Source organism: Lissotriton helveticus, chromosome 5_1 (assembly GCF_964261635.1).
Source record: "Lissotriton helveticus chromosome 5_1, aLisHel1.1, whole genome shotgun sequence".
Classification (NCBI taxonomy): domain Eukaryota; kingdom Metazoa; phylum Chordata; class Amphibia; order Caudata; family Salamandridae; genus Lissotriton; species Lissotriton helveticus.
The window spans coordinates 1628017546-1628161724 of NC_136065.1; the positions used below are offsets into that span (position 1 = coordinate 1628017546).

The window sequence follows — 144179 nt, forward strand, 5'->3', positions numbered from 1 at the left end:
CCTTTCCTGTGCCACTCCTTAGCGCCTGGCTGGGCACTGGGCCCTTTTTGTTGGTTGACGGTTCTGGCGTGCCGGTCTCCCTCTCTATCTTCCTGCTGCTTCTCCTCTCTTGATGGTGTGGCGGGCTTTGGTGCTGTTCCCTGGGCCCCTTCTTGGTTGGGAGTTTTTGGGGTTGGGTCGGTTGGCCCTTTGCCTCTCCTTTCGGGTTCTGCCAGTGCCGTGTTGGGGTCCTCCTGGCTGGCTGGCCTGTCGGTTGTCCGGTTGGCTTCATGGGTCTTTCTGGGCCTCCTGCATTGTTGGGCTCTTGGCCTCCTTGTTGTTCCTTCCTGTTTTGCCCTTCTTGGGGTTCACCTTGGGTAGTTCCTTGGTATCCTCCTGGCCTGTGGGTCGGCTCTTAGTTGATGGCGGTTCCTCCTTCCCGTTTCTGGGGTTGGTTTCCCTGGTTCCGTGTTCGGCACTTGGTTTTTCTCTCTTGGCTGTGCCCTGGCCGTGTGTGGGGTCTGCTTTGGATGGTATTTTTTGCCCCACCTGGCCTGGATTAGGCGGGTTCCTGGGTTTGTGTCCCGGTGTCTCCTGCTTTTGGTTGCATCTGGCCTGGCCACTGGCTGGTTCCTGTGCCCCGGGTTTTCTTCTCCTGGTGTGGCAGCCTTGGCTGCGGCCATCCGGTGTCTCTGCTGGGGTTGGCTGCTTGTCTTTCCTGCCTTTGGCCTAGGCCTTCTGTGGGTTTTCTGTGCCTCCGGTTCCCTGATGCCGCGGTTGTCACCTGTTGGTCGGGGGGGGGGCCTTGCCTGGGTTCCTTGACCCCTTTCTTCCTGGTTGTTGCTCTGGGTCTGTGCCTGTTTTCTTGTCTGGTTCCTCCCTCTTCGGTCTTGGTGGCTTCCCCATGTATGTTGGGGTCGGTCCTGTGGTTGGTCACTTTCGTTGTTCTCTTGCTTTGGCGTGCCTCTTCGGTCTCGTCTTCCTTCCCCTCACCTTTTGGTGTGGTCGTTTGTGGGTGTGGTCGTTTGTGGGTTGCTCCGGCTGTGGGTCGCTTTCTTCCCTGCTTTGGGGGGGGTTCGCTCTCTGTCTTGCCCTTGTTGGATTCCTTCCTGGGCCATGGCAGTGTCCTCCTGTACAGCCTGCTCTTGTTGCACTCACGGGCTTTGGGCCGGGTTGACCTATTTTGCCCCTGGTGGGGCAGCTGCTTTGTAGTGCCTGGGGCTGTGGGTTTCTCCCTTGGTAGTTTTTCTCCCTGGTCGTTTGCCCTTCCTGGCTGGGTTACTCCGTTGGGGCGCTTCTGCTTCTCTGGGGCTCCTTTTCCCTTGTGGTTCAGGGGGTGGGGGGTGTTTCTGCCCCACTGGGTGTTCCCTTGGGGCTTGGCTCTGGGTGTAGGGCCTTCTTCGGCCTTGCCTTGTGGGTTCTTGTGCTCGTTTGCGTTTCTGGGTCATCCCCCGCTTGTTTTGGGGTCTCGGCTGTGTGGGCTTGGTTGGGGGCATAGCTGGTTGTGCTCCTGCCTGCGTTTTCTTGTGGGCTCCCTTCTGCTTCGGTTGGGTGCTTTTTGTTTCTCGGTCTGGTGCCCCTGGCATTTGTGGGTGTCCGGAAGGCCGGGTTTTTGCTTTGGTATTCTCCACTATGTTTAGGAATGGGATGAGGACAGGGGGGTCTGGGGGGTAATGTCCTATTACTTACCGGTAATCTTCATTACTCCTGGTCCCGTTTTCCTCGTCCCATTCCTAACACCCCTCCCTCCCTGGTGGCCGGCCTTCCGGCTGTTGGCTTAGTATTTTCAGGCTGCATGCTGGGTTGGTACTGCTTATGTACTCCCGGCAGGAGGGAGTGGGTTAGGTATCCCAGCATGCTCCTGTTCTTTTTTTCTGTTGCGGAGATAGTGATCTCCACTATGTTTAGGAACGGGACGAGGACAACGGGATCATGAGTAATGAAGATTACCGGTAAGTAATAGGACATTCCTTACACTCCGCTATCACGGAGCCTGTGTTGGTGATTTGATTAAAGGACTTTACTTCTGCAAAACTACGTGTCTAAGACAATTCTTTACAAGTGGTCAGTGAAATGCCAAACAAATAAAAATTGGGATGATTTGCTCTTTCTGGCCACACCTTGCGCTGGCCTCTGACCTCAACCCATGTGCTGGTCTCTGACCTCCACCCATGCTCCAGTATCTGACCTCCACACATGCTCCGGTCTCTCACCTCCACCCATGCTCTGGTCTCTGACCCCCAGCCCATGCTATGGTCTCTGACCTCCACCCATGCGCTGGCCTCTGACCTCCACCCATGCTATGGTCTCTGACCTCCACCCATGCTCTGGTCTCTGACCCCCACCCCATGCTATGGCCTCTGACCTCCACCCATGCTCTGGTCTCTGACCTCCACCCATGCTCTGGTCTCTGACCTCCACCCATGCTCCGGTCTCTGACCCCCCAGCCCATGCTCCGGTCTCTGACCTCCACCCATGCTCTGGTCTCTGACCTCCACCCATGCTCCGGTCTCTGACCTCCACCCATGCTCCGGTCTCTGGCCTCCACCCATGCTCCGGTCTCTGGCCTCCACCCATGCTCCGGTCTCTGACCTCCACCCATGCTCCGGTCTCTGACCTCCACCCATGCTCCGGTCTCTGGCCTCCACCCATGCTCTGGTCTCTGACCTCCACCCATGCTCCGGTCTCTGGCCTCCACCCATGCTCCGGTCTCTGGCCTCCACCCATGCTCCGGTCTCTGACCTACACCCATGATCCGGTCTCTGACCTCCAGCCATGCTCTGGTCTCTGACTTCCACCCATGCTCTGGTCTCTCACCTCCACCCATGCTCTGGTCTCTGACCTACACCCATGCTATGGTCTCTGACCTCCACCCATGCTCCGGTCTCTCACCTCCACCCATGCTCTGGTCTCTGATCCCCCAGCCCATGCTCTGGCCTCTGACCTCCACCCATGCTCCGGTCTCTCACCTCCACCCATGCTCCGGTCTCTGACCTCCACCCATGCTCTGGTCTCTGACCTCCACCCATGCTCCGGTCTCTCACCTCCACCCATGCTCCGGTCTCTGACCTCCACCCATGCTCTGGCCTCTCACTTCCACCCATGCTCTGGCCTCTCACCTCCGCCCATGCTCCGGTCTCTGACCCCCCAGCCCATGCTCTGGTCTCTGACCTCCGCCCATGCTCCGGTCTCTGACCTCCACCCATGCTCTGGTCTCTGACCCCCAGCCCATGCTCCGGTCTCTGACCCCCCAGCCCATGCTCTGGTCTCTAACCTCCGCCCATGCTCCGGTCTCTGACCCCCCAGCCCATGCTCCGGTCTCTGACCTCCGCCCATGCTCCGGTCTCTGACCTCCACCCATGCTCTGGCCTCTCACCTCCACCCATGCTCTGGCCTCTGACCTCCAGCCATGCTCTGGCCTCTGACCTCCGCCCATGCTCTGGTCTCTGACCTCCACCCATGCTCTGGTCTCTGACTTCCACCCATGCTCTGGTCTCTCACCTCCGCCCATGCTCTGGTCTCTCACCTCCGCCCATGCTCCGGTCTCTGACCTCCACCCATGCTCCGGTCTCTCACCTCCGCCCATGCTCTGGTCTCTGACCTCCACCCAGGCTCTGGTCTCTCACCTCCACCCATGCTCTGGTCTCTGACCTCCACCCATGCTCTGGTCTCTGACTTCCACCCATGCTCTGGCCTCTGACCTCCACCCATGCTCTGGTCTCTGACCTCCACCCATGCTCCGGTCTCTGGCCTCCACCCATGCTCCGGTCTCTGGCCTCCACCCATGCTCCGGTCTCTGACCTACACCCATGATCCGGTCTCTGACCTCCAGCCATGCTCTGGTCTCTGACTTCCACCCATGCTCTGGTCTCTCACCTCCACCCATGCTCTGGTCTCTGACCTACACCCATGCTATGGTCTCTGACCTCCACCCATGCTCCGGTCTCTCACCTCCACCCATGCTCTGGTCTCTGATCCCCCAGCCCATGCTCTGGCCTCTGACCTCCACCCATGCTCCGGTCTCTCACCTCCACCCATGCTCCGGTCTCTGACCTCCACCCATGCTCTGGTCTCTGACCTCCACCCATGCTCCGGTCTCTCACCTCCACCCATGCTCCGGTCTCTGACCTCCACCCATGCTCTGGCCTCTCACTTCCACCCATGCTCTGGCCTCTCACCTCCGCCCATGCTCCGGTCTCTGACCCCCCAGCCCATGCTCTGGTCTCTGACCTCCGCCCATGCTCCGGTCTCTGACCTCCACCCATGCTCTGGTCTCTGACCCCCAGCCCATGCTCCGGTCTCTGACGCCCCAGCCCATGCTCTGGTCTCTAACCTCCGCCCATGCTCCGGTCTCTGACCCCCCAGCCCATGCTCCGGTCTCTGACCTCCGCCCATGCTCCGGTCTCTGACCTCCACCCATGCTCTGGCCTCTCACCTCCACCCATGCTCTGGCCTCTGACCTCCAGCCATGCTCTGGCCTCTGACCTCCGCCCATGCTCTGGTCTCTGACCTCCACCCATGCTCTGGTCTCTGACTTCCACCCATGCTCTGGTCTCTCACCTCCGCCCATGCTCTGGTCTCTCACCTCCGCCCATGCTCCGGTCTCTGACCTCCACCCATGCTCCGGTCTCTCACCTCCGCCCATGCTCTGGTCTCTGACCTCCACCCAGGCTCTGGTCTCTCACCTCCACCCATGCTCTGGTCTCTGACCTCCACCCATGCTCTGGTCTCTGACTTCCACCCATGCTCTGGCCTCTGACCTCCACCCATGCTCTGGCCTCTCACCTCCACCCATGCTCTGGTCTCTGACCTCCACCCATGCTCCGGTCTCTGACCTCCACCCATGCTCTGGCCTCTGACCTCCACCCATGCTCTGGTCTCTGACCTCCACCCATGCTCTGGTCTCTGACTTCCACCCATGCTCTGGCCTCTGACCTCCACCCATGCTCTGGCCTCTCACCTCCACCCATGCTCTGGTCTCTGACCTCCACCAATGCTCCGGTCTCTGACCTCCGCCCATGCTCTGGCCTCTCACCTCCGCCCATGCTCTGGTCTCTGACCTCCACCCATGCTCCGGTCTCTGACCTCCGCCCATGCTCTGGTCTCTCACCTCCACCCATGCTCCGGTCTCTGACCTCCACCCATGCTCCGGTCTCTGACCTCCACCCATGCTCCGGTGTCTCACCTCCACCCATGCTCCGGTCTCTGACCTCCACCCATGCTCTGGCCTCTCACCTCCACCCATGCTCTGGCCTCTCACCTCCACCCATGCTCCGGTCTCTGACCTCCACCCATGCTCTGGTCTCTCACCTCCACCCATGCTCCGGTCTCTGACCTCCACCCATGCGCTGGCCTCTGACCTCCACCCATGCTCTGGTCTCTGACATCCACCCATGCTCTGGTCTCTGACCTCCACCCATGCTCTGGCCTCTCACCTCCACCCATGCTCCGGTCTCTGACCTCCACCCATGCTCTGGTCTCTCACCTCCACCCATGCTCCGGTCTCTGACCTCCACCCATGCGCTGGCCTCTGACCTCCACCCATGCTCTGGTCTCTGACCTCCACCCATGCTCTGGTCTCTGACCTCCACCCATGCTCTGGTCTCTGACTTCCACCCATGCTCTGGTCTCTCACCTCCACCCATGCTCCGGTCTCTCACCTCCACCCATGCTCTGGCCTCTGACCTCCAGCCATGCTCTGGCCTCTCACCTCCACCCATGCTCTGGCCTCTGACCTCCACCCATGCTCTGGCCTCTCACCTCCACCCATGCTCCGGTCTCTGACCTCCAGCCATGCTCTGGTCTCTGACTTCCACCCATGCTCTGGTCTCTCACCTCCACCCATGCTCTGGTCTCTGACCTCCACCCATGCTATGGTCTCTGACCTCCACCCATGCTCCGGTCTCTCACCTCCACCCATGCTCTGGTCTCTGATCCCCCAGCCCATGCTCTGGCCTCTGACCTCCACCCATGCTCTGGTCTCTGACCTCCACCCATGCTCTGGCCTCTGACCTCCACCCATGCTCTGGTCTCTCACCTCCACCCATGCTCCGATCTCTGACCTCCACCCATGCTCTGGTCTCTGACCTCCACCCATGCTCTGGTCTCTCACCTCCACCCATGCTCCGGTCTCTGACCCCCACCCATGCTCTGGTTTCTGACCTCCACCCATGCTCTGGTCTCTCACCTCCACCCATGCTCTGGTCTCTGACCTCCACCCATGCTCTGGTCTCTGACCTCCGCCCATGCTCTGGCCTCTCACCTCCGCCCATGCTCTGGTCTCTGACCTCCACCCATGCTCCGGTCTCTGACCTCCGCCCATGCTCTGGTCTCTCACCTCCACCCATGCTCCGGTCTCTGACCTCCACCCATGCTCCGGTCTCTGACCTCCACCCATGCTCCGGTCTCTCACCTCCACCCATGCTCCGGTCTCTGACCTCCACCCATGCTCTGGCCTCTCACCTCCATCCATGCTCTGGCCTCTCACCTCCACCCATGCTCCGGTCTCTGACCTCCACCCATGCTCTGGTCTCTCACCTCCACCCATGCTCCGGTCTCTGACCTCCACCCATGCGCTGGCCTCTGACCTCCACCCATGCTCTGGTCTCTGACCTCCACCCATGCTCTAGTCTCTGACCTCCACCCATGCTCTGGCCTCTCACCTCCACCCATGCTCCGGTCTCTGACCTCCACCCATGCTCTGGTCTCTCACCTCCACCCATGCTCCGGTCTCTGACCTCCACCCATGCGCTGGCCTCTGACCTCCACCCATGCTCTGGTCTCTGACCTCCACCCATGCTCTGGTCTCTGACCTCCACCCATGCTCTGGTCTCTGACTTCCACCCATGCTCTGGTCTCTCACCTCCACCCATGCTCCGGTCTCTCACCTCCACCCATGCTCTGGCCTCTGACCTCCAGCCATGCTCTGGCCTCTCACCTCCACCCATGCTCTGGCCTCTGACCTCCACCCATGCTCTGGCCTCTCATCTCCACCCATGCTCCGGCCTCTGACCTCCACCCATGCTCTGGCCTCTCACCTCCACCCATGCTCTGGTCTCTCACCTCCACCCATGCTCTGGTCTCTGACCTCCACCCATGCTATGGTCTCTGACCTCCACCCATGCTCCGGTCTCTCACATCCACCCATGCTCTGGTCTCTGATCCCCCAGCCCATGCTCTGGCCTCTGACCTCCACCCATGCTCTGGTCTCTGACCTCCACCCATGCTCTGGCCTCTGACCTCCACCCATGCTCTGGTCTCTCACCTCCACCCATGCTCCGATCTCTGACCTCCACCCATGCTCTGGTCTCTCACCTCCACCCATGCTCTGGTCTCTGACCTCCACCCATGCTCTGGTCTCTGACCTCCACCCATGCTCTGGCCTCTCACCTCCACCCATGCTCTGGCCTCTCACCTCCACCCATGCTCTGGTCTCTCACCTCCACCCATGCTCCGGTCTCTCACCTCCACCCATGCTCTGGTCTCTGACCTCCACCCATGCTCTGGTCTCTGACCTCCACCCATGCTCTGGTCTCTGACCTCCACCCATGCTCTGGTCTCTGGCCTCCACCCATGCTCTGGTCTCTGACTTCCACCCATGCTCTGGTCTCTCACCTCCACCCATGCTCCGGTCTCTCACCTCCACCCATGCTCTGGCCTCTGACCCCCAGCCCATGCTCCGGTCTCTGACCCCCCAGCCCATGCTCTGGTCTCTGACCTCCGCCCATGCTCCGGTCTCTGACCCCCCAGCCCATGCTCTGGTCTCTGACCTCCACCCATGCTCTGGTCTCTGACCCCCAGCCCATGCTCCGGTCTCTGACCCCCCAGCCCATGCTCTGGTCTCTGACCCCCCAGCCCATGCTCTGGTCTCTGACCTCCGCCCATGCTCTGGCCTCTGACCTCCAGCCATGCTCTGGCCTCTCACCTCCACCCATGCTCTGGCCTCTGACCTCCAGCCATGCTCTGGTCTCTCACCTCCACCCATGCTCCGGTCTCTGACCTCCGCCCATGCTCTGGCCTCTCACCTCCACCCATGCTCTGGTCTCTCACCTCCGCCCATGCTCTGGTCTCTCACCTCCGCCCATGCTCTGGTCTCTGACCTCCACCCATGCTCTGGTCTCTGACTTCCACCCATGCTCTGGCCTCTGACCTCCACCCATGCTCTGGCCTCTCACCTCCACCCATGCTCTGGTCTCTGACCTCCACCCATGCTCCGGTCTCTGACCTCCACCCATGCTCTGGCCTCTGACCTCCACCCATGCTCTGGTCTCTGACCTCCACCCATGCTCTGGTCTCTGACTTCCACCCATGCTCTGGCCTCTGACCTCCACCCATGCTCTGGCCTCTCACCTCCACCCATGCTCTGGTCTCTCACCTCCACCCATGCTCTGGTCTCTCACCTCCACCCATGCTCTGGTCTCTGACCTCCACCCATGCTCCGGTCTCTGACCTCCGCCCATGCTCTGGCCTCTCACCTCCACCCATGCTCTGGTCTCTGACCTCCACCCATGCTCTGGCCTCTCACCTCCACCCATGCTCTGGTCTCTGACCTCCACCCATGCTCTGGTCTCTGACCTCCACCCATGCTCTGGTCTCTGACCTCCACCCATGCTCTGGCCTCTCACCTCCACCCATGCTCTGGCCTCTCACCTCCACCCATGCTCTGGTCTCTGACCTCCACCCATGCTCTGGCCTCTCACCTCCACCCATGCTCTGGTCTCTGACCTCCGCCCATGCTCTGGCCTCCGACCTCCACCCATGCTCTGGCCTCTCACCTCCGCCCATGCTCTGGCCTCTCACCTCCACCCATGCTCTGGTCTCTGACCTCCACCCATGCTCCGGTCTCTGACCTCCACCCATGCTCTGGCCTCTGACCTCCACCCATGCTCTGGTCTCTGACCTCCACCCATGCTCTGGTCTCTGACTTCCACCCATGCTCTGGCCTCTGACCTCCACCCATGCTCTGGCCTCTCACCTCCACCCATGCTCTGGTCTCTCACCTCCACCCATGCTCTGGCCTCTCACCTCCACCCATGCTCTGGTCTCTGACCTCCACCCATGCTCTGGCCTCTCACCTCCACCCATGCTCTGGTCTCTGACCTCCGCCCATGCTCTGGCCTCCGACCTCCACCCATGCTCTGGCCTCTCACCTCCGCCCATGCTCTGGCCTCTCACCTCCACCCATGCTCTGGCCTCTCACCTCCACCCATGCTCTGGTCTCTGACCCCCCAGCCCATGCTCTGGTCTCTGACCTCCACCCATGCTCTGGTCTCTGATCTCCACCCATGCTCTGGCCTCTCACCTCCACCCATGCTCCGGTCTCTGACCTCTGACCTCCACCCATGCGCTGGCCTCTGACCTCCACGCATGCGCTGGTCTGAACGGATCGCTGATTTCTGGCTCTACGGTTCAGGGAGACAGGTGAGTGCTGAGTTGTTATCTTACCTTCACAAACCCTCGTGCTCAGGTAAATAAAATGTATAACAAATGTCTTGTTTTTTCTGGAGTCCCCCTCCTTCCACGAACCCCAAACTCTCTTCACGGCTCCATACGCAGGTGGCCTAACAGTAGACAACCCGTGCCACTGGTGAATCCTGGGTGAGGTCATGGTGATAAATATGAGCCGCGGTGAACGCACACGTCACGGAGACGTCCTGCCTCCTGGACAACGAGTTATGGCAGCTCAGTGTCTCGACTGTTGAAAGGCGTGGCCAGCCGTGACCGGACCGGGACCTGCAGGCTATTTACAGATCTCAGCCGCCGCCGCATTATCCAACTGAGCAATGCTTCTGAAATACTGCTTGTAAAGGAGGGGCTATCTAAGAGGTGATCTCTTTGCTAGACCTGTGCTGGGAAGACAATACATCCCCCGTCACCCGCCCTCCCCAGACCCCTCCTCCACACCAGTGAGAATGCCCCAGTATACCTGCCCCTAGCACAAAGACAGAAAGAAAGACAGAAAGAGAGGGGGTGAAGGAGAAGGAAGGGAATACAATAATAGTGGTGGTGACATGAGAACATGGAGCACAGGGTAAAGGAGAACTAAAGAGAGAGAGCTTTGGGAAGAGAGGTGGGGAGAAACTAGTGGAGAGGCAGTGGATATATAGAACGTGAGAACGCGAGGGAAAGGGGGGAGAAGGGAGGGGGAGAAAATATGGGGTATGGAGCATAAACAGTGGAGGGGGAGCACAGAGTAAGAGAGAGAAGGTGGGTGAGGAGGGACAAGGGAGGCGGGAAGAGGCGGAGAGTAACGCGCTGAGGCATCCAGCCAGGGAGAGGGAACAGTGAGGGGGAAGAGTTGCAACGGAGGAAACAGGTACAGTGGACGGCAGAAGGGTCTGAGAAAGGAGATCGAGGGGGAATATTTAGGGGGAAAATAGTGATAGAGAAGTGTGAGTTGAAGTCATACCGCAACACAGGCGTTGGATGCAGAGTGAAAGAGGGCCCTAAAGGGAGAGGGTGGAAGACAAGACAATGCAGCGGATGTGAGGGGTTTATATGCTCGCTCGACCCACGGATGAAAGGAGGAGACAGCAAAGGTCGGTTACTGGTGGGCGGAAGGAACCAGAAGAGACCATCCACCGGTGGATGAAAGGCAAAAAAGAACAGAGTCTAAATACGGACTGCCGAAAGTTGGGCGATCAAAGATACGTCGGAAGATGAAAGGAGGAGACAACATCAAGTGGATTGATGTAGGGAACAAATACCGTCTACTGATGGGTGAAAGCGGGAGATAGTAGATGGGAACCATCTGTTGGTGATATAAGAAGGCATACTGAACAAGCCGCTGTGTGCAGTGAGGAAACAGCAGCCTCCGGCCACGAGCTGATGAAAGGAGGAAGCAGCGGAGTTCGCGCGCTGCGCTGGTGATGATCAGCGCCAGGTTTAAGAGACCAGCCCGAGGAGGTGAAAGTAGGAGCTCGCGGAGACCGGTTGGCGGGTGAAAGAATACCACTTCGGAGAGCAAGCACGTGGACGGAGGAAGGAGGCAGCAGAGGTGGATGCCAGCAGCACCGAAGAGCAGAGGCCAATTGCTGAAGAGTGCACGGCAGAGGGGTAAGATTCAATAGGAACGGAGCCCTGGGCCCTACTAGCGGGCCCCTCGTCAGCACGCGGTGCCTGTTATACTGCGTAGGCACCCTGCAGTGCTGCAGCATGCTCTGTGGGTAGGAACCTTGCAGTGCTGCATGCCCTGTGTGTAGGAACCTTGCAGTGCTGCAGCATGCTCTGTGGGTAGGAACCTTGCAGTGCTGCTGCATGCTCTGTGTGTAGAAACCTTGCAGTGCTGCAGCATGCTCTGTGGGTAGGAACCTTGCAGTGCTGCATGCCCTGTGTGTAGAAACCTTGCAGTGCTGCAGCATGCTCTGTGGGTAGGAACCTTGCAGTGTTGCTGCACGCTCTGTGGGTAGGAACCTTGCAGTGCTGCATGCCCCGTGTGTAGGAACCTTGCAGTGCTGCAGTATGCTCTATGGGTAGGAACCTTGCAGTGTTGCTGCACGCTCTGTGGGTAGGAACCTTGCAGTGCTGCATGCCCTGTGTGTAGGAACCTTGCAGTGCTGCAGCATGCTCTGTGGGTAGGAACCTTGCAGTGCTGCATGCCCTGTGTGTAGAAACCTTGCAGTGCTGCAGCATGCTCTGTGGGTAGGAACCTTGCAGTGTTGCTGCACGCTCTGTGGGTAGGAACCTTGCAGTGCTGCATGCCCCGTGTGTAGGAACCTTGCAGTGCTGCAGTATGCTCTATGGGTAGGAACCTTGCAGTGTTGCTGCACGCTCTGTGGATAGGAACCTTGCAGTGCTGCATGCCCTGTGTGTAGGAACCTTGCAGTGCTGCAGCATGCTCTCTGGGTAGGAACCTTGCAGTGTTGCTGCACGGTCTGTGCCTAGGAACCTTGCAGTGCTGCATGCCCTCTGTGTAGGAACCATTGCAGTGCTGCAGCATGCTCTGTGGGTAGGAACCTTGCAGTGCTGCAGCATGCTCTGTGTGTAGGAACCTTGCAGTGCTGCAGCATGCTCTGTGTGTAGGAACCTTGCAGTGTTGCTGCACGCTCTGTGCGTAGTAACCTTGCAGTGCTGCAGCAAGATCTGTGTGTAGTAAACTTGCAGTGCTGCAGCATACTCTGTGTGTAGGAACCTTGCAGTGCTGCAGCATGTGCTGTGGGTAGTAACCTTGCAGCGCTGCAGCAAGGTCTGTATGTAGTAACCTTACAGAGATGCTGCATGCTCTATGGGTAGACACCTTGCAGTGCTGCTGCATGCCCTGTGTGTAGGAACCTTGCAGTGCTGCTGCATGCCCTGTGTGTAGGAACCTTGAAGTGCTGCAGCAAACTCTGTGTGTAGTTACCTTGCAGAGCTGCTGCATGCTCTGTTGGTAGGCACCTTGCAGTGTTGCTGCGTGCTCTGTGTGTAGTAACCTTGCAGTGCTGCAGCATGCTCTGTGAGAAGGAACCTTGCAGTGCTCCAGCAGCATATCTGTGTGTAGGAACCTTAAAGTGCTGCAGCATGCTCTGTGTGTAGGAACATTGCAGTGCTCCAGCGGCATATCTGTATGTAGGAACCTTGCAGCCCTGATGCATGCTCTATGTGTAGGAGCATTGCAGTGCTGCTGCATGCTCTGTGTGTAGGAACCTCGCAGTGCTCCAGCAGCATATCTGTGTGTAGGAACCTTGCAGTCCTGCAACATGCTCTGTGTGTAGGAGCATTGCAGTGCTGCAGCATGCTCTGTAGGGAGGCACCCTGCAGTGCTGCTGTATGCTCTATGGGTAGGAACCTTGCAGTGTTGCTGCACGCTCTGTGGGTAGGAACCTTGCAGTGCTGCATGCCCGTGTGTAGGAACCTTGCAGTGCTGCAGTATGCTCTATGGGTAGGAACCTTGCAGTGTTGCTGCACGCTCTGTGGATAGGAACCTTGCAGTGCTGCATGCCCTGTGTGTAGGAACCTTGCAGTGCTGCAGCATGCTCTCTGGGTAGGAACCTTGCAGTGTTGCTGCACGGTCTGTGCCTAGGAACCTTGCAGTGCTGCATGCCCTCTGTGTAGGAACCTTGCAGTGCTGCAGTATGCTCTGTGGGTAGGAACCTTGCAGTGCTGTAGCATGCTCTGTGGGTAGGAACCTTGCAGTGCTGCAGCATGCTCTGTGGGTAGGAACCTTGCAGTGCTGCATGCCATGTGTGTAGGAACCTTGCAGTGCTGCAGCATGCTCTGTGTGTAGGAACCTTGCAGTGTTGCAGCACGCTCTGTGCGTAGGAACCTTGCAGTGCTGCAGCAAGATCTGTGTGTAGTAAACTTGCAGTGCTGCAGCATACTCTGTGTGTAGGAACCTTGCAGTGCTGCATCATGTGCTGTGGGTAGTAACCTTGCAGTGCTGCAGCAAGGTCTGTATGTAGTAACCTTACAGAGATGCTGCATGCTCTATGGGTAGACACCTTGCAGTGCTGCTGCATGCCCTGTGTGTAGGAACCTTGCAGTGCTGCTGCATGCCCTGTGTGTAGGAACCTTGCAGTGCTGCAGCAAACTCTGTGTGTAGTTACCTTGCAGAGCTGCTGCATGCTCTGTTGGTAGGCACCTTGCAGTGTTGCTGCGTGCTCTGTGTGTAGTAACCTTGCAGTGCTGCAGCATGCTCTGTGAGAAGGAACCTTGCAGTGCTCCAGCAGCATATCTGTGTGTAGGAACCTTGCAGTGCTGCAGCATGCTCTGTGTGTAGGAACATTGCAGTGCTCCAGCAGCATATCTGTATGTAGGAACCTTGCAGCCCTGCTGCATGCTCTATGTGTAGGAGCATTGCAGTGCTGCTGCATGCTCTGTGTGTAGGAACCTCGCAGTGCTCCAGCAGCATATCTGTGTGTAGGAACCTTGCAGTCCTGCAACATGCTCTGTGTGTAGGAGCATTGCAGTGCTGCAGCATGCTCTGTAGGGAGGCACCCTGCAGTGCTGCTGTATGCTCTATGGGTAGGAACCTTGCAGTGTTGCTGCACGCTCTGTGGGTAGGAACCTTGCAGTGCTGCATGCCCGTGTGTAGGAACCTTGCAGTGCTGCAGTATGCTCTATGGGTAGGAACCTTGCAGTGTTGCTGCACGCTCTGTGGATAGGAACCTTGCAGTGCTGCATGCCCTGTGTGTAGGAACCTTGCAGTGCTGCAGCATGCTCTCTGGGTAGGAACCTTGCAGTGTTGCTGCACGGTCTGTGCCCAGGAACCTTGCAGTGCTGCATGCCCTCTGTGTAGGAACCTTGCAGTGCTGCAGCATGCTCTGTGGGTAGGAACCTTGCAGTGCTGTAGCATGCTCTGTGGGTAGGAACCTTGCAGTGCTGTAGCATGCTCTGTGGGTAGGAACCTTGCAGTGCTGCAGCATGCTCTGTGGGTAGGAACCTTGCAGTGCTGCATGCCATGTGTGTAGGAACCTTGCAGTGCTGCAGCATGCTCTGTGTGTAGGAACCTTGCAGTGTTGCAGCACGCTCTGTGCGTAGGTACCTTGCAGTGCTGCAGCAAGATCTGTGTGTAGTAAACTTGCAGTGCTGCAGCATACTCTGTGTGTAGGAACCTTGCAGTGCTGCAGCATGTGCTGTGGGTAGTAACCTTGCAGTACTGCAGCAAGGTCTGTATGTAGTAACCTTACAGAGATGCTGCATGCTCTATGGGTAGACACCTTGCAGTGCTGCTGCATGCCCTGTGTGTAGGAACCTTGCAGTGCTGCTGCATGCCCTGTGTGTAGGAACCTTGCAGTGCTGCAGCAAACTCTGTGTGTAGTTACCTTGCAGAGCTGCTGCATGCTCTGTTGGTAGGCACCTTGCAGTGTTGCTGCGTGCTCTGTGTGTAGTAACCTTGCAGTGCTGCAGCATGCTCTGTGAGAAGGAACCTTGCAGTGCTCCAGCAGCATATCTGTGTGTAGGAACCTTGCAGTGCTGCAGCATGCTCTGTGTGTAGGAACATTGCAGTGCTCCAGCAGCATATCTGTATGTAGGAACCTTGCAGCCCTGCTGCATGCTCTATGTGTAGGAGCATTGCAGTGCTGCTGCATGCTCTGTGTGTAGGAACCTCGCAGTGCTCCAGCAGCATATCTGTGTGTAGGAACCTTGCAGTCCTGCAACATGCTCTGTGTGTAGGAGCATTGCAGTGCTGCAGCATGCTCTGTAGGGAGGCACCCTGCAGTGCTGCTGTATGCTCTATGGGTAGGAACCTTGCAGTGTTGCTGCACGCTCTGTGGGTAGGAACCTTGCAGTGCTGCATGCCCTGTGTGTAGGAACCTTGCAGTGCTGCAGCATGCTCTGTGGGTAGGAACCTTGCAGTGTTGCTGCACGGTCTGTGCCCAGGAACCTTGCAGTGCTGCATGCCCTCTGTGTAGGAACCTTGCAGTGCTGCAGCATGCTCTGTGGGTAGGAACCTTGCAGTGCTGTAGCATGCTCTGTGGGTAGGAACCTTGCAGTGCTGCAGCATGCTCTGTGGGTAGGAACCTTGCAGTGCTGCATGCCCTGTGTGTAGGAACGTTGCAGTGCTGCAGCATGCTCTGTGTGTAGGAACCTTGCAGTGCTGCATGCCCTGTGTGTAGGAACCTTGCAGTGTTGCAGCACGCTCTGTGCGTAGGTACCTTGCAGTGCTGCAGCAAGATCTGTGTGTAGTAAACTTGCAGTGCTGCAGCATACTCTGTGTGTAGGAACCTTGCAGTGCTGCAGCATGTGCTGTGGGTAGTAACCTTGCAGTACTGCAGCAAGGTCTGTATGTAGTAACCTTGCAGTGCTGCTGCATGCCCTGTGTGTAGGAACCTTGCAGTGCTGCTGCATGCCCTGTGTGTAGGAACCTTGCAGTGCTGCAGCAAACTCTGTGTGTAGTTACCTTGCAGAGCTGCTGCATGCTCTGTTGGTAGGCACCTTGCAGTGTTGCTGCGTGCTCTGTGTGTAGTAACCTTGCAGTGCTGCAGCATGCTCTGTGAGAAGGAACCTTGCAGTGCTCCAGCAGCATATCTGTGTGTAGGAACCTTGCAGTGCTGCAGCATGCTCTGTGTGTAGGAACATTGCAGTGCTCCAGCAGCATATCTGTATGTAGGAACCTTGCAGCCCTGCTGCATGCTCTATGTGTAGGAGCATTGCAGTGCTGCTGCATGCTCTGTGTGTAGGAACCTCGCAGTGCTCCAGCAGCATATCTGTGTGTAGGAACCTTGCAGTCCTGCAACATGCTCTGTGTGTAGGAGCATTGCAGTGCTGCAGCATGCTCTGTAGGGAGGCACCCTGCAGTGCTGCTGTATGCTCTATGGGTAGGAACCTTGCAGTGTTGCTGCACGCTCTGTGGGTAGGAACCTTGCAGTGCTGCATGCCCTGTGTGTAGGAACCTTGCAGTGCTGCAGCATGCTCTGTGGGTAGGAACCTTGCAGTGTTGCTGCACGGTCTGTGCCCAGGAACCTTGCAGTGCTGCATGCCCTCTGTGTAGGAACCTTGCAGTGCTGCAGCATGCTCTGTGGGTAGGAACCTTGCAGTGCTGTAGCATGCTCTGTGGGTAGGAACCTTGCAGTGCTGTAGCATGCTCTGTGGGTAGGAACCTTGCAGTGCTGCAGCATGCTCTGTGGGTAGGAACCTTGCAGTGCTGCATGCCATGTGTGTAGGAACCTTGCAGTGCTGCAGCATGCTCTGTGTGTAGGAACCTTGCAGTGTTGCAGCACGCTCTGTGCGTAGGTACCTTGCAGTGCTGCAGCAAGATCTGTGTGTAGTAAACTTGCAGTGCTGCAGCATACTCTGTGTGTAGGAACCTTGCAGTGCTGCAGCATGTGCTGTGGGTAGTAACCTTGCAGTACTGCAGCAAGGTCTGTATGTAGTAACCTTACAGAGATGCTGCATGCTCTATGGGTAGACACCTTGCAGTGCTGCTGCATGCCCTGTGTGTAGGAACCTTGCAGTGCTGCTGCATGCCCTGTGTGTAGGAACCTTGCAGTGCTGCAGCAAACTCTGTGTGTAGTTACCTTGCAGAGCTGCTGCATGCTCTGTTGGTAGGCACCTTGCAGTGTTGCTGCGTGCTCTGTGTGTAGTAACCTTGCAGTGCTGCAGCATGCTCTGTGAGAAGGAACCTTGCAGTGCTCCAGCAGCATATCTGTGTGTAGGAACCTTGCAGTGCTGCAGCATGCTCTGTGTGTAGGAACATTGCAGTGCTCCAGCAGCATATCTGTATGTAGGAACCTTGCAGCCCTGCTGCATGCTCTATGTGTAGGAGCATTGCAGTGCTGCTGCATGCTCTGTGTGTAGGAACCTCGCAGTGCTCCAGCAGCATATCTGTGTGTAGGAACCTTGCAGTCCTGCAACATGCTCTGTGTGTAGGAGCATTGCAGTGCTGCAGCATGCTCTGTAGGGAGGCACCCTGCAGTGCTGCTGTATGCTCTATGGGTAGGAACCTTGCAGTGTTGCTGCACGCTCTGTGGGTAGGAACCTTGCAGTGCTGCATGCCCTGTGTGTAGGAACCTTGCAGTGCTGCAGCATGCTCTGTGGGTAGGAACCTTGCAGTGTTGCTGCACGGTCTGTGCCCAGGAACCTTGCAGTGCTGCATGCCCTCTGTGTAGGAACCTTGCAGTGCTGCAGCATGCTCTGTGGGTAGGAACCTTGCAGTGCTGTAGCATGCTCTGTGGGTAGGAACCTTGCAGTGCTGCAGCATGCTCTGTGGGTAGGAACCTTGCAGTGCTGCATGCCCTGTGTGTAGGAACGTTGCAGTGCTGCAGCATGCTCTGTGTGTAGGAACCTTGCAGTGCTGCATGCCCTGTGTGTAGGAACCTTGCAGTGTTGCAGCACGCTCTGTGCGTAGGTACCTTGCAGTGCTGCAGCAAGATCTGTGTGTAGTAAACTTGCAGTGCTGCAGCATACTCTGTGTGTAGGAACCTTGCAGTGCTGCAGCATGTGCTGTGGGTAGTAACCTTGCAGTACTGCAGCAAGGTCTGTATGTAGTAACCTTACAGAGATGCTGCATGCTCTATGGGTAGACACCTTGCAGTGCTGCTGCATGCCCTGTGTGTAGGAACCTTGCAGTGCTGCTGCATGCCCTGTGTGTAGGAACCTTGCAGTGCTGCAGCAAACTCTGTGTGTAGTTACCTTGCAGAGCTGCTGCATGCTCTGTTGGTAGGCACCTTGCAGTGTTGCTGCGTGCTCTGTGTGTAGTAACCTTGCAGTGCTGCAGCATGCTCTGTGAGAAGGAACCTTGCAGTGCTCCAGCAGCATATCTGTGTGTAGGAACCTTGCAGTGCTGCAGCATGCTCTGTGTGTAGGAACATTGCAGTGCTCCAGCAGCATATCTGTATGTAGGAACCTTGCAGCCCTGCTGCATGCTCTATGTGTAGGAGCATTGCAGTGCTGCTGCATGCTCTGTGTGTAGGAACCTCGCAGTGCTCCAGCAGCATATCTGTGTGTAGGAACCTTGCAGTCCTGCAGCATGCTCTGTGTGTAGGAGCATTGCAGCGCTGCAGCATGCTCTGTAGGGAGGCACCCTGCAGTGCTGCTGTATGCTCTGTGTGAAGGAAACTTGCAGTGCTGCTGCATGCTCTATGTGTCGTGACCGTGCAGTGCTGCAGCATGCTCTGGCTGTAGGAACCTTGCAGTGCTGCAGCATGCTCTGTGGGTAGGAACCTTGCAGTCCTCCAGCATGCTCTGTGTGAGGGAACCTTGCAGTACTGCAGCATGCTCTGTGTGTAGGAACCTTGCAGTGCTGCTGCATGCTCTGTGTGTAGGAACCTTGCAATGCTGCTGCATGCTCTATGTGTAGGAACCTTGCAGTGCTGCATTGTGGTCTGTGTGTAGGAACCTTGCAGAGCTGCAGCATGGTCTGTGTGTAGGATTGCAGTGCTGCTGCATGCTCTGTGTGTAGGCACCTTGCAGTGATGCTGCATGCTCTGTGTGAAGGAGACTTGCAGTGCTGCTGCATGCTCTGTGTGTAGGAACCTTGCAGTGCTGCAGCATATTCTGTGGGTAGGAAACTAGCAGTCCTCCAGCATGCTCTTTGTGTAGGAGCCTTGCAGTACTGCAGCATACTCTGTGTGTAGGAACCTTGCAGTGCTGCTGCATGCTCTGTGTGTAGGAACCTTGCAGTGCTGCTGCACGCTCTGTGTGAAGGAGACTTGCAGTGCTGCTGCATACTCTGTGTGTAGGCACCTTGCAGTGCTGCTGCATGCTCTGTGTGTAGGAACCTTGCAGTGCTGCAGCATATTCTGTGGGTAGCAACCTAGCAGTCCTCCAGCATGCTCTGTGTGTAGAAACCTGCAGTGCTCCAGCATGCTCTGTGAGTAGGAACCTTGCAGTGCTACAGCAGCATATCTGTGTGTAGGAACCTTGCAGTCCTTCTGCATGCTCTGTGTGAAAGAGGCTTGCAGCGCTGCTGCATGCTCTTTGTGTAATAACCTTGCAATCCTGCAGCATGCTATGTGTGTAAGAGCCTTGCAGTGCTGCAGCATGCTCTCTGTGTAGGAGCCTTGCAGTGCTGCAGCATCCTCTGTGTGCAAGAGCCTTGCCACACTGCTGCATGCTCTATGTGTCGTGACCGTGCAGTGCTGCAGCATGCTCTGGTTGTAGGAACCTTGCAGTGCTGCTGCATGCTCTGTGTGTAGGAATCTTGCAGTGCTGCAGCACGCTCTGCACATAGGAGCCTGGCAGTGCTGCAGCACGCTCCATGTGTAGGAACCTTGCAGTGCTGCAGCATGCTCTGTGGGTAGGAACCTTGCAGTCCTCCAGCATGCTCTGTGTGAGGGAACCTTGCAGTACTGCAGCATGCTCTGTGTGTAGGAACCTTGCAGTGCTGCTTCATGCTCTGTGTGTAGGGACCTTGCAATGCTGCTGCATGCTCTATGTGTAGGAACCTTGCAGTGCTGCATTGTGGTCTGTGTGTAGGAACCTTGCAGAGCTGCAGCATGGTCTGTGTGTAGGATTGCAGTGCTGCTGCATGCTCTGTGTGTAGGCACCTTGCAGTGATGCTGCATGCTCTGTGTGAAGGAGACTTGCAGTGCTGCTGCATGCTCTGTGTGTAGGAACCTTGCAGTTCTGCAGCATATTCTGTGGGTAGGAAACTAGCAGTCCTCCAGCATGCTCTTTGTGTAGGAGCCTTGCAGTACTGCAGCATACTCTGTGTGTAGGAACCTTGCAGTGCTGCTGCATGCTCTGTGTGTAGGAACCTTGCAGTGCTGCTGCATGCTCTGTGTGTAGGCACCTTGCAGTGATGCTGCACGCTCTGTGTGAAGGAGACTTGCAGTGCAGCTGCATACTCTGTGTGTAGGCACCTTGCAGTGCTGCTGCATGCTCTGTGTGTAGGAACCTTGCAGTGCTGCAGCATATTCTGTGGGTAGGAACCTAGCAGTCCTCCAGCATGCTCTGTGTGTAGAAACCTGCAGTGCTCCAGCATGCTCTGTGAGTAGGAACCTTGCAGTGCTACAGCAGCATATCTGTGTGTAGGAACCTTGCAGTCCTTCTGCATGCTCTGTGTGAAAGAGGCTTGCAGCGCTGCTGCATGCTCTTTGTGTAAGAACCTTGCAATCCTGCAGCATGCTATGTGTGTAAGAGCCTTGCAGTGCTGCAGCATGCTCTCTGTGTAGGAGCCTTGCAGTGCTGCAGCATCCTCTGTGTGCAAGAGCCTTGCCACACTGCTGCATGCTCTATGTGTAGGAACCTTGCTGTGCTGCCGCATGCTCTGTGGGTAGGCACAGTTCACTGCTACAACATGTTCTGTGTGTAGAAACCTTGCAATGCTGCAGCATGCTTTGTAGATAGTCATGTTGCAGTGCTCCGGCATGCGCTGTGTGTAGGAACCTTGAAGTGCTACAGCATACACTGTGTGTAGGAGCCTTGTAGTGCTGCTGTAGGCTCTCTGTGTGGGAACCTTGCAGTGCTACTGCATGCTCGGTGTGCAGGAACCTTGCAGCACTGCTGCATGCTCTATGTGTAGGAACCTTGCAGCTGCATGTTCTGTGTGTGGGAACCTTGCAGAGCTGCAGCATGCTCTGTGTGAGGGAGCCTTGCAGTACTGCAGCATGCTCTGTGTGTAGGAACCTTGCAGTGCTGCAGCATGCTCTGGGTGTAGGAACCTTGCAGTGCTGCAGAATGCTTTGTAAGTAGGCACCTTTCAGAGCTCCAGCATGCTCTGTGCGTAGGCACCTTGCAGCACTGCAGCATGCTCTGTGTGTAGTAACCTTGCAGCGCTGCTGCATGCCCTGTGTGTAGGAACCTTGCAGTGCTGCATGCCCTGTGTGTAGAAACCTTGCAGTGCTGCTGCATGCTCTGTGTGTAGGAACCTTGCAGTGCTGCTGCATGCTCTGTGTGTAGGGAGTTTGCAGTGCTGCTGCATGCTCTGTGTGTAGGAACCTTGCAGTGCTGCTGCACGCTCTGTGTGTAGGGACTTTGCAGTGCTGCTGCATGCTCTGGGCGTGATCCACAAAGGTAAAGTGAGACGAAAGTCTAACTTTACAACTCGTAAATGCCCTTTGTGAATACCAAAAGTTGTAAAGTTCAACTTTTGGTATTCACTAAGGGCCTTTACAAGAAGTAAATGCCCTTTGTGAATATCAAACGTCGTAAAGTTAGACTTTCGTCTCACTTTACCTTTGTGAATCAGACCCTCTGTGTGTAGGAGCCTTGCAGTACTGCTGCATGCTCTGTGTGTAGGAACCTTGCAGTGCTGCTGCATGCTCTGTGTGTAGGAACCTTGCAGTGCTGCTGCATGCTTTCTGTGTAATAACCTTGCAGTGCTGCTGCATGCTCTGTGTGTAGGAACCTTGCAATGCTGATGCATGCTGCCTGTGTAATAACCTTGCAGTGCTGCTGCATGCTCTGTGTGTAGGTATCTTGTGCAGAGCTGCAGCATGCACTGTGTAGGAACCTTGCAGCACTGCAGCATGCTTTGTGCATAGTAACATTGCTGTGCTGCATTATTCTCTGTGTGTAGGAAGGTTTCACTGCTAATAATATGCTGTATTTCATACCTGACGACTTGAAGAACAATCTCACTGTGTGAAGAGGGTTTGGGGCCTTGACAGGGGCGGGGCCATGTGCCAAGTACCTACGAGGTACTTTTGAACTCCACCCCGCCTCAAACACCCCTCTACCCCACCAAAAAAAAGCTTGCTGAGATTGGTGCCAATGTCCTGGGGTGTTTTCACACCCCTAAATGGACGTCTGTAGTTCAAAGCCTCAGAAAACGAGCTGGAAAACCACTATTTACAGTGGTTTTCAGCTTGTTTTTCTTGCCAGCGTGTGATATCGGCTCCTCTCTGGGAGACTGTATGATGGGAGCCAATATTGTGTGTCACTTGACACCGTGTGAGTCGGCAGGTATGGTGTTTGTATAGCGTGCTATCACCTGTGAGGGTACCCTGGTGTTTAGCAGCAGGGCTGGACTGTCCTTTGGCGATACAGAAAAGGGGGTGTGATGAACAGAGTGTCTGAATTAAGCAGACCACTCTTACCCAGTCCAAAGATCAGGGCTTGATCCATCACCGTTATTTATCTCACTGCCCCATCCCAGCTCAGAACCTGGCTATATGCAAATTAGTCTGTCCCTGGCCCAGTGCATCATGGGAACAGGGCAGACCAAACTACCAAGCCAATTCTTCACCAGAAAGGAGACAAGCTACCGGGGACCGGTTTCTGGCATTTCAGCCTCTTCGGCCCGGCTTGCTTGAATCCTGATGGAGCAGTGAGAAAGGGACTCATGTCTGAGTATACCCTGCCACACCTATAGTGGCCAAAAACGATACAGAAAAGGGGGTGTGATGAACAGAGTGTCTGAATTAAGCAGACCACTCTTACCCAGTCCAAAGATCAGGGCTTGATCCATCACCGTTATTTATCTCACTGCCCCATCCCAGCTCAGAACCTGGCTATATGCAAATTAGTCTGTCCCTGGCCCAGTGCATCATGGGAACAGGGCAGACCAAACTACCAAGCCAATTCTTCACCAGAAAGGAGACAAGCTACCGGGGACCGGTTTCTGGCATTTCAGCCTCTTCGGCCCGGCTTGCTTGAATCCTGATGGAGCAGTGAGAAAGGGACTCATGTCTGAGTATACCCTGCCACACCTATAGTGGCCAAAAACGATACAGAAAAGGGGGTGTGATGAACAGAGTGTCTGAATTAAGCAGACCACTCTTACCCAGTACAAAGATCAGGGCTTGATCCATCACCGTTATTTATCTCACTGCCCCATCCCAGCTCAGAACCTGGCTATATGCAAATTAGTCTGTCCCTGGCCCAGTGCATCATGGGAACAGGGCAGACCAAACTACCAAGCCAATTCTTCACCAGAAAGGAGACAAGCTACCGGGGACCGGTTTCTGGCATTTCAGCCTCTTCGGCCCGGCTTGCTTGAATCCTGATGGAGCAGTGAGAAAGGGACTCATGTCTGAGTATACCCTGCCACACCTATAGTGGCCAAAAACGATACAGAAAAGGGGGTGTGATGAACAGAGTGTCTGAATTAAGCAGACCACTCTTACCCAGTCCAAAGATCAGGGCTTGATCCATCACCGTTATTTATCTCACTGCCCCATCCCAGCTCAGAACCTGGCTATATGCAAATTAGTCTGTCCCTGGCCCAGTGCATCATGGGAACAGGGCAGACCAAACTACCAAGCCAATTCTTCACCAGAAAGGAGACAAGCTACCGGGTACCGGTTTCTGGCATTTCAGCCTCTTCGGCCCGGCTTGCTTGAATCCTGATGGAGCAGTGAGAAAGGGACTCATGTCTGAGTATACCCTGCCACACCTATAGTGGCCAAAAACGATACAGAAAAGGGGGTGTGATGAACAGAGTGTCTGAATTAAGCAGACCACTCTTACCCAGTCCAAAGATCAGGGCTTGATCCATCACCGTTATTTATCTCACTGCCCCATCCCAGCTCAGAACCTGGCTATATGCAAATTAGTCTGTCCCTGGCCCAGTGTATCATGGGAACAGGGCAGACCAAACTACCAAGCTTGAAAAACGGTGATGGATCAAGCCCTGATCTTTGGACTGGGTAAGAGTGGTCTGCTTAATTCAGGCACTCTGTTCATCACCACCCCCTTTTCTGAATCATTTTGTCCACCATAAGCGTGGAAGGGTATACTCAGATGTGAGTCCCTTGCTCATTGCACCATCAGGATTCAAGCAAGCCGGGCCGAAGACGCCTGAAATGGCAGAAACCGGTCCCCGGAAGCTTGTTTCCTTCCCAGTACAAGAATTGGCTTGGTAGTTTGGTTTGCCCTGTTCCCATCATGCACTGGGACAGGAACAGACTAATTTGCATATAGCCAAGTTCTGAGCTGGGATGGTGCAGTGAGCTAAAAAACGGTGATGGATCAAGCCCTGATCTTTGGACTGGGTAAGAGTGGTCTGCTTAATTCAGGCACTCTGTTCATCACCACCCCCTTTTCTGAATCATTTTGTCCACCATAAGCGTGGAAGGGTATACTCAGATGTGAGTCCCTTGCTCATTGCACCATCAGGATTCAAGCAAGCCGGGCCGAAGACGCCTGAAATGGCAGAAACCGGTCCCCGGAAGCTTGTTTCCTTCCCAGTACAAGAATTGGCTTGGTAGTTTGGTTTGCCCTGTTCCCATCATGCACTGGGACAGGAACAGACTAATTTGCATATAGCCAAGTTCTGAGCTGGGATGGTGCAGTGAGCTAAAAAACGGTGATGGATCAAGCCCTGATCTTTGGACTGGGTAAGAGTGGTCTGCTTAATTCAGGCACTCTGTTCATCACCACCCCCTTTTCTGAATCATTTTGTCCACCATAAGCGTGGAAGGGTATACTCAGATGTGAGTCCCTTGCTCATTGCACCATCAGGATTCAAGCAAGCCGGGCCGAAGACGCCTGAAATGGCAGAAACCGGTCCCCGGAAGCTTGTTTCCTTCCCAGTACAAGAATTGGCTTGGTAGTTTGGTTTGCCCTGTTCCCATCATGCACTGGGACAGGAACAGACTAATTTGCATATAGCCAAGTTCTGAGCTGGGATGGTGCAGTGAGCTAAAAAACGGTGATGGATCAAGCCCTGATCTTTGGACTGGGTAAGAGTGGTCTGCTTAATTCAGGCACTCTGTTCATCACCACCCCCTTTTCTGAATCATTTTGTCCACCATAAGCGTGGAAGGGTATACTCAGATGTGAGTCCCTTGCTCATTGCACCATCAGGATTCAAGCAAGCCGGGCCGAAGACGCCTGAAATGGCAGAAACCGGTCCCCGGAAGCTTGTTTCCTTCCCAGTACAAGAATTGGCTTGGTAGTTTGGTTTGCCCTGTTCCCATCATGCACTGGGACAGGAACAGACTAATTTGCATATAGCCAAGTTCTGAGCTGGGATGGTGCAGTGAGCTAAAAAACGGTGATGGATCAAGCCCTGATCTTTGGACTGGGTAAGAGTGGTCTGCTTAATTCAGGCACTCTGTTCATCACCACCCCCTTTTCTGAATCATTTTGTCCACCATAAGCGTGGAAGGGTATACTCAGATGTGAGTCCCTTGCTCATTGCACCATCAGGATTCAAGCAAGCCGGGCCGAAGACGCCTGAAATGGCAGAAACCGGTCCCCGGAAGCTTGTTTCCTTCCCAGTACAAGAATTGGCTTGGTAGTTTGGTTTGCCCTGTTCCCATCATGCACTGGGACAGGAACAGACTAATTTGCATATAGCCAAGTTCTGAGCTGGCATGGTGCAGTGAGCTAAAAAACGGTGATGGATCAAGCCCTGATCTTTGGACTGGGTAAGAGTGGTCTGCTTAATTCAGGCACTCTGTTCATCACCACCCCCTTTTCTGAATCATTTTGTCCACCATAAGCGTGGAAGGGTATACTCAGATGTGAGTCCCTTGCTCATTGCACCATCAGGATTCAAGCAAGCCGGGCCGAAGACGCCTGAAATGGCAGAAACCGGTCCCCGGAAGCTTGTTTCCTTCCCAGTACAAGAATTGGCTTGGTAGTTTGGTTTGCCCTGTTCCCATCATGCACTGGGACAGGAACAGACTAATTTGCATATAGCCAAGTTCTGAGCTGGGATGGTGCAGTGAGCTAAAAAACGGTGATGGATCAAGCCCTGATCTTTGGACTGGGTAAGAGTGGTCTGCTTAATTCAGGCACTCTGTTCATCACCACCCCCTTTTCTGAATCATTTTGTCCACCATAAGCGTGGAAGGGTATACTCAGATGTGAGTCCCTTGCTCATTGCACCATCAGGATTCAAGCAAGCCGGGCCGAAGACGCCTGAAATGGCAGAAACCGGTCCCCGGAAGCTTGTTTCCTTCCCAGTACAAGAATTGGCTTGGTAGTTTGGTTTGCCCTGTTCCCATCATGCACTGGGACAGGAACAGACTAATTTGCATATAGCCAAGTTCTGAGCTGGGATGGTGCAGTGAGCTAAAAAACGGTGATGGATCAAGCCCTGATCTTTGGACTGGGTAAGAGTGGTCTGCTTAATTCAGGCACTCTGTTCATCACCACCCCCTTTTCTGAATCATTTTGTCCACCATAAGCGTGGAAGGGTATACTCAGATGTGAGTCCCTTGCTCATTGCACCATCAGGATTCAAGCAAGCCGGGCCGAAGACGCCTGAAATGGCAGAAACCGGTCCCCGGAAGCTTGTTTCCTTCCCAGTACAAGAATTGGCTTGGTAGTTTGGTTTGCCCTGTTCCCATCATGCACTGGGACAGGAACAGACTAATTTGCATATAGCCAAGTTCTGAGCTGGGATGGTGCAGTGAGCTAAAAAACGGTGATGGATCAAGCCCTGATCTTTGGACTGGGTAAGAGTGGTCTGCTTAATTCAGGCACTCTGTTCATCACCACCCCCTTTTCTGAATCATTTTGTCCACCATAAGCGTGGAAGGGTATACTCAGATGTGAGTCCCTTGCTCATTGCACCATCAGGATTCAAGCAAGCCGGGCCGAAGACGCCTGAAATGGCAGAAACCGGTCCCCGGAAGCTTGTTTCCTTCCCAGTACAAGAATTGGCTTGGTAGTTTGGTTTGCCCTGTTCCCATCATGCACTGGGACAGGAACAGACTAATTTGCATATAGCCAAGTTCTGAGCTGGGATGGTGCAGTGAGCTAAAAAACGGTGATGGATCAAGCCCTGATCTTTGGACTGGGTAAGAGTGGTCTGCTTAATTCAGGCACTCTGTTCATCACCACCCCCTTTTCTGAATCATTTTGTCCACCATAAGCGTGGAAGGGTATACTCAGATGTGAGTCCCTTGCTCATTGCACCATCAGGATTCAAGCAAGCCGGGCCGAAGACGCCTGAAATGGCAGAAACCGGTCCCCGGAAGCTTGTTTCCTTCCCAGTACAAGAATTGGCTTGGTAGTTTGGTTTGCCCTGTTCCCATCATGCACTGGGACAGGAACAGACTAATTTGCATATAGCCAAGTTCTGAGCTGGGATGGTGCAGTGAGCTAAAAAACGGTGATGGATCAAGCCCTGATCTTTGGACTGGGTAAGAGTGGTCTGCTTAATTCAGGCACTCTGTTCATCACCACCCCCTTTTCTGGACTGTCCTTTGGGGCAGTCATGCAGTGACTGATGGGCTGGTCGGTAAACAACCTTTACAACAAAACTTTTACAACGCACTACCATTACAACACGGTCATTACAACGCAAACTATTACAACGCATTGCGCTGGGGGGCGCTCTAGGATAGGGAATAGGTTAATTTACTATCCAATAACCTTCCCTAGTGTCCACGGGGACTGGAGCTGGAATAGTAAATTAAACTATTCACTATCCAACACCCAAAAGCACTATGCGTTGTAATGGACTGCGATGTAAAAACCGCGTTGTAAAGGCAGGCGTTGTAACAGCCTGCGTTGTAACGTCATACATCCGGGCTGGTCTGACAGATCAGTGTATGGGCCAGTTTTTTTAGCGGTATGTGCACTGGTTTTTATGGCCAGGTGGGCCAGTTCAAACTGTTGATTTTCATGATATTACCTCAAACATGCCTGCAACAAACACAAATGCATGCAGTCCCCCATACCTTGCAAACTACCCATGCATTCTAAAACTGTCCTAAACTGCAAATGTGGGGCACATTTTTAGATACCAGGTTTGCCAATGGGGCCACTTTTATTTATTGCTGCATGGTTTATATTTTGTCCCAGTCTGACCCTGTGCATGTGGCCCTTGCTCAAAGGTGTGTTCCTCAAAGAGCCATGTCTTCAGCTTCTTGCTCGATTCAAGAGAGGAGGAGGTTCTGATGTGTGATGAGAGGTCGTTCCGCTCTTTAGTGCAATGTATGAGAAAGATCGACCTCAGGCTCTATTTCAGTGAATACGTGGGATGCGTGCGAGGGGCAGTCTGGCTGATTGGTGGAAGGAGATGCGATTGTTTAGGCAGTCCAGTCCTTTGTGATGTTGAGCTTTGAGGGTGAGGAGCTTGAACTGGCCGTGTCTGTGTAGAAGGAGCCAGTGGAGTTCTCTGAGGGTTTGTGTGATGTGAGCACTACCAAGAAGTTTGAAGATGAGTCTGCCTGCTGCATTCTTTATGATCTGTAGTCTTCTGGTAAGTTCCTTGGTGATTCCCATGGTCCAGTTTGCTGGAGATGAGGTCGTGGGTGATTGTTTTGCGGGTGTTGCTCTGGAGTCATTTGAAGATCTTCCTCAGCAGCTTCAGGGTGTGAAAATCTGTTCTGACTGTACCTGTACAACTGCTTGTGCTGCAGTGTATTTTTGCTGTACTGAAGCGTTTTTGGGGTTTGTATGCCTTTCCTGTTTGTGCAGCATTCTTCCATGACAGCTGTCTATGGTGAATGCACCATTCCTTTGTATGCAGATGTACAGAATGTTTGCACTGCTGTTACTCTAGCTGAATGTACATTGCATGTTTGTGCAGAATTCTAGCACTGCTGCTACTCACCCTACATGCTCCTTGTCTGGGCAGATTATGCTCTACTTCTGCACATGCTGTGTGGATCTCCTCTGTGTGCGGAATTCTTGCACTGCTGCTGCACACGCTTTGTGCCCCTTTCCTATGTATGCAGAAGTTCTATACCCTTACTACACAGGATGTTCGTAGCTTCCAAGTGTGTGCAGAATTCTTGCACCGCTATTGCGTGTTCTGTATGCCGCTTCTCTGGGCATGTGGAAATCTTTCACTGATGTTGCTGGTACAGTATGCTGCTCTTTGTGTCTGGAATTCTTGCATCTCTCCTGTGTATGTGAAATTCTTGAAGCGCTCCTACAGATGCTGTATGCACCTGTGTGCGTGTTGCATTCTTGCACTGCTGCTACACGTGCTGAATGTAACTCTCCTGTGTGTGTGTTGAATTCTTGCACTGCTGCTACACGTGCTGAATGCAACTCTCCTCCTGTGTGTGTGTGTGTGTGGAATTCTTGCAATGCTGTTACACTTGCTGTATGCACCTCTCCTGTGTGTGTGTGTGTAATTATCACACTGCTGCCACACTTGCTGTATGCACCTCTCTCATGTGTGTGGAATTGTCACACTGCTGCTACACTTGCTGTATGCAACCCTCCTGTGTGTGTGGATTTCTCACACTGCTGCTACACTTGCTGTATGCACCTCTCCTGTGTATGTGTGTGTAATTATCACAATGCTGCTACACTTGCTGTACGCTCCTCTCCTGCGTGTGTGCAATTCTTACACTGATCCTACACTTGCTGTACGCACATCTCCTTTGTGTGTGTGTGTAATTATCACACTGCTGCTACTCTTGCTGTATCCACCTCTCCTGTGTGTGTGGAATTCACGCACTGCTGCTACACTTGCTGTATGCACCTCTCCTGTGTATGTGTGGAATTCTTACAATGCTGCCACACTTGCTGTATGCAACTCTCTCATGTGTGTGGAATTGTCGCACTGCTGCTACACTTGCTGTATGCATCTCTCCTGTGTGTGTGTGTAATTATCACACTGCTGCTACTCTTGCTGTATGCACCTCTCCTGTGTGTGTGGAATTCACACACTGCTGCTACACGTGCTGTATGCACATCTCCTGTGTGTGTGTGGAATTCTTACAATGGTGCCACACTTGCTGTATGTACCTCTCTAATGTGTGTGGAATTGTCGCACTGCTGCTACACTTGCTGTATGCACATCTCCTGTGTGTGTGTGTAATTATCACACTGCTGCTACACTTGCTGTATGCACCCCTCCTGTGTGTGTGGAATTCTCGCACTGCTGCTACACTTGCTATATGCACCTCTCCTTTGTGTGTGGAATTCTTGCACTGCTGCTACACTTGCTGTATGCACCTCTCCTGTGTGTGTGTGGAATTCTTGCACTGCTGCTACACTTGCTATATGCACCCCCCTGTGTGTGTGTGGAGTTCTCGCACTGCTGCTACACTTGCTATATGCACCTCCCCTGTGTGTGTGTGTGTGTGGAATTCTTGCACTGCTGTTACACTTGTTGTACGCACCTCCCCTGTGTGTGTGTGGAATTCTTGCACTGCTGTTACACTTGTTGTACGCACCTCTCCTGTGTGTGTGTGGAATTCCTGCACTGCTGCTACACTTGTTATATGCACCTCTCCTGTGTGTGTGTGGAATTCTTGCAATGCTGTTCCACTTGCTGCACGCACCTCTCCTGTGTGTGTGTGGAATTCTTGCACTTCTGCTACACTTGCTGTATGCACCTCTCTTGTGTGTGTGTGGAATTCTTGCACTGCTGCTACACTTGCTATATGCACCTCTCCTGTGTGTGTGTGGAATTCTTGCAGTGCTGTTACACTTGCTGTATGCACCACTCCTGTGTGTGTGTGGAATTCATGCACTGCTGCTACACTTGCTGTATGCACCTCTCTTGTGTGTGTGTGGAATTCTTGAACTGCTGCTACACTTGCTATACGTACCTCTCCTGTGTGTGTGTGGAATTCTTGCACTGCTTCTACACTTGCTGTATGCACCTCTCTTGGGTGTGTGTGGAATTCTTGCACTGCTGATACACTTGCTGTATGCACCTCCCCTGTGTATGTGTGGAATTATTCCACTGCTGCTACACTTACTATATGCACCTCTCCTGTGTGTGTGTGTGGAATTATTGCACTGCTGCTACACTTTCTGTATGCACCCCTCTTGTGTGTGTGTGTAGAATTCTTGCACTGCTGCTACACTTGCTATATGCACCTCTCCTGTGTGTGTGTGTGGAATTCTTGCAGTGCTGTTACACTTGCTGTATGCACCACTCCTGTGTGTGTGTGTGGAATTCTTGCACTGCTGCTACACTTGCTGTATGCACCTCTCTTGTGTGTGTGTGGAATTCTTGCACTGCTGCTACACTTGCTATACGTACCTCTCCTGTGTGTGTGTGGAATTCTTGCACTGCTTCTACACTTGCTGTATGCACCTCTCTTGGGTGTGTGTGGAATTCTTGCACTGCTGATACACTTGCTGTATGCACCTCCCCTGTGTATGTGTAGAATTCTTGCACTGCTGCTACACTTGCTATATGCACATCTCCTGTGTGTGTGTAATTCTTGCAGTGCTGTTACACTTGCTGTATGCACCACTCCTGTGTGTGTGTGGAATTCTTGCACTGCTGCTACACTTGCTGTATGCTCCTCTCTTGTGTGGGTGTGGAACTCTTGCACTGCTGCTACACTTGCTATACGTACCTCTCCTGTGTGTGTGTGGAATTCTTGCACTGCTTCTACACTTGCTGTATGCACCTCTCTTGGGTGTGTGTGGAATTCTTGCACTGCTGATACACTTGCTGTATGCACCTCCCCTGTGTATGTGTGGAATTATTGCACTGCTGCTACACTTACTATATGCACCTCTCCTGTGTGTGTGTGTGGAATTATTGCACTGCTGCTACACATTCTGTATGCACCCCTCTTGTGTGTGTGTGTAGAATTATTGCACTGCTGCTGCACTTGCTGTATGCACCTCTCCTGTGTGTGTGTGGAATTCTTGCACTGCTGCTACACTTGCTGTATGCACCTCTCCTGTGTGTGGAATTCTTCCACTGCTGCTGACTCTGGTGTTAGCAACTTTCCTGTATCTGCGGAATTCTGATTTATGCACATTTCCTGTGTGTGCACAATTATTGCACTGCTGCTACACTTGCTGTAGGCACCACTCCTGTGTGTGTGGCATGCTTGCACCGCTGCTACACTTGCTGTATGAACCTGTTAGACCCTGCATCTTTTTGTGTGTTTCCCTGTTATTTAGCTTTCTGACCTCATGGTTTTTACTCTGTTTTTGCTGGTTTAGTGTCTCTGTGCACTTTCTCACTGCTGTTCAGATTTAAAATACAAGCGCTCCTACTGTAAATTATGTTATGTATTAGTGTTTCCATGATTGGTATGTTTGATTTACTGGTACGTCCCTAGTAAAGTGCACTGAGAGTGCTAGGGCCTGTAAATCAAATGCTACTGGTGGGCCTGCAGCAATGATTGCGCCACTTACAGAAGTAGCCCTGAAAAGGTATCTCAGACCTGCCACTGCAGTGTCTGCTTGCAGTTTTCACTGCCATGTCGACTTGGCAAGTGCACCCACAGGTACCCCTAGGGGCCAGCTGCAGGGTATGTGAAAGGTAGGACATGTACTGGTGTGTGTGAGACATGTCCTGATGGTGAAATACAGTGTATTTCGTTCACTATTGAAAGGCTATCTGTCCCATAGAATAGAATAGGAGATACCCTGTAACATCTTACAAGTATAACTTCCCATGGGGGCGCTAGGTGGCGCTAGACCTGTATGGCAGCCATTGAGTAGAGCTCTCGCCAGGCCGGGAGAACTTTCACACATAATCCTCATCCTGCCTTAACGGAGAGCACCCTACTCTGCAGTAGCACTCGGAGGAAGATCTTCTGCCGCTGTGGGGTAAATCCTGGCTCGGAAGCTCTGACGGCGCTCTTGGAATTTGCGGGCACAGAATCTAGGGCCGAAGACGCGCGAAGTGCCGGAACACGAGAGCGGATCGCACACCTACGCGAGACCGCGGCCGAGGAGGCCGGCTGCTGGGAGACGTCTGCCGCGCGGCGGCCCCTCGGCGACTGGGTGGACAGCCCTCTAACCCCAGCGGACATTGCGGAAGGGCGGGAGGCGAGGCCCAGTCGAAGCGAGGGGTATTGAAACGGCCTTGCGGCAACGATCATAGCGCGTCCCCCGGCGGAGGAGGGGCGCGGCCACCATTTTATGAACTTCGGGCTGCGGAGGCCGAGACTTTGCTGGGCGCTGCGCGCCAGGGTCCATGAGCGGCTACCCCACCCTGGGGGGAGTGGAAGCACATAAACGGAGGTGACCAGCTCTGAAGAGATATTGGGCGGATGACGTTGACGGAATCGGTGGAGCCCTGCTGCCCACTGGCCATCCCTGCACTGCTCGTCAGCCTGCACCGAACTGCTCAGGAGGTGAGAGTAGATTGCAGCGCGGCTACGGAGGGACGGTCTGCCCGGGAGGCTGGGCGCGGAGCGAATAGGGGGTGTCTGGAGACCTGCGCACGTGGTGGCGGCCTACCCCCTAGTCCCCATCTTTCTTTGAGCAACTGGCTGGGGCTGACCCACTCTATCCCTATGGACCGGGCCCGATTTGGTAGGGCGCCCAGAAGCGGGTCGGGATGGGCAAGCCGGAGCAACGACAATCCAAACTCCCCTTTGACACGCGTAGAACACCGGGAGCGGCCTCAGGCAGTCAGGGCGCTACTGGCTCACCCGAACCTCGAGATGACAGTTGGAAAGCCATCCTGGTCGGTATGCAGCAGAGCCTCACGTCCATAGACTCGAAAATAGACTCCATGACCCTTCGCTTGGACAACGTGGTGGCAAAGCTGGATGGCCATGAGGAGCGCATCAAGGGTGTTGCAATGGGAGGAATCTGAATTCCGCTAGCTGGGGATATTCATATCTAGAGATAAAGACACGCTTATGAGATTGAACTATGGCAGGGTCATCTCCAAAGTCACGGATAACATCACTTCCTGGCTTAAGCTCCCTTTATCAATGGCAGGGCGCATATCGCTAATCAAAATGGTGATAGTGCCTAAGTTCCTCTACTTGTTTGTGAACATTCCATACTACCCCGGGGCGCATTTCTTTGCCACCCTTAAGACACAACTTGTGCGACTGATCTGGGGAGGGAAGACGACACGTCTGAAGCTGGACACTATGATGCTGCCATATAGCTTTGGCGGATTCGACGTACCAGACTTCGAACGATACTACCATAGTGCACAGGCGCATTACGCAGCCTATTTGTTTCGTCCCCCCCCCCTATATGCCCCATTTGGCGGTAGAGGACGGCCATATGTTACCTGTCCCCCCATCGGGGTATGTGTTTGCCCCATATAAGCCAGGTAATCGGGACCCCACTACGGTGGACTGCACTGTAAAAGCATTTTACTGGCTAGCTAAGGCCGAGGGCATAACGCATCTCTATTCTCCCAACTTGCCACTGCTGGAGTGTCAGTTATTGAAAGTCACCAATGAGAAAATATGTCAAAATATGCTTGTGAGACTTGGCTATCACAAGTGTGGCGACCTGTCCCTGGAGGGTAAATTCCGAACACGGGATCAATTCTTTGGAGACGATCCCCCTGCATTTATGGATCTGTTCCTCTACACGAGATTAAAACAGAGTGTGATGGCCATATGCCCCGACTTCCCGACGGAACCGGAGACATTTCAATCTCTGCATTTGATGCTGCAGGGTGAGACGCTGAAACATGCTACATCCACCCTGTATGCTAGAAGTAGGTCGGTCCCCCCCGTGAACCGGCCAGGGCTAGAGCGGCCTGGGACATAGACCTACCTGAACCCCTCACGGATGAGCAATGGGAGGCTGCATGCATTCAGATGGAACTCATTTCCGGCACTACCAGACTCCGGATGCTTCATTTTAAATTTTTGCACAGGCTGTACCACACGCCGGCGCGCCTACACCGACTAGGGTTGCGGCAGGACGATAGATGTCAGCGATGCCACCGCAGCCCGGCGGATTTCCTACACCTGGCTTGGAGCTGCCCTAAAGTGGCGGAGTATTGGGGGAAGTAATAGCCGGACTAGCCGATATGCTGGGGGTCGATATTGAGACAACGCCTACGACGGCTCTCCTGGGTCTAACCACACATATTCTCACCCTGCATAGAAAGTTGCTATCGCTGGGTCTGCTGCTTGCGAAGCGACATGTGGCATGCCGCTGGGGAAGGGGCAGAGCACCCAAGTTCAAGGGGTGGATTCAAGACATGGTACTGTGGCAGGAGCATTTACATACATATGCGGAACTAATGCCATCGCACTCCAGACCTAAAGACATTTGGAGCCCATTCTTAGCGTATCTCCGGAAACACCAGGGGAGGAGGCGGAGGAGGTGTCTGAGAGGGGGGTAGAAGGGTAAGCTCATAATCGTCGCATGTGGCTGACGCCTGAATGATCACAAAGCCTTGTATTCTCCACTGCTATGTCTATCACGCAATAACTGTGTTGGTTGTGATGTATCTGTTCTTCTGCTGTTGAAGGCTCTGATGACTGTACTCCTTAGATTCTACTTGTAATACCTGGTTTGCCTCGAGTATCCAATGACGTTTGAAATGGATTTGCCACCATAGGTCATTGTTAGATGAAGTAAGACGTTGACTGCGGGCCTGATTTCCTTCCGGCTCTGGGAGGGGGGGTGGGGGGGGGGGGGGGAAAGTTCGTTGTTATGAGTGACTCTGGATTGACAATATGACATTTTCATGATATAAATGTAATGTGTATTACTGAATGAAAAATGTATAAATGAAGGATAAAAAAAAAAAGTATAACTTCCCATTGGAACAAGAAAGAGAAATAGAGTTTAGTATGCTTGAACTCAGAATGTCAGTCAGTCAGAAAATCTTTATTTTGGCAAAATGCCATAAAAGAACAAGTAAAAAGCATGATTAAAACATCAAATCGCAATTGAGCGTTTGTTATGACATGTTGTAGCCTATAGATATACATTTGAAGAAACAAGAAGTATGGAAAAGCACAATTATGGTATACATTATGATCTAAGAATAAGTAGTAAGAAAAGATAAGGACATTTTGGATCCCTGAGATACATGAAGAAGAGTTTACACATGATTAAATGGTTTTAAAAAATCCATAAAAAAGTGTTGTGACATTAAAGAACATTTAAAAGGAAGGAAATGTTAAAGCTAAAATCAATTAACATAGCTCATAGGAGATAAAGCATAATTTACAATAAAAGGGAATTCAATCGGGTCTAAGAGTTTGAATTTAACCCAAGCTTTGACTCTCTACAAGATATCTTCGAATATGCCACATTGCAAGCAAGAATTTAGAGATTACAAAAACAAATAATGGGTCTAACTTGTATTTAAACTGCCTAAAGGCCTCAGCGTGATATCTAATTCCCATATTTCTGCACAAACGGAGCACCCATTTAGACCTTGGCCTACTGTAATCAGGACAAAAGAGAAGAACATGAAGTTCAGACTCTTTTGTCAACAAGCAACCAGGGCAATCCATTTTAGGGTTAGCCTTCCATTTCTTTGTAAAAGCTCTAAGAGGGAGCACACCATGTCTAAATTGCAGACATAATTTCTTAGCTAAAAGTGGCTGAATCATGTCAAAAACTGGTTCAAACTTGTATTGGAATTTCACATCCAAGAACTTAGAGGTCATCGTGCAAGAGGTATTTTAGATGCTAGGTGTTAAAGAAAGACGCCTCTCTGTGTGTTCTCTTTCATTAGTTACCTGCTGAAGCATTCTATCAAAGGCAGTTGGCTAATTAATGGGGGTTTGGATACAGGATTTCTGTCGTGTGTTGGGCTTAGTACTTAGGGGAGGAGGAGAATGTTTACCCATAATTCTTCCCTATATCGCCCTAGCAATACAGACAACTTATAATAAAAAAATATATCTTTTCAGTTTTAAATGGTACAGTCGTTGTTCAGAGGTATCCCCAAAGTCTCAAGGTGGGTTAAAAGAAAAAGTTCAGCAGGAGCGAATAGTTCTACAATAGTACTCACGAGGGTGCTGATATAAGAGAGGTGGCCCAGCCCTGTCTCGGTCTGTCTCGGATGGGCTCAGACGGGCCCGCCCTTGGCCCGGTCGTCGCCCGCGCGCGTCCCGCGTTGCGTGGGGGAAGGCGGCGCTTTGTAGCGTGATGTCAGCGCCTCCCCCTGCAGCAGCTGTGGCCACTCGAGGTAGAGCGCTGCACCCTGGGACCAAGAGTCCCACCAGGGTGATGTGGCGTGGAGGGAGCGTCCCGCAAGGGTGGATGGCTGCTCGCCGGCAGTCTCAGGCAGCAGAGAAGGTTTGTGTGTCCCGCGCTGTGTGGGGGAAGGCAGCGCTTTGTAGCGCGATGTCAGCGCCTCCCCCTGCAGCAGCTTTGGCCACTCGAGGTAGAGCGATGCACCCTGGGACCAAGAGTCCCACCAGGGTGGTGTGGCGTGGAGGGAGCGTCCCGCGAGGGTGGATGGCTGCTCGCCGGCAGTCTCAGGTAGCAGAGAACTCAGAATGTAAAAATGCATCTTTTAGTAAAGTTGATTTTTATGTTGCACGCTTGAAAATACCACTTTTAGAAAGTGGGTTTTTTCTTGCTTAGCCATCCTATGTGCCTCTTCTGGGTTGTGGATTGACTGTCTGGCTTTGGAATGACAGGGGCTGGGGGATGTGCCTTCTCTTCAGACAGCCACTGTAGGGTTGAGGTGTGTCCTGCCTCGCCTGGATGAGTCACGGCTGGGCTGAATAGACCTGGGCTGCATTTAGAGTAGTGGGAGGAGATTTCCTTGCATCTGAATAGGTCTGGTCTGCCTTGGATAATCATGTCTCTACCTCCTGCCAGGATGCTGGGCCAGAGAGGACAGAACTGGTTTGGACTGAGCACAGACACTCTCTGCCACAAGAGAACAAAGGGAAATGTGGTATAAATACCGGGGCCCACACCCCATAAGTTTAGAACTCTTTGGGACTCAGAAACCTGCCAAGAAAAAGAGCTGGAGAAGCTGTGGGGAGGAACTACCACTTTGCTGTGTGCTTTGCTGTGTTGGTCAGAGAAAGGACTGAACTGAACTTTCTGCAACTTTTTTATTTGAGTTTATCGAAGGGCTTGCGGTAGAGCTTGCCCCCGGTTCAAGAAGTGTCAGAAACAGCAAAGACTTCTAGTTCATCAGCTACCAGCACTGGGGACTGTGTGTTTGTGTTGCAACAGAAGAAAAAGCAACCCGATGCCATCAACGATTCCACTGCAAGCTCTGTGTCCTGAAGGTACCGCAGAGGGCACAGCAACCCTGGTCTCACCGATGACGCTGCCCACTGCCACCAACGCCACCAGGCCAGTGCCTGTACCATGACCTGTGGGCACCGCACTTCACATTGCCTTGCTTTATGCCACCGCCCTTGTATCCACAATGCCACAGCTCCATGCAAACATCAAAGATGGACAGGAGAGGACTTGGCCTAACAGCTAGGACGGTCGACCTCAAATCTGGGGAACCGGGTTCGAGTCGGGGCAAGGACCCGCAAAATCCTGTGATTCTGGGCAAATCATGTAATCTCCTGTGCCTAACAAAAATGAATGTGTCCTCATGTAATGCAATTGGTGCTCATGTAAAGCGCTCTGATACCCAATACCTTCGGGCCAAGTTTGTGCTATATAAAACTCCATTAAAAAAATATATAAGCCACTGCTTGCACCGTGGTTTGAGGGCACTGGTCATAAGTTACACGATGCGCTGCCCTCACTCCAAAACCGCAGCCTTGGCCTACTGATGCCGGTACCATTGATTCCAATTTGTCAGCTGATGACAGTGCTTCAGCAACGATGACGACGCTGCTTGCACCGTGACCTCCCAGCACCCCGACGAGCACCACATCACTTCGCACCACAGCCCTGGTCTCACCGGCACCACTGGACGACCATCACCGAGCCACTGCCTGCAACACGACCTGAAGGCACCGCACACCGCACTGCTGCATTTCGCACCACAGCCCAAACGCCTGCTGATGCTGGCGCTCCTGAGTCCAACTGCAAGGAGTTCGATCTGCAACGCGCGCGGCTTCAAGGACCCGACAACTCCTGCACTGATCTCAGAAACCGACGTCTGCCGATGCCAGGTCTTCAGAGCTCAAAGAGAGGTTGCTGACACCCTGCATTTCTAAAGGTACTGTTTTGAGGGTCTTCCTGACACCCTAGCTGACCCGCAACGCCGCTGTCAGCCAGAACTGTTTGAATTTGTTTTTCACAATGCTCTGATAGCCCCTGACAGCGGTATCGACTTCAAGGGTCTGTATTTTAAGTCTATTTTTGATTATTGAGATTTCCGAGAACTATATGGTGGATTTTTTTTAATCATTTTTGGTCTTGTTTGCACAGATAAAATATTGGTTATTTTCCTAAAACTGGTGTGGTGTCCTTTTGTAATGTTTTCACTGTATTACTGTTGGTCATGTGCAAATGCTTTACACACTGCTTCTGAGATAAGCCCGACTGCTCGTGCCAAGCTACCAAGGGGTTGAGCAGGGGTTATTTCAGTGGTGTATCCTCCTTTATCCTGACTAGGAAGAAGGTTCCCTACATGGACAGGGTAACATCCTGTCAACTAGAGACCCCAATTTCTAACATTGGTGGCAACAGTGGGATAGGACTTGCATTTGCACTTGACCTACAGTGATTGGTGTGCACTACTATCATACTGCTGACCATTACATACCACATTCTGTTTTTTTGTGCTTTATTGTTGAACTAGCCATTTGTTGCAAACTTGAACTTTCTATTGCATCATCAGTTGCATCCCTGGAAGTATCCCTTTGAGGGGGAAAGGGTGGAAACCTACAACATAAAGGAGTTGAAGGTTATTTGCAAAAATCTTAAAGGCCAAATGAGAGGCCTCACCAGAAAGGAGGAGCTACAAAAAGCGATGAAGGCCTGGGTAGTTGCCAGATATGCAGGTGAGCAATCTGGAGATCTTAGTATGGAGGCGGAGACGTCTATTCCAAGGGTGCTTTTGGGAGGGGGCACCCCACAGGTCAGTCAGCAGTGGCTTGTCCCCTGAGGAGCTGGAGGACAGGCGGGAAGCATGGAGAGATGCAATGGAACTGAAGAGGCCCAAGTTGACAACGGAAGAGAAAAGGATGATGCTAGACCATGAGCGTAGAGTAAAGGAGCTAGATCAGAGGAGTAGATCCATCACAGATGGCGGCAGCAATTCCTCAGTGCACTTAGATAGGATAGTGCAAAGTCCTAAAAATCTAGGCAAGGAGAACAAGAAGGGTGATGATATCCATAAGGTGGTTTGAGGGTTCTGAGGCAGTTATACACATGAATGGGGTTCCTGAAAAGAATCCACAACAAATTCAAAAAGAATTGGGGAGCAGGATTGTGGCCTCTTTTACCAGAAGAGGGGAGGGACACTTTAGTGGCTTTGGATGAGGGATTTAACCTCACCTACGATGACATGAAGGAGACTCTTCTCGTCCGGTATGGTCTCACTCCGGATAGGTACAGGGATCAGTTTAGGTTCAGTAGGAAAAGTGATGCACACACTTGGTTGGAATGTGTAGATTCTTTTTGTAGGTCACTGGATGGTTGCGTGAAGTGCTGGAATGTGACACATTTTCAGGGGCTCTACAATTTGATAGCGTAGGAGCACCTACGCTATCTATGTTTCTATGTTTTGCAGAGCTGTGCCAGCACTTGACTGATAGTGAGCTGACTAACTCGAGGAAGCTTGCTAAAGAGGCGGACTGCTTGGTGAGTACCAGGGTCTAGAAGAAGGTGTATGGGGGAGAATCTGCCAAAGGTGTGCAGGATCCAGAGCACAAGAGTGGGTGGGACAAGGGTAAATCACAGAAGTTCTCAAAAGGTCCCCAAACTAGAAACTAGGGTAAAGGTTCCCATCCTCCAGGAGATAAGAAACCAGGGGTCACTTAAGGGAAGCCTGCAGAGACTGGCCCCCCCAAGTGCTATGCCTGTGATTGGGTGGGTCACTGAAAGGGGGATCCAAAGTGCCCCAAAAAGGTGCAGCCTCCCACTGGTGGGCAGTCCAAGGTTTTGGCCAGTGTAGCATTTGGGGTGGAGGGGTACCCAGAGGAGGGTGGAGATCCCCCAGAAATTACTGTTGTCTCACTAGGGGACAGTGAGATAGTCCCAGGAAACCAGGTACCTGCAGACAATAAGAAGTACAGCGCCTGGGTTACCATCAATGGGAGAAGGGTAGAGGCTCTCAGAGATTCTGGAGCCAGTGTGACCTCCGTCCGGTGTCACCTGGTCTCTGAGGAGCAAGTAGTCCCAGGGTATTCCACCAAGTATTTGTTGTGGAGAACTATGAGTGCCAGTGTAAGGTGGCACAGGTTCCCTTTGATTGAGGGGGTCTCAGGTCCCTTGAGGGTGGTTGTGAGCTCTACCATGCCTGTAGATTATCAGCTAGATAATGACCTGGGGCAGTGCTTGTAGAAGGATGTGGAACTCAGGTCTCACTTGGAGATGCTTGGGTTGTCAGAGTGGGTCAGAAGTACCTTGTCCCTGAAAAAGTGGCTCAGGTGCCTGGCAAGAGGAAGGGAAGTGGGTACGGGAACCCCTCCCTTGAGGTTCCCACGGTCCGGGAGGAGGCTGACCTTGAGGGGGATGCCCCGGTACCTACAGAGGAGCAAGTGGCTGACCTGGGGACTTATCTGAGCTGACCCATTGGCACTAAGAAGGGGGTCCCACCAAGGAGGAATTCTGCAGGGAGCAGAAGGAATGCCCTTCTATAGAGAGTTTTTCCTAAACAGGCTGCAAACCAGGCAGCTGGTGATCAGTCTGGATCACACTGGATCTACTGGGAGAATGGTCTCCTATACAGCGAGCCTAAGTTTGTGGAGCCTAGGTCAGCCCGTGTGTTGGTGGTACCCCAGCACTTCAGGACCTTTCAACTGGGTCTGGCTCATGACATGCTTTTTACAGGACATTTGGGACAGTACAAGACCATTGACAGGATTGTCACCCACTTCCTTTGGCCCCAAATGTGAAGGCAGTGAGATGCACTTTGTAGGTCTCGCCAAACTTGTCAGGCAAGTGGAAAGAGTGGGAGGAAGTGTAAGGCTCCTCTTCAATGTTTTCTGGTTGTTGGCACCCCTTTTCAAAGGGTAGGGGTGGACATTAAGGGGCCACTGGACCCCCAGACAGCCAAGGGCAACAGGTATATCCTGGTCTTGGTGGACCATGCCACCCGGTACCGGGAGACTATCCCTCTCAGGACAGCAACGGCGCCAGTGGTGGGCCAGGCTTTAATGAGGATCTTTTCTCACATGGGGTTCCCCAAAGAGGTGGTATCTGACCAGGGTACCAATTTCATATTGAAGTATTTGACATTCTTGTGGGAGGGAGTGTGGTGTAACTTACAAGCTCATCACTCCTTACCACCCCCAAGGTAATGGGTTGATAGAAAGGTTCAACCAAATGCTAAAAGGCATGATCAAGTGTCCAATAGAACTTAGAAGCCAGCAAGAAGAGATGAAACGCTGGTATGACCAGAATGCCACTCTGGTGGAGTTTCAGCCTGGCCAGGAAGTGTGGGCTATGGCCCCAGTAGATCCTTGTGCTCTGCAGGACAATTTGACTGGGCTTTTTGAGGTGGTGGAGTGCAAAAGTAACGTCACTTACCTGGTGAATTTGCAGACTCCCAGGAACCCTTTTAGGGTCCTCCATGTGAACCGCCTCAAACCGCACTTTGAGAGGTCCAAAGTGAGCATGCTCTTGGCGACAGATGATGGGGTCGAGTAGGAGAGTGAGCCTCTGCCTGGCCTTCTGTCTGACAAGGAGCATGATGGGTCAGTGGATGGTGGGATCTCCTCCCCTACTCTGACTCCAGATCAGCAGAGTGACTGTTGCCAGTTATTGGAGCAGTTTGCCGCCCTCTTCTCCCTGACCCCAGGTGTCAGCCATTGGTGTACCCATGACGTGGCACAAGATTTACAGACTGATTGACAGGGTCAGAGCTAGCATGAAAGAGGAGGTCTCTAAGATGCTGGTGTTAGGGGTGTAAGAGCCCTCCAACAGTCCTTGGGCCAGCCCAGTTGTCTTGGTCCCAAAGGCAACCTGTGCCACTCCTGAACTGCGATTCTGTGTGGACTATGGTGAGCTCAATGCCGTCACCCAGACTGATGCACACCCCATCCCCAGACCTGATGAGCTCATCGATCGGTTGGGAGCTGCCAAGTTCCTCAGCATGTTTGATCTAACGTCTGGATACTGGCAGATTGCCTTAACTGATGGAGCCAATGAGAGGTCAGCATTCTCAACCCCAGAGGGGCACTACCAGTTCCAGCTGATGCACTTTGGATTGCAAAATGCCTCTGCAACCTTTCAGAGATTGGTCAACCAGGTGTTGGCTGGACTGGAGGATTTCAGTGCCGCCTACCTGGACGACATTGCAGTGTTCAATTCCAACTGGGAAGACCACTTGCAACATCTCTGGGAAGTGGTGAAGGCCCTGCAGAAGGCAGGCTTCACAATGCAGGCCAGTAAGTGTCAGATTAGGCAGGGCTCTGTGGTGTACTTAGGACATCAGGTAGGAAGTGGCCAGGTGGGGCTCCTACAGCCTATGATTGACACCATTGTGGCTTGGGAGCCCCCCAAGACCCAGTCAGAGGTGAGAGCCTTTTTAGGTATCACAGTTTGTTATAGCAGATTTGTCCAGGGCTATGGCACCATTGTTGCCCCCTTTACTGAGCTGACATACAGGAAGCAGCCCAGGAAGGTGATCTGGACTGATGCCTGCATGACAGCTTTTGACGCCCTCAAGGCAGCCATGTGCATGGCGCCTGTGCTCAAGGCACCCGACTTCTCAAAGGAATTAGTCATGCAGACTGCATACTGACGCTTTAGAGCATGGTATGAAAGCGATGCTCTCACAACTGAATGAAGAGGGCCTAGACCAGCCTGTAGTCTTCCTTAGCAGGAGACAACTCCCCAGGGGACAGAGGTGGAGTGGAGTGCCATAGAGCGAGAAGCTTTTGCTGTGGTCTAGGCACTGAAGAAGCTAAGACTCTACCTGTTTGGGACTCACTTCCGAGTTCAGACGGACCACAGACCCCTTAGATGGTTAATGCAGATGAGGGGAGAGGACCCAAAACTGTTGAGGTGGTGAATCTCCCTACAGGGAATTGATTTTACGGTGGAACACCGCCATGACCTAGAACACACCAACGCTGATCGTCTGTCTATGTGCTTCCGCCGTAGTGAAGAGAACTCCAGGAGACATGTATTAGACCAGGCATCTTTTGGCGTGTTTCCCCTGTCTATTTGACCTCATGGTTTTGACACTGTTTTTGCTAGTTTAGTGTCTCTGCAGACTTTCTCACTCCTGTTCAGTGTTAAAGTACAAGTGCTCCTACTGTAAATTATGTTATGGATTGGAGTTTCCATGATTGGTATGTCTGATTTACTGGTAAGTCCCTAGTAAAGTCCACTAAAAGTGCCGGGCCTGTAAATCAAATGCTACTAGTGGGCCTGCAGTCAGCCCTAAAGTAGGCCCAAGGTACTCCTATGGGCCGGATGAAGTGTATGTGAAAGGTAGGACATGTACTGGTGTGTATGACATGTCCTGAAAGTGAAATACACCGTATTTTATTTTTCACTATAGAAAGGCTATCTGTCCCATAGGATAGAATGGGAGATACTTTGTAACAATGCTGCTCCATGTCCTGAAGACACCGCAGAGGGCACCACTGCACTTTGCACTGCAACCCTGGTCTCACCAACGACGACGTCTGCTGCCGCCACCAAGCCGCTGCTTGTACGGTGACCTGTGGGCACCACACTTCACACAGCTTCACTTCACGCTGTCGCTCTGGTATCCCAGACGCTGCCGCTCAATGCCAACATCGATGCACTGCTTGCATCGTGGTTCGAGGTCACCGCTCGTAAGTTACACAATGCACAGCCTTCATCACGCACCGCAACCATAGCCAACTGATGCTGACGCCATCGGCTCCAGTTCGTCAGCCGACAACAGTGCTTCAGCAACGATGACGCCGCTACTTGCACCGGGACCTAACAGCACCGTGATGAGCACTGCATCACTTTGCACCGCAGACCTGGTCTCACCAACGCTGCTGGACGACTGTCACTGAGCCACTGCTTGCACCGCATCTTCAGGGCACCGCAATCCACACCTCTGCACTTCGCACTGCAGCCCGACACTGGCGCTCCCGACTTCAACTGCGGAGAGTTCGATCTGCCACGTGTGTGACTACAAGGGCCGGCGACTCCTGCACTGACCCCTGGAACCAACGCCTGCCGGTTCTTCAGAGCTCAACGAGAGGTCATTGACGCCCTGCATTTCTATAGGTACTGTTTTGCGGGACTTCCCGACATCCTAGTTCCCAGGGCATTCCACCAAGTAGTTGCTGTGGGCAAGTCAGAGCGCCAGCATAAGGTGGTGCAGGTTCCCATTAAATGGGGGGTGGTCTCAGGTCCCTTGAGGGTGGTTGTGAGCCCTACCATGCCTGTAGATTGTCTGCAAGGTAAAGAACTGGAGCAGTCCTTTTGGAAGGATGCGGAGCTCAGATTTTATTTGTGTGTGGAAGTCTTGCACTACTGCTACAATTGCTTTATGCACCTCTCCTGTGTGTGTGGAATTCTTGCACCCCTTCTACACTTGCTGTAGGCACTTCTCCTGTGTGCGTGGAATTCTTGCATCGCTCCTACACATGCTGTACGCACCTCTCCTGTGTGTGTATGGAATTTGTTGCACTGTGCCTACACTTGCTGTATGCACCGCTCATGTGTGTTTGGAATTCTTGCACAGCTGCTGCACTTGCTGTACGCACATCTCCTGTGTGTGGGGAATTCTTGCACTGCTCCTGCTATAGTTGTACGCACCCTCTTCTGTGTGCGTGGAATTCTTGCATTGCTCCTCCACATGTTGTATGCACCTCTCCTGTGTGTGTATGGAATTTGTTGCACTGCGCCTACACTTGCTGTATGCACCTCTCACATGTGTGTGTAATTATTGCACTGCTCCTGCACTTGCTGTACGCACCCCTTCTCTGTGTGTTGAATTCTTGCACTGCTCCTGCTATTGTTGTACGCACCTCTCCTGTGTGTGTTGAATTCTTGCACTGCTTCTACACTTGCTCTATGCACATCTCCTGTGCGTGTGGAATTCTTGCACTGCTCCTACCATTGTTGTACGCACCTCTCCTGTGTGTGGGGAATTTTTGCACTGCACCTGCACTTGCTGTACACACCTCCTGCATGTGTGGAATTCTTGCACCACTGCTGCATTTGCTGTACACTCCTGTCCTGCATATGTGGAATACTTTCAGTGCTGCTACACTTCCTGGATGCACCTCTCCTGCGTGTGTGGAATTCTTGCACTATTGCTACACTTGCAGTATGCACCGGTTCTGGGTTTGTGGAATTCTTGCACCGCTGCTACACTTGCTGTATGCACCTCTCCTGTGAGTTGGGAATTCTTGGACTGCTGCTACACTTGCCTTATGTACCTCTCCTGCGTGTGTAGAATTCTTGCACCGCTCCTACACTTGCTGTACGCACCTCTCATACGTGTGTGGAATTCTTGCACTGCTCCTACACTTTCTGTATGCACCTCTCCTGTGTGTGTATGGAATTCTTGCACCGCTGCTACACTTGCTGTATGCACATCTCCTGGGTGTGTGGAATTCTTGCACCGCTGCTGCACTTGCTGTACGCTCCTCTCCTGTGTGTGTGGAATTCTTACACTGCTCCTACACTTGCTGTACGCACCTCTCCTGTGTGTGTGGAATTCTTGCACTGCTGCTGCACTTGCTGTACGCACCTCTCCTGTGTGTGTGTGGAATTCTTGAACTGCTCCTACACTTGCTGTACGCACCTCTCCTGTGTGTGTGGAATTCTTGCACTGCTGCTGCACTTGCTGTACAGACCTCTCCTGTGAGTGTGGAATTCTTACACTGCTCCTACACTTGCTGTACGCACCTCTCCTGTGTGTGTGGAATTCTTGCACTGCTGCTGCACTTGCTGTACGCACCTCTCCTGTGTGTGTGTGGAATTCTTGCACTGCTCCTACACTTGCTGTACGCACCTCTCCTGTGTGTGTGGAATTCTTGCACTGCTGCTGTATTTGCTGTACAGACCTCTCCTGTGTGTGTGGAATTCTTACACTGCTCCTACACTTGCTGTACGCACCTCTCCTGTGTGTGTGGAATTCTTGCACTGCTGCTGCACTTGCTGTACAGACCTCTCCTGTGTGTGTGTAATTCTTACACTGCTCCTACACTTGCTGTACGCACCTCTCCTGTGTGTGTGGAATTCTTGCACTGCTGCTGCACTTGCTGTACGCACCTCTCCTGCGCGTGTGGAATTCTTGCACTGCTCCTACACTTGCTGTATGCACCTCTCCTGTGTGTGTGGAATTCTTGCACTGCTGCTGCACTTGCTGTACGCTCCTCTCCTGTGTGTGTGGAATTCTTACACTGCTCCTACACTTGCTGTACGCACATCTCCTGTGTGTGTGGAATTCTTGCACTGCTCCTACACTTGCTGTACGCACCTCTCCTGTGTGTGTGGAATTCTTGCACTGCTGCTGCACTTGCTGTACGCACCTCTCCTGCGCGTGTGGAATTCTTGCACTGCTCCTACACTTGCTGTATGCACATCTCCTGTGTGTGTGGACTTCTTGCAATGCTTCTGCACTTACTGTACAGACCTCTCCTGTGTGTGTGGAATTCTTGCACCGCTGCTGCACTTGTTGTACGCACCTCTGCTGCGTGTGTGGAATTCTTACACTGCTCCTACACTTGCTGTTCGCACCTCACCTCACCGCTCCTTCAGAAAGCCTATTTAGGAAATCCCTGAAAACTTGGATTTACTCTCAGTCCGACTCCTTTGTTCTCGCAGCTATTTGATCCATGCCCCCCTAGATGACCTCCTGTTGTGCTCAGCGCCAAGATGCTCCCTCCGGAGCGAAAGTTAGCGCTTTATAAATGCCAATAAATATCAAATATCAAATATCAAATATCCTGTATGTGTGCATTTCTGCTGCTGCACTTGCTCTATGCGCAACTTCTGTGTGTGTGGAATTCTTGCAGTGCTGATGCTGCTATCCTCATGTAGCTTTTCTGTGTGCGCGAAACTATAGCAATGTTTCTGTTCAGGCTGTATCTGACTTTCTTTCCTTTGTGTACAGAAGTCTTGCACTGCTGCTGCACATACTATGTCCAACTTTCCTGTGTGTGCGGAAATCTGCCACTTTGCTATCTGGTACCTGCGCTGGGCTTTATGTACATTTCCCGTGTGTGCAGATGTCCTGCATCGCTAATGCCCAGGCTGTATGTGCCTTTCCTGTAAATGCATATTTTCTGCACTGCTGCTTCCTGGGCGCATGTACTTTTCCTGGGTAAAGGATCCTTACACCACTGGTGCTGTGGATGTGTGCACCTTTCATGCATGCACAGAATTCCTGCACTGCTGCTACCCATGCTGTATGGCCAGGTACGGCCTAGACCCCCTCCTCCCTTATCAATACCCAGATAGTAACACGTTTACCACGGGATGAACATTTTTCGATTAGGGAGTCGTTAAACCTCCGACCATATTTATTAACATAAATTTAAAACAAAAATTAAACAAAATGTATCTACATTATTTACACAAATACGCAGAAAACCATTGCATTACATTGATTACATGGATAGGCACATGTATCAGATTGCTAACCTTAACATATCTCTAATACTAAATTAATCCTATCCAAATCTAAACATACCATAATCAATAATCATATAGCATTTTAATTTTCTGCGTAATCCTATTTGAGCGTGCGGCAAGGTCAATAACCGGCGTCAGATCCTTATCAAATTATGCCCGTCCTCCAACCGGAGTGCGCATGTGAAGGGGGCCCGTTCACTGTGAGGGGACCACCCCCCAGGTCATCCCCGTACGCCCTTATGCCCGCCCTTCAACAGGATCTCGTTGGGAGCCTATATATATGTATATGTATATATGTATATATATAATGTAGCGCGAACTCGACCCAAAGGTATTGGAGCACTTTACATGAGCACCAGTTACTGGTGGTACGAGGAGATTAATTGGTTTGCCCAGAATCACAGGCTGTTGAACTGATGCAGAGACTTGAACCTGATGTGAAGGGGTGAGTGCAGGCCCCTGGATGGGCAGGCCTCGCAGGCACTCCGCAAATAACTTACACGCACGGGAGTGTGTCAGGTGTGGCAATAGAGCATATGCAGTCTGTGCCCATTGATATTATAGCCTCTGACCAAGCCTGGCAGTAGGATGCGATCAGCGCAGTTCCAGGTCGGGACAGATGAAGCAGGACCGCTGACCTGCTACATCCCTTCCCAACTCAGTCCTGAATACTCATGTTCATGTTAGGCAGCACACAATGTCTTCACACTGTTGGCTTGGTGGAGGTTTGGGCCAAAAGTTGTACTGTTGGTGTTGGCTCCTACTCGGCAGGCTTTCAGTGATGAATCAGCTTGTGTGCTATCATTCGGTGCCCTGTCTTCTCCCACGGGGCTCCGGTCCATATCACTGGCCAAACAATCATCACCTTCTTCAGGCTGTGGCTGGTTGGTTTCATCATCATTGTCTGACTGATACTCCTGTTGGATCGTGATATCAACCCTTTTGAACCAGGAGATGTTCCTGGCAACAGTCTCCCCGCCTTTCCTGGCTGTCACCATGGTCCCATCGCTCCTCAGCATGATCCAGACCCCTGGCTAATAGGGTGTCCTGAATTTCTATCCTGGCTTGCGATCTCTGATCACTAGTTTGTCTCCTGGCAGGATCGACAATACTCTTGCCTCATGCGGCTGTTGCGCATGAGTACCAAACTTGTGCTTCATGGATGTCATGGGGTGGTGGTGCCTAGCTTAGATACGTTGGGACGGTATCTCAGTGGGATACATTTAACATCAATTCAGAGAGATTTGTTTAGGGAGCACATGAATCTTTCAGCCTCGCGTTGGCTTGAGGCCACCCCGGGGTGATGCAGCGGTGATGTATTCCTAAGTGTTTGAGGAGGTCCCCAAACTCTACCCCGTAGAAAGGGGGCCCATTGTTCGTCTTGATTTCGGACAGCAGACCAAACTTGGCGAACGTCTGCTCAAGGTCAGCTGGTACGTGCGTAAACGCTGTTGACTCAACCACCTCAACAATAGGATACTTGGAGTAACTGTCTCTCATGACCATCATGGCCCTTCCACCTGGAAAGCTCCCAAAATCCTGACTCAGCTTGGACCTCAGAATGGTGCACGGATCCTCTGTGATTATAGGTGCTGGCTTCTCAAGCCAGCTTGTCAGTTGGCATACCTGGCACTTCCAGATGACCTATTTGACCATGGCTTGGAGTCCCGGAAACCACACCTTTTCTCTCATGCAGGATTTCATCTTCATGGTACCTCGGTGTCCTCCATGCACCAACAGCGTCAGGTGGTGTTGTAAGGCAGCTGGAATTACTAAACGGGGTCCTTGGAAGAGGAATACGTTTAGTGTGGTGCTCAACTAGTCCCTTACCTTCCACATTTCTGTCAATCTCTCCTTGCCTTTGCTGGGTCAGTTATTAGTATCTTGCAGGAACTCCCGCCATGTACCCTTTTGGACAGCAGCTTTCACATGGCTGAGTTCTGGATCGGTTCTGGCTGCTTCTTCGATGCCACCTAGACTTAAGACCTTGGGAAAGGCAGCTTGCAAAATTATATTGACATACTCTTCAACGGCATCAATAGCACAGGTAATCTAGTGCCACCGGATGTCGAGAGAGAAAATAAATGGGATTTTTGGCTCCAGGTCGAACACCACCTCCATCTGGTAGTGCTGTAACTGGATGGCCCATCTCTCAATCCTTCGTGGTCGATGCAGCGCGGATCCACGAAACAGCAGGATGAGAGGCTGGTGATCGGTAATGACTTTAAACGGTTGTCAGCTCAGATACAGGTGAAAGTATCCGCAAGCCCACTTGATCACCAAGGCCACTCTCTCGATCTGGAAGTACTGTGCTTCCATCTTCATCAGTCCCTTTCTAACGAATACCAGTGTCGCCCACCAGCCAGGTTCTTGTTCCTGAGTAAGTACTGCCCCGAGCCCCACAGGTCTGGCATCTACCAGCAGTTCTGAAGGCTTGTCCGGATTAAAGTATGCCCTGGTGGTGGTATCAAGCAGCGCATCTTGGATTTTCTGAAACACGTCCTCTTCCTTCTGACACCACTCCCACTTGGCATCTGCCTTTGTCAAGGCTCTCTGAGGTTCCACTAGGGTGGCAAGGTCTGGAATAAATCTACCACAGTACGTGTCCATGCCAAGGGAGCACCTCACTTCCGAGACGGTCGTCGGTGCCTGTGCTTGCTTAATGGCATGTGATTTCCAGGAATCAACCTGTGTTCCATCTTGATTGAATACATAACCGAAGAATTCGATGGATGATTGGAAGAATGAGCATTTTTCCTTGTGCAGTGTGACCCCATGTTCCCATTGGTGTTTCAAGGTGGCGCTGAGGTGTTTGTGGTGTTTGGCTGCCGTTGCTGAGTGGATGAGAATGTTGTCACTGACTTTCATGATGACAGGTAGTCCGGACAGTGTCTCACGTATTGCATTCTGAAATATTTTGGCTGCTGATGATATCCCGAAGTTCAGCTGTTTGTACTGTCGTAAACCTAGATGGGTGCTGAAAGTGGTGATATATCTGCTTTCTTCGGCCAGGAGTAGCTGGTGATATCTGGCATTTAGATCCACTTTGGAAAACCACAGCGAGCCGTTCACATCTGCTATGATATCATCCATGGTTGCTGTTATGTGGCGTTCGTGCTAAATGGCACAGTTCAGGAGCTGCATGTCGATACACAGGCGTATCTTCCTTGTTTGCTTTGGCTTTTCTGCTATCACCATCGGGGAGACCCAAAGAGTTGGTCACACCACTTTCTCAATCACTCCTTGCTTCTTGAGCTTTTCGAGCTTTTGTTAAATTAATGGCTGGAGATGGAACAAAACACGGCTGTGGTAAAGTGCCAGTGGTGTGACTGTGGGGTCTGTGTGTAGTTTGACTGGTGGGGACTTGAAGCATCTAAGTCAGCTGAAAAGTCCTGGGAACTGGTTTAGTAGGTCGTCAACTTGATGTGCCTTTATGCTTCTGACAAATGACACCAGGCCCAAATCTTCCGCATAGTGGCTCCCTACTAGGGTGTCAGCCTCATGGTCTATGACATGGAAGATCATTGTGACTTCTTGGTCGTTGGATTTTACTTGCACGAACATGCGTCCGCGGTAGGGTAGGGGCGAGGAACTTCTGTATGCATAGATTTTGGTGAGTGAGGTGGCCAATTGGGACCTTGGTAATAGGCAGTTGTACTGATGGACTTCCACCACCACGTTGACTGAGGCCTTGTGTTGATGATGGCTTTTTGTTCAGATCCAGGAATGCGGATGACGCACGTAGGCTGTGACCTCCGATGTCATTTTAGCTCTCTCGTGAACGAAATGAGAAAGGTCTCCTCTTCCTCTTCATTGAGAGAAGAATCTTTGAGCCAACAACTCTGTTGCGAGGAAGGTTTGGTGTTGGCCTGCATTTCTAGGTTTGTTAGGGAAAGTTGACGAACCGTTCTCACTGGTAGTCTGCTTCCTATGGAGTTTTTGCTCCTGGTCTTCCGACAGACAGATGCAAAGTGGTTGCTGATGCCGCAATTGGAGCAGGTACAGCCTTTGACCAGGCATTTGTTTTTTGGGTGTTCTTCACGACTGCAATATCGCGGTGGAGATTTTTGCACTTTGACAGTCTCAGATTTACTATTTCTGCAGACGGTACCTTCCAGCTGTACTTTAACGACTGTGTCTTTCTCTGGTGCCTGGGTGCTGGCTAAATCCATTTTGTTAGCTCTGGTTGAGGACAGGTCATGAGATCTTGCCAAAATCAAAATGTCATCGAGGCTAATGTTCGGCTGTCTCAGGAAGAGGTTTCGTAGGGTCTTGTTACGACACCCCTGGATCACTAGTGCTCAAATTTCTTTTAGCTGGTCATCTGCGGTACATGTACTTGCCAACTCGTGCAAGTTTGTGTAGAATGCATCAATTGACTCTCCCTCTTGCTGACAGGTCTGGTGCAGTTAAAAACGCTCAAAGTCTGGGTTCAGTTGGGGGGTCAAAATGAGCAGTGAGCGCTCTAACTGCTGTGTCATAGTCTGTGGCGGGGGCAGTATTGGGCAGGTGTTTGAATAATTTGTATATTTATTCTCCTGCATAATTGAGTAGTAAGGATTTTTTGATTGCTCCGTCCATCTCCCTTGTTTCAATAAAGTAGTTGTCAAGCCTTCCTATCCAGGTCTTCCAGCGAGGAGACGATGTTGCTGGGTCTACAAGTTCACTGAATGGAGGCAACACCCATATGAGCGTGTGCTTTGTCGTGGACTTCTGCTGAGGTTGTGTTGCATTTGCTTCTTCAGCCATGATGAGCTTCATAAGGGTGAAGGGCCACTACTTGGCAAGTGTTGATTGCTTCGGACCTCCCCGGGTTATGCACGCCAATGCTTGTTTGCTTGGACCTTCCTGAGTCTAAGGTGAGCTTCTGCAGAGTTGGATGTGCCAATGCTTGTATGCTTGTTCTTTGCTCACCAATGGCTCTCTCTAGTGTGCATTTCTGCACTTCAGGTCGAGAAAGGAAGGAGTTCTGAGCTGTCCTTTATCGCTGGAACGATGGCAGTAGGCAATTCAGAGCCCAGGCTGGTACTCACTGTGGGCTGCCTGACAACGGGCAGGGCAGAGCTAGTGAGCAGATCTGGAGCAGTGTCTGGCCCTGGTCGTGTTGTCTGCATCACTGGGTAGCGGGTGCCTCACCGCAGGTGAAGGAGGTATGTTGGTCTCTGCAGCATGGAAGCGGGTCTTGAGGCGGCATCCTGATGCAGTCGCGTCAGCCGCAATTCTCTGCTGACTTTAGGCAAGGCCTGCGGTACGACAGAGGCCAGCCTCACACAGCCTCATATGTGGCAGACTGTCATAAGTGCCGGTGTTGATTATTAAGTGCCGGTGCAGAGCACCGGAAACCACCGGCTGAAATTAAGCACTGGCTGATAGTGTGATGGTATAGTACCGGTACCTGTGGCAGCAGGGTACAGCTGAGCTGTCTTTCCCCTTCCTTCATTCATAATGTGGCACCTACGCGCACCTTATTTGGAAATAGAACCTTGGATTGACTTTAAAAATGGTCAGCTCTGTCCTTCATATTGAAACACAAGGGTGTGTCGCCTAGGTTGGGAAAACTGCTCAAGTAATGTCCTCCCCAATGAACTCAACACGCTCCTCACAACACTGATCTGGGGAGGAAGAAGACAATGGGTAGCCCTATCCACGCTTTACCTTCCTACTACCCGAGGTGGACTCGGCGCTCCATCCTTTGAATCCTACTTTCTGGCGGCACAACTCCAGTGGCTGTCGTATTGGACAGCAGAACGCCATATCGGGGAAACACTTACAGAACACGGGCAGATCACCCTTCCGGCGATACACAGACTATTGCTCCCAGGCACAAAGCCCCTGCGCACATACCCCTTACAGGTGACAGTGGCGCGCAAGTGTATGCTCAGGATCCACCGAATGTCCCAAGAGAAACCACCATACTCACCGTTGCTCCCGCTGATAGGCCTCCCCCGTAATGGTGGCTATTATACCTCTCGCGCTCTCCAGGCTTGGACGGACCACTCCATCACAGACATGGCATCCCTCTTTGATGACGGACAATTAATGTCGTATGCTCAATTGACGGATCTTTATGATCTCCCACCTGGCCAATTCCTCCTGCACCGACAACTCATAGACAGTTGCCACCCGTTCTGGAATGCACGGGAGGGTGAACCCCCGACACACCCGGTAATACACACTATCATACATATGGGAGTGGGTAGACACCTGGTCACATGGTTATACAAGGCAATCCCAGAGCTTCTGCTACGACCCTTGGACTCACTACGGCAGACATGGGAGGAAGAAATCGGTCGGGTATTTAACGATAAGGAGTGGGAAAAAGTCTTAGAGTATCCCAAAAAAGTCTCTAGAAACGCCCGCTTTCGAAACATCCAATTTAATATACTTCATAGAGCGTACCTCACCCCACAGCGACTCCACCAGTTCTATCCTGACACGCATTTTGCCTGCCCCCGATGCCAGACCCCCAAAGCTAACTTCAAACACATGTTCTGGGATTGCCCCATCATTGCACAATACTGGAATCAGGTACACCGTATCCTCTTAGAAGTAACTGGGAATACGACCCTGCCCTCATGGGAAGCTAGCGCCCTGGGATTGTTCCGCAATCGGAAAACTAAGAAAGTGCCTTGCCGATTCGCCTCCTTAGCTATTCTTCTAGCGAAAAGGAGGATATCCATGCACTGGCGAGCCCAGGAGGGTCCCCCGGAGGCAGCATGGACAGGTGCAGTGAAGAAATGGGGGGCGGCGGAAGAGGGAGTATTGCGGGATGAGGAGGTAAACGGCATACGAAAACACCCCATCTCTCTTGAATGGGCACAGCTGATGCACCTCTTCACCCATGTTACAACGCAACCACCCTCCCTGCCCACCTCTCAGTCGCACACCACACCGGGCTCCCCACGGGAACAGACAGGAGAGGCCCCACAAATTAATACAGGTCCCTAGAATGCAAAATCGCCTGACGCTAGCCCTACCCCTCCCACGAGATACTCAGCTACCACCGTCGGCCCTGGCCACCCATTCTGCACCAACCACTGTCCGCACCACTCACCCAGACTCAGCATCCTCGTGTTTTTTCCCCCTTCCTCCCACTAATTGAGATATCCGCAGCATTACCCCCCAGTTCATTTCCCCCCAACAGTTAGTTATTCCCCTCAACATTCGGAAGTTCCGATTCCGATACGCAGTTCATAGGAATGCATACACCAACTGCTTAGACAGAGTCACTACAGGTATACATAGACATAACGCACAGGGTCCCCGGACACTCCAAACAATACCACCGTCTGGCCCGTGCCCTGCATAACGGTGCACTGACGAGTGGACGGGGGTTTTTTCCCCCCTAAGTGATAGTTACAAATACGCACAGGGACTATGTCTGGGATGATAACATTAACGATCGATTTGATATGTTACCACTGTCCAATGTATAGCCACTAGCCATGAAGTACTGTATTTTTTCTCTTTTCTTTATCATATCCTGAAAACTGTATACACTTGCCAGAATAATGGTTGTAATGCAATATGAACCTTCAATAAAAACATTTAAACAAAAAAAAAAAGTAATGTCCTCCCCAATCACCCAGTCACCTGGGGCGGTAGACAGCAGCAAGCTGAACCTGGTTCTGAACCGCTGGTGGCAACGCAGTGGCACTCTGATCTGGTTGGTGATGGACCCGTCTACTGGTGTCTGCCAGACTTTAAGCATTCCATGGCTGAGGTGCCATCTGAACTTTGATCCTCCACCATTGAGCACTTAGCTATGTGGCAATACCTCAGCTGATCAAAAAACAAAATGTGCGTCCTAAATTGCCAGCTTTTTGTTTTCAGTAGATAAATATTTGGTGTCCAAATGGCAGTTGTTCACTTTCTTCAGGTACTGTCATGTAGTAATGCAGCACACAGATAGTGTCATCATCTCCGTGGATGCCAATGCTGTGCCAAGAATTACTGCCATTGTGAGAGGGCCAGCTTAATACACAGGGCGAGCCTCATCATGCTGTGGAGGCCAATAGTCTGCCAGGAATTATCACCAGTATGCCAAGACCTGCATTTTCACATTATTGGTAGCCACAGTATGCCAAGAGATGCTGCCTTTTGCCATGGCCAGCAATACTAAGTGCAATGGATGCCCAGAGTATGCCAAGAATAACCACTATTTCACTGGGTGCCTGCATGTTTGTAAGCTGATAAGCAATGGAAGACTGTACAGTCATCTATTTTGGAAGGTTAAGAGACAATATAAAACCATGTCCATCAAGTGGAAAGGTTACATATTTGAATTACACATTCCCAACTGAATTTCACAAAGTGACTAGCTAGGATTCCCAGGAGTTCAGTCAGGGGCTGAAGATGGGAGTAGAACCCCGGTCCCGAGGTTCCAAAGTTGTCAGCTCTGTCTCTAGGCCACGTTTATCATTAATACCTACATTACGGCAGGAATTACAACCTGCATTATATAAGAAATGGGCACCACCATGTGCGTAATGCCCTCAACATGCCAAGAATTACCACCATTTCACCTGAGCTAGGCATTATTGTACCATGGATAACCATAATATGCCACGAATTACCATTTATTTTAGGGCCAGCTTTTTACCAAAGGTGAAAAGCATCACACCACGGGTTTCTACGAGATGGCTTTTCACATATCTCTGTTGTATTTTTTTTGTGTGTGTGTGCGAAGCTTGCCCTATTGCTGTCTGAGTTGAACGAGTTCCATCCTATGCCTGCCGTGTGTTTGTTATGGAAACACGAGTGGTTAGCTCTCTGCATTGTACTGTACCCGTCATCGGTTTTATGGGAGCTTGTATGTGGTTTTGAGGGTGATGGAAGTCTGCCTTACAGTAGCACTATAGCCCAGTGAAGAGGCTATTACTAGTTATTAAAGGGACAAATCCCGAGTAATAGGCCTGAGCCACAGGCAAGGGCCTACAACGAGGAGGGAAAGGGCCTTTAACAACTGCTATAGCCCGAGGCAGAGGGTCTATATTGCTATTATTATTATTATTTCAAAATTTGTAGGGCGTTCAGTTACTACTAGGGATTTCCCGCCACCAGGCAAGGGTAGGAAGAGAGAGAGGGAATTACATGAGTGAAGTGAAGTAGTGTGGCTCACTGGTTAGAGGCGGCAGACCTGAGAGCAGAGGACGGCCCGGGACCAGGGTTCGATTCCCGGCGCGGCAGGTTTCTGGACCAGGGTCAGCGGACTCGATAATTCTCTCGCCTCGGTGCCCACTCTGATCAGCGTTCACACTCGGCAACTCTGGGCATTAGCTTGCCTCATCTTCACTAACGGCCCCACCAGACCACCGGGGATGCCTGGTCTCACCCTGGAGATACCCATTAAGGGACCATCTCTCAGGGAAGCCAGGAAGGGTTTCGCAGCGGTCGAAGCGCCTTGGGACCCTATGGGTAAGTAGTGTGCTATATAAATGCCTATACATTTACATTTACATGAAAAGCTAATTAAAACAGCCAGGTTTTCAATCTCTTATGCAAAGCGGGAAAAGGGATCTCTCATAGAGTCCGTCCAAGGTAAGAAAAAGACCGGCCTCATGCGTGTCAATCTGACTTTTGGAACCTCAAACCGGATATGTTGAGCGGAACGCAAGGGGCGAGAGGGATGGTAAACCTACACCAGGTCCTGCAGGTATTTAGGGGCCAAGCCTGTTTTGATTCTAAACATATAGCACAGAGCCTAAAACTTGACCCGATTCGACACGGTCAGCCAGTGTAAGTCTCATAGAATCCCTGAAAAAGAGGTCAACTTAGGCAGGCGCTTAAGAAGCCTTGCTGCTACGTTTTGCACCCGCTGTAGCCTCTGGATGGTCGATTTATCAGCTCCCAAATAAAGGACATTACCGTAATCCAGTCTTGAAGTTACAAGGGCCTGGATTACAGTTCTCTGTGCTGGGAGGGGAATTAGAGCATTCCACCACTGAGGGTAGGATGTTGCAATTGAAAAATTGAGAAACTGGAAGATGGCCCTGCTTCAACAGAGCTTTTAACACTCCAGGGTTCTGAGTATGTATGTGTTCTACTTGTTTTCTGAGTAATTGAAGCTTGCACTGCTATTCCTTGTGCTGTATATCTGTCTGTGCTGGCCGGGTTGTCTGAAGGAATTAAACATGACTTAAAAATGTGTAAGCTTCACCAGGACAGTAGGATTTTGTGGCATATCCGGTATAGTCGACCTCCGCATCTCCAAGGTCTACTAAAAAGGAATTATCCAAAGATGCGACCATGTAAAGCGTAGTCGCTTTACTACGTGTTTGGTAGATATCTGCTCTGCTGAAGAAAAAATAAGATCTAACATGTGAACAAACACACGGGTGAGTGAGGCCAGTCACCAAGAGATGCAGGTTAATCCTGTCACAGGAATCCAACAGGCGCTGAACATCAGGGCGTGCCAGCCAGCAAACACCAAGCACTGTTGTCAATGTGGCCCGAGTAATTACCAGTGGCTTAGATTACCTCATTCCATCCATCACTTTTTTGTATACCTTAGTGTGTCACCCTAAGTGGGTTGAGTAGCTCAGACGTGGGTCCCATGCTTACTGGTTCACTGGAACCAAGCTATACCTGGCTGATCAGCCCTAACTTGGGCAAAACAGGACCTAGGTTACTTCTGTTCCGGTTCAGGGAACACCTATCCTGGCAGTTTCGGCTGAACTGTTCCCATTACTCCAGTGGGAACAGTTCAGCAGAAACTGCCAGGATAGGTGTCAAGACAGATTTGTATATGGCTGGGTCCAAACTGAGGCAGCACAGTGTACAGAATAAAGATGGACTAAAATGTGGCACAAATATTTACCAGCGGCTAAGATTAATTCAAGCATTTCATCCATCACCTTTTTGTAATACTTTTAGTGCGTTGCCCTAAGCGTGATGGGTAGCCCAGACATGGGTCCTGTGTACACTGTGTCACTTGAACCAAGCTATACCTGGCTGATGAGCCCTAACTAGGGCGAAACTGGTCCTAGATTGCTTGTATTCTGGTTCAGGGAGGACTTGGCTTGGCAGTTTGGGTGGGACTGTTCACATTGGCATGGTGTGCATAATAACGATGGACTGGAATGTGGCCCGAATAATTACCAGTAGCTGAGAATAATTCAAGCATTCCATCCATCATTTTTTGTATACTTTAGCTTGGAGGGTGGATGGCGGGCTACACCTAGATTTTTCAACTTCTTCCTGCTTGGCAAAGTGGAGTTCACATTAAAGTAATGAACCTTAGCAATGACAACATTTCCTATTTTGGGGCCAAGTGGAGGGAAGCAGAGTGGAACTCAGGAGCTCTGTGGAGACAGAGCAGATAAGGAACAGGACTAGGGAACAAACAAGACAGGTAAGTAAACAACTAATTGTATTGCTGGGGTAAGTGTGTAGGGTGCATGTGTGTGTGTACTCGTGTTTGAGACAAAAATACTGTATCTTGAAACTTGAAGCCTTTCAGAATGTCACAAGTTGCAGGTAATATGAAATTAGAGATGGGATTTTATACAGGTGTTGGAGTCTCCCATGTACCATATCCTAATGCACTTGTAATAAGACGGATGGGATATCTATCATGTTTGTGATGGAGTACTTGTCCGCTAGACTCTAGTCTAATCAGGCCCTTGGTTCTTTCTAAAGATTCAAGACCCTCCTGGGGTTTGGCCTTTGGGGTTGTTCCTCCACATTTAAATGGCAGGCAAGAAGCAAAAATGCTGAACGAGGCATTTGAGATATAAACCGAGGTTAGAGATTAGAGATTACCTCAGATTACCTCAGATCACTGCAATTATGTTCTCCCTTGAAAAGCTCTACCTACAAAAGGCACTCAGACCCTGCTTTACCGAACAAATAAAGGCAGAACCCGCTGGAAGGTATCATTTTGACTATACTAATGCTGAGTCCTGTTGATGTAAATGAAATCAGAAACTGAAGCGCAGGTTCCTCGTCCGCTGAAAAGGGGTTGATATTTTGGTCAAGGTTCCTGCATGCAATGAATCCTCATCTATTTGAGTAGATTACCATAGTAGAAAACTACCAATTAAGAAATGGTCACCTAGGGTCATTCAGTTGAATGCCTTGGTGTTAGATTACAATCTTTGGGCTCTTAATGGCCGTACAAACTCTGATCGCGAGGGAGCAATGACATTTAATAGGCTGGGGTGCCCCTCTCGTATTGACTACATCCTTTTAGATGAATACTCCTGGCCTGACTTAATCGATATGGTGGTTAGGGAGTCTTCTTATAGTGACCACAACCCCTTATGTATGCAACTTAAATGGGTAAGTGGTCGGAACTCTAGACAGGAAGCGGAGATGATAACCAAAGAGGTCTTCCCTGTAAATAATAATCGGAAACTAAAATGGAATGTGGTCAAATGCGACGAGGGGAAGCTAAAAAATATCAAAGACTTGGTATTTAAAGAAATTAGTAGTTTGGCAGCCTTAGAGTCTGTTCCAGTTAATCTAGCCGATCCTAGTTTGTCGGTCTCCTATAGTAATCTAATAGGTAAAGTGGGAGCCCACTTTTGTAAGAAGCAACCGGGAAAAACCCGCCCTAACGGTACCAAATCAAATAGTAATCCATGGTATACGAGTAATTGTAGAAGCAAAAGGGAAGCAATTACTAAAGCAATACGTAGTAAGGATTCCGTGGCCGTCCGGTTAGCCAGGAAAGATTATGCGTGCAGTATAAAATCTGCCAAAAGAGAATGGGAGGAAGAGCATTGGCAACAGTTGAAAGAAGCAGCTCGTGGGAAAAATACTGTTGCCTTTTGGAAATTAATTAATGCTCTAGATAGAAAGGGAGCAGGTCCCATTTTAAATCATATTACGGACCAGGAATGGTATTCCCATTTTTTTAAACTATATTGTGAGGAGAATGTGGATAGCTTGACATTATTATCAGCTAATATCCCCGAAAGCACGCCTCGTGGTAATTTTATTTACAACACAGATCCATTTTCCCAGAGAGAAGTACTAGATGCCATCTCTAAATTATTGCCAGGGAAGGCCCCAGGCCAAGATGGTCTTCCAGGGGACTTGTTAAAGTATGAACCGAATGTGTGGGCTAAATACATTTCTAATCTGATGAATTTGATACAAGCTGGTCATCCAGTTCCCGATTCCTGGAAAGGTGCTGAGGTAATAACCATTTATAAAAAGGGCGATAGGGACGACCCTTCCAATTACAGACCGATAAGTCTGATAGACACAATTCAGAAGGTGGTTGGAAGGGTGATCATAAACCGTACAGAAGTATGGCTTGTGGATAAGAGTATTTTGTCCCATTTCCAGGCCGGGTTTAGAAGCAATATAGGTGCAATAGACCAGGTATTTAGATTCTGTGCAGTCTGTTGGAAGTCAGTGTTAATTACTAAGGGTAGTCTATACCTGGCTTTCATAGACTTGAAGACAGCATTTGATGTGATTCCACGGAATAAGCTCTGGTCGGTCCTATCCGATATGGGTTTTCCTAGTTACCTCCTACAATTCATTATTAAACTCCATGAGGGGAACTATGCCAGGATCCGATGGGGATCCCAGGGTCAACTGACAGAGAAGATCCCGGTAAATAGGGGAGTGAGGCAAGGGTGTGTGATGGCTCCAACCTTGTTCTCCCTCTTTATTAATGGGGTTGTAGCCCATCTGAGGGAGGATCCTGCTGATGTCCCCGTCCTTGCAGGAGAGAAAACACCCACTCTCCTCTTTGCCGACGATACTCTGCTCATGTCAAAGTCCCCCATGGGTTTGCAAAAACTACTCGATCGTTTTTGCAGTTTTTGTATAGATAGGGGGTTGTCAATAAACACTTCAAAAACAAAGCTGATGGTGTTATCTAATAAAAAGAAACATAGGAAGGTAAACCTCAGGCTGAATGACACTCCGTTGGAGGTGGTAGAGGAATTTGATTACCTTGGGGTGAGACTTTGTAATAACCTGAGCTGGTCAGCCCATATCGCCAAAATGGTTTTAAACCTCAAAAGGGTTGCAGGAGTAATTCTTAAGAACCAGCGTCGATCTTTCAGTCGTCCCATAGCCCCAACCCTGGCAATTTATGAAGGGAAAGCATTGGCAGCGGCAGTTTATGGTTCAGAACTTTGGGGGGCGGAAAATACCAAAGTTTTAGCGGTAGCTGAGAATAAGTTTATTAGAGATATGGTCTCGCTACCCTTATCGGCCCCTCTGAAACCTCTTTTTCTTGACATGGGTAAAAAATCGGTTGTTGATCTAGTGCAAATTCGTCCCTTGTTATTCTGGGTTCGTCTTAGAAGGACCCCAGAACTTCATAATTATGCTCAGGTTCTGGATGAGCTGATTAGTTTAAACGTAGCAAATAAAATCAAATGGCTCAATAATTTAAAGAGGCTTGTTAAATCAATAGGTCTAGAAGAGAGTTGGATTTCGCAACTGCCACCCCCAAAGGCAATTGTCAAAAAACTTTATTGGGATTGGGTTGTTGCCAAAGAACACAGGAATCCAAACTGGGGTCACCTAACTAGTACCTTCCTTGATCACAAGCCCCTTAGGAAGTTAGAGCCCTTTTTGGATTTTATCCAGGTCCCTCGTGATAGAACACTGTTTTTGAAACTCCGATATGGTATTCTACCCCTTAACACATTCAAGGCAGGTTGGAAGGGATATAGAGGAACAGAGCAGAAATGCCCAGGTTGTCCCTGTCCAAAAGAATCCTTGGGCCACTTCCTATTCGCATGTGTAGCCTACAAAATACCTAGAGGAAGGTGGTTGAAACCTGTTTGTAGGAACCTAGGGGTGAGGGATCATAGATTAGCTATGCGTATTTTTTTAACAGATGTTTCTTCAATGTATATGGTCTGTGGGGTGGCTAAATATGTGGCGAATGCTTGGTTCATTAGGTCAAAACTCGTACCCATTGTCTGATTTGTTTTATGATTATGATTTGTTTTACGTACAGTTATTATGGATTTATTATGGATACTGTATATGTACTTTTATGAAATTTTGTTTCGAATAAAGTATCTTTCAATAGATTACCATAGTAGAAAACTGCTTTGCGGCTGACACTATGTCCAAAATCTCAGATGGGATTGGCCAAGAAGCTTTTCAGTTTCTAACCATGCTGATGGAGGAGCCGAATTTGGGACGAGGGGCTGCTCCAAGGGCTTCCCACCATGGAAGAGATCTACATGGGTCACATTCATGACTGACTGCACGGATTTACCAGGGAAGATCTCAGTGCACCCATCACAATCTGTGGTGAAAGTAAAAAGACATGTGCCCAATAATTAACTATCTGCTGCCACCAAGTGCTTGTGGTACCATGGCCTGGGCACAGAGGAATGGTAGTCACCCAGATTAAAAGCAGGTGGACTTTGGATAGAGGCTCGCTCGCAGCAGGGCTGATTACTCAGCTGGGGAGGAAAATCCAAAATCATTGCACCTCAGAGGGCTCATGTCACAAGCGTTCTGGACACTAAACATGCCTGTTCTTTCCGAAAAGAAGACATCAGGACCAGAGCTGCCAAGCGCCTGATTCTGATGCGGGTTGGAAGGCTTCCCGACCAAATCGGTTTGGAAATGGTTTCCAACCCACTCGGATCGGGAGAGTCCGACCTATGGAGTACGATGCAGCCAGATGCTTTCAGATGCGATTTGGTTGGACTCCCATTGACTTCAATGGGAGCATATGTTCCTAGTCGCATCATAATTGGGCCCTGGGTCGAGAAGACACGTTCCCGATCCGATTTGGAAGGAGCAAGTGCCATAAGGAGGCCTTCCTAACCGCATCAGAATCAGGCCCTAGGTGGGAATGCTTTCCTAACCGCATCAGTATCAGGCCCTAAGTGTTATTGTACCAGACACTTGAGACCTTGCATCCCGTTTCACACCCTGTTTCCTCTGTGCACTATGTCCTGCGCTTGACCTGTTCTCTGCTTGCGAGAGGTTTGGGCCGCTCCTGCCTGTGTGTAGATGGACGTTGACACTGCTGAAACCTGTACTGCTGTTTCTTTGTATGTAGGGAAAGCTTTCAGTGTCACTAACACTGCCTGAGTTGAGTAGGTTGTTTGAGTGGGTAGAAAGCGACCGTAACACCAGCTTGTTAGAACCTCCGTTGTGTGTGTGTGTTGGATGTCTTTACACTGCTGCTACTTGTGCCTGGCAGTTATGTGTGTGAGTGCAGTGCTGTGCCCTTTCTCTAAGTGAGGGAAGTTTGCACTGTTGTTGCTATTATTTTCACCTTTTCTCGAGGTGAAGAAACCTTGCCTTGCATGGCTGAGGGAAGTTTACACTGCTGCCTGTGCCTGGCAGTTCTGTGTGCTGCAGCTGTGCCCGTTCTATCTGTAAACAAAGCGTACACTGCTGCTGCCTGTGCCTGGCAGTTGTGTGTGTGATGGCTGCGCTGTGACCTTTCTCTGTGTAAGGGAAGCTTGCACTGCTGCTGCCATCTGTTTGTACCTTTTCTCAAAGTGAAGAAACGTGCCTTGTTATGGTGATGGCCTTTCATGACTGAGGGAAGCTTACACTGTTGCTGCCTATGCCTGGCAGTTCTGTATGTGATGGCTGCCTTGCGCCCTGTCTCTGTGTGTGGGAAGCTTGCACTGCTGCCTGTGCATGGTTGTTTTGTGTGCAGGGGCTGTGCTGTGCACTTCTTCTGCGTGTATGAAGCTAATGCTGCTGCTGGCAAAAATGGTGCATTCTACAACACATTTTTGATTATTCAATTGTATTCGTTTTTAAAGCATAGTAAATGATGACCTTACAGGCCACCAGGATACCGCACACTTTATTAGGGCTCTTCAATGATTTCCACACTGTCACCCTACAACAGAGCCTCTTGCTTCTCCAGAGCCCCTCTCTCACATATATTTCATTTGTTTGATGCACCTCTCATACCAGTGTAGAGTGTCGGAGCATTTTATATCACACACACATACAGAGACAATGAATCATATGTGTGCAAATCAGTGTATAGAAAATGTTACGTAAGACAAAGGCGACTACAAGGTGTAGGATTCACATCATACATACTGGTCCGCATTTTTTAAGAGCGTTTGGTCAAGGGAATCACAAAATCAGGATTCAGAATGTCACACTGTGGTTAGGGTTGACTTTACTAATAAGAATTTATTTCTTCCCAAACAAACAATTTTTAGCAAAATTAGGACAATAAAAGAGGTTCACTGATAGGATATCGATGTCACAAACATCGATGTTCTAAATATCGAGTTAAAAATATCAATTACAAAAATATGGACTCCAATACCTTAACAGGTAAGTACAAAAATATCGACTCAAAAATATCGAGGTAAAAAATATAGATGTAAAAAATATTGATTAAAAAATATATATATTAAATAATAATATTATTTTTAACTAAATAAATTAAATTTAATATACATTTGAACTAAATATAACAAATAAACTTAATTTAAAAAATATAAACAAACAAACATAATTTATATATACATATATTTACTTTAAAATAATTTATTAACTATTATCTTTATTTAATTTTTAAACTTTAAAATTGTATAAAAAATAATACATATATATATCTCAATAATTTTAAATAAAATAAAAACATTCTATAAGGAATTAAAACATTAAACTATAAAAAAGTAAACTAACATTTCCCAATACAATAAGGGCCGATTCCGATTCGGGAAAAAAAGCGTCCGTCCGAATCGTATCCGGAGCCCTCTCCGTCCGAATCGTACACATCCGTCCGAATCGCGTAGTACGATCCGTATCTCCTTAATCCGTCCGATTCATCGCGAACCGTACAAATTGCAAGGCTGAAACCGTACGACACGTTGAAACCGTACGGCATGTTTACGAATCGTACGATTCGTAAACATGCCGTACGACCCGACGAGTACGATCAGGACCGGGGTATGAGGACGCGATTCGTACGGTCCATGTCAGGTAAGGGCGATTCGTACAGACAACCACACAATCACATACCCACCGTACAGTGCGTACACCCCATGATCACAGGGGTACTTTGCGTACCCCTGCGATCATGGGGTGTACGCACTGTACCCCATGATCGCAGGGTGTACGCAGCGTATACCCTGTGATCATGGGGTACGGTGCGTACACCCCATGATCGTGGGGTGCAGTGCGTAAACCCCATGATCGCAAGGGTACGAACCGTACCCCTACAGACATGAGATGTACGCACAGTATCCGGGGGGGGGCATTCCGTACCTGTTTCGAGGCGTACTCTGCTTCTTTGGACGTTTTGGGCTCCCGTAAAAAAAGTGTCATACGGTGCGTACCCGACACGAATCGTACTTGCTGGGTCGGGAAAACCTGCTTCGAACCGTATGGACGTCGCGTACAGCGGGTTCCGAGGGAGAATCGTACGGAGATTAGAGTCGTACGGTCTTTGTACGATTCGTACGGAGTCCTGCTCCTGGTACGAATCGTACTTCATCGTAGGTACAGGGGAGGCTGCAGGGTACGATTCGTACGGGAAAAACGCTCCGTAAGGCTTTTCGGAGTGGTTTTTCCCGAATCAGAATCGGCTCCTCAGTGTAACAGTAGGGAAAGTGTTGGATAGCGGAGGGGAAAAAATACTGTGCCCACTCCAAAGAGTGCAATAGTAGGGAAAGTGTTGGATAGTGGTGGGGTGAAAATTACTATTCCCACTCCAAAGAGTGCAACATTAGGGAAAGTGTTGGATAGCAGAGGGGTAAAAATTACTATTCCCACTCCAGTAAGTGCAAAAGTAGGGTAAGTGTTGGATAGCGAAGTAATTAAATGTACTGTTCCAACTCCAGTGAGTGCAACAATAGGAAAAATGTTGGATAGCGGAGGGGTAAAAATTACTATTCCCACTTCAGTAAATGCAACAGTAGGGAAAGTGTTGGATAGCGGAGGGGTAAAAATTACTAATCCAACTCCAAAGAGTGCAACAGTAGGGAAAGTTTTGGCTAGCGAAGGGGTAAAAATTACTATTGCCACTCCAGTGAGTGCAAAAGTAGGGTAAGCGTTGGATAGCGGAGGAATTACATTTACTATTCCAACTCCAGTGAGTGCAACAGAAGGGAAAATGTTGGCTAGCGGAGGGGTAAAAAGTACTACTCCCACTCCAGTAAGTGCAACAGTAGGGAAAGTGTTGGATAGCGAAGGGGTAAAAATTACTATTCTCACTCCAAAGAGTGCAACAGTAGGGAAAGTGTTGGATAGCGAAGGGGAATAAATTACCATGTAAACGCCGAAGGTTCAGCACCGTGTTCCGGTGCGGAATAAACCCGGACTGATCCGGATGGATCAGGTCGCAGACAACAGAGATTAAACGATTCGCAAGCACTTTAGCAAGGATCTTAGGCTCAGCGTTTAAGAGCGAGATGGGCCTGTACAACGCGCAACAATCCCGCGGCTTTTCTTCCTTGTGAATCACGACGATAGACGCAAGCCTTTGATCGGATGGGAGGGGACCCGCGTCTAGCGATTCTAAAAACATCGAGCGAAGATGTGGTGCTATTTTGTCTGGGCGCAGCTTATAAAGTTCGATGGGAAGACCATTCGGACCCGTGGCCTTTCCCGATCTCACAGAGCGGATTGCGGTAGCGACCTCCTCGACAGAGAGCGTCGCGTCCATCAGTTCCCTATCCAGCTCCGACAAGCAGGGCAAAGCAATGTCTCTCAGAAGCAGATGCGAATCCTGTTCCGGTCTGTCCGACACTGGGGAGTATACGGTTTGAAAATACTCAGAAAAACACTCCACAATATCAACCGGGTCAGTCACTCTCACTCCATCCGCCCTCTCAATCAAAGGAACCACACGACTAGCCCTCTCCTTCTTGTCCAGCCAAGCTATCAACTTTCCGGCCTTATCACCCACATCATACAAACAGCCTTGCTGCTCTCTACTCATCACCTTGGCGGCATCAGTGACCAACGCTCTATAGTCGGTTTGTTTGAGGCTGAGGAGGTGCAACCTGTCCTGGGTAACATCAGATTCCAGCTCTCTCTCTATGTCTGATATCTCAGTTTCAAGTCGTACCACTGCCTCGCACTTACGTTTCTTAGCGTTATTAATTAACGATAAGGCGTGGCCGCGGATGACCGCCCTATAGGCTTCCCATAGCGAGACAGACGATGACACAGACCCCACATTCTCCACAAAATAATGGTCTAGTGATTTGATCAGTTCCGTACGGATCTTGGGGTCACGGAGATACCAAGGGTTGATCGGGCTACCCGGCCCTCGGTTCCCGGTCCTGTTTCCATTACAAGCTATAAGGGGGAGTGGTCTGAGATACCCCTAGCCAGATGTCTAATCTCCTTAACAAGTGGGGCCTGTGTTGCGGGCATCAGGATATAGTCAAGCCTCGAAAGACTACCATGAGCGCCAGAGTGGAAGGTGTATTGTAATTGTCCAGGGTGTAGCAGCCTCCAGCAATCTATTAGTCCCAGGGTGTCAAGGAAACCACCCAGCCAGGACTGGGACCTCCCGAGGTCCCTGGGCGAGTAGCGATCGACATTTCCGGAGACCACAGAGTTAAAATCGCCGCCCACCACAAGGATGCCATCCGGTAGCCCCAGTATCACCCTCCCCAGGTCAGCAAAGGTCGTTGTCTGAAGGCCAGGCGGGACATAAACGGAGAGCAAAGTGACGACCTTCCCCTCCCACCTTCCAGTAATGGCAGCATATCGCCCCCTATCGTCAAGGACGACAGCATCTATCTCAAGGGGGAGGGAGACTCTAACCAAGATACCCACCCCCCTAGAGCCAGTGGTGAAGCCGGAGTGTGCCAGGAGACGGTAGTCCCTACGATTCATAGCCTGGCAGGTATTGCCCATCAAATGTGTTTCTTGCAACAGCACAACATCAGGGGAAAGACGTCTCAAGAGTTGTAACACCATGCCACGTTTTATCCTGTCCCCCAATCCGTTAACATTCCAACACAGCAATTTTAGCCCCATACCCCCCATCCCAAACGTAATCGCAGCATCCACTCCACATTAGTCGCAACAGCCAAGTCCAAAAGTCCATCAATACAGTGCCTTGAAGGGAACCAAACAATAACAACTTCCCCCCCCTCCTCCCCCAAACCAACCCTTAAAAACAAGACCCCCCACCCTGCACCCCTGCGTTAGACTCAAAGGCCCCCCCAACTTGCAGTGTGCCTGTCGCCCTAGCAAATAACTAATCTACGGAAAGAAACCCCAGAGGAGGAAGAGACTCACTCCCTCCGCCACCCCTGGAGGACCACCTTAATTAAGGCAAGTTAAAAGATCTGCAAACCAGGCCGACAGATCTATATGCAGTCCAGCGAACCCAAGTCACATTACTACTCCTGGTCCATCAGTCCACCCTCTGCTCCACCAGAATGTTCAGGGTGTTCCCGCTGCCTGGGCAGTGTGTCGAGCCAGTCACTTGCAGCCTCAGGGCGATCGAAGAAGAACGTCCGATCTCCATACTCCACACGTAGCCGGGCTGGAAATAGCATTGCGTATTTCATGTCCCTGTCTCTCAATCGTCTCTTCACTCCCTGAAACCCCATTCTTTGCTTCTGCACCAACTGAGTGAAGTCGGGATAGAAACTCACCGTCGTATTCTCAAATTTCGTGGGGCCACCCAAACGCGATGCCTGCAGGATAGAGTCCCGATCACGGAAATGAAATATCCTGGCAATTATGGGCCGCGGGGTAGCACCCTTAGGTTTACCACCCGGCACTCTGTGCGCCCGCTCCACAGCAAAGAATTTACTCAGGCCTTTGGGTGCAAGATGATTGACGATGAGGTCCTCCACGATGAGGTCGACATTTAAGTCTGAATTCTCAGGGACACCCACAATACGTACGTTGTTCCGCCTAGAACGACTTTCAAAATCTTCCAAACGACGGGAGAAGGAGTCATTAGAGGACCGTAGATCACGGACCTCCGTTTGTAGATCGGAGACATCCGTCACGAGGCTAGAGGTCTTCAAGTCCAGGGATTTAACTTTTTCGTTCGTTTTAGCCAAATCCGCCCTGATCAAGGTGACATCGATCGCCACTGTATCCAGTTTGTGCGCCAGGGTTTCATACTGCGCACCGATTGAGGCCTGCATACTCGCAATGGTGCCCATAATATTGTGCAGAGTCGGGTCTTCGTCCGCCGTAGGGTCATCTCCCTTGTCCGCCAGGGACTTGCCCGTTCCACCGGGGGATCCCTTAGGATGAGTGTATCGGTCCATGACATTAGATTGTATGGAGCCCCCACGGTGAACAGTCTTGGTCTTCCGCTTTTCAACCTCGGGCTTGCCGGCCATTTTGGAAGCTGTGCCCCCGAGGGGACCCCGAGATCTGGTGAAAATGGCTACGTCGCAAACACCCACAGATGCTCAACCAAAGGACAGCGTGTTCCACGTCACACACCGAGCGGTGATATATAGTCCCGGCCCTGAAGTGAGACCGCGAAGTGAAGCAGTCCGTGGGCGGCGGGGCCAAGTCCGCTGCGTAGAAGGTCCGGGGCAAAAGCGAAACCAAAAGCCAAGCCAAGCCAAGTCCAGGGTCGAAAGTAGGATCAGGGAAGCCGCTGTTGTTCAATTACCATCCAGGCAATTCATCAACTCGAGCCCGGGGCAGATCCGTGGAGCAGGCCAGGAAGGTTTAGACCACCATAAAATCGGTTTTCTCGGACCAAATCAAATTTTGAAAGCAACTATCATATCAGTTGGGTTTCATCTTCGATGATCCGTAGTCATAACCAGGATTATAGTCAGGATAAATGCCGGAGGTGGCGAAGGTCCGGGAGCCCTGTGCTCACGCGGCCATCTCGGTTGCACGCGAAGCTCCTCCTCCTAAGTCGATATTCTTGACCACGATATTCTTGCTGTCGATATTCCTGACCCGCGATATTAATAACTCGATATTTGTGCAACTCGATATTTTGTACTCAATTTTCTTTCTCGGCACCAATAAAAGACAGGGAAAAAAAACATAACTTTCTAACCAGATTACGATTGTAATTTATGAACTGCACAATAACAAAATATTCTTAGTGACAAAAGAGGTAAACAACTGATTTATGTACATAAAATACTGGTATGTGATCTGAATGTACACGCTCTTTGCAATAGGCATATTAACCCTCTGCGCTACCTTGGATGAATCAAAGCTACCACTAGACACAACACCAATCCCTGTCTAGCAGGTACATTAATCATCAGAGTTACCTTGGCACTTCTGTTGTTGCCAGAAAAGTGTTGGGTATACAAGGAACTCTGCAGTGCTTTTAAAATTACCACACTGCTACAAAACCATCCCCCAGTAACAAAAGCGCTCCTCCACCCTTTCAGCCTCCATGGGAAATGCCCGATGCCCAGTACGACCAGTCTGGCCTTGCTCAGCAGTACTGTGTGTGATGTCTTTGCTGTGCCTCTTCTTTGTGTATATGAAGCTTATGTTGCTGCTGATGATGTATGAATGAACAGGCATTTGTTAAGTGCATTGTTACTCAAAGGAGTGACCTGGCACCCTGCACCTCTGCCCACACTTAAAAGGCCTAATCAATTTAGGCTTGGTTAAACAACCAAGTCTTCAATCTTCCTGAATTGAGACATATTTGTAATGCTATAAATCTCAGAGGGAAGTTTGTTCCAAGCTGACGGGCCTAAGAAGGAAAATGATCTACCACCAGTCCTAGAGTGCCTAAACTAAGGCGTTTTGGCTAAGAAGGCTTTAGCTGACCAAAGGCATCTGAAGGTAGCATAAAAATGAATGTGTGCCCTGAGATATTCGGCACCTGTCAAATTAAGGCATTTATGAATCAGGACAAGAGTCTTAAATAAGATTCTTTTTTAGGTTTCGACCTGGCGAAAAGCTGCGCCGCGCAGCTTTTCGGCGCAGGTCGAAATCTTTTGTTAGAGTATTGTGGCTTGGGCACTGCCTCACTCTCCCATTGGCTACCTCCAAAAATGGAGGCTAGCCATTGGAAGTGAGATCAGCCTGTCATCGTTCGAGGCGATTCGTGGGCGTTTCGGCGAGGTTTTTCTCATCCTGCCTCTTTTCTGACGTCATGTGGCTGTGGGCATGTATATATTTTTTTTTCGTCCCGTGATGTTTTCGGCATTTTGGAAAAGCCTTTGGCCGAAGTGGTTGGCAAGTTTGAAGTTGTTGTTATTTCCAATGCCCCGTCTCATGTTGTCTTTTGTTTTACGTTTTTTTTCTTTTTTTTCTGTTGTCTGTACATGCCCGTGTTGTTAATGTTTCTGTTTGCACAGTATGCTTCTAACATGTTGTTTTTCCCACCCCCCCTCCCGCTGTCCGTTCCTTTCCCGCCCCCCCCCCGCTGTCCGTTCCTTTCCCGCCCCCCTCCCGCTGTCCGTGCCTTTCCTTGTTTCACTTCTGTTAAAACGTTAACTTTTATTTGTACCAAGTTCGCCCTTGTTTTCTCTGATGCGCTCTATTGTGTGTGGATGGGAATGTATCCTTCAATAGTAGTCTTTCTGGGAGCTACTTGACAGCCATGTACTTGGCATACATGGCATCTGGATACATGTGGGTTGCTTTGACTACAGTGTTCAGCCGCAGTGAAAGAATAACACATTTAATATGACACCTGTGCATGTGTGTTGCACATCTTGCTAGCTTCTGTAATATATGAAGTGACGTGGTATCTTACAATATTACATTGTTGCCAGATATTTGCCACATACGACATATGCAGTATATTCTGTCAAGTGTATTCATCTTGCAGTGAAATAACAACACATTTAATGTCTTCTGTGCTTTTAGATGCCGCCTGCTTTAGCAAATTATGTGGTACCTTACAATATGACATCGTTAGCACATATTTGACACATGCGGGCTGCGTTGGATGCGTGGGGTCTTCTGCCTCATGTGTTCTGTGACAGTAAAAGAGTTAAACATTTGTACATCCATGTTTGTTATGTATCTTGGTGGTGTCTGCTGTGCCTGTATGAAGCGATGTGACACTTTACGATACAATATTAATACCCACTATTTTATTTTATTTATTTATTTTATATTCTTATATAGCGCCTGATTAGACTCCCGAAGGGGTATCTCCACGCTTTTTGCAAATGGTAGAATATAACTCATAGTGACCATGAACAATGAGGGATTGAGCTATTGCCCAAAAGAGATTAGTTGCTTGTGAACAGGTGAGTTTTGAGAGTCTTTCGGAAGGCCAAATGGTTGGTATGTGATCTCAGTGTAAGAGGAAGTGAATTCCAGAGCTCTGGCCCTGCGTGGGCCAGAGCACGGCCTCCTTGCCTGGCTTTTTTTTATTCTAGGAACCTGCAGCAGCTGAAGGTTGCTGTATCGTAAAGAGCGTCCAGGAACATAAGGTTGAAAGATTTTGGTCAGGTATTTGGGGCCGGTGCCTGTTAGACACTTGTGAATGGTGCATAGGGTCTTAAATTGTACTCGTTTTCGCACTGGGAGCCAGTGGAGTTTAGTCAGCAGGGGGCGGGAGGGAGTCCTAGGTGGGACATTCAGGACAATCCTTGCCGCAGTGTTTTGGACTACCTGTAACTTATTGAGTTGTTCTTCGTTTGCTTCTAAGAGAAGACCATTACAGTAGTCCACTCTGCTAATGACTAGCGCCTGGACAAGTGTTTTTCTGTGGCAGTCTGGCAAATAAGGGAAGACCCTCCTTAACAGTCCAATGGCCCGTAAGCATGTACCAGCCACTTGGTTGACGTGATCTTTTAGTGTGAGTGCCTGATCTAGTAGCACTAAGATCTCTCAGTTTTATATAGCACGAACTCGAACCGAAGGTACTGTAGCGCTTTACCTGAGCCCCAGCTATACTACTCATTCATGTTTGTGAGACACGCGGAAATTAAATAATTTGCCCACAATCACAGGATGTTGAGGACGCTGAGACTCGAAACTCACTCCCCAGCTTCAAAGTCGGCAGCTCTGGTTCTCAGGTATTGCATTGACGTGGAGAAGCACTCAGTGGAAAGTGCTGTTGAGCGCTACAGCACTGCTGGGTGTAAGGCATACCCGTGCTGAGTGAACGAGAGGTGTACCACCCACTATGAGGCGATGCACTTGTGTGTGGGAACTCACAGTGGACAGCAGTGTTAGAAGCAATAGTGTGTGTATCTTGTGCGATGCGGGAGGTTTCTGTCGATTTTTTTCTGTTGCATTCTCCTATAGGATTTTTATTGTACAGCGCTGTTTAAATAGGACAATGCCGCCTTTACTGAGCAGAGCTGCTAAAATTTAAAGGGACAGTAGCAGAGCGCTGATATTTTAAATGGGTTAGTACCAGTCAGTACTTTAGCATGGATGCCGGGGCCCCTGGTGCAAGCGAAGAACATGGCCCATCTGAGTGCTCTCGGTGTGGTAAAATCCAGCTATTGTCAAAGTTTAAGGGCCTCTCAGCAGGCGCGCAACACCCATTGGGCTCACCGGGCTTCAGCCCCCCGTCGTGTGTGTCAGCCCGGGCTGACACATCTTCGCGGCTGGCGACGTCTAATTGCAGCCACACCCGAGTACTTCACTGGTCTGTAAAAGACCATTTAAATGTAAATGAGGCTTTTGTTATGTTTTCACCCCTTCTTACAGCCACTCTGGTTACGGCTGGAAGAATTAGCCCCCCCCCCAAATCTTTTTCAGCCCCCCCCGCCCGACATTTGGCTCTAGTTGCCCGCCTGCCTCTCAGGGCACTGGACCCCGGTGCCACTGCACCTGCTGCACCAACGGTAGATACACTCACAGGAACAGCACGGCTCAGCTAAGTTGCTTTACCTCTAATGTGGCAATATTCGAACGTCTCATTATCACTGCTGTATATCTAACAGATCAATAATGAAACTTCTCAGTAAGGTTGCTAAAATATGAAGGAGAGTATTGTCACTGCCTTAGTGTTGCATTGTAAGTACAATAGTATTAGTATTTTATGGGGATAATGTTATTATGTAAGTATACTATTGTAATTCAGTAAGTTCAGTAGTACTTATATTAGTATTGTAATGGCACACGCAGTAGTATTTAAAGGGCATAATATTGTCATCACAATATTGCATTATCAACAAAGCAGCTGCAGAGTGACTAGGGAGTGCAGAGTGACTAGGGAGTGCTATGGGACTGCAGAGTGACTGCAGAGATTAAGCTAATGGCAATGTAAATGACAATGCCATTTATTTATCTGTTTTCAAAACCAACACATAAATACAAATTTTGTCATTTACAATGCCAATAGCTCTAACTTTTCCAAAGGCGAAACCATTGCATTGTAAATGCTTGTTTTATAGGGAGCCAATGTAGTGTCTTCAGATTTGTCGACATGTGCTTTCAGAGGCAAACCGAGTAGAGTACATGCTGCCGCATTTTGGACCACCTGCAGTTTGGTACTAAGGTCTAGATACATGACATTTTGCCATAATCCAGCCTAGATGACACCAAGGCCTGTATCCCCTGTTTCCTGGCTGAGAAGGACAAAAAATGAATAAACTTTCCGATACGTAGTAGACCGAAGCAGGATCCTACTACTGTGTTCACCTGCAATGAGAATGTGAGGTCTTCATCGATTTTAATACCTAGGTTCTTCACCAAGTTCGCTTGGGCCCTGGAAAGGACACATCCACTGGCCAGGATTGCCATTGTTCCTGTGCCTTAGTTCCAAAACAAATAACAGCTCTGTTGTTTCTGCCTTGCATTTGAGCTGATGAAACGTTAGCCACTGGAAGACCGCTGCCAGGTAATATTTTCACCAGGCAGCCCTGTCTTACAGTCCCATCAAAAGAGTAGCTGGGTGTCATCAACATATGAACTTGTTTTGGCTCCCAAGGCCTCCATAAGAATCGTTAGAGGAGTAAGGTAGATGTTGAATCAATTAAGGCTCAAAGCTGAGCCCTGCGGTACTCCAACTTGCAAATCACGCAGCTCCGACGAGAAGAGAGGCAGCGCCGTACCCTTTCTCTGTGTGGGAAGCTTGCAATCCTGCCTGTTCGGTTTGTGTGCAAGGGCTGTGTTGTGCCCTTTCTCTGTCTATATGAAGCTTACGCTGCTGCTGCCCATGCCTGCCAGTACTGTGTGTGATGGCTGCGCCGTACCCTTTCTCTGTGTGTGGGAAGCTTGCATTGCTGCCTGTGCGTTTTGTGTGCAAGCGCTGTGCTGTGCCCTTTCTCTGTGTGTGGGAAGCTTGCACTGCTGCCTGTGCGTGCTTGTTTTGTGTGCGAGGGCTGTGGTGTGCCCATTCTCTGTGTATATGAAGCTTACACTCCTGGCACTGCTGTGTGTGATGGCTTTGCTGTACCCTTTCTCTGTGTGTGAGAAGCTTGCACTGTTGCTGCCATCTGTTTGCACTTTTTAGCAGACTGAAGGAATGTTCCCCACCATGGTGATACTCTTGCGTGTGTAAGGGAAGTCTACAGTGGTGCTACGCCTGCTGGGCCTGGCCTGTGTGTGAGAGAAGCTTGCGACGCTGTGTCTGCTGTGCTGTACCTGAGGTGCGTGTCGGCGATGGCTCTTTGACTGAGTCGTGCGTGTTTTATTTATTTCGCCAGCTCCAGCGCAGCCCTTGGAGTCTATAGAGAGTGCTGATGATTAATGACGCTTCTCCCTGAAGTGCCTGCTCTCCATTGTGCACTTCCCTCTGCGCAGGAAGCGGGGCCCGGGTTGCAAGGGATCAAGGCTGAACACAATCGGCGCAGCAGAAGAACCTGTTTCCATGGCAACCCACGCAAACAACACTATCGTTTCCAATGTGCAGAAGAACACCGCATAAAGGCCTGCAAGGTACAAAAATAAATCAATAAAAGTAAATAAAATAGAGTACAAACCCCATTCAGAAGAATGTTCTGGCACGGCCGCGTGCCACCCACCGTCCGCACAAGCTACCACCAGCCTCCGGCTGTGTAGGCGTTGTATGGGGGCAGGCCCGGGCACAGGGCAGAAAGTGGACACCTAGCGAAGGGGGACACTGATCGTCCCCCTCCCAACCGCACCCCTGCCCACACTTCACCTGTGACCATCTTTAACACAACCCCACGAAGAGCGACCCTTTGTGCCCTGAGGACCGTGCCGGCGGGGCATCCATCTCGCTACCAAGACCACCGAGAGAGATGAGCGCTACAGGCTGCTGCACCACCAGGACCTCGAGGGACTTTACCCTCTGATTCACGATGGACGTGCAGGCAGCTGTCCCCTGCAATTGTTGAATTTGAGAGGTATCCATGAAGAAGGGAGAGGATGTTCACCCCAGCCTTGTCCAATCCATTAGCAGTAGAGTTTATTATCAGGGCTCCTCTCTGGCAGCCTCATCCACCTCGAGCCCAGCATCGCTTTAGCTTCTCAACCAGTCAACACCCATCATTCACCAGCGCACAACAGCCCCTACTTACCATGCAGGTGTGAGGCTACCAGAACACTCAGTAACATCACGGACGAGACAGAGTTTCCGGTTTCACAACATTATTGGCCGGTGGGTCAATCCAGAAGAAAGTAATAGTTTGTTAACGGCAAGGACTGAAAAATGTGTCCTTGAAGACACACAATTGTCCGATTACCTTATGCAAAGAGCATCGAGTCCACACACCTGATTAAAAAAATAAATCTCCTTTTTAATAACCCCGCTCCAGGCCATCCTAACACTTTGGACACTGCCCTCCGCCTGAACATCCCCCTCTTTATCATGTACCCCAATATGCTCTTCATCATTTTTAAATAAGACTATCATCCACTTTCATAACTCCAACATCACATACTTCATCATCAATCCAACATCCTCTCCTTTACCTCACCCCAACACCGCTCTTCCATCACTGAAACCAGCCTGAAGACTTCTCTCTCGCCAGCATTATCAGGGACAGTGGGGTGTAGCGTAGTGTAGACGTCTCGCCTCTTGTTTATTAGTAGCAGTTTTACCATGACTTGGAAGCTGTAGGTCTTGCATAATGGAGAGGTTAATGTCCACTTGACTGGTGTCAAGGTCGCAAGAACTTTAGCAGGGTTGGCAGCAAGTTGGCATCAGAGTGAAGGACCAATCCTTTACTACCATCGGGCTGATAATCCAAATAACAAAATGAAAACATATACAAAGGCAGTACGTACCACCAGGAAGACGAACAGTTAGCGGTCAGAAGACGAGAAGAAGAAGAAAGGCAGTTTAGGACTAACAGGCCGATAACACTGTAAGGAATGACTAACAGACTGCCTAAAGGCTGTAGATACTACCCGGGAGATGACCAGCCCAAGAAGACAATAAACCTCCAGTGAAACCTGCATGAGAGTCAGCAACAAGGATACCTGGCTGAATCAACACTAGCCTAGCCATGCACAAAGAGAAGCACTATATAGGCCTTCACCTGCATACTATAGAATAGAGGGCACCAAGTTCTATTTAACAGGCACCAACTGGGATAGGGGACCAGTTGTGTTTAACAGTGCCATATGCAATCCCTGCAAAATATAATTAATAATAATGAGGACAGCAATAGCAATACAAAAAATAACCAACCCAACAATAATACATATTAATTGTAATTACAATAGTCACGATAATAACATAACTATTAATAACGCCTAAATCTCACCTTAAATTGTGCCTAAGCCATCAAATATGAGGTGTCTTCAGCAGCCAGCTCAAGTAGGGCAATGCTATCCATACTGAAACAATGAAAAACTCAGTCCGTTCTCCTGGTTTTCAAATCTGTAAACTTCAGAACCCCACATTGGGCCTTCATCCCACTACAGCTATGACAATGTCTTTCATCACTCCAACCCCACCTCCTTCATGTAGAGATTTCGTTAAACCTGGTTCACACCAACCTATCCTCATGTCTAAATTTACCCTATAGGATTATTTCAAGGGCATTCTCAACAATGGACTAGGTGATGATGGTCAAGTTACATCAGCCAGCTTGGGAGTAACGCTTATGCATGATGATGATATGACAGGACTTATTAATTTGACATGCTTGATCCTTCCAGCCAACCCAACATCTCCAACTTCATCAGACATACCGACTACTTATCATCTTCATCATGACCCAGACCAAGACCACACAATCTATTTCATCACCCTAAGATCCTAAACTTCAGCCAACTAAACAAACATATTCATATTGGTGAGTCCATTCAAACCAATATTCCATCTTCAGTTAGTCCAGTCAACCCAAAATCTTTTCCTTGATCCGGTCAGACAACCCAGCATACTCTCATTTAATGGAAAGAGTTAATGCCACATCCTTTCAGCAAACACTTCCACCCAATCCAACATCTTCCTGTTGATCACTTAAGTCAATGCTGCGTCATCTCTTTCATCAAGCCAAACAACCCATCAATCTATCTTTCATCTCTTAAAGTAACCTAACATACTTTAGTTTAGATTATCATCCAACATAACATTCTCCTGTACATCTTTTTAACCAGTCCAAAATAACCTAGATGCTAATTTGAGTCAACAGTTAACTCAACATTCTTTAGTCAATCCATTTAGCTAAGCAAAAATACACTAAACTTCAACAAATCTATATCTTTTTGTGGAACACTTAGGGTCTGATTTAGATCTTGGCGGACATGTTACTCTGTCACAATGGTGATGGATATCGCGTCTGCCGAAATATAAATCCCATAGGATAAAATGGGATTTATATTTTGGCGGATGGGATATCCGTCACTGTTGTGACTGAGTTACCTGTCCCCAAGATCTAAATCAGGCTCTTAATCCAAATCACTATTGTTTTGTTGATCATTAATGCCAGTACTAAATTTGCTTCTTGCAACTCCAAGCAATGCCATTTCCCTTCCTTCATCACTCCAATCAGACCAACACTGTTGTTCACGACAGCTAACATAACAGCCTTCGCTTCAACGTTCTTTAACAAAATCCAAAATCAGATGCTCCTCTTTGGCTCTTCATACCGGACACATGCTCTTTGTTCTGTCTCAGCAAACATCTTTTGTCAGTCTTCACAGTTAGCAGTCTCTCTTCTCTTTCTATTACCTTCTTGCTCGTAATAGCAAATATCTCTGTGATTCCTCTCTTTATCTTCACCCTTCACTGATAATCCGCTTCTTGTTTCCCCAGGGCTTGACTGCTGAGGACCTCTCTGGCCTTACAGGATAAATGTCTCAGTGGAACGGGATGTCCTTCCATGTGCTTGTGACTGTCACGTTGGCTTTTGGCTTTGTTCTGGGACATGACCAGGCTCATAATGGCACAGATCCCTTTATTCTGGAAGGGAAGTGTCTGGTGGTCTGTGATTCGGACCCCACAAGCGAAATGGGCAGCACCAGCATTCTCGGCATGTCTGTCCGCTCTGGAGTTGGCAAAGTGGCCTTCTCTGCCATAAGGGACAACAACCTGGAGCCTTCTGAGCTGAGCAACAGGACCATGGTCATCTTTTTTGACCGGGTGAGCAGTGGAGATATCAAGGGCTCACACCGCCTCTAGAGTGATGTGGCTCAACTTATTTGTCTAAACCAATTTCTCTGTATGTTTTTTGTCTTCATCCTTCTTCTTGCTATCATTTATCAATCTTCATCTGTATCTTCATCCCTGTCTCTTCTTATCTAGTCTCAGTCGTGGCTAATATCCTTTCCTATATATTTTGATCTTTCTCTGTAGTTTATATCCTCCTCCCTATCTCCACTTCATCCTCCTGGTCTCGTCTTCTCCCCCATCTCTTTGCCCTACCGGTTCCTCTCCTTAGATTCTTGATCATCAATTTATTTTCCAGATCTTTCTTTCTTCTTCCCTCATGCCATTTTTTATTACTTCTCACAAATCAGTTTCCTTGTCTCCCTATTCTCTTACATCATATCTTCGTCTCCTTGTCTCTGCCTCTCTCTTCCTTTTTCCATTGCTCACCCTCCTTTTTCTTTCTTCCCATTTTCTATCTCTTCCCCTTGATTCTGTATTTAATTGTGCTTGTTAAAGTCTCTCTCATCCTCTATTTCCTCCTTTTAGGCGTTAGTCAACATTGGACACAACTTTGACATTGAGAAAAGCACATTCTTGGCCCCATGGACTGGTATCTACAGCTTCAGCTTTAATGTGGTGAAAACCTACAGCAGGCAGAGCCTTCAGGTAAGGACTGTGGGGGACCTGTGTCATATTTTAGGAGGCAGAACCTCTGGTTATGGAGTATTGTTGATGCCCGGTGTCACATTATGCGAGCCAGAGCCGCTGGGTACAATGCATTGGGTATAATACCATCATTACAACAGACAGAACCTCAAGATGTCTGGTGCTGTGGATAATACTGTGGTATGTACAGTAGGTATGCAGTTTCTCTAAGAAGGGTCCTCGATATAAGGCCTGACCTTGAAAGTAGAGCATTTTATGCCTGCGTCTTTGGCTGCGGCATTGTCTCTACTCACGTAGGTTCCTTCAGACCTCTGATGGAGCTTGCCTTAGGGTCTCACAGCAGCCAACAAGCCTGTGCAGAACCCAGTCACGTTATTCCTACACTACTAACTTATCTCCTGTAGGTACCTGTAGTGATCCCACCTAAACCCAGTTTTGGACCAATTTACCATGCAAGCCCCTCTTGATTATACAAGGGCCACACCTGCATGGAGCCCCCTGGTGAATGAGTTTCTGCCTTTCTCTTCCCAGTGCTTCATCCTTGATGAATCTGTGAAATAAAACTGTGGCTGATGTGTCTCGGCTTCTATCTGAAGGTGATGCATGGAATATCCCACCATGAAGTTGATGTTGCTCACATTTGAGCAGATTCACAAGTTACTCCTGCCACTCCCAAACAAGGGCACTGTTGACAACTTAAGGCTGGAGGTGGAAGATGTCTATGCTAACTGCAGCCACCTTAAGAACACCAATTAGGAATAGTTCCTGCGAGGGAAGGACATCCGGGACAAGAGAAGTCCTCAGAGGCTTTCAATGCATGACTGAGGACTATAAAAGTAGTACCTGGTAGGCACTAGACAGCATATGGATGTGCAAAGCGACAAACCCCGAGCAGCAGGTGTGTGATCAGATCCCACAAACCCATAGATCCTTCAGACTGGAGCTTCTCAAATTGAGGGAGCAAGCCATTCAGTTCTTACATCGGTCTTTACAATCTTACCAAGAAGGAAGCCACAAAGACATGCCTGGTTACTGGGATATTCATAGCTGCCTACCTGTCTCCTTCTATGGGCAGGCCTGGGAGCAAGACTCTTTACCTGCAGTAAGATTTGTAGTTGAATATAAATACCTCCATAATATACCCCCACTCAGACTCAGAAGTGTGTCTTGTTCTTATTATTTATTAGCCCCCCTACCATCCCAAAAATGTAATATATAAAACCATGATATGTCTGAAGACAAGCAGGTCAGGCAACGCATAAGGCATATCTTTTGTATACATAAATGTGTATTTAGGATTTTAGGTATGTGTATTATTTGTAGCATGAAGCGCTATGCTATCTAGTGCCTACCAGCTACTACTTTTTGTTCTTCATTTGCATGTTGAAAGACACAGAAATGAAACCTGGATCTGGACGCAATCATTTGTCAAGCTATCAGTCTTCAGCAAAGGTACTCATAAAGAATGTTTCCAGAAGCTAACAGTGCAACACAGATATAGCAATGACCGGTGTAAGACACTAGACCTCTGTACAGCTCTACAAAGCCATGTACATCAGACAACCAGCGAGGTACATCCTCAGCCTCCGACCACAGTGACATCAGGTTTCTCCCCAGTCACACTGTTTCCAATCAGAGGGCAGTGGACGCTAGGGGTGGCATGCAGGTAAGGGGATACCAACCAGAGAGTCAATAGGGATGGCTCAGTCAAACCAGGGTGAAGGATGAGAAGTCGAGAGGCATGCTTAGGGCAAGGCATCTGCAGACTAGTGCCTAATGAAGGGTTACAACAACACATCTAAGAAAGATGTCTGGTCTTTTGTTTTATGAATAATACGCTCACAGGAAACTGTCCTTGCCAACTTGGCCAACCATTCCTTTAGGGGACAGAGCCAAGGTTTTGCTGCAGTGGCACAAAAAGCTGGTTTGGCAACAGCACACGAGGTCATCAACCTTCACGCTTATGAGAGAAGGGAGCCATGTTGTCAGGCATGCCATGTAATCTGACCAGAGAGTTCGATGGGGTCAGTATCATGCCATCGATAGAGGACTGTGTGGACCATACCTCAGACCAGCATTGCTTAATGCTAGTGTAACCCCAAAGTATATGGAAGAGATCGCAGTCAGGCAGTCTGCACCCCTAGCATCAAGAGTGAGGTAATTGCTCAGACTCAGCTTGTGTAAGTGGAGGGATGATCAATACCAATTGCGAAAAAATTCGAAATATAAACATTTCAGTCTGGTTTCCCTATGAAGTTTACCACGATAAGTGAGTACGTTGGTCCAGTATTGAAAGTGTAGTAATGGTAGCTCGCGTTAGGTCGCTAGAAGCTCTTTGAACAGAATGAAAACAGTCCTGTAAACCTTCCCAGCCTTTCCAGGTAAGTCAGCACTGGAGAATTTGGAATGGACATCGAGCCCCTGTATGCATGTATATGGTGTCTTTAACCAAAAGACAGCTGAGCATTGTACAGGGTCATGGAGAAGCTTAAAGTCAATAAGCAAAAGGAGATAGCTAGTTTGAGGACTGTTAATGCATTGTGTTGTAGCATTCTGTGAAGAGGTGCGTGTTCAACTGTTTCCTAAATTAGAGCATCGTCGGGCGGGGGTCCTGATGGATATGGGGATGTTGCTCTAGATCCCGGGTACACAGATCGAAAAGGCCTGGTGTCTTGTTTTTTTCTTTTTCTCATTTCTTAGTCGGAATCCAGACTGTCTGCTGGCTGTATGTGTGCCGAGAACCACCAGAGATGCTGACTTTATCTATCTGCTAGATAAGTGGTGGAACTGTTCGTGATGGCTTTGTAAATGATGCAGCTGGTTTTGAGGATGGTGTGGGCCAGTAAGGGGTGCCGATGGAGTTCTATTAAAATGGGGGTGATGTGATCATATTTCTTCAGCCCATGGATGGAATGCGCTGAGGTATGTAGGATGCCCTTAAGGGGTGTACTGCGGAGCCTAGAAGCCATGGAGCAAGGCGCTACCACCAAGGGTATGAGGGCTTCAACAGCACTATGGTAGTTGCTTTCTATAAGAAACTGTTTCACTTTCATTAGAAGAGCAAGTACCAGGCCGCCTTCCTAGAGGGAGAAGTTCTGTCCAAGGTAAATCAGTCTCGGTTCAATAGACCAAGCACACTATGGACGACCATCTGCTTATATCGTCATTATTGTGTAACACTGAGGCCATATTCATATTCCAGAACAAGAAACAGCTTCAGAGAATCACCCTCAATAAGGTGCTTGACCAGTGTAAAGCTGACTGAGCGCCATGCACCCCAAGACATGAAGGAAGTTATCCTGAACATGGAACCACAGGTCAAGCTTAAGACGTTTATGCACTAGCTTCCAATGCAGGAGCGTACTCTGCACAAGGGGACTGTCAACCTTCAATCGCAGCAATTTGTATTTATACACAGCATCAAGGCTGCATTTACAGCCTAGCATGTTCCATTCCATGGAGACCCAATGGGGAGGGTTAGGGATCACCGGTACAAAGTAAGTCTGCAGGAAGAGGTGTTGGATGAAATAAGATCCCATGTGGGCCAGGCATAAGCTATCTGAGCAGGCTACTTAGTAGGCTTTGGACTCTTTCCCCCACATGAAAGACTAAATGTCAGAGTCAATTTGAATGAGGACCAACTTACATATCACAAGGGCAATATCCCAAAAAACATAGTTATATCTCAAGATGACCACCATCTTAATGAACCCACCAATGAGATCTCTCTCGGTTAAAAGTCTGGGAGTCACACTTAGCGCATATCTTTCTTTGAAAGGACAAGTTGGTACAGTGGTCTCCGCCAGCTTTTTTCAACTTAAGAAAATAAAACAAATAGCCCAGTTCCTGACGCAACCCGCACGTACTCAGGTTATCATTGCCCTCGTTCTGTCCCGACTGGACTTTCCAAACAGTCTTTATTTGGGACTTCCAGCGGGCCTGCTAAAAAGACTCCAACTTGTTCAGAATCAAGCTGCCAGGCTTATTTTGAAACAATCAAAATGGCAGTCTATTAGACCTGACCTGAAACAACTTCACTGGCTGCCCGTGACACAGCGGATTGCGTTTAAAACTGGATGCATTATTTTTAAAACCCTACAAAATACAGGTCCGAAATTGATAAAAACCTTGTTTCCAGATATAATCCCTCATTAAATCTTCGTTCTGCTTACAAAGCTTTACTGGTTGTTCCGACCTTTAAGAAAAAACGCCTTGGCGGCTGCTGCTTTGACCATCTTGCAACCACCTTTTGGAATTCTCTACCATTTCTTTTAAGAATGAGTCCAGATCTTCTCACCTTTAGACATTCTCTTAAAGCATGGCTTCTTAATCAGGCTTATTTTTGAGTATTTACTGTGTGTTATGTTCCCTTCGATAGCGCCATGAAGCCTTCGGGCGTACGAGCGCTTAATAAATAACTATTAACATAACATAACATAACATAACATAACCCTGCCTCACAAAGAGAATTGAAGCTGGGACCACCTCCCATAGTCAATCTGAGCTATCAAGGATAGGACGCTATTCTCGACCAATCATCGAGGTCTCTATCCAGGCATATGAAGCAGTGTGAGCCCTTATGGACCCATTTCAGGGGAAGACTGACAAAACTGGTCCTGGTGGGAGAAGAGGTGATTGGCAGCACCTCGCATTGTTCCCAGTTCACCTCGCAACCAGAGAACTTGAGAAGTAAATTAAGGACATCAATTCAGCAAACAACAAATAGGGATCCATAATCATCATGAGAATATTATCAGCACAAAGGAAAGAGTTTATACGTCATGGCCTGTAGAGCACACCCTTTATTAAGATCCAGTATGGGTGGTGGCCTCTAGAGGTTCCAGGGCAAGGAGGAATAGAAGTGTAGACAAGGGGCATCCGTGTCTCACACAGCATTCAATTTGTATAGGACGGAACCATAAGCCATATTGTCTTTGCAGTTTAGTGACAGCTACGGGTATTAGACTCATGAAATTAAATCCTGGCCTAAGCGAAGTTGTCCAGGACTTTTAAGAAGTATCCCCACTTCCCTTGATCAGACACTTTTTGAGCTTTTAGGGAGAGAGGGAGCACATCATCCTGTAGGTCTTGGACTCCCTGCACAAACAAGTGCCTTCAGGTCATTCACAGAGGAGTGTCCTGTGACGAATGCCACCTGTGAACTGTGAATAATGGAAGGGATGACTTTATGTAGTTTGGGCGCTAGGATCTTGGGCAGTATTATCTTCACATCTACTTCATTGAGGGAGTTGGGCCTGTAGCTCCTGCTATTCAACAAGTTGTTCCCTTCTTGGGTATAAGTTTTATGATAACTCTGTTAGATATAGATCCTAAGGATCCGGAACTCGTTGCTTCCCTTATAGGCCTTGTATAATAGACAATTACACCTTTCATGTGCTAAAGAATTCTCTAGGGAAGCTGTCTTTCCCCAGGGATGTGCTGGTCGGCAAACAGAAACAGCTCCCTTAATCTCGTCTATGGTGATCTCACCTCTCAAGAGTTCCTCCCCCCAAACTTTACTCTTTGTGAAGTTGCACAGTCCTAATAGAAAGAGTCAAAAGTGACTGAGATATTCTCCGGGTGTATTAGCAAATGGCCCTAAGCATTTCGAATCATGCATATGGCTAGTTTAGCCTCAGACTGCCGTGGCTGGTACACTAGCACCATTCCTACCTTTGCACATAGTGTCTGTGTTTGAATCTCACCAGGGGCCTTTCACTTGTGATGTTATAGAAAGCATTAAGAGCAATCTTATTTGTTTACTTTTCCCACTTGAGAAGGGGGGGGACTGGTTCTATAATCGGACAAGGGTGGGAGAGGTGTGGCGCCGCGGCCAGGGCGACTGACGCTGGAACCTGGGGATCACGGTTCGATCGCCGGTGGCAGGTTAGCCCAGCACCATGTGACTCTGGGCAATAGCTTGCTTAATCTTCCCGACGGCCCCCAGCGCCTAGAGACCCTAACGGGTGATTGTGCGCTTTACAAATATGGATTATTATTTGTTCCATAATCAGAGCTCAGTGAAACCATGTTGCGGTCCAATCTGAGGTGCTCCTCAGAGGATTTCCTCCTAGACAACTTCAAGTCACACATTAGCTGACACCCCCAGGCTGCCTTTCCACTGAACAGAGTATCGGTGTCAAGGAGACATAATGTATGTTCTACTACTGTCATGTAGTTCCCACAACTCTATATAGGATCTGCTTGTTTAGACAACATAAACTAAAAGATTGGTGTCCAGACTGATTCCAGACATCCCATTTGATATGATAGTCTGTAAACCAGCCAGCTCACAGTGCCACTATAAGCTCCACAACCTTACAGAGGAGCGATTTGTTTCTAGCAGCTATCGAACATGACAACCCTGAACCCTCAGGGATCGTGGAAACAGTACAGTACTTTTTGCTCAGTCACTCGTGCTCACTTGTCTCAGAGAGATATACAGAATAAACAGTGTGGATGTTTTCAATAAGTATTTATTGAACCAGCGTTATCCAAGTATAAAATACATGTGCTGCAACAACCATGAGACAGGAACAGATATATATGATTACAAACACAAAACGAGTAAATAAAAGGTAGAATTCTATCACAGTGATACAACAGTAAATATATGCAGGCATATAAGTACATGACAGTGATAATGCGTACTCCTACGATGCAAGCCCTAACTAGATGTACCTAAGTTTACCTAGCATGTATGTAGGTGTATAGTCAAGAATGCCCCTAGGATAGAGCCATCCCCATTACCTGATGTGAGAGAACGAAGGACCCCGTCTTGGTCTCGAGTTTGACACCCTGTGAGGGATGTCAGACCACTGCGTGCTGGAGTATCTATGTGCAGGGACCTCAGCGTCTCGTGTCAGTGTGTCATCAGGGAAGTTTCTTTTCTTCTGCCCAGGAAAGATGTGGTGCTTACATACCCAAAAGGTATCCTCAGGAGGTTCTAACTAGATGTGTCATGGTGCTGTGGGCATGTTGGCCAAGGATGACGATAGTGGTGACCCTTATTCAGAGTTATTATGCAGGAGATTGTAATCCTTCTGTTACACTGAATATCCTGGTGCATAATAGATGAGGCTAGTTGTTAAAGAAAACCACACAACAATCATGCAGCACCTAACTAGGTAAAATGTCAGCACCAAACCCGTTATGTAGAACAATGGTAGGACAAATGTAGGTAAAAGGTTGTGTAACTACATAGGCCTATATCGGGGTACATTAGAGTTCATACCACTACCTGTTAAGACTAATATGAGAATTCAGAAGATGTTTCTTTTCCTGTAGCCTAGACTGCATTTGCCAATACTGTGTAGAAAGAGTAATATGACCTAGAGCAAATGTCCATATGGACTGGGGAGTGCGTAGATAAGCCTCCAGGCAAGATCTCAACCAGAGTGTCAGATGGAGGAGGTGAGGTGGCCCCGTATGAGAAAATAGTCAATGCAGGATATTGTCAGAACCCCTCAGCATCCCAGTAAGGGTAGAAGGTCAGTAAATATAAGTTCATTGAAAACAGCCTTTAGAACAAAGAAACATGCACAATTGAGGCTAAAAAGGAACAGGAAGAATACCAAGATGGCCGCCAAGAAGCGGCTTCCAGTGCAGCATTCTAGGATTGCAAAACCTGAAAACAGTGATGGAATGTTCGGTGGGCTCTCCCTTAGAACCTTGCACTTCACCTGAAATCTCTGAGGAGGAGTCTTTTCCAGTATACAGCGCGAAAAGTCCGTCAGGGTAGTTCGTCGTGTGCTTCGACATTTAGTTTCCGTCGCGTTCGGGTTTCCAGGTGCTTTGAGAGTAGTGTCTCAGTCCTGAGTTGACCAAGTAAGGTTTTCCTAGTAATTTATAGTCTGACACTTAGAGGGAGCTTCTTTGCTTAGAGTCTCTGCTCTCAGTTTACCCAGTGAGGTATTCATTACAACTTCCTTGTCTGTTATTTAGTGGGTGAGGTTACAATCCTCGAGAGGGATTAGCATCCTATTCCTACGCATGTCTTTTGGAGATAAACTATCAGAGTCAGCACTAGAGTTAGTGAGGGTTACTCGCCTTACCTTTCTCTCAAAAGAAATTACCAGCACATAAGAATTCCAGAAATGTTAAGTGGCATTTGTAGTGAGGAGTATATTTAGTTTAGTGAAGTGAGTGCCTTAAATGTCCGCTTATAAGACAGGATTTTAGATAAAAAGCGAATACTTACCAGATTCCCTTGTTCCGGAGTCTTTGTATATTTCCAATCTTCTTTCCTTCAGTCGTCATTCCATTTCCAGGAAGACATGAAAAGGAAAGGTTACAATTAAACAACTATATCTATTCAATCTTTGCAGAAAGAGAAAAAGAAAAAAATCAATATATAGGAATATATCTCAATAAACCAAGAAGCCACGAAGCAGCATTCTCTACTACTAACATTGCATTTAAGTAGAGTATAAAAGAGCAGCGGCATTGGTCAAGCCAATTTTAGGTATGTAAACAATGTGTATGTTAATTAGTTTATTTCTTAATTAAAAAGTACTGTTATAAAGTTACAGATTATTAAAGTAAGGTTGTTGCATGCTATTACAGGCAGTTCTTCACTCCATTTCCCAAGTACACACCAAGGACTGAAATACTGTGAGTGGTGGAGTACAAGAAGAAAGGGAGAAGAACCAGAAAGAAGACTTGGCTGTCTCTTCTCTATCCCCATCCCCTTTCCTTTCCTTTGATTTCCTCCGTTAGTCTAGATATAATTGATGACAGGGGAAATTGGAGAGGAACATTGGGAATTGATGTCGTTTTGCTCCTGTGCATGAAGTGGTAGAGCACATGACAGATATGGTGCCGTGGATTGTTGACAGAAAAGGTATACGCTTTGTTGGAAGGGTGTGTAAGGTGTGTGAGTCAAAATATTTCCATCAAATTGTGAACAGCCAAGACATCGCACAGCAAAAGTCTGTAAGCCATGGTGCATTTGTCCAAGGCCCCATTCCTCTCCAATACTGGACCAGTAGCTAAATTCCAGTCACCTCCAATTATGGTTTGCTTCATGTCAAATTCAAGAAGAAATATGGATAGTTGTACAAATAATTTCACCTTGTTAACTTTGGAGGTATAGACAGAGCCCAGCACTAACTTCCGTCCAGCTGTTCTTAATTTCATTAGGTCATCTCAGCCCTCGACGTCCGTACTGGTGTTGAGAATTGAGTGAGGGATAGTATAATGAATCAATATCACTACTTCACACATCCTAGAAAGACAGGAGCCCATCATCAATGCAGCACTGCCAGAACTTATACAGTCAGCATTCACTGATCACCCTGCCTATCCAATTCCTTTTTAGCTTGTCTGCCTCCTTGGTCAGGAGGTGGGTCTTTCACATTAACGCTATCTCTGCCCTTTTGTCATTAAAGTAGTGTACGACCATTATCCTTTTAGCAAAGAGGTTTAATGAAAGTACGAGCATGGGTCGGGCACTAGATGACCTAGAAGACATTCCAGCAGACTAGGGAGACTTCCACTGGACCAGGCATGTCAGAAATAGTACTGGGCAGTGCAAAGTGGGGTAATGGAGTGAAGACAGCCCCGCCCAGACAGTGGTAAAAAAATATGTGGTTTGTGCAATGCTTGCACCATAGAGATGGTCTAGGGGAGAGAGTGCTGCATTTATGGCATTATGTGTCCACATAACTAATGAAACAATTCTCAGATTATCAACAGCAAACTACAAAACTCTACAATGCAGACCAGGATCTCAAATGGTTGTCTGATGGGTTCCTCTGGGCATATCAGGAAAATATTATACTTGTAGGGGTACCAAGAAGGTGAAACAGGAACAGGGGGATCAGTGGGTCCAAATAGACAATATGTACAACAGCCAGCACCCAGGGAATATGTGGGATGCATTGGGTGCAAAAGGTCAAGAAGTATAACCACAATGAATAATGAAATGGGCGGGGTAGGCAGCCTGACAACCGATGGCATGCAAAAGAAGGACCCTGAGGAAGGGGGTTCACGAGATAGTAGAATAATAGCAGAAGTTAGTGCACCACACCACCAAGTCAAAGGACATTAGGCATGAGAAAACAGACAAGCACAACTGGCATAGCATCTGTTATAACAACAAACAGGTGAAACACAGGAAAGACACAGAGCCAAATCTGGAAAAGACATCAGAAAGTTCTTATTGCTGACTGAACACAGGCATGTCATTCAGAGGCTTGATCTTTCAGGGGGGAATGGTACTTTTACTCATTCTGCACAAGATACTCAACCATTCTGTTGATGCCATTATGATCCATTTGCCTGTGCTGTGGCAGCCTATGAATTATTTGGGCCCGGGCCAGACAGGTTTTAGGGCCTCCTGTTCGGAGCGAGTTTGACTTCTATTGCCTATTGTTGTTCGTGGCCATGTCTGCAGGGTCACCCCCAAATGTTTTGCCTTTGCCCTCAACTTTTTGCTGATCTTGTTTTTGCTGGCTTTAAGACTCTGCACACTGTACCACTGCTAACCAGTGTAAAGTGCATGTGCTCCCTCATTAAAACATGGTACCATTGGCTCATTCCCCAATTGGTATATTTAATTAACTTATAAGTCCCTTGTAAGGTGGTGCTAAATACACCCAGGGCTTGTAAATTAAATGCTACTAGCAGGCCTGCTGCACTGATTGTGTCATTCACTTAAGTAGCCCTTAAAACATCCCAGGTCTGCCACTGGAGCCTGTGTGTGTGCAGTTTTAAATAGCCATTTCAACTTGACAAAGTAAAGTAAAGCTTTTGCCAGACCCAAATCTTCCTTTTCAATAAATATAAGTCACCCTAAGGGTAGGTCCCAGACAGCCATAGTTGGCAGGTTGCAATGTAGTTGAAAAGTAGGACATGTACTATTAAGGTTTACATGTTCTGATAGTGAAAACTCTTACATTTGGTTTTCACTGCTTCAAGATCTATCTCTCCCATAGGATAACATTTGAGTTACATTATTACATCTTATACCTGCAATTTCCAAATGGGAATAAGTAATCAGCCCATGTTTGGTGACTCTGGAATCCTAATTTAAAATACTAACTGGCTGAATATTCCCTGTAGTTAGTCTGGAGCAAGGACAGGGAAGACATGGGAAGCCTGGGTACTTCAGAGGGAAACATCTAGAAGCTTCTCCCACATTTCAAAGGCACAACTGGGTATACATTCTGGACCTGAGCCACCAACTCTTCAGTACATTTCTGGGCCTGAGGACAAATGACAGCTAAACTTCTGAAAGGACTGCCACTCTGCTGAACAGCTGCTCTGAAGGAACTGCTGCCCTGCTGTGTTCACCTGCTGCTCGCTGCGCTCTTGCCTGGGTGAACAGAGAATTAGACCTGCAACTTCATCTTTAAACCAAGAACACTAGAGTGACTCCAATGGCTAGTCTGCTGGCCTCCTGATCTGAGCCTCAGGAATATAATAGGCTCCCCTCCCCAACATCTCGCACCAGACCCTGGACCCACCTGCAGTAAATTCCTGACCCCCAAGTGGTGCCTTTCAAGTCCCGGACCCTTGGTGTGGCTCAGAGAGCTGAATTCAAACTTTTGGGGTCTTCACACCAGCAGTGAGTGACGGTGGCAGAGTCCAGGAGCCGCTTGCTTCTACTCTGGTTCCCTAAACAGCGATCTATGCTGCGCTATGGAAAATTGTATATTTTAACTTTATTGATTTTCTGTGCACCGGCTAGTCTTTTAAAAATTCTGCGCACATATTACATGCTGTTGTCCTCACGCGTGTAATTTAATTTGAGCACCATCGTGCCGAGCTTTTCCCTACCTGAATCGATAGGAGGGGAAGCAGCTTTTTAGCGTTACATTTGTCAGGGCAGCAAGTTGTGTTTGGCTCGACGTTTCTTCCTGTCCGCCTCGTTCCAACAGGGTAACTAGTACCGTTGTGCGGAGGGCGGGCAGGTGAGAGCCAAGCACTTCCGGAACTTCCGGCAACCACTGTAGCGGGTAGCGCTCTAGTGGTTTTCTTCTGGGGCTATTTAGGCGGAGCACCAGTAACAGTGAAGCTGCGGTGAGTGACGGTGGCAGAGTCCACGAACCGCTTGCTTCTACTCTGGTTCCCTAAACAGCGATCTATGCTGCGCTCTGGAAAATTGTATATTTTAACTTTATTGATTTTCTGTGCACCGGCTAGTCTTTTAAAAATTCTGCACACATATTACATGCTGTTGTCCTCACGCGTGTAATTTAATTTGAGCACCATCGTGCCGAGCTTTTCCCTACCTGAATCGATAGGAGGGGAAGCAGCTGTTTAGCATTACATTTGTCAGGGCAGCAAGTTGTGTTTGGCTCGACGTTTCTTCCTGTCCGCCTCGTTCCGACAGGGTAACTAGTACTGTTGTGCGGAGGGCGGGCAGGTGAGAGCCAAGCACTTCCGGAACTTCCGGCAACCACTGTAGCGGGTAGCGCTCTAGTGGTTTTCTTCTGGGGCTATTTAGGCAGAGCACCAGTAACAGTGAAGCTGCGGTGAGTGACGGTGGCAGAGTCCACGAGCCGCTTGCTTCTACTCTGGTTCCCTAAACAGCGATCTATGCTGCGCTCTGGAAAATTGTATATTTTAACTTTATTGATTTTCTGTGCACCGGCTAGTCTTTTAAAAATTCTGCGCACATATTACATGCTTTTGTCCTCACGCATGTAATTTAATTTGAGCACCATCGTGCCAAGCTTTTCCCTACCTGAATCGATAGGAGGGGAAGCAGCTTTTTAGCGTTACATTTGTCAGGGCAGCAAGTTGTGTTTGGCTCGACAGGGTAACTAGTACCGTTGTGCGGAGGGCGGGCAGGTGAGAGCCAAGCACTTCCGGAACTTCCGGCAACCACTGTACCGGGTAGCGCTCTAGTGGTTTTCTTCTGGGGCTATTTAGGCGGAGCACCAGTAACAGTGAAGCTGCGGTGAGTGACGGTGGCAGAGTCCACGAGCCGCTTGCTTCTACTCTGGTTCCCTAAACAGCGATCTATGCTGCGCTCTGGAAAATTGTATATTTTAACTTTATTGATTTTCTGTGCACCGGCTAGTCTTTTAAAAATTCTGCGCACATATTACATGCTGTTGTCCTCACGCGTGTAATTTAATTTGAGCACCATCGTGCCGAGCTTTTCCCTACCTGAATCGATAGGAGGGGAAGCAGCTTTTTAGCGTTACATTTGTCAGGGCAGCAAGTTGTGTTTAGCTCGACGTTTCTTCCTGTCCGCCTCGTTCCGACAGGGTAACTAGTACCGTTGTGTGGAGGGCGGACAGGTGAGAGCCAAGCACTTCCGGAACTTCCGGCAACCACTGTAGCGGGTAGCGCACTAGTGGTTTTCTTCTGGGGCTATTTAGGCGGAGCACCAGTAACAGTGAGGCTGCGGTGAGTGACGGTGGCAGAGTCCACGTCCACGAGCCGCTTGCTTCTACTCTGGTTCCCTAAACAGCGATCTATGCTGCGCTCTGGAAAATTGTATATTTTAACTTTATTGGTTTTCTGTGCACCGGCTAGTCTTTTAAAAATTCTGCGCACATATTACATGCTGTTGTCCTCACGCGTGTAATTTAATTTGAGCACCATAGTGCCGAGCTTTTCCCTACCTGAATCGATAGGAGGGGAAGCAGCTTTTTAGCGTTACATTTGTCAGGGCAGCAAGTTGTGTTTGGCTCGACGTTTCTTCCTGTCCGCCTCGTTCCGACAGGGTAACTAGTACCGTTGTGCGGAGGGCGGGCAGGTGAGAGCCAAGCACTTCTGGAACTTCCGGCAACCACTGTAGCGGGTAGCGCTCTAGTGGTTTTCTTCTGGGCTATTTAGCCCTCGCACCCTATCGAGCGCGCAGCGATTGCGCGCAGCCGAAGACACGCCGAAGAGCAGCCAAAGAGCTGCCCGTCTGCGCCCGTCCACGACAGGACGGGACCAGGGGCCTTGGCTCCACGCGTTTGTCCGGCTCTGCTATGGAGAATTCCACAATTAGGTACTCTGCCCAAAATCTTCTAAATCTCAGACTACCATCATTGCCTGGCTGTGCCAGTGATAATTGGCCTTGCCCGGAGGGCCCTTTTTCTTGCCTTAATTGTCATTTTCAAGCTACCTACTTAAATACTATTTGTAAGGTAAATACTGCAACTAACGTACCAACGAAAGGGTTAAAGTGTTTTCTTTTAAATGTTCGCTCTATGCCCAAGCACCAATTACAAATATGGGATTTACTACAAACATCACAACCCGATCTGTTTTTTTTACAGAGACCTGGCTCAAACCCCACACAACACCTGCCATAGCTTTAGGAGTCCCTCAGGGGTATAAGTTTTTACATATGGATCGTTTAGATAAAGTAGGCGGTGGAATAGCCATCGTATACAAAGACTATTTGAAAGTTACTGTCTTGGAACAAAAATGCAGTCCACATATGGAAATAATTGTTTTTAGAGTAATTACTGCTACTAGAGCATCCTGGAAGGGAGCGTTAGTTTATCGTCCACCAAGACCTAGTTCAGGTTTTACTCTCTCTCTCCTGGAGCTTCTAGCTCCTCACCTTAGAGCCAATGAAGATTTTTTGCTCCTCGGTGATTTCAACACTCACATAGATATCCTAGAGCTTCCCGAAACTAGGTCCTTACTCGCTGACCTGTCCACTCTAGGTCTGTAGTTGCAGAACAATGGACCCACACATAAGGGAGGCCACTCTCTAGACCTGCTTTTCTCTAATTGCACCAAAATTCAGTGCCAATCCACTGTCCAGCTAGATTGGTCAGATCATTTCTTACTGGACTTCTGCATATCGGAAGTGGATAAACGCCCTAAAAAGAATACTCTTCCACCAGTATGGCGTCGACAGTGGCACAGGGTAACGGTGGAGGAGTTACAAAGGGTTTGGGAAAAACCTAACCTCATGGCAACAGATGATGTGGAGGGTGCCCTAGCTAAATTCAATGATTCCATAACTGTAGCAATAGACATACTGGCCCCCCTGAAGCTGCATAAACAATTCCCTGCAAGCAAACAAGAAAAATGGTACACCGAGGCACTGAGAGCAGAGAAGCAGAACTGCAGGAAGATAGAGAAAAAATGGAGGAAAGCACGCACAGAAGAAAATAGTAGAGCACATCATGAAGCTCAGTCCAATTATTATAAGAACATTAAGTTGGCGCGGAAGAACAGCATTATTCAGCAGCTTGCAGAGGCGGGCAATTCCTCTAAGGAATTATACAAAATTTTACAAGCATTTGTAAAACCAACAGCTTGCGATAGCCCAGACGACTATTCCCAATCTTTATGTGACGACATCTCTCTGTTCTTTGAAAATAAAATCAACTTGATTTACGAGAAAATTTTGAATGCTTCTAGCCATCAAAGTAGCATCTGTGCTCCTATTCCCCCACCCACACAAAGAAATGCCTCCTTGACAGTCTTTCCACCAGTCGGTGAATTAGACCTTCCTTCCCTTATTAGCCACATAAAGTCAGGATCTCCCGACGACTTCCTACCAGCTAAAATGATGGCCCCCCTGAGTACTTTTATTGGACCACAAATCCAAGACATAATAAACCACTCTCTCAGGGAAGGACACGTGACTGGGGAATTGAAAAAAGCGGTGGTGAACCCGATCCGGAAGAATGCCGCACTTCCATGGACGGACCTCTCAAACCTCCGACTCATCTCCCTCCTACCATACCTTAGCAAAATGACCGAGAGGCATGTGAACACCCATTTGTCAAATTACATCGAGACAGCGGAGGGCCTGGACCACTCTCAATCTGGATTCAGGCCCAATCACAGCACCGAGTCGGCTCTCATCTCAGTGACCGATAACATCAGGATGTCACTGGATGAGGGGGGGTCAACAATTCCGGTGCTGCTAGATTTATCCGCTGCCTTCGACACGGTGTCACATGAAATACTTCTCGGTCGTTTGAGGGAGGTGGGTATAGGAGGCACGGCTCTGTCCTGGTTGGAAAGCTTTCTTTCGGGTCGTCTACAAGGAGTCAAGCTGGGTTCCCATAATTCCATCTTAAGGGAGCTCACCAAGGGAGTGCCACAGGGCTCATGCCTAAGCCCCACGCTTTTTAACGTGTACGTGGCCCCCTTGGCGGACATTGTAAGAAAACATGGGTTCACCCCGGTGTCGTATGCTGACGACACCCAACTTCTATTCCCCTTTCAGACCCTCATGCCCGCAATTCAAAAATCTTTTGCAGACGGGATGAGAGCAGTGTCAGACTGGATGGCACGAAACTGCCTCCAGTGTAATGTAGCCAAGACAGAAGTCATGGTGTTTGGTGGGGCTACTCTCCTCTGGTCCCCAGAATGGTGGCCTTTGGAGCTGGGACCTGTTCCTAGTCCGAAACAAGTAGTTAAAAATCTTGGTGTACGTCTGGATCAAGCACTCCTATTTAAAGAACACACCAACCAAGTTACAGGAGCATGCTTCCACATTATCGGGCTGCTACGGCGTGTTTTTCCATTCTTGCCCGATAATTACAGGAAAACACTAGTCCAGACACTAGTAATCAGTAGGATGGACTACTGCAATGGCCTGCTTATTGCGGCCAATGAGGAGCAAATAAAACAAGCATTGGCATAGCCAATAGGTCTCGCCTTTGGGATCTGAGCACGAGGGAAAAAGTGATGAGAAAACTGTCACAGCCGCTTGTTTCAGGAGACCGCAGTGCACAAGGGAATAACTAATGCCGCTGTCTTAAAATGCATCCATGTAACAAATAATGTGTGACAATAGATAGTCTTGGAAAAGCGTGAATAACAGTTTAGCGATTTGAGCAAAAGACATACACTTTAAGTTCTATGTTATGACTACACAGCACTCTAATGAGACCGCTCGAGAGGCTCCTTGTCTACTGTGTAGATTTTTACAACCTGCAGGCCAAAGAGGAGGAGAGAGGAGGAGCGAATATGAGAGAGAAAGAATGGAAGAAGGACTGGCAGATGGAGCTCAAGTGGGAGAGTGAGTGAGAGAGAAGAGAGAGCTAGAGGAGAGAGAATGAAGGGGAGAGAGAGAGAGAGAGAGAGAAGGGGAGAGAGAGTGAATGAAGGAAGGAGAAAGCGAAAGAGAGAATGAAGGGGGAAGAGAGAATGAAGGAGAGAGAGAATTAGAGAGGGGGAGAGGGTGAGAGAGAGAGAGAGAAAGAGAATGGGGGAGAGAGAGAGGGAAGAAGTGATGCGAAAAAAGTAACAGCCAATGTTGCCTTGTTCTGTGTGAGATAAAAAAAGCAATAGACAGTGCGAGCAAAGTAGAGTTAATAAGGCGTTGAAAAGAAAGAAAAAGAAATATAAGACAAATAGTGAGAAAAGGTAATATAAGACAAATAGCGAGAAAAGGTAAAAGCAAAACACAGAGTGAATAATAAAAAAAAGAAAGCCATTAGAGCACGAGGGAAGAAGTGATGAAAAAACTGTCACAGTAAAAGCTAAGACTACCTAACAAGAGCGGCCGGGAAACTGAAAGTACGGCCGGCCACCAGCCAGCCATGAATAATTAGGGGAGGAGAAGCCACACAGCACACGCTGGGAGAAGCCCTTTGATGTGCTGTGCGGCCGCGATGCGCGCTCTGTGCTGGGGGAGGGGGAGGGCCATTAGCCTGCAAGATCAAAGGAAGGGTGGGAGGGACATTGGGGAACAGATGGCCATGAAAGTTTATGGGCCAAAAGCGCGTGCCTGTGGCCACGTGAACTCGCAGAAAACCGCACGAAAAAAGCGGTGGTTTCACGAGGATTTTGAGCACTTGAATTCTCGCCATTTCCCATTCCTTCGGAATGGAAAAGACGAGACCTAAAAACTGCAAGTGGTCCAAAATACTGCGGCGAGACTGGTCCTTAATGCCCAACCCAGAACCCCTTCTCGTCCCCTTCTTCACCAGCTTCATTGGCTGCCAATAAGACAACGCATAGAATTTAAGACGTGTTGTACAATACACAAATGTCTGTTTGGCATAGGACCTAAATATTTGAAGGAAAAGTTTATACCATACACTCCTGGACGCACTCTACGCTCCAGTAGTCACCAGCTACTTCAGGTCCCAAGGTTCAGAAAAACCAGACAAGGAGGTCGTGCCCTTTCCTATAAAGGCCCAGTTCTCTGGAACTCTCTCCCCCCTATGCTGAAGCAAAACACTAATTTAGAATCCTTCAGAAAAAATCTTAAAACCCATCTATTTACTCAGTTTTAAACAAACATTTTCTGCTAGCAATACATGATCATGTTTAAATCTATTCAGATAGGAGCACAAGCGCGGAGATATCCCTTCGGGGATCGATTCAGGCGCTATAAAAGAATATAAATAATTAAATAAAATAAGGGCCCATTCGCACCAAGACTTCGCTGCTCTCACTCCAATTCAAAGCTTAGCTCTGGCAGCTGCCTCATTGCGCTACAGCATTGACGGCTAGCAGGGGATCGCCAACATGAAGCTCCAACACCACATGCCCGGGACTCTGACCTGATCTTCGCCCTATGCCGACAGCCTCCTGCAGTGCTCACCCTGCTTCTCGCGGCCCCTTCCAATGCGAATGGAACTTGGCACGGATTTGAGGTGGTAAACTTCAGCAGACCCAACCTGGAGACTGCATCCGATCTGTGCTCCACCGCTGTGAGCCTGAAAGTATGATTTTAACTTGGTCCAGCAGGACCAGAAACTCCTGGTTGGTGCTTTATGCTTTTTGGCACTATTTTCACTAAAATCTTTTTTAAAAATCGTAGCTTAGGTTCTACTGATTGGATTTTTGTTGTTTTGGTCTTCTTTTATTTTTTATTTATTATACTCTATTTCGCTAATCTGGTGGGGGATCCTTTTGTGGTGGGTTTTCACTGTGTTACTGTTTGAAGTGTTGCACAAATACTTTACACATTGCCTCTGAGTTAAGCTTGACTGTTCTGTGCCAAGCTACCGGAGGGCTGAGCACAGGTTAATTTCGGGTTTGCTTATGAATTCACCCTGACAAGGATTGTGGTCAGGGGCGGCTCCTCCACTGGGGTGGAGGAGCGTTGCCTCACTGCTTTCTCGTAGTGCGAGAAGCAGAAACATAAAATGGTAATAGCTGAAAGTTATTACCATTTCATGTTTGGTTGTGGGCGGGCAGGTGGGCTGGGCTGCTCTGTGAGCCGGAGGGGAGTGATGTGTCCACTCCTGCCCTGAGTGCGCAAAGACTGTTTTGGGTGACCCCAGTCATGCACACTCTGCCCTTCTCCATGCAGGCTGCAATGCAGCCTACATGGAGAATATGGCCTCCCCATAAGTGTCTGTCTGGGTGCTGTCCCTACCAACTAAAATGCTGCTTGCAGCGTTGTGATTGGCTTAGGGGAGTGAGCCTGGCTGCCTGCTTCCTGTTCCTGCCCGAGGCAGGAGAGCTGGAGAGCAGGAGCCGAGAAGACTGCTATATTTTTTTAATTATTAAATGAATCCCCCCCACCGTCATGATCTTGCCCACGCCCCCCCCTCCAGGCGCAGCCACCCGCAAGCCATGCCGGCCATGACTGATTGTGGTAGCTTCTTGACCAGGCTCACACCCCAGTTAATCAACAACCCAACTTCCTACACCTATTTTCTGCTAATTCAAGCCTCCACCAAAATCGGGTATATATATATATCTCATTTGATATTGATGAAGACTTATACATCCATGCATATATATACATAAATACTTATACATCCATACATGTATGTATAAGTCTGCAACTGTATCCAAATAGGAAGTAATGTTCAATATACTCTTTGAAGTGAAAAGGGTATTGCAGTTGCTTAGTTGTTCTTTAACACCAATTTATTCAAGTTAATTTCCTTTCAATTACGTTTAGTATACTTTTTAAATAATCTTTGTTTGGTTTTAGAGAATGACGGCATGACAATGAAGCAAACATTTCTTGGAGGTGCTACACATGCACCTAACAATAACTAATAAACCAGGAAGAAAGCCAGCGTGCACCTCACACCCTCATACAATCACAAAAGGCAACTGCATGACATTTTCACCCCCAGGAAAATCACAATAAAGGTTACTGTAACGCTCACAGAAATCGTACTGTAGTACACTTATGTCAAGGGATTCGCAGCTCCCTGCGAAAGAGGAACGTCATAGGCCTGATTTAGATATCGGAGGGCACGCTACTCCGTCACAATGGGGACAGATAATCCTACAGGATTTAGATTTCAGCAAACGGGATATCCGTCACCATTGTGACGGACTAACCCGTCAACCGATATCTAAATGAGGTCTAGAAAATCAAAACCAACCACCCCATATCATGTGAAACTTGCGTGGGCATCCCCTACTTTTCTACGTAACGTTTCCACAGCCATATATAAATTCATCCCTCTTTTCCATTTCAATAGTATCAGGGCTTCAGGTGCTCCCCAATGTCTAGCGGCATCTCGCTTGGCCACCACCCACCCAAGATTACAACAAACAAATTGGGCACTAGGAATATCAACATCCCCAGGTATTCCCAACAAGATGTTTTTGGGGTCAAGAGGAATGGTTTCAACCTCCATCCGAGACAGCTCACCCACCACACGCACCCTGTATGTCTGGGCAGCCCCAGAGCATGTGGATGTCCCTCCCACACCATAGACAGCATGGGGAGGACACCTATCCCACTCGATACAAGCGCTCCCTATCTTAGTGCACCCGATGCAGGATTTTTAGTTGTATCAAAGGTAGGCGAGATTTATCGCTACTTCCCTTGCGTGCATCAGGGCCGCCACCCAGTCCACGTCTTCCAGTTCCCCCTTCTCTAGACCCCACCTCTCTTGCAGTTTGAGCAGTCTGTCCGGCATGATTATTGAGCGTTTTATATGTGAGGGATATAGCCTTAGAAGGTAGCTCATCCTGTAGAAGCCGTCCCTCAAGTTGGGAAAACTCAGAAAGGACCTGTATCGCTATGCCCTCTGCCCTCCAGGCATGGCGCAGGTGGGCGTATTTCAGAAATTAGTGAGTGTGCATGGAGTAATCACATTGGGTCAATGCAAATGCTATCAACTCACTGCTTTTAAGGAGTTCTCCCACCCGCGAGGCCTCCAGTTCATTCCGGGTTCTGAACCCTCTTAGTTTCCCGATCTCCTTCAGCTATGCTCCCTCCCAAAGCGGGGTCTCTGTGTCATCTTGCCAGTCCAGCCTATGCGGCCAGCAGCTTTTCGCCAGGCCTCCATCGCCACCTGGGTGACCGGCACAATTTTCGCAGTCCCTTCCGCTCCAGCCTATAAGTGGAATGATCTTGGGGTGCAAACAGCCAGTTGTTCAGGGCCACCAGGCGTACTGCCCAATAATAGGACCAAACATCAGGTAGCGCAATACCCTAATTATAAGGGTTGCATTCAAGAGTGGAGCGGGCTATTCACTTGTGTTTGCTGCCACTACGTTTAGTATTCTTATGTATTTATTTGCATATAAATAGGGAATTTTCCTGACAAACTCAATACATTCAAGCCCATTAGCACATCGAATGCAGGGTCACTGAAATTATGTTGCAGGGGAGGACCAAATTATAGTGCAGGCAGACTAAAATGCGATAAAAGAAGGCAAAGGCACAATATGCTGTGCAATGCAACTGCACAACATATTGTGCCTTTGCCTTCTTTTATTACATGTTAACACTGTATGGGCATAGATTTCATGCATATCAGTTTAACACCTGAATATAGCATTTAACATCTAAATATAGCATTTAACATCTAAAATAGCAATCTTCAACTGAAAGCTGGCCTGCCTCTGCACATCAACTCATGTGGTTGTGTTTTAGTAACTTTTGGTCTGGTTGAGCTAGAAACTAGATTTCTTTGTTAAAATCAGCAAGTTATGCAGATGATGAACTATGCAGCAAAGCTGCAAATCCATAATTATGATGAAAATACTATAACCGCAGAGTCGCATAGTTCCAGTGCCCATGATCTTATGCTTCTCTTTTCATTTTGCCCTTCTGCTAGGGCTCGGTTAGAGGTACATGTACAAAGAAGATCTGTAAATAGAAAAGGAGAACATTTTTCTTTCTAAAGCAACCTATTTTTACAAAACCCACCCGTTTTTAACAATAATTAGTAAATTTAAAAGCCCCCTAATAGCGTGCGTAGTATAATGAATAAAAAGAGTCGACATAACTAACTAAGATGGTCTATGATGTAACTTGCTTACATAAGCATAAGGATACAATGTTATGAACACTATAATGTTGAAATGACCTATGATAATTCGTTAAAACTTTGAAAATTAACGGGCTGGGGTCTATCGAGTTTGTCCTTATTAAATGCAAGAGAAACAGTATCTGTAAGAAAACCTCAGATCTAGTTGCTTCAGATTTGATATTCCGCTGAGGAGCCTGGGTGCCATTGTTAGAAGGACCTGGTTCCTCTTTCGACCAGTATTACGAGAGAAGTCGGTATTGTATGGATAGGCTGTCTGTCATACCTGGAGGGTCCCGCCTTCTTTTGAACAGATTGCTACATGGCACAGAAGTGTTGATGACACCACGCCCACACTATCACCGTCCTCATGCTGTCAGACTTCGGGGGCCTTGTGATTACCTACAGGTCCTCTGAAAGCAAAGTGATTAAGTGAATTGCAGCTTCAACAACCAGCCCCCACCCTGGCGGCCCACCAGGGAAACGCCCGGTGCCCGCTATGGCCAGTCCGGCCCCGGGCGAGACAGAAAAGCTTTCAAAAATGTTATCACATCACAAATCTCAAGCTGTGTGGGAACACCATATAGGTGATGTTGTCTCTACACGACTGGCCCTTCATAGCTGTGATTTCACGACTCAGATGGCATAGTTCCCTACCTCAATTCGGCTAAATATGAAGTTGTCTCTCAAAATCGTCGATAGCAGAGCCTTTCTCAGTTGCTTGATGGAGAAGAGAAAGCTAGTCCAGAATATGTTGGGAGCAAGTCCATCAGCTCCAGGCAGTACCATGTGGCACAGAATGTACTGGAGCGAGAGGGGCTCAGCAGCGGTCAGCACAGGTTCACCCCACATTGGCGAGGTAAATGGAGGATTCTGCCAGGCCACCCACCCACGCGGCATACTTCTGTAGGACAGTGGAAAAACCCCAAGGTTACAGCTGGATAAAAGGTTTATGAAAGGTTTATGGAGCAGCCATCTGACTCGGTGGTTGGCTCCAGCAGGTCTATCTACTAATTCCTAATGTTTCTATTTCCGAATTTATCTTCCTGTTTTGCACTAAAGCCACTCACCTACATATGCATCTCGTGTCTTCATGTTGACAGTAATTGGCCTCGAGAGTGGTGGTGCCCTTTTCCAGTTGATGGAAAGCGTCCTCTCTTCTCTGCCATCTTCTTTTGTTTGTCTTTTCAAGCACCCCAGCCTCCCATTCTTCTGTGCTACCTCGTTCTTTGACTGGGTAGAATATCAGCCCTTTATACAGGCACCAGGAGCAGGTCCTCTGAGGCTTGTGACGGCACACAGAGGTCAGCACGAAACCCTTATAAAAATACGGTCACGACAATGCGTTGATGATTATATGTTATATGTTGTAAAAACAATAAAAAAATATTGAAATAAAAAAAAAAGAAATGCAAAAAAAAAATATTCAATGAAACAATGCATAAAAAAAAGAACTGTAAAAGCTCATTTACAAAAAGACTATAGCTCAGGTTGTAGACATGAAAGCGACATAACATGAACATCCTGATATAGATGAAAATCCATCATAGAAAAAGGCGCCATATTAAAAATATATCATTAAAAAAATCACCTTGATAAAAGACATCATAGAATATACTCAGCGTTAGTACAAAGACACTGAAAAATATCAGCCGAGCAAAATGTCATCATAGGGAAAGGTCAGCTTCGCAAAAAACACACCATCGAAAAAGGGCAGCGGAGAGGAAAATGTCAGCTAAGTAAAAAGCATCATGGAACTATATTAGCTTAGTGAAAGATATTGTGAAATACGTAAACTGAAAACATTCTCTTTTCAGAGGTGCGTCAGAGGAGTGAGTACAGTTAGCCAGATAGGACATGGAACTCGGTATATCTGGGACACATGGTGGTCGGGGGCAAAATACAGCCCCTCCAGGCCAAGATTGACACCATCCTGGCCTGGCAAACCCCAAAAGTCATCCTGAATTGTTGGCTTTCCTGGGTCTCACAGGATATTACAGGATTGTTAAGGGAAATGGCACTGTTGTTGCCCCTTTAAATGAGCTGACTTTCAAGAAGTAGCCCAAAATGTTGATCTGCACATAGGCCTGTCAGAAAGCCTTCGACATCTGCAAGGACGCCATATGTACAGCACTTGTACTCAAGGCTCATGATTTCTCTAAAGGAATACATTGTGCAGACAAACGCTTTAGAGCATGGCATAGCGGCTGTCTTAGCACAGTTAAAAGAGGAGGGCCTAGACCAACTTGTAGCCTTCATAAGTAGAAGGTTACTTCTCTGGACCAGAGGTGGAGTGTGAATCAGCAGGGAGGCTTTTGCTGTGGTCTGGGCACTAGAGAAGCTGTGGCCATACCTGTTTTTTGAACTTACTTCTGGGTTCAGATAGACCACAGGCTCCTCATATGGCTCATACAAATGAGGAGTGAAAATCTCAAACTGTTGAGGTGTTCCATCTCAGTGCAGGGAATGGACTATACCATGGAATACCACCCTGGGGCAGAACAGACCAATACTGATGGTCTCTCCAGGTTCTTCCGTCTCAGTGATGAGAACCACCAGGAGGTTGGGTAGTTGTCCCTACTGCCAGCTGGGGTAGCAAATGTTATACCTGTCAGCCTTAGGGTGGTCTTCTATCAAACTTTTTGCCTTATTACTCCTGTTTTTGCTGAAGCCGTTTTTGTTGGCCTTAGGACTCTGCACACTTATCCACTGCTAACCAGTGCTAAAGTGCTTGTGTTCTCTCTTTTAAACACTGTAACATTAGCTTACACCGAATTGGCACACCTAATTTACTTGGAAGCCCGTAGTAAAGTGGTACTACATGTACCCATGGCCTGTAAATGAAATGCTAATAGTAGGCCTGCAGCACTAATTGAGTCACCCACTTAAGTAGCCCTTTAAACTTGTCTTAGGCCTGCCATTGTATTCTGTGTTGTGCAGTTTTAAACTGTCACTTTGACCAAGCAAAATCAATCTTTTGCCAGGCCCTCACTCTTCCTTTTACTACATATAAGTCACCCTTAGGGTAGTTCCTAAACAGCCCATAGGGCAGGGTGCAGTGTATTTAAACATGTGGGTGTGTAATTTTAACTTTTACATGTCCTTGTAGTGAAAAACTCTTAAATTCGTTTTCACTACTGCAAGGCCTACCTCACCTATAGGATAACATTGGGTTACTTTATTACAGTTAATAAGTGATGACATTTGATTTGGAGCAGGTAGGAAAGTCATGTTTGGTGTCTGAGGAATTGTCATTTAAAACCCTTTTTAAAGGTAAAGTCTGATTTTAAGTCACAATTCTGCTAATGCCACCTTTAGAAAGTTGCCATTTTCTTGTCCTAACCATTTTGTGCCTGCAGCCTGTTCCTGGGCCACCTGACTAGGTGTAGTTGGCATTTGGCTTTGTGTATTCCTCCAGACAACATAACAATAGAGGGCCTGGATGTTGGCAGGATGGGCCATCTCTGACAGGATGGTGGGCTGGCGCAGCTGTCACCTAACACACTTGCACTTCACAGGCACTGGCTCAGCTCACTCACACACAAAGGACTTCACACTAGCCTATTGTGCCCTCAGACAGACTAGGACCAGGACCGGAATGCAAGAAACTGCAGACACCTCTGTAGAGGCTTCTCCCACTTTAAACTGGGCATCAAGTATACATTTTGGACCCTCAGATTCAACTTTTCAGATCATGTCTGGATCTGTGTAAGACTCAGAAGAAGGATTGCTCTGCTGCCCTGCTGGTCTGCTGCAAGAAGCACAGGCCAGCTGCTCTGTTGTCCTGCTGCACTGCTGCAAGAACTGCTATGCTGCCCCACTGCCTCGGGAAGAAAGACTGAAGCGGCATCTTGAACCCAGGAACACAAGAGTGACTCCAAGGGCTAGTTGGCTGTTCTGCTGTTCTGAAGGTAAAGGAATACAACAAGTTCCAGTCCCTTTAAACCCTGCACCTGATCTCTGCCTGCTGAGAGTCCTGACCCCCCAAGTGGTGCTTCTCCAGTCCAGGACACTAGGAAGTGGGATTAAAGGTGCTTTGAACTAATGTAGCGTGATGTAACTTGACGCAGGACATCGCATCGCAACCCTTGCAGTTCCTTATCAGAACCGACTTAGTGCAATGCAAATTGACGCAGACGTCACATCGTAGCCCTCGCAGCTCCTAATCGAAACCTATGCAGCGCAACACAACTCAACACAGGACGCCCTATTGCTGCTCGGAACCGCCACTGTGTGCCGCAGTGCCCCACATCAAGGACATAAGCCTCAATTCTCAGCAGGCCTAACCTGGTGCCTGTGTTCAGCCCGCATTCTATCACAGTTGGCCTGAACTTGTGACTTTGTCCTGGTCCAGCACGACCAGTTAACCACAGTTGGTGCTTTGTGCTTTTAAGCACTTTTTTAACTAAACCTATAAGATTGGAAATCTGTGATTGAAAATTGAATTTTTATTGTTTTGGTGTCAAATAATGTGTTCATTTTTACTCTATTATTCTAAATTGGTGTGGATTTTTCCTTGTATTGTGTTTTCACTTTATTACACTTTAAGTGCTGCATAAACACTTAACACATTCCCTCTAAGTTAAGCATGGCTGCTTTTGCGCCAAGCTACCACAGGGTTAAGCACAGGTTAATTTAGTTACTTTTTATGGTTCACCCTGACAAGAATTGTGGATGTTGCTTGAGTAAGGTTCACCCCCTCAACCAGCAACCCAATTTCTCACACCTCCCTTAGCAGTAGTTATCACACCAACATTAATAATAATCTACGAACACTTTTATATAGTGGTATATGCACAATTACACCACTACATAACAGTGTTCATTGCTTACAAAACTGTTGGTGTGGTAACTATAACGTAAGTCATTATTTCATATGTAGTTTAAGCAAGAATGTTAAAACAGTAAACAACACTAATAATCGAAATAAATCAAAAATAAGGATTGTATGTTACCCAGACAATTTTAATGAGGTCCATATAGACCAAAAATATTGATGTGCACATTTTACTATATACACGTTTACTTCAGCATGCACTTCATAAAATGTCAACCGTACTTAAAGAACCTATTCAGAAATGGTACAACGTTATAGGGCAAGAGTAACGTTTTCCCATTATTTGCTGCAGCTATATGGATTATCCTTTTTGTTGCTACAGTGTTTTCTGATTAAACTTGCCTCTTGTGGTTGTTGCCATTTCTAGTTTCTGAATGTAGATTGTTTTGGGCTTAGTGGAACTTGCCTCTGTGGTATGCACTATGTAAAACCACAAAATAACTAAAGAAATGAATAAATAGGGTGCATCAGCTCATAAGACTTCTTATATGCTCAATTGTGATTTTTTTCCCCACAGGTGAGTCTAATGCTGAACGGCTTCCCAGTTATCTCTGCCTTCGCTGGCGATAAGGATGTCACCAGGGAAGCTGCCACCAACTCTGCACTGGTGCACATGGAGAAGGGAGACGAGGTCTACCTAAAGCTGGAGAGGGGAAACCTGATGGGAGGCTGGAAGTACTCCACCTTCTCAGGATTCCTGGTCTTTCCCCTCTGATCAAATTGCACAAAGGGACAACACTGAGGGGGCGAGAGGGTCAGCCCCATTAAGGATGAGCAAGGAAGCTCAGAATGAAGAAACATCACGGCAAAAAGCAGAACTGGGGGACGGTGGGCACCTCAGTCCACGTATCCATCATGAAACACTGCTCTTTGTTACAAATAAATGTTTAGTTGCTGGTCTGTGGTTGAAAACTGATAGAAATACCTGATGTGTCCTTTAAAAGAAGGATCTGAAATGTCAGTGTTTTTAGCTTGTCTAAGACATTGTGCAACTTCTTTGCCAGGGATGGAACTATCTCATCCACAACGCGTACATCTTGAAATGAAGTCGCTCTCCAAGAGGAGAAACTAAATAGTAAATAATAAGTTATGGCTTGATGTGAGCCATACCTTTCACTGACTGGTAGGTCAGATAAACACATAGGTTCACGCACGCCCTTTTACTATCTAGATCTGAGCTGCTTAGATTTGCCGGTCATTCTTTCTATACAAAAAGGCTTCCATCGCTCCTTACCTACCTGATTTGCAGTCTAATGACATGGTCAACCACTGTTATTTGTGGATGCCTGGTGGTTTATTGGCTGACTGCAGAAAAATGCTGGCCTAGTCATTGAAAGATTGTGGATGGACACACTGACCGGTTGCATTGCTCACTCCCCACTCACCTCCGCCTTACTCAAAACCACATCTCCTTCAGAAAAGAACTTAAAACCTGGCTATTCGACAAATAATGAACCCCTTACCCAAGGGCTTTGAGACCCTCTGGGTGAGCAGTGCGCTATACAAATACCTGAACTTGAACTATTGCCCATGAACATGTTGGATTGCATGGTGGACAGCCATTTATTTGACACCCTGCTGGTATGGTTCATAGATTAGTCACTGCTCTACGGAGAATCTGCGGATATTCAACCACCAGAGCAAGCACCATTGATAAACCTATGAAACAGATGGGGCAAATTCTTTGCCGTTGTAGTAGGATCCTCATTCTACACTTCTCCTGGTCATTATGAGAAAGCTTATGTTCATTTTGCTTGTGCAGTGTGCACTCCAAGCCTTAATTGTGTCTCAGAACCTTTGAAAAAAAGCAACCAGCAATGTTTGGGCAAAGAGGTGTCAACGTTTTCTGCCATGGGAGAAACAAAAGACAAGTGAGAATTACAACAAAGGCAATGCCAGCACCGAACTGAGAATGGTGGAGAAACGTTTCGACATCTAGCCATGGAGCTTGCAGGCCGTAATCATTTCATTATCCTGTAGGGAGGGGACATTTCAGTGGGGAGTTGTGTGGTGGCAAAAATCAGGGGTTCCGAGTAAGTGTTTTTTTCAGTTTTGGTCTGAGGAGCATCAGACGGGAGGTGTTGCGAATCACTGGTGAGGGTGTTCCAGAGGTGTGGACTGAGGCAGCGAAGCATCTGTGTTCTTTGATCTTGCATTTGGTTCTGGGTAACGCCAAATGATTGACACCAATAGGCATATACTCTTGCAAGGGATTTTGGCCAGTACAGACAGTCCATCCTAGACATCTGAGTTGATGGAGAATCGGCAGCTCTTTTTTTAAGCCAAGAATTTGTGCCCTGATGTTCTTTATGGAGTCATTTTATTTGGTATGTAGGCATCGAGGCTGAATCAAAGGGTGATGCAGCGTAACAAGGGCTTTGCCATAACAAGCGCCACGTCTTCTACAGTGTTGATTTCTTGACATATGAAAAGCAGTCATTTTGAGTTTCACCTAGTAAAAATAGAATACTTTCCCCCTGTTTGAGTATCAAGACTGAATTCTGCATCCCGAGTGGTGCCTGTGCTTAGACCTTGATTCCCCAGGAAATAACAGATTGCAGTATTAGCAGTGACCAAGTCCATCGCACACCTTCATTGAGCGTTAAAAGTGTACAGAGATTGGCAGGTAGATTGTTTACTCCACAGGCAGGCTTAAACTTGGACCTTCTTTCACCAGTTATCAAGATGACATGATTGGACATTGCTACAAACTTGCATTTGTTGCCTATCTCAACAAGCTTGCTTATCATTCTAATGTGCTACTTGGCCAGCCCTACAAACTGACTATCCATATAAATTAAATGGACGCCAACCTATCAAAGGAACTGGTTCTCCCATCACATTAATGGCCTTGGTCAACAAGACGAGAACAGGTAGGGCACCGAACGAGCTTCTAGGTAGAGTTAGAGATCAACAGATTAAGTAGTTGGTCTCAGAGGATGGTCAACCCGTAAGCTGTATTGTTTACCAACCAGTCCATTCTTTATTTAATGTGATGGTTTCACCAGCAAAAAAGCTTGTGGATGGACGAACTAAAGGGTAGGTAAGTGTTGTGCCTGGTGGTGACCAATCAAACCAGTTTGCAGTGGCCTAGTCAGTTGTTTGAGTTGGGTACTGGAACTGGCTGTTCATCTAGTGAATTAATTGCCAAAATAACTGTACGCTTCATCAATAAATGGATTGTTCCTTCAAGTAATGTGTTTCTATTCTTTAGAAGATGAGTGCACTGAATAAACAAGGGGGGAGGGAGCAATCCGATCTTGAAGACTGTGAAAAGTGGCGGGGAGGCAATGAGTACGTTGATCAGAGAAGGAAGTCAATGGCTTGTAAGAAGAGTCCACTAGCTTTGTTAGCCAAGTGAACTGGTTGGTCATCAGGCTAATCGGCATTAAACAGTTTGGCCTTTGGGTGAGCAGCAAGGCTAGTCACTAAAAGAGCTAGATGGTTTCCATGGTCATAAGGACCTTTCTAGTGGCAAAAGATCACTGTGTGTAGTGGCCTACGTATTAAGATGACAGCAACCCTGTGCGAGTAGGTGTAACTCTTCACAGACCGAACAATGATCTGCCTTCACCTCCGTTTCCACTCCTGCTCCATTTCCATCCTCAACCACTTGCTCCTCCCTCGCTTTCAAACCACGCTCCCTCGTCAGCCACCACACGCGACCAACAACCTACCACATCTACTGATCAATCCACGCAACATGTCACATCATACGCCCACCACCATAAGCACATGTTGTACACGTAACTCGGGACATAGCACTACGGTTACTGTATGTAGAGCTGGTGCGCTTCCACAGAAGTGCTGTGTGGTGTGAGGGCAAGCATCCTCACCAGGGTCCTGCCGGGTACAGAGTGGTTGTTACACATAAGGCACATCATCGCACATCGGTTGCCGCTTAGAGTCGCTTGTTAGATGAGTCAATCTTCTTTGTACAACACACACTGTGAAATCCATCACCATTTGCACTTAAGACGATTTTCGATGCGGGTTTGGTACTTGTGAGAGGTGCAAGATTGAAAGCATTCGACCTGTAGAGCTGAGCAGCAACGGGGCTCTTCCTAGGGCCACTAGCGGTCCTTAAACTTTGTGTAGAGCGGGGGGTGGAGGCTTCTGAATGTATGTTGATCATTCGTTGTCAACTCCCACAAATGCTGGTAAATTAGGAAATGTCTAGGCTGGGGATTATGCTGTGAAGTGTCTGTCAACAAGGAAAATAGACTTTTATGGTTATCAAGGCGCACAGAAGACAGAGGATGAGTTATGTTATGTGACAGAGATTTGTGTAGTGTGTATTTTGCTATGATGGCCTCTAAGCGCTGTTGGATTTCGGGTACTTACACACCATGGGTGGCAGGATTCCGTCACTGACAGAGCCTGGCTTCCTATTGTTTGAATCGGACGATCAGCTGTGTGGGTATGCATAATATGCCACTTTAATGTATATGTTTGATTTTACGTGTTACATTAGTTAGTATTAACTGGTGTTTGTAGTCGGAGGTCTTACATCAAGCAGTGTTTTTTATGGCCTGCCCTGAACTATGTGCATTCTCCAGTACTTGGTGGCAACTACATTTTTTTTAATTCTGTCTCATGTCTTTCTCTTTACTTCACTTATTCTGCTTCATCTTTTTCTTTTTATCACTAACTATCCTTGCATTTTTATGTAACTACCCCCCCTCCAGCTCAACTCACTCTACCTCCGCTCTCCCTACTTACAGCCCTCTCTACCCCACCTCACCTGCCTTTCTACCACTCTGCACCTGGCTCCACCTCTCTACCCCCGCTACATCACCTCTCTCCCTCACCCCTCTCTCTGCATCTCACTGCTGTTCCCATCTCAGTTCCCTGCATATGTACTCTGTCTACGTCACTTCTCTCCCCTCGTCTCTCTGTAGCTCGATCTCACCTCTGTAAACCTCTGTCAGCTCTTTCTCACCCTCACCAGTGTCCACCTCCAGCTAATGCTCCTCTTTAAGTCTCACATCTCTTGCTACCTCATCACCCACTCTTCTCCGCCTCAACTACTGGCGGTCCAGCCTCTCCATGCTGCTTGAGCCTGGTGATGCCCAGCACAGGGAGCAGCTTAGCCGCTCCGGGCGGTGTCTGTGTCTAAGGTGCTGAGTTGTATCTGGTTGTGCCTTCTTACTCTGAGGGGAGTGCAGTGATACCTAATTAAAAGGTGGACCTGCCCTGCGTGGACACCCGAGGAGCTTGCTCTCATTGTTACCGACGGATGTATGCACAAGATGGCCTGATGTTTTATGCGCTAGTATCTGCTGGGTGTAGGGATGTCAAAACAGGAATGTGCATAGACCCAGCCTGGCCATAGGGGCAAAAGAGCCCTGTGTGAGTTTACACCAACAGTGTGTAATCATGAAACACCCGATAATTCAAATGGTAACGTGCAAGGTGAAGATAATGCAACATAAGGTACATCGCACCCAATAGGTGAAATAACAGATGGAGGAACAACCAAAGTGGCAGCAGTCATGCAGCCTGAGCAGGGCAGGAAGAGGGACTTCTGGTCTACATTTTATGCCCAATGACCGAGATAACAATAGGGTGAGCAATCACAGATGGCAGCCTGAGCAGAAAGTAAAAGACTTTTTGAAGGCCTAGATTGTACCATATCCTTCTAGACCAAGAGAGGTTGAATTTTGAGGAAGGGTTCGCTCCCTAAGGCAGTCTCCTGATTGCAAACACTTCACCTCTGTTCTCGCACTACTTTGATTCTTTCATACTACCTCTTTGTTTCCCTTGATCTCCTTTCCTCTACCTTTGCACTCTCTCTCATCTTTATCCTTACCGCTTCTCTATTTCAACTCTTGTTCTATCGCATCTCTCTCTAGCTCCATTCTCTTTCTACAGCTCTCTACCTCATGTCTCTGTTTTTACCACAGCGGCTTCTTCCTCCCCCTTTCTACCTCTTCTTCACTAATCTTTCACATCATCATCTCTCTGCATCTGCTCTTTTCTCTTTACACTTCTTTTCTCTTTCTACTCCCCCCTCTATCTATTTTTATCTCTTCCCCACTACTGTCTTTACCTGACCAGTGTTTCTAGATCTCTTTTCTTGGTATATTTCAATGTAACCGATATCATTTTCTAGCTTGTATGTCTCTACGCTTCACTCGCTTATTCACCTATCTACCTTTGTAGCGCATACCTCTACCTCACCACTATCTGTACATAACCCACAAGTGTACACTTCCTTCACCCCATCTCTTTAGCTCACTTTAAATATTTAGCTGGTGTTTTTTCTCTCTTACATCTTCATCTTTCTGCCATTGTATTTTTCTTTCAAGCATCCTCACTTTTCTCTCTTCACATTGTGTCTCTCTCTCTCTACCTTATCGATTTCAGTACCACATACTCCTACCTTCCACCGACATCTGCATTCCTTTTCTTGCTATACCATTCTCTTTTCCTCTCAGACCTCCTCTGTCCGGATGCCTCCCATTCCTCCTACTTAGCAGAGACAGCGGACCTGATATAGCAGGACAAGTGAACATATACAGGAGATGTTGGGGCGAGAATGTCCACTCTGTGGCTCAGTGGAGTGTCTGCCCTGGCCTATGGTCCACCATCGCAAGATTATGGACCGTTATGATGATTTATTTTTCCTACTTGCACACAACAGTCATACCACTCGTACACGCAAGGCCTGTGGCAAGCTCTGAGACATAGTGTGGAGTTCTGTGGGGAACACCAGCTGTATCCCTACTTTGTCGAGAGTGACTACTGCCCTCTTGTTGGGCTGAGAAATCTGGAGAGCGGTGGCAGCACTTGATCACATATATAAGAATCAGCATTTTTCATGTTACTTGAATGGAGTGTGGCCTACTGACCTCCTCTGTTTGAGGTGTGGATGTTGCATAGACACTTGCTCTGTGGTTGTGTAACAGAGTGAGCATCGAGTGTGTGTAACTGCAGGGGCAGAGGAATCCATTTTGGAACCCCGTTGCAAGAGTGGTTGACAAAGCAAGGGATGGAGAGAGCCTTCCACACATGGAGGAGAATGGTAGGTAGCCTCTACAACATTTCTAAGAGTCCCTCGTAGTGAAACAGGGGTCTGTGAAATGACAGAGGGCGACAGAAGAACCTATATGGTATATAAACAGTATCTGCCCTCTCCTGCTTAATTTTTCCCCCAGAGGTTTAGCCGCCAAGTCAGGGAAGCTCAGTTTTGTTTGTTCCATTGTCTCACAATTCACTGTCAGTAAACACCCGGCAACCCCCTGCATGCCAAATCTGCATTACAAAAGCAAGAGGCGGAGTAACTAGTGAGAACTGAGACGTCAAACCCAGTTCCTGAAACAAGGCTTACCCTTCAACAGAGAGGAGCTCTGGAGTCCCCAGGTGTGTCTGCCAGCATAATACCACTATAGAATGGCATGCCAAGACTGGTGTTCCAGTGCTATCTTATCGGCCACGTCAAGGCGCTCTACAGCAGTAGACTAGAGCAGACTTCTGAGTTCCAGCGCTGGTGTCTTAGTAGCTTGCCCTTTTCTCTGCTAAGAAACAGACCCAAACGTCCTGCAGCAGCCCAGAAGTGCTAGAGGGAAGGAGCTAGACATGAGGAGCAGTGGAGTATTGAAGTATCCCTACAACAAGGACCTGCCTTTACCAGTGCACAAGTCCTAAAAAAAGAAGTGGGGGGATGCTGACGTCACGAAAGGAAGTGACGTCACGAAAGGTGGCTTGCACCATCAGACTCATTGCCTCCCCTTGCTCACCTCTTGGATGCAATTGCATCAGAGAAGCCAGCGCATGAGCAGCGTTCTGAATGAGCGTCGATCTCGCCCCAGAGAGGCCAAAGAGTGAATGTGTGGCTCCATTTGCTCCAGTTATCGAGCTCCAGGTAAAATAAGTGGGGGGACGCCGTCCACCCGCGTGGTACCCCGACTCGAGCCCTGGCCCTTTACCCACATCCCAGCTGCAGGAAGGAAACAAGCATTTGCAATGCAATAGGTCTCGCATTAGTGACAGTTTGAGGTATTGGTGTTGCAAATGAAAAACATTGTTAGATTAATTTTTTTGTCAAAAATTATCCCAGCAGGGGCATGGCCTAGACGAGCTGCTGTAGCAGAGTCAAAACTGCACCCACCATCCGGCATCATCCATCCAGTTGAATGGTACTTACTGTCTGCTAACACTGCAAGGAGGCGGTAGACTGCTTTTCAGACCCGCTGCTGACCCGCATTGCAGTTCTTTCGGGCGGCTGCTCTGAGGCCTGGGCCGCAAGTCTGACTGTACAAAAATGGCGTCCGTCACTGCCTGGCCCGTCGCTGACGCCTGGCGCCTGTGGAGAGCCTGGCAGAGCTGCTGCAGGGTGGCTGCTGAGTGGCACTTCAGGACCCCGAAGGACTGGAACCAGGGTGGAGTGTTTCCTGCCGGGCGGAGGTTCCCCGCACGGTGAGCCCGTGGCCGTAAGGGGAGGCTGTGAGGCCGGCCATGTCCCCAGAGGCCTGTGACATCGTGGGGCCGATATCGGGAGTGCCGCGGCTGGGCCCGCTTGGAGTTCAGAGCGGCGGCTCTCAGCGGTGCCTGGGGGGGCTGTTGATACATCGTGGCACGGCAGGAACAGAAGTACGGTGCGGCTGGCAGGTGAGGCCCGGGCGGGTGGAGCCTGGTGGGCCTGGGTGCTCACGGGCCGGGAGCGGCAGCAGAGCCCAGGTTGCAGGGAAGTGTGTGGAGGCTCTGCCGCAAAGAGGTATAAAAAATAGTGGTCCTAGACAACAAATCTAAAAATCAATTAATGTGAATCTTGGTTTATCACAAAACAGTTAATCAGATTGAATCTGTACCAAAGGGAGATGTATTACTTGCGTATTATGCTATAAATGCAATAAACCCAACACAACAATATCAAGGAAAACATATAACTAATAATCACATTTGTATCGCAATTTTATTTACATATTCATAAAATGAATGGAAAGGAAAAAGATAGGAAAGGGGTGCTCAAGTGATATGGAAAGGAGGCTCAAGGCACAAGATTTAAGGTAATTCTGTACAACAGGGGAACAATTTAAGTTGCACAAACAAAGCCTACCCATACAATTCTATGTACATTATTTCACAAGGGGATAGGGGAATAAAGATGTAGGCGTTCGAAAATAAAAAGGGGCGTGATCGTCGACGTTTCGACCCTGGCGCAATACGGGAAATTCACGACCTCTGCTGCGGGTCTTCTTCAGGACAATGGTGAGGGGGCGGGGGTTGGGGGGCGGGTGGAGAGGGGACCACAACATTTTTTTTTATATGGAAAGGTGTCACGCCAGATCTGTTGGACGGGCCACCTCTGACTGCTGCGTCCGTTGTGTATTCAGTTGGATGGGATGATTTGAGTGAATATCGAGATGAATCGTTCCTGGTCTGGTAACACGATGGACGTACAGACGGTCGTTCGGGAATGAAGCACTACTTATGGGACCTTTGGTCAGTTCGTTGGTTGATTTATGATTCCACACGTAGGTTAGTTTAGGGGCAGCAGGATGTACACTCAAAACGAGTCAATTTCGCGGTATTACAATGAATTTGCGGCACGTCCCGTCTCTCATGTAAAAGGAACAGTGTGTTTTCTAGGACCGCTATTTTTTATATATATTACTACCCAGGTCCTTTGACTTATTGGGTCTACCCCATTGTTTTCACTGCCGCAAAGAGGGGCATTAACAGTGTGGCAGATTCGAGTGCCTTGAAGAGGTGAGAAGGCAGTACTGGCACGAAACCGGCTTTGGGCCCTTAGCGGTGGGCAAGGCAACAGCGGCCGCGGCAAGATGGCGCCTTGAGCATTCGCGGGCACTAGAGCCCGGTGCCAGCAGTGATTGGAATTTAAGGGTTTGCCCTCACTGGCGGAGCAACGCAGATACCGCCCCCCACATAATCTGAAGCGCGGCAGCGCCTGTGGTCCAGTTGTCTGGCAGTGTGGACTTTTTGATTTGGGACAATATTTCCCCGGCATCCCAGGGCCTGGCCCGTCTCTGCTTCCACGTGGGTTGTGCCGGTCTTGGAAGCGCAGCCCGTCGCCTGCTACGGGTCGCACTTCGTAGTAGGACGAACGGTGAGTGAGTCTGGGACATCGTGCGTGGCGAGGAGGCACCGCACCCAGTGGGACATACACCAAATTGCAGGGGGGGAGAGGCATCGAAGGGTGACTACATCCACTGCTGGGGTGATCACAGGGCTATGGGCCGCAATAGTGCACAGACACAGGGCCAGACTAACTGCATAGATAAGTACACCGTCAACATGGGAGGGGAGGATGATCAACCAGGAGGGAACCAGAGAAGCGAGACGACAGCCAGTGGGCTTAAGGACATCATGTTAGCCATCATGGAGATGTGCAGCGCCATAAAAGAGATTCGAGGCACCATGGAGCCCAAGCTCGACTCCTTGACTGAAGAAGTCAACCTACTCCGCGCTGACTTGGGAAAGATGTCAGATAAGGTTGCGGAGGCTGAAAGCGGCATTGGCAGTTTGCAATCTAAGACGAAGAGGCTGGAGGAACAAGTGGTCGCACTTACTAAAAACCAGGCTGACATGGCTGCCCGCCTGGAGGATCAGGAGGGTCGGAATTGTGGGTGTTCCAGAGGGCATGGAGGGCCCGTCAACGGACTGGTTCGTGGAGGATCTAATACTTAACCACCTCAGGCCAAAGTGCCTATCTAATTGTTTCTCTGTGGAGAGAGCTCATCGAGCCCTGGGGGGGGAGGCCCAAGCCAGGGGGCCCCGCTACGCACCATTATAGCCCGCATCCTGAACTAAAGGGATCGGGATGCCACCCTGCAGGCGTCAATGGTGTCCAGAGACCTGCACCTGGACAACGCCATGATACGCTTCTTTCCTGATTTAACGCTAAATGTGCAGCATCAACGGAGATCGTTTGAGGGTGTCAAAAGGGCCCTCAGGGATCAAGGGATAAAGTACATGATGTTATACCCGGCACACGTTAAGATCCTAGATGGCGACAAGGCGTTCTTCTTTGACTCGCGGTCCGAGGTGAGCGACTGGATGGAGGGGTAGCGGACCATGGCCCGGCAGAATGGCTCTCAACGCTCAACCCTGGGCTGTGCCGGGCAAGGGACCCCAAGCAGTAACAGTCAACCACGAGAGCCCCAACAGAACGAGCAGACATCCCTCAAGTGACTGTAGTGGTAATGAGGACTAGGCATGGGCATTCGCAGAAATTTTTCCAGGGGGGGCTAACCTGGCAAACGAAGGGGCGTGGCTAATGTTAATAAATAGGGGCAGGGCTAAAATGGCAGACAATCAGGATCGGGTAATGCTCAGGCCAAGCTGAGAAAAAAAAGTGGTGAATTCTGCATTTGAAACGGGACAACAATTAGAGCACACTTATGAACCCTAATATTACCCCCTGACCCCTTAAAACTCATACATTCCCTGATCCCTAAAATTAGCCCCCTGGCACCCCAAAACCCATACCCGCACTGACCCCTAAAATTGTCCCTCTGGCACCCCAAAACCCATACCCGCCCTGAACCCTAAAATGTACCCCCTTGCAACCCAAAACCCATACCAACCTTGAATCCTAAAATTACCCCTGGCACCTCAAAACCCATATCCACCCTGAGCACTAACATTTCCCCTGGCACCGCAAAACCCATACTCGCCCTGAAACCTAAAATTACCCCTGGAACCCCAAAACTCATACCCACCTTGAACCCTAAAATTATCACAGCCACGCCAAAACCCATACCTACCCTGAACCCTAAAATTACTCCACTGGCATCCCAAAAGCTGAATGCTATGGGGCAGATTTAAAAGCCAACTGGCATGGGTGCAAATTCAGGACAGTGAGTGTAAAAATTCAGGACAAAGGGTCAAAATTCGGGACAAAAATTCAGGACAGCGGGTCAAAATTCAGGACAAAAGGTAAGGTTTAGAGACATATACTATTGCGCAACCTTCTCTGATGTAAGTAAGTAAATAGACAACCACTAAAGTACAAGTGAAAATAAGTTTATATTAGGTTGAAACAATTATGCACTTCATAGTTTGTCGGTATACGCGCAGCTTTAATCAAATGTGCAGGTCTTTTTGTGTTAACAAAACCGCCCCCACCTTTCCAGCTCCCAGAGAAAACACCTGATGCCCGGCCCGGCCAGTCCGGCCTTAATACCACCCTCCAATGGCACCCCTCATCTTCACATAGACCCTCACTCATGTGTATTTAATTTCTTCTGTAGTGTTACTCATCCCAAGTATTTGGGGCAGAGTTTTGGAGTGCGTTACAACACACACATATTATAAAGAGACAATCACTCATATAAATGGGAAAGTCAATGTATAGGAAATGTTGCTTAAGATAATGGGGCTTACAATGTGTAATCATACTTTCATACATCATTCAGTCTTTCACCATTCATTTTGTCCTTCCATCTGTGTGCCCAACAATATCCATATTCATCCATTTACAAACCTATCCATCACGTTTCCTTCCATCCATCATTTGACTTATCTATCCCTCAATCCAGCCTTTTACTCATCCATCATCCATCCATCTACCCTTTCACCCTATCCATCCATACACTCATCCACCCATCCATCCATTAACTCATCCATCCAGCCATTCACTCGTTCAGTCATCCATTTACCCATCCCCCTTCCTCTTTCAATTCCCCTTTCACTTAGCCATCCATCCACCCACCCATCCATCTACTCACCCACTCATGAATCCATCCATTGAACCTATCATTCATCCAACCTATCACTCATCCATCCACCCTTTCACTCCTTCACTCATTGATCCATCCTTATGTCCATCTACCCGCCCTTTCACTCACTCATCCAGCCTTACATCCACCCTTTCACTCATCCGTCCATCCATTCACCCTTTCACTTATCAATTCATCAATCCACCCTTTCACTTATCAATTCATCAATCCATCAATCATTTCACTCATCCATCCACCCATTCACTCGCCCGTCATCCACCCTTTCACTCATCCATCCATCCATTATTTCACTCATCTATCCAGCCATCCATCCACCCATCCCTTCACTTACTCACTCACTCACCTTTTCACATTAATTATGAGACCTATCAAGAACTCCACCCTCGCTGTAGTTCCTAAAGGAAGGGGTGGGGTGGAGTAGGGTTCACTATGCCCCTGAACATAGGTAATCTGAAAAAGTGGAAGGCATGAGTCATGCATGATGCACAGTGCCTTGACGTGGGGCAACTGACATGGTCTTGTTTCCAGAGCGTTAAGTGGGGTCTCTCCAAAAGGGTGTTTGATGTAATAAAATGCGTGGCTTAAAACACATAAGCTAAAAATCTGTGCTTAATATAATGTGCCGCCCGACTGGTATTTTGTTGATTCTGTCATTGCATCCAGATATATAATACAACAAGTAACGTTACACTTGGAACAATTAACGTTACACCTACAACAAGCCAGAACTATTGGCTTTGTCTATGGTTGTTATTTGCATAAAATAAAAAAGCAGCAACCATAGCTGCTATACTATAACTATAATCCTTTCCTTTCAACTTCTTTCACTGCCTTCCTTTGGCTAACTGGATTCTCACCTAGCAGCAGCATGGGCGTTTTCGCACTTCCATGTGACAGAATGCCCTGCCCTGGACTGAGGCTGGAGGAGGCCACCACATGCTGTGCCAGCCCAAAGTGACCCAATGTCATTCTGTATGTGGCAATCAGCCCCACACAGAATGACAATGGGCGGGGTGGGGCTGCTCTTGTGCACAGGGGAGTGCGAGGCGGCCCCATCGGGAGCTGAGGTCTTTTGCAGGGAACAGCTCTGCTCCCTGCAATGCCTAAAATTAAGGCGGACGGTTGGATGATGTCCTACCTGAGGATAAGCCCCAGCGTCAGGCCTCCCTCCGGGATGCATTTGTGCACATGGGCGTGCGCAGTGGGGGCAAGGAGAGGCGCTCCGGTGGGCGGGGCAAGCACCACTCCTTGCCCCCTCTGCGGACTAGGGGCACTGTGGGCGAGGGAGGCGGGGGCGGCATGCCTCCTGGGTCCTTGCATGTAGGATATGGTCGGATGGGATGCTCTGAGGCGGCGGATTCCTGTGAAATTGCAAGACTGGGTCGCCTATGGGGTTTGTGATTGAGCACTGAGGGTCTCTGGTATATCTTTGTTGCGTTGGGAGGGAGGAGTGGGAGGGGTGGGGTTCAGGCAGTGCGATCCATCTCATGGGTGTGCACTCCGATACTTAAATATGTCTTCTTCTGCGATTGCAGGCTTATGTTCCCTCTTACTGTTGTTATGGGGTTGAAGGGGCGACAGGCACTCTGCGTGTTTAAGAGGTGGGTGGTTGGTGGCCCACTTAGCAGGGAGGCAGGGAGGGAGGTACAAGTTGGGGGGGGTAGTATTATGTGGGAATGTTCATGTTTGGCTCATGGCGACTCTACCTTTTATGTTTACTTGACATTTTGTACTGGTGGGCACGTGCGGGGGGGATCCGGGTCAGTCCAAATTGTTGTACCTTGATGGGTGATCAGAAGCATATCAGGATTTGGTCATGGAACGTTAACGGGTTGGGAAATAAAATTAAGCGGACACTAGTCCTGCAGTATCTAAAACGCCATGCCCCTGATGTAGTGCTCTTCCAAGAAACTCACCTAAGGGGCAATACGTGCAGGGCTCTGGATCGGTTCGGCTACAAGATGGTGGCTCACTCGGGGTTCAAATCTGGCTCTAGGGGGGTGGAAATCCTTGTACGGAAAGCTCTTCCGATGGTGGTCACGGGTACGTGGGCGGAGGACTCGGGATGTGTGGTGGCTGTGGCGGTCAGGTGGGAGGGTCGCACATTGGTGTTTAGCTCCTGTTACATCCCGCCTGGGATACATGCGGAGATCTATGTTAAAATAGGGACCCACTTGGCGGACCTTCCCTGGGGCACTCTTATATTGGGGGGAGACACCAATGCGGTGATGGATGCGGACCTTGACCGTTCTGGGGAGAGGCAGGGAAACAGGAGAAGCGAGCTTGCGGGGCTTTGTCGCAGCACTGGGCCTCAGCGATATTTGGCGCATACACCACCCCTCACAAAGACACACTTTCTATTCCGCAAGGCACGGATCCTTCTCCCGAATAGACCATCTTCTGACCCGGGGGGACCAATTGGGTGACTTCGTAGGCTCATGTATCATGGCCCGGGGAATCTCGGATCATTCACCAGGGGGGGTCACAGTTAGAGGGGCGGCAACGACTAAGGCGGCCTTCCCTAGAATTGACTCATGGCGCCTCAAAGACGACTCCATAGCAGATAAGTTACGTGAAGGTTCCCAACTGTACTTCGCCAAGAACCAGGGATTGGTCGATTCCCAGTTAACCCTGTGGGAGGCTTTTAAAGCTGTCTTGAGGGGATAGGCCCAGGCGTTAATTGGGACCCAGAAAAAGGAAGAGGCACTTCGAGTGGCGCAGTTGGAGCGGGAAATTGAAGCGCTCAAACGGGAGCCAGGTGAGGCCCCCTCGGTAGAGCATAGCCACGAGCTTGCCCTCAAGCAACGGTAACTTCGCGCGCTGGCAGAGAGTGAGGTGCGGGCCTATTCCCTAGCCATGCAGTATTGGGTATATGACGCCGGGGATAAAAGTATGAAGTTAATGGCATGGCTCGAGCGCAGGGACCGGGAGCGATCCTGGGTCACGGAGGTGAGGGGCGAGTCGGGATCCTTGGTATCCACCATGACAAAATAGCAGAAGCCTTTGCGTCCTACTATGAAGGGGTCTATACCCCTGTATGCACCAGATCGGAATCGGATTGCGAGGAGTTCCTACGGGACTTCGTTTGCCTATGCTATCCCAGGAGCAGACCGATAGCCTAGAGCTGACCTTACAGCACTGGAACTTGGGGAGGCCCTCAATGCACTCCAGGCCAGGAAAGCGCAGGGGTCCAATGGGCTCCCAGATGAAATACACAAGAGGCAAGCCAGTGTTGTGATTGAACCCCTCAGACGAATGTTCCTTGAAGTGAGAGATGTGGGGAGACTCCCGCCAGACCAGCGCGAGGCCACGATTGTGGTCATACACAAGGCCGGGAAACCGGCGGATCAATGCTCGTCTTACCGCCCTATATCGCTCCTCAGTGTGGAAGCCAAAGTGTTGGCTAAAGCCTTGGCGACAAGACTGCTCTCGGTTCTGCCTGACCTGATTCATGTAGATCAGTCAGGATTCATGCCCCACAGGAGAACTAGGCACAATCTACGTCGACTTTATGGAGTTTTATGTATGACGGAGAACGTCAGCGACACCCAAATGGCACTAATGGCGCTGGACGCCTTCATGGCCTTCGATAGTATGGAATGGCCATACTTATTCATGGTCCTGCGGTGATTAGGCTTTGGGCCTGTCTTCTGCAGTTGGGTGCGCTTGCTGTTCGCACAACCGGTGGCAAGGGTGAGAGTCAACAGGGCAATGTCACAGACGTTTCCCCCGCGGCGGGGCACCAGGCAGGGTTGTCCACTATCCCCGCTCCTCTTTGCCTTGGCCCTGGAGCCCTGGGCCCACTGGATCCGGGGAAAGGTCTTTTTAGGGCTTGGCCTTGACCGATGAGTGGGAGGAGCGTATATCCCGTTACGCCGATGACATCGTCGCCTACATGGCCTGACCCTACCATTCAATGGCGCCGGCGCTACATCTTTTTGAACTCTTTGGCAGTTACTCCGGCTATTCGATTAATTGGGCCAAGTCCCTGATTTGCCCATTGCCGGGTCCCCCCCCCCCCGCGGGTTCCGTCGCTATGTCCAGCATCGATAATTACAGAGGGATTCAAGTATCTGGGGGTGTATATCACTAGGGACAGGTTGGAGTTCTTCATGAAGAATCTCGAGCCGCACTTGGCACGGTTGACATCGGATGTTGCCCACTGGAGGTCCTTGCCTCTTTCCCTGATGGGGCGCGCTGCGCTCTTCAAAATGTTGGGGCCTCCGCGTCTTCTCTATATCCTTCAGAATACACCATATCCGGTCCTGGGGGGTGCTTAAACGTATATCCCAGGCCTTGAGAGCGCTGCTGTGGGATGGGGGAAACCCGAGAATTTCACTACGTAAGCTTACAAGGGGGGTGTACGACGGGGGGCTGGCCCTCCCGGACGTCCAGTTGTACTATTAATCTCAGTTGCTGGTCATTAATGATTGGACTTACGGGGCAAGGTCGGAACCAGCCTACAGGGTTGATAGGTATGTCATGCCGGAGGGCAACAGCGAACCCCTGTTGTACTCGCGGAAGCAGCAAAGGGATATGCCCTCGCACACAGGGGTGGTGCTACAATGCTGGAGAGAGGCTAATAAATACCTGGGGTGGACAGGCAATATAACGGGAAGGACCCCGCTATGGACCGGAGATCTGCTAACAGAGGTGAAACGACTAACCAGTTTTAAGGGTTGGAAACTGATTGGGATTGACTACCTTGGGGATGTCGAAACGAGTATCAAATGCGCGATTCTCAGCACTATCATTATCTCCGCCTCATGCATGCCCTGCGCACACATATATGCAGAGATACCTCAGTCCCAGAGTACTCGCCCATGGAAGACAGGCTCCTGTTAGACCCCATTTTAGAGAAACCCATGGTCACTATTTACCACAAACTCATAAACAATATGCCTGACCCCCTGGTGTCTTTGAGGGCGAGATGGGTGGAAGATATTGGAGACCTGGAAGACGATGACTGCCAGGACGCCCTGCAGAGCCGGTGTACGTCGATACGGGTTAGGTTCCGCCTGGTTCAACTAAAAATCCTGCATTGGGTGTACTACCTGCGCACTCACCTGTTTGCTTGGGGTAGGAGTCTGTCCCCTTTGTGTACGAGGGGGTGTCGCGGGGAGGGTTCCTTTTTCCATATTCTTTGGGACTGCCCATACATTGTGCCGTTCTGGACCAGGGTGGCAAATACAATGGCAATAGTAGTGATGAAGCAGATATTATTTATGATACCAAATGCATATGTTGCCAGGCCTATAGTCTTCTTTGAGCTACTAAAGAAATGACACCAACAGAAATCCACAAAATGGTCGCACGCTCCATTTTGTGTGTCAGTCAGCTGCAACGTGCAAGCAATGCAAGGCTTTCCGAGAACAAACACGCCAGCTTCCAGCTCGCTATTGCAAAACCTCACATTTCAGTAAATCATGTCGACATGACCTGGTCGGTCACGCACGTGCCAAGTCCACATATACCAGAGGCACAGATTTCTCCTTTAGGGGAAAAGCCCAAATCTGCTCTTGTAGATGGCACGTGGGCAGCAACACCAGGGTATAGACATACTTCGAGCCTTACAAGGGTATCATGCCACAGTTGCACTTCATTGATTGGTCCAGCAGGACATAGTCTGATCTAGGTTACGTATGCTATGTTGCCCATCCGGTAGGGCTTTTACCTATAAAATGTCTCTGCACTGTCATGCCAATTGGGCACTCAGTAAGCTTTGCTGAGGTCTCCGTGTGCACGTATATTTTGCATTCTGGTTGGGTTCCCAGTAAATCTTGCAAACAAATGTGCTGAGAGGGAATTGTTTATTTCAGTGTTGTCATTGACCTTTTATTTTCACAGTTTCACAGTGAGCTTCAACAGTAGTAGGCTCGCCGATCCCAGTGGAGCCTAGGTGGCTTCTGCTTATGATCAAGGGACCGACGGACTGGTTAAGGTATGACGAGATTTGGTTGGCTCTGGTGGCTGGAGTGACCAAAAGGCTTCTCAGTTAAAAATGTTCAATCTGGTGCTTCACCATAAACGAAGAGAGTAAGCTAACCCTAGAACATCTTGAACATTTTTAACTGAGAAGCCTCCTTGGAGAAATAACTGATAGACTCCACTCGAGAGCTATTAGGATTCAGTCATCCTATTTTGTGGCGATCATCTTGAAAAAATACAAAACAGAATTACTGGACATTGACTGCTTTTGCACCTATACAAGTCGACAGCTAAAAATTGTGTTGGATTTCTGGATCGCTTAAAATATATTTCAGGGGTCAACTTGATTCTACACAATAGTCCTGAAGATGGTCTCATGGACGAATGCTTAGAGACCTAAGCGTCGACTTTCATACTTTTTTCTAGAATACAATCTACTATAGAAAAAGTGTAGACAATTGTGACATTGAAGGACTGAATAATTGAATTTGTTTCCCTCTTGTTACATTGTGTGTCTTAATTTGTAGTACCTTTATGAATTTTTTTAAAAAAAGATAAAATTTCCTTTTTCTATATACACCCGTGTTTACGTATATCTTTCCTTGTTGTGATTTGGTCATGGGTTCCTATTGTGCACAAAGAACGGACAACTTTGGAAGTATATGCTGGCTCGACATGGCATGAATATGTCTGAAAAACATAGCCCAACACAATTGCATGTGTTTTTTTTTTTAAACAAAACACGCAATGAAAGGGACTGGCCATCAGCCCTGGCACTACAGTGTACCAATTGCTAGTGGAAGTGCACAACTCAATGTGAAAACTGTCAATAGTTTCATTGTATTGGACCACAGCTTCATTATGTAGTGGGAGGAAGCAAACTGAAATGTGAATGACACTTAGCATGCCAAAGGATGACGATGCTGACCGAAAGCATCAAATATGAATGTGTTAGAAAACATGAACCGTGTAAGAAAGCTAAACGCTATCTGTAGAGGAGACCTAAACAAACCTCTGTGGACGAGGGTGATTTTAACAACAGTCGTCTTATATTATCACTGCCTTTCCTCTCAAAGGTCTTAGAGAAGACATAGCCATCGAATCCAGAAGTCCCCCCGATGAAAACCTGCGGAATAACCCGTAATCGGAGGTCATAACAGTTGTCAGTAGAGAGATCGTCTTTGACAAAATGGATCTCAAAGCTGTGCCTGGAATTCAAATGCAGCCTTTAGACTACGCCTTTAAAGGAGACATGTTAAAATCAATTAAAATAAACAGGCCTCGGTGTCACCAGCTCAATAAACGCCTTTTGAATTTGATCAACCACACCACATTACATACTCAATCGCCTTAAATCCAAATAAAATGATACAGTCTTTCTTATTCATTCTTACTTCCAAAGGTATGGAGCTCTGGGCACAGCCTTGCATCACAAAGCATTGTTTACATTCCTGAAAGCAGTGCACCTTGCACCCCCGTCACGGCTCTTTGTTTCTGACCCTTTGCTCTTGCTTGGTCTTCATGAGTCACAGCTAGGAAGGCAGGACGTGGTATTCTACGGAAAGATTAGTTTAAAAAGTACACATTTAGTGATTGAAGACCTAAAAAACATTTAACCCGAAAGGCTGAATCACCTAACCAAGCGACGTCTTTGACGCCAGACAAGTGTGTAACAACGAGGCTTTTGAAAAGTGTGTGTGATCGTTTTATGTTTAATCGGGTCCATGTTTGAGTATTTATATGGCGAAAGGTTGCTGTGCGTCAGGAAGAGTGGGAGGGCGGGGCAGAAGGTGACTGAGTGTTGTGAAATAAAACTAGAAGGGAGCGGAACTCACTTCACCAAAACTGCCCTTACAGTTGAACATAATGTCCTAGCGTTTGTGAAAGTGAAACTGCCGGTATTTGTATAATAGACCCAGCTTTTTTGAAGTAACAGACACATTTTTTATTCGATGGCTCGGCTTTGGGCTTGCCTTATGGTCAAGTTAACAAAAACTAATACAAGTTATAGGCGGATGTTAAAACATGAAGCTCGTTGGGCGTCGTGCTGACAACAACACAAAAACACAGCATCGCTGCTGCCAAAAATATGAAGTGAGTCAGGCGCCTTGTTGATAAATAATTGCTACAAAACTAAATACATAAAAAAAAAAAAGACGGAAGGGCGCCGCATTTCTTTTCCATTTATTAATTTTTGTAGCAATCACTTCCTGCAACGCTTTAGATGTTCAAAGCTAAAGTGCCGCATGTTGCAATTGCTATAATGTAAATAAATGGAAAAGTAATGGAGCGTCTGCCTCAGTGGCGTCACTAGGGTTGGTGTCACCCGGTGCGGGTAACTCATGGTGTCACCCCCTCACGACTTACAGCATGGACCATCACACCCTATGCCTGCACCATCTCCCCTCTGCCTGCACCATCTCTCCCTCTGTCCGCACCATCTCCCCTCCGCCTGCACCATCTCTCCCTCTGCCTCCACCATCTCTCCCTCTGCCTCCACCATCTCTCCCTCTGCCTCCACCATCTCTCCCTCTGCCTCCACCATCTCTCCCTCTGGCTGCACCATCTCCCCCTCTGCCTGCACCATCTCCCCCTCTGCCTGCACCATCTCCCACTCCGCCTGCACCATCTCCCCCTCTGCCATCTCCCCCTCTGCCTGCACCATCTCTCCCTCTGCCTGCACCATCTCCCCCCGCCTGCACCATCTCACCCCCGCCTGCACCATCTCACCCCCTGCCTGCACCATCTCTCCCTCTGCCTGCATCATCTCTCCCTCCGCCTGCACCATTTCCCCTCCGCCTGCACCATCTCCCCACCGCCTGCACCATCTCCCCTCCGCCTGCACCATCTCCCCTCCGCCTGCACCATCTCCCTTCCGCCTGCACCATCTCCCTTCCGCCTGCACCATCTCACCCCCTGCCTGCACCCTCTCCCCCCTGCCTGCACCATCTCCCCCCTGCCTGCACCATCTCCCCCCTGCCTGCACCATATCTCCCTCTGCCTGCACCATCTCTCCCTCTGCCTGCACCATTTCCCCTCTCCCTGCACCATCTCTCCCTCTGCCTGTACCATCTCTCCCTCTGTCTGCACCATCTCTCCCTCTGTCTGCACCATCTCCCCTCCGCCTGCACAATCTCCCACCTGCCTGCACCATCTCCCCTCCGCCTGCACCATCTCACCCCTCCGCCTGCACCATCTCCCCCTGCCTGCACCATCTCCCCCTGCCTGCACCATCTCCACCCTGCCTGCACCATCTCCCCTCCGCCTGCACCATATCCCCTCCGCCTGCACCATCTCACCCCCGCCTGCACCATCTCACCCCCCGCCTGCACCATCTCACCCCGTACCTGCACCCTCTCACCCCCTGCCTGCACCCTCTCACCCCCTGCCTGCACCCTCTCACCCCCTGCCTGCACCATCTCACCCCCTGCCTGCACCATCTCACCCCCTGCCTGCACCATCTCACCCCCTGCCTGCACCATCGCCTGCACCATCTCACCCCCTGCCTGCACCATCTCACCCCCTGCCCGAACCATCTCACCCCCTGCCCGCACCATCTCACCCCCTGCCCGCACCATCTCACCCCCTGCCCGCACCATCTCATCCCCTGCCCGCACCATCTCTCCCTCTGCCTGCACCATCTCTCCCTCTGCCTGCACCATCTCTCCCTCTGCCTGCCACCATTTCCCTCTCTGCCTGCACCATCTCTCCCTGCACCATCTCTCCCTGTGCCATCTCCCTCTCTGCCTGCACCATCCACCCCCTCCGCCTGCACCCCCCTCCCCCGCCTGCTGCTCTTTTAACCCTTTTCTCATCACCCCTACCTCCCTCAAAGTTTTTGGCTCTTCTCAAAGTGACTGAAATAAACTCAAGAAATGCGCTTTGAATTTGTGCACGCAACACTGAGTGGAAAAGTTTAAATAGACACAGAAGACACACTCGCCCTCACCTTCGAGCAGAGCAGGGACGGGGAAGGGGAAGGGGAGGCCGGCCAGGATGGGGGCAGAAAACGTCTAAAATGGGGGTTTTGCGGAGAAAACGTGACCAAAAAACATAGTGCGCCTTGCAATGGATAATTGGATATGAACACAGGAGAAGCTTATTAACTAAAAGTCAAACCTCACCTCAGAGTTTCACCTCAGGAATGACCAGCTTGTTCTGCGCATTAGTCGTCTATCAAGCATGCTAGAGGGGTTCCGAGTCCAGGGTGGGCAGGCGTCAAGGGACTGACGTAAAGAAATCCACTCGTGAAATGTAACATTGGCAAAGCCTCCTTCTGAGGCCTAGTCAGGGCAACTTCCTGGGACCCTGTGACAGTGCGTACAGCGCGCTGGTGGCTGTAACGTGCTCTCCATAGGAGGTAAGAAGAAAATCTGGCAGTGAAGCATAGTACCTGAGCACTGTACACGAACACAAATGTGGAGAGTCGAAAATGCAGATTAAAACAATAAACACCATAAGGATGTCTGTCGGAAATAATGAAAGCAAAAACAGGGTTCAGCCTGATAAGAGCAGATAAATCAAGTAAATGATTCTCCAGGCCTGAGAACAGACGCTAACTTCTTACCAAGGTGAAAAGATGAAGATAGCCAGAAACTCAATGGGATCTGGTAAATGACGAAAAAACTATATTTTAAATAATCACGTCCAGACAATATTGGTTGGCGAAAGTTTTGCTGCATGCAAAAGAATGGCTGCAACAGAACAAGAAAGAAAAAGTACTTTAACCAGATAATATATAATACATCCAAGGGCAAGGAACTATTTAAGGTCGGAAAAGAAATGACAGCTAGGTGGGCGGACATGAAAATAATTACCGAAGGCAACAGAGTTTTCGGATGTTGCGTTCACTTTAGGATTGAAGTGGAGGTGAATCCACAGGGGAGCATGCCATGGTGCAGGGCTAGCGGGTGCTGAAGGGGTGTCCTCCGTGCATGGATATACGAGGCATCCAGTCTAAAGAAGCCAGGAAATGCGGAAATAAACGATCTGGGGAGGAATGCTCAAAAGGCTCAACAGCAAGGCAATATACATTGCAAAAGACCAGCAGCACTTAACCGTATTCGTGAAGAAAAGGTGTGGCAGAAGAAACGCTGTCCCGGCGTCAGACGGCTAGAGCGTTATGCCGGAAAAGGATGGTCTTGGTCTTTTCAAGTAAATGCTAGATTGGCGTGATGACGCCAATTCGGCGGCCCCGGGAGTTAATGAAAGACGTTCAGGGCGGGATCTTCAAGCGGTCAAAAAAGGGATGGGGAGGAGGGGGGGGGGGAATTCAGGGCCCGATATGGAGCGAAAAACAACACAGGAGGTATCATTAAAAAACCTGAAAACAGCGTAACGGTGTCACCCCATGCGACGGTGTCACCCGGTGCGGTCCGCACCCCCCTAGTGACGCCACTGGTCTGCCTGCCTTTTTAGGTCGAGCATTCGAGACCTCTTGTATATACTTTAGGATATATACTTTAGTATATACTTTAGTATATGCTTATATGTGTATGTACTTTGTGGGATCTGGAGATCAGTCCTAGAACTTGTCTGCTTCCACTTAGAGACTTTTTTTTCTGTTCAACTACCTCTATTTAACTGTCTTGATAGCAAATGACCAGCAGAGGTCAGTAAAATACCAGAATTGCTTTCTGCTGAGGGACTTTCTATTTTAAAATTTTTCTGGCAACTTTCTCTGTTTAATTTTCTTGATAGAAAACGACCAGCAGAGGTCAGTAAAATACCAAAATCACTTGAGCATTCTCTAGATTCCAGTCCATAGAGATTTTCTTCCATAAGCACCCGTAGACAATAATATTTTTTTCAAATCTTGTATTTTCAGTGATATGACCACCGAAGGCCCTGCTTTTATATTAAAAACAGAGCTTTGGACTATACCATTTCCCTCTGAAAGGCAATATTTCTATCCATGTGTTCCCATACCTGGTGTGTCACGCAGTTTGGTGTTTACTTTCCCTCCAGGCTAAAGAACAGTAGACGTTTCAGCACCCAGGCCAATGTGCTGCATAGCTAAATACATATAAGGTCCCAAAGGCGAGACCAATTACATTGCAAATGCTTGTTTTCTATCTATTTACTTTTGTAGATATAGCGTCATACTTTAGATGTTTAAAGCTAAAGCACGGCATGCTGTGATTGCTATGAAGTAAATAAATCGAAAAGAAATGCAGCGTCCGCCTGCCTTTTTTCTGTCTATTTACTTTTGTAGCAATAGCGTCATGCACGATTGCTACAAAAGCATAGAAATGGAAAAGAAATGCGGTGTCCGCCTGCTTTTTTTCTATTTATTTACTTTTGTAGCTATCAAAGCATGCCGCACTTTAGCTTTAAACCTGTGAAGCTAAAACGCAGTGTGAGGCAAATTTTATTCAAACAAATAAACACAAAAAAAGACTACCGGTTGACATTACAGCTTCTTTTGAACTCACCTGCAGTGGCGGGGAGCCGTGAGGGGAACGGCCGGGCAATCCATCCACTAATCCAGCCATGAGGGGAATGGCAAAGGCAACGGACCAAGCGGAGCCACGGGGACTCACCTGGGACTCTCCTGGCCAAGGCGGGCAGTGAACGCCTACATTTCCCAGCAGCCCCGGGTCCTGGCGCGCTCGTGACGCTCCCGCTGCGCCTGGAGGCGCCTCAAGACCGCGGAGCGCCGAGCGGGCCTGGGGGCATTCTTTTGAACTCACCTGCAGTGGCGGGGAGCCGTGAGGGGAACGGCCGGGCAATCCATCCACTAATCCAGCCGTGAGGGGAACGGCAAAGGCAACGGACCAAGCGGAGCCACGGGGACTCACCTGGGGCTCTCCTGGCCAAGGCGGGCAGTGAACGCCTACATTTCCCAGCAGCCCCGGGTCCTGGCGCGCTCGTGACGCTCCCGCTGCGCCTGGAGGCGCCTCAAGATGCGGAACACCTCCCGCACCGCGGGACGCGCGCGGGACGGCGCCGGGCTAAGCCCGGGCAAAGGGCGGGCCCTCTGTGGCCCTCAGAGGCACGAGGAGGCTGGGACGGGCCACCCCATTTGGCTGTTACAAAGTGATAGGTACTGTATTTTGTTGTTGATACCGATTCTGACATTGCACTGTTCTCACATCATGTCCATCTGGGAGGAGTTGAACGCCCTGTGTGGCACAAACTATGCCCAGAATGTATCTACTCCCCTTATAGTGCTCAGAGATGCCGATGAGGTAAATGACATTGACATTGTGAATACAGACAAAATGTACACTAGTCCCTCACCACAACCCTCCAATTTACCATTAATAATTTTCCCAACTGAGGCGATGAACAAAACACCTGACCCAGTCTCACCACCTCAATTGACCCTACTGGCACAGATTGAACATTTGTTAACAACCACACTATCACCTTTGATTACTAAAATCAATGAGCTGGGAGACAGGCTGACTAGTATTGAAAATAAATTATCTAGAAATCCTATCGCCACTGAAACAACTGCCGCACCCTTTCACTCTATTCTCCCCTGTAACAAAGAAAACTTCAAACCCACGACACCTATGAAAGCTCAAATCCCTGAACCTCTCATCTCTCCACCCAATCCAAAAGGCCAGAACATCATTATTTCTAACTCCGTACCTGCACCCCATAGACTACCGAGGTATGCACATGAACGCAGGAATTGGATCAATTTACCTCCAGAACCTGCCCCCTACGTGACTGTTCTTTCTGGGGTCCCTGCACCGATTCAGGGCAAATTTGAATCCCATCAGGAGTTGTTAAATAAAACCATCTCCTGGCTAAAACAACACAGACCATTGCCACCTGCTTTAGATGGCGACATTTTGAGGGTCAGGAGGGTGGGGTGGCTTGGTACGTTGGCCAAAGACATCCTGGGCGACCTTATTTTAATTAAATTCAAAACTACGAATATTGTCCCCTATTTGCGATCCTCCCAACCTAAAGAGGGAGATGGTCCCATTCGCATATGGGATTTGCACGATTTTTATCCCGGCCCCCGACCCTACCCGTCCCTAAGGCAAGCGACATGGAACTGTAAATTTTGGTAAAAGGGGATGCCATGAACTGTGTGCTACCAACAATTACCCTTTCCCCCATTTTTGAAATCCTTGGTGATTAGAAATAGATACTGAATCCTGTCTGAATTTTAAACTTTTTAACTGTGTAATTGATGATTTTAAATCGAAATTTTATGTCTAATTTTATAATAATTATAACTATGTATGCTTATATGATATTTCTTTTTGAATATCGAATAAAGCTTATTTTGAACCCATTACAGCTACTAATAAAGTAACTAGATAGTAAAAAAAGCTTTACTTTGTAATTTTCACAGTAAAGCAGATTTGAAAAAAAATACCTCCTCCGTAGCGTCACAGTTGCAGAAGCCGGACAGCATGTCATGCCTGCTTCAGCAAGACATTAACTAAATAGTGCTTACTAACTGTTAGTGAAACCTAGAGAGTAAGAACACATGTAAGAGGGACTGTTGTCATGGGAGATAACAACAGAAGAGAGGGAGGTACTAAGGAGGGAGTACTAAGCCTATTAAAAAATAAAAAGCCACCATTTACAAAGGACAGTAACAAGAGCCAATTGAAAAGATGGGCGGAAAATGGGCAGAGCTTAAAGTTCGTACCTGAATACAGCATGTCTCAAAGAGACAGCACAAGCGCTGCCTAGACGAGACCTAACAAGGAGCTATGTAGGAAGAAGTAAACATTAACAACAGAGCAAAGAGATTAATGTCAGGGACAGAGTGCCCTACCCAGACCTGTGATGAGCCAACTGCTGTTCTTTCCCACTATTGTACAACTAGCTGAGTCTCCAGTGGGTACAAGACCTACTTCAAAGTACATGGCCCCCAGAGGAGGCGCCTCATTGGGAGAGGTCAGTGAAGAACAATCTACAAATCATGCAGTTGCATTGTCCCAACTCTTGAGGCATGGGAGAAATCTAAGTAATTATGACAGAGTTTCCATCATGCCTTGACCTGGTCATATCAACCTTCTTTGTACCTGTGAGAGCAATTACTGCCACAGCTTGTGGATCTTGGTGTGCGAGCTCCTAGAGCCAACTCTAGTTCCTATCAGCCTTCCTTACTAATTGAACCTGACTTGGCTAGCTGACTTGTTGAAGTGGACTGTGTGATCCCTGTTGCGCCTGCATAAACTCCCCAGAGGCTGCACACAGGAAGATTCCCCTATTAGAGCCATAACAAGTGAGAGCACTGCAGAAAAAATTGACCAGACCTACTGAGGGTTATGATCACTACCAGTTCCTATTGTGGGCCAACAAACACAACCCAGAGTGTTCTGATTACATGCACTGCCGACTGTCAGAGCCAGCTGCACCTGGTACCGAAGGGTGAGACATTTACCCAAGATCTAAATGTTTGACTGGAGCAGTGAACTTCTCAGCTAGGAGTAACCTGAGCAGTGATACTTCTAAGAGGAAGATGGAGAGAGATCTAGAGGAATCCAAAGGTTCAGCAGGACAGCTTTTGGACCAACCACAATTAGAATCTGTTCACCTGAGGAAGGGTATTCCTGAATTCCACTGGACAATAACAGTTATCCTTAGCCACAGACTTTGCCCCCGAACATTGCGTAAACATGTTAATCTGGCTATTAGATTTGTAGTAATTCATTGTACCTAGAATACATTACTTTTTGTTTTAAAAAATAGAGCACAGATTGGACATTGATTTATTGCATTTTATGGTGATTGAGCTTGGTCCTGAGTATGTAACCCCACACTACCTACTAAGCTAAGCCTTACATCCACCTGATTATTACTGTTGCAGCAATAATACTAATTGTGATGGGGAACGTATGTATTCAGTTTGACTGGTTGAAGTTAAAATGATTTCTTGGCAAGTCAAAAAGTAATTCTCATTCCTGAATTGCGCTGATGAAAAATATGTTTTGGAATTTAAACCAAGCTCACCTAATAATGTAGGTCATGCTTTATTTGTAGCTGGAAAAAATGGGCATTGGCAGACGTACCTTTAATTCCCTCCTCAGATTAGGCAGCAACAAAAATAAACCTCCTTTTCGCGGGTGGACGTTGTTCTCACAATTGTAGATACATACATTGGGAAGTTAGGGTGGATGCTTGGGTAGAGTTTGTAGATTCGTTGATACATATTTTTTATGTTGGGTTTTGTTGGGAATATTAACAGTTGTCCCAATTTATGAGCTTTGCCTGGACGGGTTGGCTTACAGGGCCACTGTTGGCTCATGATCATGCCTATGTCCTGCTGTGCTGTGGGAACAATGGCAGCACAGCATCGTTGTCCCTGTCTGTGAGAGACAAGTGGTCCATTGTAGGACACACAGGCCAGTAGTGTAAGGCAAAATGATGGCCCCTCCAGAATGTAATGAGGCCCCCTGACTCTCCTGTTTCTCACATATATTCATTGGCCTTGGGCAGTCTGGGGGAGTTCCCTAGATGGGTAGGTGCCACCCGTATGGTTGTGGGCCCCCTGATTTTTTGCCCTTTCCCCCTGTGTTGTAGGAACTTGCATTACACCCCTGACACCAGCCGGCCAGCTGGTCGTGCATATTAAGTAGGACGGCTGGAGTGACAGCACTCGTAGCATCAGGCTCAAGACGGCCCAGGTTTGCCCCATATCTGTGTCCAAACAGAAGGCATGCTGGGAGGTCTGTCAGGACACTGTAGGCTGGGAAACATCATTTACTACGAAGGCATCCCCACGCATAACGTTTACCACGGTACACTTACCACGCAAACGTTTTTTCAACGTGGGTGCCTTCCACGACCGTCTATACCACGAAAGTACGTTCAGGGTGGGTTGGGGGGAGACGTGGTATTCCGTCCAGTCGTGCTGGGGGGGCTGGGGGAGGGTTGGGAGGGGGGCTAGGGGGGCTGGGGGGGCTGGGGGGGTCTCCCCCCCAAAAAATAACAACAATTAAGGAGCGAGTTAGATTTAAAAAAAAAACGCTCTGTGTTATTAATGAAGTAAAAGGAAAGAGCCTCCCCCAAAGACGTGCAGTGTACGTCAAAAAAGAAGTCCTTTATTTATTTTGGAAGACGTGTTTTGACGCTTGTTTCCATGGTAGATGGAAGTAAGGGCTGCTGGAGAAAGACGTGCAGGTAAGACGTGGTACAATCCTTCGTTGTAAATTCCAGCGTGGTAAAGCCACTTGCGATGTAAAATTCGCGTGGTTATGCCATGCGTGGAACTTGAAATCGTTGAAAAATCATATATTCCTGTAGGCTTTGGTCAGACCCTGTACTGATCCCTCCCCTGCATAAGAGTTACTTACCAAGATACCATAGGGCAGGGCAGGGCCCTAGCACTCCAAACCAGAGCCGCACACTATAGGCCCCCTAGGTCATCTGTTGCTTGTGTTCATGTTGGGAGAACTGGAAGAGTGAACCTCTTCCTGTTGGGTGTGTTTGTGATCCTATGCCCTGGCTGTGGCTAGGGAGCTCTGGTAGCTTTCTCTATCTTAGTGTTTAGAAGATTGACAGAGCCTTCTGCTCACATGTTAACTGCCTTCTTTGCATAACAGGTCAAAATGAGGAGAATTGTGCATTGGCACCAGTTAACTCCTGTGTTCTAGGGCTCATTTTGATTGAAGTCCACCAGTGTACTTTCTTCGGTGGGGTAACTCCAGATACTTGGACAAAAACTGGATTGGATGGCTCCTTGGGTTATCACCTTTCTGGTCAGCACGGCTCCACTCCTTACAGGGCAGACCAGCAGCCCATCACAGAGGAAGGGCACTCAGTAAGGATTCTCTGCTAACCTAGGCTTGGTCGTAACCAAGGAAAAAAAGGAAAGCAAAATCCTGGTCCGTTATCTTTTCTGAGCTTGTGATGTGCACTCCTTTTGTAGTCCAATAAGGGTTTAAGGCAAGCCACTGCTATCCCTGTGGTGTAAGAGGGCCCTCTGGGGCCCCACATTAAGCCCAGGGTCAATGAATATCTTTGAGATAGAAGAGACTAAGGGGGCCCTCTTCACATTCTGAATGGGAGCCCCATCACTTTGCGTTAAGTAATTGAGCTCAAACTAAATACCAGCAACTGGATCCCGAGAGGCAGATCTTCTCCAGTTGTGAAATCACTGGCGGTAGGACAACGCAAATCTAAAAGCTTTCAATTATCTCATGAAACCAGGCAAGGTTGTCCTCTATACCTGCTGCTTTTCCTCCTAGCCATCGGACCCCTGCTCACCAATATTTGTTCCCATCCATTCAATAAAGGTATTATTCTGATCAACTGATCCAAAGAAGGTTGCAGCATATACATCACTTACAGCCACATTTTGGTGCCGACAGCGTTTCGACCCATTACTATTTCAAGGGTCATTATCTTGATTTCAATAAATTATCTGTGTCATCGAGAGTAATGTATCTATTTGTAAATTGCAAAAAGCACATGACCTCCAAAGCAGCAAATGCAGGAGGATTTTGTGATACGCTTATATTCTAGATGCATTGCCCTGATGAAGTCCTCTGTAACTAAAACAATTGTAGACAAAACATGTGTTCGCATATGAGCATCAACAAAGATATTGGAATAAAAGACTTCTGAAACCACGTCCTCAGCGTGCATTTCTGTGTGCTTTGAGAATTTGCTTCATTAAACCCATGAATCCAGGAGATCTTACCATATTTTTTAACCTCTTAATGCGGGTGTCAACCAATGGCCTGCATCCTCGGTCCCTTCCCAGTGCATCAGCCATTGGCCGACACTGGGGTGGGGGGGTTATAAAGGCCCCTCAGGTGCCAAGCACCAAAGGGATTCCTTTTTTAAAATTCTTAGCTCAGCAGCCTGAGTCTTTTTTTTCTCCTTTTACTGCAATGACAATCAGCATGCAGAGCGCGCTGATGTTATTACAATAAAGTGAAAGTAAAATGAGCCAATAGGTTCGTTTTACCTTCACTGAATCTGTTTTCGGGGCATATCTCAGCACCGACCACTGAGTCTCCTGCGGGAGGTACAGTTGGAAAGGGAAGAATCTCCCCTTTCCAATTATATCCCTCCCCAGTAGATCCCTGCTTGGGGATCACCATAGCATAGTGAACTCCAAGCAGGGACCCACCAACAGACACCAGGTATTTTGGGGGAGCAGCCCCTTTGGCAAGGGCTTGTGCTGCCCCTACCCCTATTCAATATCAGTCTTTCTGCACCCCGGAGGGTAGAAGCAAGTAATTACCCATGATCACACCCCCACCCCTCCACCCAGGGGCAGAAAGCTCACTAGACGCCAGGGAAGATTTTTTAATGAGCACATGTAGGGGTAGGGACTGCCCACCCCAGAGAGAGTGGCAACAGTCTTTCTTCCCCCCTCCCCCCCAACCCGGGGAGAGGACAGTGGAGCAGAAAGCCTACAAGACACCAGGAAAATCTACCAAAAAAATGTATAAGGGTGGAGGCTGGCCACCATGGGAATACCAATGTCCCCATGCCAAGAATGTGGGAATGGCCTTTCTGCTCCCCTGGGTGGCAGATGGTGGTGATTATCCTCAATCTGCCCTCCGGGGGGCGGGGGGAGAAAGCCCACAAGACACCTCACTCAACGCTAGGGACAGCATTTATGCTGTGTTTATTGGGTACGGGAACGCGCCCCTTGGCATGGGCCCAGGGAAATCCTTCTGAAAAGTAGTCAAATATCGCAATATTCAATAATACAAAAGAAACGAAAACCGCAACATAAAGTCTAAAAGTGTAGGGAGATTGAAAGTAGAAAGTGCAGTGCATGGTTCTGGCTGTGCTTAATCAAATCTCAATGGTGCAAAAGAAGAGACACCGTCTGTGAATGATTGTGTTGAAAATACAGTCCGATAAAATTTGTCCAAGGTAAAGACACATACATTTCTACAAACAATAAAACTGTCTCCAATAAAAGCTGAGACCGTAACCGAACTTTGGGGCAGATTTATGAGGCACTTGCGCCACGTTTACGCCGCTGTTGCGTCACGCAAGGCGGCGTAAACGTGGCGCATCCCTACGAACGATTTACAACGTGACGCATCTAGGCAGATGCGTCACGTTGTAAAGCCCTGCGCCGCTTGTGGGCGTTCCAGGGCAGGGTGGGCGTTCCGGGGCAGGTGCACCTCGCAAAAGTGGCTGAGTGAAATCTATAAGATTTCACTCAGTCACTTTCAGGCCAATGCTGCGTCAAAAGCCTGCGCCTGCTTGAAGCAGGCGTAGGTCTTGACGCAGCATTGTGGAGATGGGGCACCCCCGAGCCTTGCTGGAGCTGCGTCGCGCTTGCGACGCAACTCCAGCAATGCGTCACCTTTACGGCACAGATGCGTCACGCATCTGTGCCGTTTTTGCCCCATGGTGCGCCGCATCATAAATGCGGCGCACCATGGGTGGCGGAGCTGTGGCGCACTGTGGCGCATGTTAACTGGCGCATCCCTGGGGATGCGCCAGTTAACATAAATCTGCCCCTATGTACTTTTAAGATTCACGCCCACGATCACAGGGGATACCCACTTGCACCCTACCATGTATTGGAGTGCTATAACCAGATAAATGTATAGATTAACTTCAGAGTGCCACAAAAACTTTTTTGATTTCTTCATAATCACTTTTATTAAACATTGCAATGTGTACATTTATATAAATGCATTTGCTTACAATTATTGGTGACTTTTTGACAAAGATAATAGGTCTAATTTTTACATGTTATTATGCTAACCCCATCATATATATTTTGGTGTTCTGACTCTTTGACAAAGTCTACCTTACATGTCAGGTTCTGCGCACAACCTCACAACACACATGGCCATAAGCCATGCACAGCTGGAGGTTAGGCGCCAGTACAGGAATAGGCGCAGGGACTGACTTCAGGCCAGGCACTGCACCCAAGCCACATGCTGTGCACTGCTGTAGGCTGTGTGCAGTGGGGGGTTTGGGTGCCAGTGGAGGGTTGGCCATGTGCAGGAAGGTGTTGGGTGCCAATGGAGGATTGGCCATGTGCAGCAGGGAGGCAGGGCAACCAACCCCATGCCACACACAGCGACAGACATCTCACTTTACATTTTTTTTAAACCTGGAAATTCCCTGAAAAACCAAAGGTTAAAGTGACATAATAGTTAGGAATTGTAATTATATTATACTTTCAATTTTTCAAAAACATTAAACGTTCACTGACAAAAACAAAGGTTAAAAGGGCGTTACAGTTAAGTGACAATGTCAGGTAAAACATACAGTTTTAGATTAAAATAATTACTGAAATTCAACAGTTGTAGGTATCGCAAGTCCTAAAGTAACCATAACTCATGCACTCGCCATGCACTGCTAATTATCTCCCATATTACATCATTGATGATATGTTTACAACATCATTGACAACATCACTACAACATCTGAAATCACACCATGGATAACAACACTGTGTAAAATAAATAAACTTTGTGTTGTGGGTACCGCTTCACTCCTGTGACCCTCCAGTTACCGGAGTACTCCGTCTGGAACTTCCACTCAAGTTCACTCCCAGGGTAGAGCGGTACAGTACAAAGTTCCTTGGGGAAGCTGCCAGTGGTCCAGGTCCCCTTTGGATACTATGCCAGAAAAATATATATGCAACTTTGTATGTAGACTGGCCTTCAACTAGTCTTCAAATATTTACTACTTACTGGCACAGTCTATCAGGGCTGGAAGAGGGCTGTAGTAAAGGCCCTCATGAAGACACCATCACTTGATCCCAATGAACCAAATAATTTTAGGCCCATTTCCTTCCTACTGTATCTTTCTAAATGCTTTGAAAAAACAGATATTCCTGCAGTTAACATAATTTGTAGACCCCTATGAAATATTAGATACCCTTTAAGTTGGCTTTAGACAGAGGATGAATACAGAGCTGGTGGTGGTCTCTGCCGTGGATGACCTTTGTTGAATGATGGGTACAGAGGGGCCAGGAAACTTAGTGTTACTTGACCTGTCCACAGCCTTTGACATTCAATCTTACCGATATTTCGCTGTCCGAGACGCCGAGCTTTGGCACAAAGCCATTCAATAGTTCTCGTCGTTGGGTCTGAGAATTCAGCCAGCAACCAGTTTGATAGGCACAACAGCCATTTAATTTCTTTTGATTTTTGGAAAAGGAGGTTGATGTCCGGGTCGGAGTACTTATTTGAGCTAGCCTGACATTCCTGCCTTTCTCGAATACAACAATTAACAGTTTGATAACCCTGACAAAGTTCTTGCCTAAAAGAACGAAACTCGTTGGCTGCTTGGTGCTCTATTTTGAATGAAAAAAGGAAGAATTAAGAAATTTCAAAATATTCCCAACATTGGATGGACATTTAATCATTATTTTTGGACATTTGGTTTGGTGGTGCAGCCCACAGTTGTAAAAAGTATATGTTGGTCTTTCAGACTGCTCCTTTGAAAAGGCAGGGGCAGTGGTGCTGCACACCGTGCGAGCATAGTGCACAATCTTTGTTTAACTATGTGAAGGTATGAAAATAGAGAATATTGTCCTCTAAGTTGAGGGAGGTGCATCACATACACTACTTAGTGTTTGTATGGTTTTGATGTTTCCCTTTTTTTGTACCCTTTGACACCATCAAGCACAAAATCTTATTTTCCCGGCTGATAAACTGTTGCATTACTAGGGTAGGTCTAGCCAGCTTGAAAGATTTCTGATTAATAGACAGCGAGTAATCATGATGGCTCCTCACACATCTCCATGAGTTGAATTGATTGTGGCTTTCCTCAACGGTACATTCTGTCTCCCTTGCTTTCTAATCTGTCTATGAGACCTCTGGCCTCTTTCTGACATCAGATATGTGTCAAATTCAATATGTATATGTTAGACCTGGCATCTTTGGCGTTGTTTCCCTTGACTTTTTTGCCTTTACCTCTTGTACTTTTGACGATGTGCTGGATTTCGTTTTTGCTGGTTTAGATGCTTTGGGCACTTTGCCACTGCTGATCAGTGTCATAGTGAAAGTGCTCCCTGAGTAAATTGTTATTGTGATTAGTTATCCATGATTGGCATGTTTGTATTACCAGGAAGTCCCTAGTAAAGTGTACTGAGTGTGCCAGGGCAGGTGATTCAAATGCTACTAGTGGGCCTGCAGCACTGATTGTGCCACCCACATGAGTAG

General features: G+C 48.8%; 1 protein-coding gene across 1 annotated transcript; it reads left to right on the forward strand.

The window, feature by feature from the left end:
• Positions 1–10166: 10166 nt before the first annotated feature.
• On the forward strand, positions 10167–111655 carry LOC144753744 (cerebellin-1-like). Its single transcript, XM_078641326.1, has 4 exons — positions 10167–11034; positions 80519–80845; positions 81401–81520; positions 108981–111655. Exons 2-4 carry the CDS (start codon positions 80558–80560, stop codon positions 109176–109178), a joined length of 606 nt encoding a protein of 201 aa, XP_078497452.1. The 5' UTR covers positions 10167–11034; positions 80519–80557; the 3' UTR covers positions 109179–111655.
• The last annotated feature ends 32524 nt before the right edge of the window (positions 111656–144179 follow it).

Excerpts from the sequence above, each read along its gene's own strand:
- LOC144753744 (XM_078641326.1), top strand. The coding sequence starts at position 80,558 with ATGTCTCAGTGGAACGGGATGTCCTTCCATGTGCTTGTGACTGTCACG. Across the intron at positions 80,846-81,400 it reads TGGTCATCTTTTTTGACCGG|GCGTTAGTCAACATTGGACA; the intron begins GTGAGCAGTGGA and ends TCCTCCTTTTAG. Across the intron at positions 81,521-108,980 it reads ACAGCAGGCAGAGCCTTCAG|GTGAGTCTAATGCTGAACGG; the intron begins GTAAGGACTGTG and ends TTTTCCCCACAG.